Consider the following 133,159-nt stretch of genomic DNA (forward strand, 5'->3'; position numbering starts at 1 on the left):
GTATTGAGATACTCTTTGCTGATAGGCTGCAGTCCTGATATATGTGAGGTCCCTTACTTCGTCGAGTAGGTCGAGGTTGGTACAGAGCTCGTATTTGCCTTGTCACCGTATGCTTCCAATCGTAGCGACGGAACCTCGATCTCAGCTAAGATGAATGCCTCAGTGCCGTAGGTGAGGTTGAAGGGAGTCTCTCCTATGGCGGTCTTCTCTGTGGTTCGGTAAGCCCATAGAACACTAGGTAGCTCGTCCGCTCATGGTCCTTTAACTTGGTCTAACCGTGCCTTCAGTCCGCGGAGTATAGCTTTGTTCGTGACTTCTGCTTGGCTGTTTGCTTGAGGGTGCGCGACCGAAGTGAAGTTCTACTGGATCCCCATGTCTTGGCACCAGTTCTGGAAATTGATGTCATCGAACTGCTTTCCATTATCAGAAATTAATACCCGAGGTAACCCGAAGCGGCACACTATGTTCTTCCAAAAGAAGTTATGAACGTTTCGGGCTGTGATTGCTACAAGAGGTTCGGCTTCTACCCACTTGGTGAAATAATCCATTGCTACCACTAGAAATTTTCTCTGGCCTGTTGCTGGTGTAAACGGTCCAAGTATGTCGATGCCCTATTGCGCGAAAGGACATGGTCTAGTGAGATACTTGAGATCGGCAGCGGGTTGATGGTGGATGTTGGCATGTCTCTGTCACTTGTCACACTTTCTGACAAGCTTAATGGCGTATGCTTTCATTGTTGGCCAGTAGTATCCCTGTCAGAGTGCTTTTTGGACGAGGGCCCTGCCCCCCAAGTGTCCGCCGCATAGGTCCTCATGAGTGTTGCTGAGCACGAGCTCTGCTTCGAAAGGTCGCAAGCAGCGCAGGTAGGGGAGCGTGTAGGATTTTCGGTACAACTGTTCATCTATCATGACGTATTTGGCTGCCTGACGCTCTACCCTTCTGGCGGCATTGCGATCTGCAGTGGGGTCCCGTGTAGCAAGAAGCACGCGAGCGGGTTAATCCAGCTCGACTTTGCTTGAACGACAGGAGCGACCTCCTCTGCCCCCCTGAGATTGCTAGGTCGAGGTAGGTTCTCTATACACGGTTCTCTTGGTGTTATCACTGGTGCTGGCTAACCGGGACAGGGCGTCGGCCTCAGCGTTCTCAGACCTCGGGACTTGCCTGATGAAGTGTGATTGGAAGTTGGGCAAAGTCTCTCTTACTTTGGCCAGGTAGGCAATCATGTTCGATTCGTGAGCTTCGTATTGTCCTATGACCTGATTGACCACGAGCTGGGAATCACTGCAAATGATAATGTGCTTGGCTTTCATCTTCTTGGCTAGAGCTAGCCCGGCTATCAACGCTTCGTACTCTGCTTCATTGTTGGATGCCACGAACTCAAAGCGTAGTGTGTACTCTAGTTTGGTGCCACTTGGTCCGTGCAGAACTATTCCGGCTCCGCTGCCCTGCTGGTTCGAGGAGCCATCTACGTGAATGATCCAGGGCTCCTCATCCCAGTTCGCTCTTGGCCTAACTAGGAGAGATGCCGCACTGGTTGCTACCTCACGGTGCTCGGACTCAACCGGCCAGGGAGCTTCGGGCTCGCCCGAGCTGGGGGCCTCGTGCTCAACCAACCTGGGGACTTCATAGTTGAAAGTGCACTCCGCAATGAAATCTGCTAAGGCTTGGGCCTTGATAGTAGTTCGCGACTTATATTGGAGGTCGTACTCGCTGAGCTCAACGGCCCACTTTGTTAGTCGATCAGAGACCTCGGGCTTGAGTAGGACTTGCCTCAGAGGTTTGTTGGTGAGGATGATGACAATATGAGCTTGGAAGTACGGGCGGAGCTTTCGGGCGGCAATGACCAGTGCATACGCCAGTTTTTCTATCTCTGGATATCTCGTTTCTTCTCCCTCCAACAACTTACTAACATAGTAGATAGGTCGTTGGACCTGATCTACCTCTTTTATTAGTACCGAGCTGACCACTTCGTCACTTGCCGAGAGGTACAACTCTAAAACATCACCATCTTCGGGTCGGGTCAAGACCGGTATTCCAACGAGATACTTTTTGAGCTCGTCAAACGCGAGCTGACAATCTTGGGTCCATTCAAACCCTTTGCTTTTAATTGCTTTAAAGAATGATAGGCAGCGATCTGCTGACTTGGACATGAAGCGGCTTAGGGCGGCTATCCAGCCATTCAGCCTCTGAACCTCCTTCATTTTTTGGGGTGGTCTCATATCTAAGATGGCCTTTATTTTGTCTGGGTTGGCTTCAATGTCGCGCTGGTTTACGATGTATCCCAGAAATTTACCCAAGGTGACACCAAAGACACACTTATTCAGGTTTAGCTTCATATTGAATCTACGCAGGATTTCAAAAACTAAATTCAAGTCTTGTATTAAATCGCATGAGAGTTGGGTTTTGACGACCATGTCGTCTACATAACATTCTATCTTTTGGCCAATCAATGGCTCAAACAATTTGTTTACAAGTCTTTGAAAAGTCGCCCCAACATTTTTTAGCCCAAAGGGCATGACCTTGTAGTAGTACAGGCCAAACTCAGTTATGAAGGTAGTCTTTTCTTCATCTGTCGGGTCCATCTTGATATGATTGTAGCTCAAGTAGGCGTCTAGAAAACTCAACAACTTGTGCCCCGATGTCGCGTCCACCAGATGGTCGATTATGGGGATTGGGAAGCAATCCTTTGGGCAAGCTCGGTTCAGGTCGGTGTAGTCAACGCACATGCGCCATTTACCGTTAGCCTTTTTCACCAAGATGGGGTTGGCCACCCAACTCGGGTAATGGACTTCCCTGATAAAATCGGCTGCAAGGAGCTTCCCGACCTCCTCGTCGAATTTCCTCCATCGCTCTGGGGCTAGGTTACGTTTCTTCTTTCTAACGGGCCTAACTACATGATCAGTATTAAGTTTATGAGTTATGATGCTAGGGTCTATGCCGGGCATTTCTGCTGCAGACCATGCAAAAACATCTAAATTTTCAAGTAAAAGGCGTAATAGTTTAGATCGCAGGGGTTCCTTAATGGAAACACCGATTTGAAGAGTCCGAGCTGGGTCTCCCGCCGAGGCCGGGATGGAGACGGTCTCTTTTGTAAGCGCAGCTCACTCCTCGCTTTGCTCCATAGGTCACTCCAACTTAAGGTCATTGGCCAACTTGGTTTTTCCCTTTAGGGTAGCGACGTAGCATTTGCGAGACTCAAGTTTGTCACCTCGCGCTACCCCGATGTCGAAGTCCATGGGGAACTTCATGGCCAAGTAGTAGGTGGACACCACAATCCGTAAGGCATGGGTAATCGGCCGACCTACTAAGGCGTTATATGGGGAGGGGGTTGCGACCCCTAGGAAATTGTAGTTGAGCCTCACTATGCTAGGCCAGGTGTCGACTTCCACAGGTACTGTTACCCTTCCCAGGGGCCGAAATTCCTCTCCGCTGAAGCCTACTAGGGGAGTGTTCGCAGGCTTTAGGTCGAACTCTTGAAGCTGGAGTTGGTCGAAGGCCGCTTTGAAGAGGATGTCTGTTGAGCTGCCCGAATCAACAAGGGCACGCCTAACTTCGAAATCATTGATCTTCATCTTTATGACGAGCGCGTCATCATGGGGGTAGTGGACCCCGCGTGCGTCGTCCTCTTTAAAGAAGATGGGGTCTTCTGTCCTTGGTCGCTTCGGTGGGTTCCACTCTTCCCTGCCGGTCTCGCGAGCTGATGCGCAAGCTGCTACTGAGGTGCAGCCCACCACAGCCAAGATGGCCACTTCACGTACGGGGCGTCTTTGATCGCCATGAGGATCTCGGCCCGCTTTGCATGGAGGGGTGTATAGTCCCTTTCTGCTGCTGGAGCTCGGAAGGGCTGGACTGGCCTTGCCCCCCGAGTTGTGTCCTTCTTCTTCCTGTTGTCGCCTTGAGACGGGGGTTCTGTCTCCCTCTTTCTTTTTTTCTGGGGCTTACTCGCCCTTTTGTTTGATTTCCTCCTCTGTCCCTATAAACCAATCCGCGAGCTTGCGGAACTCGGTCACAGTCTTAGGTTGGTTGACAACTACGTGCCACTTGAATTCTTTGTGGGTGATGCCTCGCTTGGCTGCTGTGAGGCGAATCGCGGGATCCAGGTCGGTTATCTACAAACAAGCGTCATTGAACCGCTTGATGTAGCTCCGGATGGACTCCCCTTCCTTTTGCATTATGCCGAGGAGACTCTCATGAGTTCGCGGACACCTTTTGCTGGTGATGAAGTGAGAGGTGAAAACTTGCATGAATTGCGACCAACTTCTTATTGAGCCGGGCGCGAGGTTTCGGTACCAAGTGTGGGCTACTCCTTTGAAAGTGGTGGAGAAGGCCACACACATGCAGGATTCGCTGGCTCTTGCCAGGTGCATTTGGGACTAAAAAGCGTCCACGTGGTCATTTGGATCGAAAGACCCATCGTACTTATCCAGAGGAGGGAGCTTGAAATCCCTTGGCATGGGGATAACGAGGAGTTCTGGAGATAACGGGGAAGAGACTGAGAGGAGAGGGGTAGCTTCCACTTCACCTGAGCATGCCTCCTCTTTTTCTTTGAGCTCGTGAAAGACTCGAGTAGTAGTTCAGCGAGCTCGATGACGTCTTCACTGCTGCTTTGTTGGCTTGGTGTTGGTGCTTGACGCTTCAGTATCGCCGAGCTCAATAGGCTCAGACCGCCAGTGGTGACTCTGGACCGAAGGGCCTTGCCTATAGTTTGTGGCCAGGACCTCGAATGGATTGTCCGTGAGCGGGAGCTCGAACTGCAAAGGCGGGGGTGAAACGGGCTTGGTTGGCTAGGTGGCCCCCGACCTGCCTACAGACTGTGAGGTGGGGGTAGTTGGACTCTCCTTGTTGCTATGGGAGGAGGCTTGGCTCTTGGCAGGATCCTGAGCTTGGGAGGCCTCCTCCCGGCGAGGAAGTCGCTCACTTCGGCGGGAAGGCTTGGTCTGCTTTGTGGCCGGATGCCGAGGGGGGAGCGACGGTTAGGCCTGAGGCAAAGAGGGGAACTGTTGCTGGTACTGGTACTGGGAGACCTGGTGCAACACTTGTTGTTGGTAGAGTTGGAATTGTTGAAATTGTTGCATTTGAGCCTGTATGGCCCGCATGCACTTCATTAAGTCCTCCAACTGGTTTGGGCTGGCCGCTAGGGGCACAACCGAGGGTTCGACAAAGGTTGCTCCAACTGTGGAAGAGAGTGGAGTGACCGCGGGTGCCATTGTAAGAGGCACGTTCAAACTGGGGACTCCGTCCACAGAGAGGGGAATGGTGAACTATCCAATACAGACAGTAGGAAGCTGGGGCTGCTCCCCAAAAGCGTTCTGATTGGTGCCACATCCGGCATTGCTGGAAGAAGCCATGAATGCTGAGTTTTTTGGAAGAGAAACTGTGTAAGCTTAGAGGAAGGCTTTTAGAAGCGTTCTCACAGACATCGCCAAATGATGCGGCACGATTCGGGCACTCCAAGCTGGCTGCTGACTGGCTCCTTGTTGGCAACGAATGACACCTGAGAAGAGGAAGATGAAGGATTCTCGGGGGATTTGCCTGGCAGGAATATTTCGAAGCTTAAGTTAGAACACTAGGGAGGAAGAAAAGAGTGTAGGTCGCGCTAGATCACCATGTCTCAAGATTAGCTCGTGAGTAAGTAAGAGTTCAAGTTTAGATCTAATCCGTGAGAGAGTTCTCCCCTTTGATAAGAGGGCTTTTATAGGGGCGTTCTTGTTAAATCGGGCGTAACTGCCACTGGGTTCCTGTCGCAGTCGTTACCTGCCAGGGCTGCGTAGGTGATCATTACAATGTACTATCCGCTTGGATGAGTGACACGTTTTAAAGGGACAGACACACCACCATCTATCGAAAGACGTGGGTGCAGACTGTCAAATAGGCAGGGACTGCGCCGTCTGTCAAGAGACGTGGTGCAGTCTAACGAGTATGGTCTTGTCAGATAGAAGCTTCCTGAGAGCGTCGCGTTGCTTAGTTGCGAGTTACTTTGTAGCGAGCTACCCTGTCGCGCAGCGAGCTACTTTGTAGCAAGCTCTTAGGGGTTTTTCAAGGTGACCCTCATCAAGGTTGGTCTTTGGGGCAGTTCTTGCTGAAGCGAGCTGGTTTCCCTAGCTCGCGAGTTGAAATAGTCTTGGAGTATTCCCTTCTTCTCGGTAGCTCTGGGGACCTGGAGCTCGCGTTATAGCGAGCTATGACGTAGCGAGCTGCTCTACAGGCTCGTTGCTCCTGCCGAGTCAGATCCACATGTTCGTCTCAGTAGGTCGGGTCAAATCATCCTCCATCAAATGGTATTGGGAGAATGGGGATTGGGAGAGCGACCGTATCATGTGTCGGGTTGTTAATTGTTAGAATTTAAGGGCCGGTGTTAGTAGTCCAGTCCCCATGGACTGACCAGTTGGTGAGTCAAAGGGTTGGTTGTTTGTTGTTTGTTTTTACGTGGATGGCCTGGCTTGGCACGATGCCTCACTTCGGCTTTGTCAAGGGCAATATGGAAAACCGAACCCATTTCCCATGCCTTGCTTGTGGTTTGATCTATTCCCAAGAAACAAAGGTGGCTCCAAAAGGGTTTCAACTTTCAAGTAGACCCGATCGTGCCTTGCACTTCAAAACTTTTTATGAAAATTGATATTTTCTTTCTCGGTGATAGAGAGCTTGGGGTCTGTTTCATTTCTTGAGGAAGAAGATGATGAACGATGAATTTTATTTTCAATGATAATTTTGATATTTTCAAAAGTTTTAATCGCACATGAGGTCACACATTTTAAAAATCGGGAACAAAATTATCACTTGAACCAAAGTAAAAAGTACTGATCGGAAATTTTCTCGAGTTTTTTTGGTACCTATGAACAAGTCGATTAACCGTTCAAACGGTTTTGATCGTTTTTTAAAATTTTTAATTTTTTATTTTTTTGTCAGAACGAGCTAACTGTTCGGATCGACCATTTGACCCGATAACCGGACCCCTGACCGGTTCGATCACCGGGTCGGTTTTAAAAACCATGATAAAAAATTTGAATTTTGAAAAAGAAAAAAAAAACAAGATTCATTTTACGTGCGGATATAAAGGTCATGCCCAAGATCTTTTCCTGGCCCCAACAGCCAAAATATAAGACCCCGTAGGTGTAGCGTTTGATTTGAGAGGACCGTGGCGGCGAATTCCGTGATGCTATCATACGCCCAGAAAAAAGGAGTAAAAAATGTAAAGAAAAGTTGGAAAAGTCGCCCTGCTGTAGTAGACAAAACTGCCCTTTTGTTCTCCGCCATATTACTCTCTCTCTCTCTCGCGTCGTCTCCACTCTCCATTAAAAGTCTTTATTCCATCTGGGGTTCTAATTCCCTCGCGAGGTTGCCTCTGGCCTCTCAGTCGATCCTCTTCAGGTAACCCAATTCTATATGATTTTCGTCAGATCTCGCCAGGTTTTCTTTATTTCCATTTCCATCAGATGTTATAGTCTCCGACTCCCATTCTCTTTTCCTTTTCTATTTTTATTCTTTGGCCGAAGAAATCAACAGAAAAGATCGACTCAAATGGCTGCCGGCCGAGCTATTCAGCACTTTCTGAGGAGGAAGCTCCAGCCGCAATATAATGTAAGAGTCTGTCTGCTTATTTCCTTTTCCTTATTCCGATTTCTATATACCTTCTAGGGCATCACCCTTGCTAATCTCAGTCAGTTTAACTGGGACTTTTCTGTCTGGGAAATCTTAGAAATCTTAGAAGTAATAATCAGCCTATATGCACCCGTGATATATTTGAAACTCAAGGCCCAATTAATAATAACTATTTTTCTTTTGTTTTTATGTTCGGTGCAGAAGCCCTTTAATTGATTGTTGTATCGGAAACGGCCATAACGATTTATTCTTTTCGTTTTATAACGGCATCAACAGATTCGGTAATGCCTGTTGAGCTAAAAAGCGGGACATTCTATAGCTTATTAGCTCTTATTCTACTCGTTATGAATGTTATTTTTTTTCTAATTTATAATGTTTTTCATATTTTTTGTTTTTTTCTTTTCAATCTGGATTCTGTTGTGCCCGACAGTCATTCCATTTTTATTAAGGTTCTCAAGAAAATGCTTATCTGGATGTCCGGAATTTAGCACTCTGGAGGAATAGTCAAATAGATATGTCAACAATTTCGAAATACCTCTTCCATTTCTAAATCTCTGATAAGAACACCAATGAAATCTGCAAGCACACTTCACTTGAGTGGACAAGTATTAAATACACGAGGGAAAGCCAATGGAAAGGGGAGTCAACCAATGGTAAATATTTCAGAAATTTGATATGAAGATCATTACCATATGCAGACTAAAGGAAGAAAAACCTGGTGGACCAACACTCTAATGGAACTCAAGGCTTCCATAGTTCTCTTTTCATTTTCTTTGTTTTTTTCTGCTGGAAATTTCTTTATCCCCAACGACTAGAACCGAAATTTGTATGTGCTAATAAACAATTTACAACTGACACACTGCTACTAGGGGTGCAAGTTGGGTATCCGATTTGAAGAATTTACATCAAAATTTAACAAAACCCCAACCTGAACCCCACCCAAGTTGCACCCTTACTTTTCCTTGGACTTCAAATTATCCTTATTAGGTTAGTTATTTTCTGTAGGATGTTTTCTTCCCATAAAAGCTTTTCTCTGAAACAGTTCTGACCCATCCACTGTGTTGGGCCCCAAAAGAGGGAGAGATAATATACAGGTATAGTGTCTTGTTTTTGAGCTTTAGTAGAAGTCTTTTGGTATAATGTTATACAATACATGGCATGTGAACATGCAATTGGGGGAGGCATGCTTGTACAATATAAGGATTTTGTAGGTATATAATATATAAATATCTTATCTATTGCATGCATATAATACATTAATATAAAGTACATATTGGAAAGACTGCACTAATAATTATTTGGAAACGATGCAAATAGAGTGTGAATGCAAATATGCAGTGTAAAACGGTTCATACAAATGCAAAGTTGGGTTAGCTTTACATTGATAAATTTACCTTCTTACCGAACAGTTTTTTAGCTGTAATGGATGCAAATAGAGTGTGAATGCAAATATGCAGTGTAAAACGGTTCATACAAACGCAAAGTTGGGTTAGCTTTGCATTGATAAATTTACTTTCTTACCAAACAGTTTTTTAGCTGTAATGGATGCAAACATGAAACCCAATAAAATATATGCCTTTTTTAACAAAAGCCCACATTGAATGCAAATTTACTTCTTTTTTTATCAATGTACATTTACATCTCATTTTCGATGTAAACATGCATTTGAAAATGTGTTTTCTGTCATTTGTCAATGCATAACTGCACTCTTGCCAAAGACTGGCGAAACTGAACCAGAGTACATATTTACCCTGAACCAGGATTTACACTCCATTTGCATAATTTCCAAACAGAACCTTAGACACTTTAGTCCAAGTTGATTCCCCTAAACATTATTAGGTATTGGTAATTGTTAAGTGTTAACTTGGTAAAAATAGTTGTCAAGGCATGAGGCTTAAATGTTATGAGATCTCACTTTCAAGAAGAAACGAACTAAAATGTGAAAAAGTATAGAACTGTACAGAAAAAAGAAAACTTTTTATAAGAAGAAAGGAAAGATGGATTTGCTCTCGTTTAATGAAATGCCATATCTTTCTTAAAAAATAAATGAAGGTAAGGTTATTATTATCCTTGTCATCCCACCAAAATCCACTGCTCAAAATCCCATAATCAGGTTGCAGTCTTGCAGACTGACCAGTGTTGCATGAATATGAACATGGGAGTTGGAATCTGATGTTTTTCCTAGAGTCTGACTTGGAAAAGTGAGAAAACATGGATTGGTGGGCACATCTATGGAAAAGTGTATGCTTTTAAAATAGTTCCTTTTTTTTTTTGAATTCTAACATTATATATTTGTGAGGTCTCTAAAATCTTGCCTTTTTTTACTTATGTATGGAAAGTGATTTCATTTATTAGGTTGCCTATTATGTAAATGAAACAACATCTCCTAATATTTGTTTCTTATGGATGGCAAGTGGTGAAACTACTTTCCACTTGCTAATCTCCTAGCATTTACTTCTGGAATTTGGGAATTGGGGGCAATTTTTTGACCTCTTTGGATGTAGTTGGTCTTTACCAAGGGATATATAGAGTCCTTTCAAACATAGTTTCTACAATCCCAAGAAGAAATGAGGTAGAGTGTTGTGTAGGAGCATTAGGGCGGTTGTACTATGGTCAATTCGGGAAGAAAGGAACTCTCAATATTTCAAGGAGAATCACTCAAAAAAGCATTGGTGGATAATGATTAAGTAACAAATTAGGTCAAAGTAACTCCCCTTATTCAAACATTTTCTTTTTATTGTTGACATAACATGTGGATCAAGCATGAAGAAAAAGATGTTGTAGAGTTCAAACACGTTTTTAGGAGAAGACCCTGGGCTGGAGAAGAGGTTAGGCAATTTGGAAGAGGTCAAAGAGGTTGCATAGGTGAATCAACCTTTAGTTTGTAGTGGTTCATCTGAGAGAGTTTCTAGTCAATATCAATTTGAAGAAAAGCCCTTTAAAGGACCATCGAGATGTTGGGAATGAGGTTAAAGTGAAGGAGAGGTTGTTATCGTTGCACATGAGTTGGTTGCAAAGGTAGCAATAGGTGGATTTGGTGAATTTGATGGGCTCTAGAAAAATAAAAAAGATGGAAAAGGAGAGAGGAACAAACATTGAGGTGGACAATAGCGGTTCAACTGCTGAAGTAACAGGGTTGAAGAATTTGAAGAAACTGAAAGGGTAATGGTGTTAGATGGAACCTTCAGATTAAGTAGTATGTGAAGAAAACAGTGTGGGAAGAAATGAGAATTTGGAAGGGTTTGAAGGAACAATTGTTGCGAGGAATTATGTTGAAATTGTAATAGGAAAATTGGGCATGGATTTAGGGAGAAAGAGATCAGAAGTTTGTGTGGATGGGGTGATAAAAGGGGATAAAACCAAAAAGCAAAATCTCTTTGAAGCCAAGAAGATTAAAGGGATTAAGCAATTGTCAGTTGGTTCATGTAATGAAGGTTTTCTCTTGGTTGAAAGATGGCCTCTTTCGAGTTGGTCCTTGCAACAAATTTTAGAGGATGTATAAAAGGAAGAGGGGGAAAGCCAAAGCCAGAAATAACATTGAGGAAGATGAAGGTTTATCACTTCAAGCCTTTTTGAAGATGGGGGATCTGTTACTAATGAAATATAACCTGGGGAACCAGAATCAAATCATAATAAGAATGGTTCAGATCAAGAGGAGGAAGGTTCAGAGTAGGGGTGATCATTATTGGCCCCCTGACCCAGCCTGCAAATTTCAGGGCCTGGGCCCAAATTTTTGTGTGCAAGCCCGACCTGCAATATAATATAATATATATTTTTAAATATAAATTATATAATATACCTATTATATATTATATACACGTATATTTTATTTTATATAAAATATAAAAATTTTAAGTTTTAACATATAAATAAATATTAGTAAGTTGACACATGCCAACACTTGTGAACACTTGAGCCAACTCAAGTATGTGAATTGTCCTAGGCAAGGCCTTCATTGTCATCGCCTAAGCAATGTGGGACTTGGAAAAACACTTAATGGTAGCACTCACTATTTAGTGTTGTTTCAAGTCCCACATTGCTCAAGAATGGGAATGGAGGCCTTGGCTTCATCTATAAAAGGATAGGTAAGCCAAGCCAAACCAACTCTAGGAATTAAATTAGGCCCACACCTTTTTTTTTGTGCGTAGGCCCAAAGGTTAGTCAAGCCCAATTTAACTTGGGTTTGTTCCATATTTTTTTTGCATGTATTACCTTTTATTTAATTTAAAAATTTGAATAATCAAATTTTTATTATTTGACGTCATGGGCTCAAACTATTACTCATTAGGTAGGGCTCGTGTAGGGCTGGGCTTGGGCTTCCTATCTAGGCCTGGGGTGTGGGCCTAGGCTTAGGTTAAAGCCCTTGTGATTGATGCTAAACTCAGCCTGCCATGATCACCACAAGTTCAGAGTTGCAGGACAGTAATGATGATTAGGTTGTGGATCAAGTAGGAGAGGTTAAGAAGAAAATTGGGCTGGAAGAAGTTGTTGATGTAGAAGTTTGAGCGAGTAAAATTGTGTCTTTTCTTCTTGGGTGGGGAAGAGTTTGCTAGAAAAATTTTCATGGAATTGGAGAAGGGAAGGAATGATAAAGCCAGTGAACTAGGAGGTTGAGGGAGGGGTGGGGGAATGGGACGGGTTCTTTTAAATGAGTTGGGGGATCGGTTGTTTGGGTAAGGATTCAAGGATTGACAATTAAGGTTGAATTGGGATTTAACTTTGTTTTTCTTTTGGGTTGATATTTGTGGGTTGGTTTAAGGTTTTGATGGGTGATTTTGGGTTGTTTTCGTGAGATGGGTGCCAAAAGCTTGGTCTAGATCTACATTTTTGGGGTTCTGTTTCACACTTGGTGCTTACAAATGTTTCAAGTGGTGGGAGATGCATGTGAGAGCTTCAAAAAGATTGATCAAAGGACAAATAGATGGAAGGTTTTTGACAATGGCGTGAATCCTAGTTGAAGTTGAAGAAGTTCATTTGGTCCTTTGTCTTTGTTGCTGAAGTTTGTTGGGAGAGCTACGATTTGAGACTAGTGGTTAAAGGTTGCATTTCGTTGCATTGGTGTGAGGAATTGCCATTGATGGAGATTGATCGAAGGTAGGAAACAAAAGGTCGAATGCCAAGGAGGGGAAAGTTGAAGGGTCGATAGAATGTTTTTCTGGAGGTTAAAGATGGGTGTCTTTTTGGGAAATAAAATTTATTGCAATGGTGAGCTGGTAGATGTTTCGAGAATCGAGTTGGGCTCGACTTTGATAAGTTATCAAGAAATAAGTGGGGTCAAGAGATGCCTTGTGGTTTGGTGTCGAATCAAGTTGACATGTCAAATTCGAGTGACTTAGGGGTGGAGGAGGTGTCGAAGCGATTTGAGACCAATTTCTCTTATGGTCAGTTGCTTTGGGTAGGATTGGGTCTATGTTTGACCCTCCCTTTATGGTGGAAGGTTGTAGGGGTGATCCTATCTCTACTTTTTGATTGAGAAAAAGGATTGGGCGGAGGATCTGGGTAAGCATGTTGATGATCATGTGTTGGGTTTTGGTGGTGGCATTAGATCGTCATTTGTGGTTGACAAGGTCAAAGTGCCTCTATCGATTGGGGGAGGCAATTATGAGGGTTTACAAATGGATGCATTGGAGCAAGCTTGTGGTAAGGACTTGGTTGGGGCTTCTTGTCGTGGGGAGCTAGTGTTGGGCGTGGTTAGGTCAATACCTTGTGTGATGGTAGGCTTCCTAAAGTTTTTTGTGAACGATATTTTCTTCTTGGCAGTGAGGGAGGTAAGTAACATTTTGTTTGATCTAAGTGGAGGGATGGCGGTCGGGTTGGGCTTGGATGTGGTTCTAGTTCTTATGGAATCTAGGAGTCTAGTGGCAGAGAGTTTGTTGAGTTTAAATGTTGAGGATAGAGTTGGTGGTTCCCATAAGGTAGGAGCTGGGATGAAGAAGGGGTATGGAGATGTTTCTTCCGGTTTGTCAGCTAAGCTGGAGGTTATTCAGGCTTCTTAGTTTGAAGTTTTAGAAGGTGGGAGATTAGCTAGTAGTGAGGACATGGTGGAGTTTCCTCACACTAGGGTTGAGGCTTCAAGTTTGGATTTGGGGGTATAAGTGAAATTTAAAACTTCAGTTTGTCCAAAAAAGATGAAGGGCCCAAAAAATGGCTAATTCATGTTACAAAGATATTTTCCCGGCTAAAAGGACTTTGTACTAGTTTAGTATGGGTTTGTAATGGTTTAGTATGGGTTCATAACAGTTTGCACTGGTTAAGTGTTGATTTGCAATGGTTAAGTGTGGGTTTGTTAACAGTTGAGTATGAGTTTGTAATGGTTTAGAACAACTGAATGTGTTTCTAATCATTGAGGAAGTGAATATGGTGATCTGGAGAAAGGAAGTGAAGATTGAAGCCAAAGTTTTTGTTTCGAAAAAGGTAGATGCAAGGGTAAGGAAAGGCTAAAGATTAGAGAAGAAAACAAAGCTACCATTTTCGTATTTGAGGGAGTGATTATATGGCTGAAGGGTTTCATGGATGGGAAGATTCTCTCTACTAAAAAATTGGGCTGGAAGAGCAAAGTAACTGCAGTTGGGAGGAGTTTTGAAGCTAAGATGAGAAGAAACACTAAGGGTTGGTTCGTGGCAATTATGGAAAGTGGTGGTGATAATAGAAAACACATGTTATGTGTGCCAGAGGGTAGAGAGAGAGAGAGTAGGATGGAGAATGTTTACAAAAACCCTGCAAGAGTCTTTACTGAATGTAGACAGAAGGCAAAGCTCAAATTTTCACGACGGACCAGGAATCTGTGATAAGCAGAGCTATGAAGGTATCTTGAAGGGAGAAGGTCAAAGTTTGAAAGGACCTCAAGCCATAGTATTCAGTGACACTAGAAGTCAAAGATTGCTCTTAGATGTAGCGGAAGGAGAATGGGAGAAGAATTTGATTCTGACTTCAGCCAAAAGAGTCCAAAGATTGGGAGAATATCGTAGGGGTGGTGGTGAAGAGATTTAACATAAAAGGTACTGTTAACATAGACCTTTTGATTACTCAAAGGCTGGGCAATATGGAGCTGGAGTAGTGTTCCCAAGTGCTAAGATGGTGGAAACACCATATGGAAGGGTAACGGTAGAGAACTGGTTTGTGTCTTGTAATCAAAATAATATCTCAGAAAGGCTTCTCGAGCTTTAGTTCGTAGGGCTTCTCTTCAACTATTGGAATGAGGAAACTCTGGTAAAACTGATCCAAGTCATGGGTGGATTGTTGACAACTTTTAATCTCCATGACCTCCATGCCACAAAAGCAAGGGTTGAAGGTCTGGATCCCGAAGAAGTCCCCAGATGCTTAGAGTTGCTCATTAATGGTTGCTGGCTTAAGGTTTGGGTTTTGTTGGAAGGTGAAACGTCTCTATGGAGGAAAGGTTCTAAGGAAGAAGATGTCGACATCCTTGAATAATATTAGTTCAATTTTTTTGGAAAGTGGAGATTGAAGGGTAGGTGAAAAGTCTTACGTGGAGGTCATTATGGGTCCAAAGCTTTTTAAATCAGAGGAGACCCGAACCAAGTCAATTTTCCAAGGGTGAATCGGACTTGTTTCTTGGATGAGTTAGTAGTTATTTGACTCAAAAATGAGGGGAGGCCTCCGATGGGATCACAAAGGGGAGATAGTTCCTATCTCGGGGAGTGCGGTTGCAGAAGTGTATCCACAAGGGTCAGAGGATGATGCCAAGATTGGTGCTACAAATCAGCCTACGATTCTTACAGTTAAGAATTACAGCCTGGAATCTCCGTCTGGTACTCAAGATGTGAAGAAAGATAAGCAAAATGGCAGGATGGAATTTCAGTCTAGGAATAGAAAGGAAAACATGAGGAAGTTTCTAAGGCCCAAAAAATCAAACTTGAAAAGAAAGGAAGGGTTAAGGACTCTCTTGTCTAAGATTAGAAAAGGAGAGGAAAAGAGGTGGGTCTGGGTGATTGCCAGGTTCGACAAGTGTGGCAAGAAAAGGTTGGTTGTTGACACAGGAGAGACTCTCATCGACTGTCCTCATTCATTAGTGTCTGGAGATACCGGACGTTAATCTCAGGTCAAGAAGGGGTTTGATGAGATTTGTGCCCCCTCTGAGTCTGAGTCTTTGCGTTTGACGCCCTCAGAGGATAGATGTGGCTTGGAGTGTCTAGTTTCTCCATGTTTGGAAGAGACAATTCCTGCTGAAACGGAGAAATTGGATGGGGGGAGACGACGGTTAGGAAAAAGAATGCTAGTATCGGTGCTGAGCCAGGAAACGAAGACAATGATAGGGGTAAAGCTGGAGGAAAGAAAGACTTAACGATGATGACTCTTCTGGTTGACAGGTTGGATGTCAGGTCAAAGATGGCTTGTTTTATGAGGAGGTTGAGATTGGTAGGCTAGGTGTAGATCTGGGCTGAGGGAGCAAAATGGAAGAGAAGGAAGATCAGGGTGATGGGATAATCAACAAAAAATCGCACAATGTAAGGGCTCACAATATAGTTTATGTGACAAAGATTTTCTCTAGACCTACTCATCAAAAAAAAAAAAAAAAATCTCTAGACTTAAACTCAGTTTGGCAGGGGCAGGATCTGTAAAAAAATATAAATGGGTGTACAGAAGGAAAAGGGTGAGGGTTTAACGGGGCAATTGGTACCGATCATAGGGGGGTAGCTGTGCAAGAGCAACCACAGACCCCCCTTTCGTTGAAGAAACAACAGGTAAATAAGGTAATTGATGCCAAATCTGAGTCTGGTGCAACATGGCTACTACAAGAGAATGAAGTTGCTGATGAAGTTTCAGGTGAGGTGACTACCTGAAAATTGGTTGATAGGGAGGTCACAATTGGGAAAAGCTTGAGTTTATTTTTCCGGGGTGGTGAGGAATGTTCTAGGTGGGCTTTTGAAAAATTTGAAAGAAAAAAAAAGAGGAATAGAAAATGAAGACCAAAGCGCACTTAAAAGGGGGCAAGGATTGGGATGAGAAATTCTCAAATCAAGAGGATGTGTTTACAGATGAAGACTGACATGGGCAGATAGAAAGGTTTAGCATTTGTTTAGAGTTGGGCGGTGGTACTGTCTTAATGGGCTTTTGTATTGGGTGATCTTTTTGTTGGTGTCTGTTTTGGGTTTTATTTTTTGCTTGTGAGGTGTTTATATTCTTAGGTTTGTTTGGATTTCCTGGGGGTGCTTCTTGCTCTAGGTGATTTCTTATCACCTTCTGTTGTAATTTTCCTTTTTTCTCTAAAAAATTTTCCTTTTGTTCTTCAGAAAAAAAGGAGTTTGTGGTGCTCTCCCTACCAATAAATTCAGAAGGGTTTATTTTAGTAAGAAAGTTAAAGATAGATTAAGGGATGTCAAGCATGGTCAAGGAGTTGGGTAGATAGATTTTAAGCTTGTCGATGAGGGTCAAGTAGATTCTGCTTCTCAATTTGACAAAGTGGAGTCGGTGTAAGAAGGTTTTGATGCTGGAGGGGGTTTAAAAGATCTTTTAAGCAATGTTCAGAGAACTGAACTGGGCATAGAACCGCAAAAGGGTTGAGCCAGAGGTTGAACCATTATGATGTGGCATATATGTATATTTACTACGGGTTATATAAACACTATATATAATATATTTTACCACTTTTGTTATACTTAAAAATGGTGGATGGACGGTAAGTTTCTTAATTTTTAAAGTAAATGACGGCATGACTAGGCTTCATGTCTCTTAATTTACATTTTCTTTACAATACGTGTAATAAAGTAATATATACAATAAAAAGTCATTAATTAACATAAGTAAAGAGATGGACTAGTGGTAATTAAGCAATATATGAAACTAAGAGGCCATGGGTTCAAGACTTCAAGTCTTGTCACACACATTTTAAAATTTCAATTATTTAATGATCCAGGCCGTTTTATGAAACAGAGACTGGTTCACCGGTTTTCCGGTTAAACTGGCCGGTCAATCAGTTTTCATTGGGTTTTTAGCAATTATGGTTCTTGGGGTGTAGCCAAACTGGCCAGGGCCCCCAGTCACGATTCAACCAGTCTGGTTTGGTTTCCTAAACACTGCTTTTAAGTCAGGCATTGGGAATCAGAAAATACAGATCAAAACCTTTAGAAGAAACAGATAAAAGAGGTGAGGAGATCTTGACTTATTCCTTTAAAGATAATGAGGTGATCATGGAGTCCAAAGAGCTAAGGAGTTGAATATAAGAAAACTCATCATTGAAGGGGACTCGGAGGTGGTGGTAGGGTGGCTGAATAAAGAAAATAGCAGGTTATGGATGTACAGTAATGAGAGGAGAAAATTTAGGTGGCTGGTTCAAGAGATGGAAATTAAGTTCAGCTGGGTGAAAAGATCAGCTAACTCTTTTGCTGATGGGTTAGCTACGCAAGGAGTCGAGAGGGAGTTAATGTTTTGGGCACAAGTTTAATTTTTTCCTATTTCTGTTCTTGGGAGCTCTAGCTCCAGCTGGAAGATAAGAGAGTTTATCTTCCTCCTTGTAATTATTTTTGTGATTAATTAATGAAATGTGGTTATTGATCATAAAAAAAAAAGAGGTGATCATGGATGTTATTCATGCTGTGCAGAGTGAGCTAGACTTGGAAGAGATGGTTAACATGGAAGTTAAGGTTAACAAACTATTGGCGATTTCTTTTATCAGGGGTGAGGAATTTGCTAGGACGGTTTTTAGAGAACTTGAAGAAAATGAGCCAACACTAGAAGAAAGAAGCATCTACAGGAGGGGCTGTTTGTTCTTGATTTCAATGTCGTTATCAAAATTTTGCTTCTTTTCTTGGAGGTTTGAGGATTTTTTTGTTGCAAGTGTGTTTGTTGGGTATGTTTGAATTTGCTTGTGGGGGTGATTTCTTATTACTCCTTGTAATTCTTCCCATCTTATTCTTAACGAATTTTCCTTTTTATTTATCTTCAGAAAAAAGTTGTTACAGACACAATATAAGGGAAATAATAAGTATTGCAAGAGAGATGAGAGCCTGATTCATATGACACAGGGATCAGCTAATGGAGTAAACAGTGGTCAAATGTAGTGGAGAACCATCTAAAAGGATAAGCACCCATTGATGTAAACAATGAGAAAGCTATGTAGAGGTAGCTACACATAGTCACTAAACAGTAAACACATTGTATAAAGTTCTCTTTATCATAAATTAATAAAATTTCTTGATAGTTGTCCATCAAAATTAATATGCTGCCTTTGTTACCAAGTAACCCTTTATACAAAAATGACATATACATTAGCTATTCATTATTTTAAATAAGCTAGGGGATAAAAAGGAAATGCTATTTAGAAGTGTCCTCAAGAATCTATGGAGTGTTAGATTCTGATTGTGTTTGACACAGACGCATCTTCAATTTTGGAGGTTCCATGCAACACTGAGATTGACTCAAATCTCTGGTTGGATTATAAATCTACATGTAGAATTTGAAACAAAATACCTCAAATTCTAATTAGAGTTTCATATTTTTATGATGCTATTTAAATGCCATGTTACTCTCAACTAGATGTGAGGGTTCTTGCTTTCATAATTACATCTTTCACCAGATTTCTGATTTTCATAGGTGAATGTTGGTCCCAAGGTCCCAAGATCCCAAGATCCCAGATAGTTGGGACCAACACTTGGTAACGACCACTTTTAAATGTTTCATCAATACTTGACAATAGCATTTGTACTTATAATTTGCAGGTCCCGCCAGTATTATCTTCTTTCATTCTAAAGCAGGATCAAGATCGAGTTGGATCTGCTGGCATGAAGTCCCTTAGGGCAATAGCACTCATTGGAGCTGGTGCTTCTGGGCTTCTGAGTTTTGCAACAATAGCATCTTCTGATGAGGCAGAGCATGGCTTAGAATGTCCAAGCTACCCCTGGCCCCACAAAGGCATTCTAAGTTCATATGATCATGCATCGTGAGTGTATGATTGTTTTCTCTGAATTGTTATATTTATGTCAAATAGTAGTTCCTTAGAACCTAATGCATTCTAACTATGTGTGGGCAGGATTCGCCGTGGTCATCAGGTTTACCAACAAGTTTGTGCATCCTGCCATTCAATGTCTCTAGTTTCATACCGTGATCTTGTTGGAGTGGCATATACTGAAGAGGAGACAAAGGCTATGGCTGCAGAGATTGAGGTGGTTGATGGGCCTAATGATGAGGGTGAGCTGTTCACCCGCCCTGGTAAGCTGAGTGATCGTTTTCCTCAGCCATATGCAAATGAACAAGCAGCAAGGTTTGCTAATGGAGGGGCGTATCCTCCAGACCTAAGCCTTATAACCAAGGTAATTTCAGTCAGCTGATTTTGATATCCTTAGATAAAAGCTTATACTTATTTTGAAAGTTTCCAATTTTTGCCATTTCAGGCTCGGCACAATGGTCAGAACTATGTATTTGCTCTTCTAACTGGTTATCGTGACCCTCCCGCTGGTATTTCGGTAATTTTCTAAGTCCTGATTGCATATATTCAATGTTTTGAAAATCATAATTGTATCGTAAATCGTAGAAGTTGAATCGAATCAAATCGTGATTCGTATCGTAAATCATATGATTATTTCTATTTTTTACAAACTTGTCAAAAAATTATAATATAGATTTATTAAAAGGAAAAATATATATAGGAAATTGACTTTACCCTATTTTAATCTATATCTACCATATATTACCTAAAATAATAGTGTTTACCATTTATATACAATAAAAGTCTAAGATGATATAATCAAGTTTGACTTGAAAGTCAAACAAATCCACATACAATGGCTCTTTAACCTCCATATGACAACAAACTCAATTTATAGCCTTAAATAATGTAAATAAATGATTTTCTAGTAAGGGCTTTATGAAAAGTCTCCCTTGGCAAAATTAAATATTAACAAAAAGCATAACAAAGTAGAGAAGTAATTCTTACTTGAATTTATTTGAATCGTATAAATCATAAGATTTATGAATGAAATCATAGGATTCAAACAAAAATTGTAAGGTTTATGCAACAAAGGATTCAGGCGTAAGATTTAAATCGAAAACCCTTGGATTAATGATTCAAATCGTGAACCGTATTGTAAATCATAAGATTTTGACAACATTGCATATATTTTCCAGAAAGTGCTTCCCTGATTCCAGAAAATATTGAATTAAAATATTGTAATAGTTTCCCTGATTCCAGAAAATATAGATCTTTATGCTAGAAGGCAGGTATATTGCCGAGACTTGAAAATTTTGTTTTAATTTCATGTTCATGCCTAATGATAAAAGAGTAATCAATGGTACTAGATTTTGGAACTATTTCGCATGCTTGGCTTTCTTTTTTTTTTTCTGCATGTGTGCATTGCAGAAGTTCTTCTAAATTTTTGGCACGTGTGAAAAGAATTCTTAATAATGAGAAAGGGGAATGACCAAATAATGTATATATAGAATGTATTAACACACATATTAGTAACAAATAGCAATAAGGGCACCTTGTGTAGGTGATGCCTTGACAACTATGGCTTGAATGCAAAGAAAATCTGCCACGTCTAAAGTATATACTGATAGTTTGGGGTCATCTTCTGTATTGTATAAATATATATTTAATATTGTTATACCAATACCATTTTCAGCATTATTAGTTGTTTATTAAAGCTGCTTTGAATAAATTAGTAGGTTGTTGGGTTACAGTGGGTTTGGGTAGGTCACCACTCATTTAAGCTCTATGCAGATAGGTTGTAAATGACTTGATGGTTTAAATGGGTATGTTGTAGTCAACCCACATTCAACCCATCCATATCCATTTAGTTGCCACCCCACCATGTACACCCGAGTAAGACTCCTTCCAGTCCTACATTGCGAAGGGAGGTTATCTACTTGATCAGTTGGGTCTCCTGGATGTGATGATGATGATGATTTTTTTACTAGTTGAACCAACTTGTCTTACCCTCATCTTTGCTTCTTGCCGGCTGGAACAAATTGCTTTGTTATGTTTATAATGAAGCTAAATGGGTTTCAAATTGGGCTTTTAGATTAGAGAAGGGCTGCACTACAATCCCTACTTTCCTGGTGGAGCAATAGCTATGCCCAAAATGCTTATTGATGGAGCTGTGGAGTATGAAGATGGTACTCCTGCAACAGAATCTCAGGTAATTTATCCTAATTCACTCATCATATATTTGGAATAAGAAAATATGTTAAAAATTACTTTGTTTTACAAGTTTTAAAAGCTCTGATTCTTATTTACAAACTTTGTGCAGATGGGAAAAGATGTTGTGACATTTTTGTCATGGGCAGCGGAACCAGAAATGGAAGAGAGGAAACTGGTAAGTGGATCCGTCTATGACAATTGACACCGTTCACCGCATCATATCTTAAACGAGTTATTTCTCACTTTATGAGTTTGCAAATGCAGATGGGATTCAAATGGATATTTGTATTGTCACTTGCACTTCTCCAAGCTGCCTATTACCGGCGCTTGAGGTGGTCCGTCTGGAAGTCACGCAAATTGATCGTTGATGTTGTGAATTGATCCTCCTCCATCCTTTCTTGTACTGGGTAGCAAGTGTCAACTAACAACACTTGTTCTCATGCTGTTTGAATTTCGGAGGACATGAACTGTCAATAATGTGTGTTGAGGATCTAATTTTGCTCTACTTTAGTCCCCATTTTAGCTATTCATTGAGAGAAATAAGCCCTACTTCATACTTTAGTTGTTACATTATTTTTCATTTTCCCTCCAATTTATGAATTTTGGTTAAATTTTGTGCTACCTCTCATATTCGTTTTTACTTCCAAGGATGCTAGTTGCAAGCAGAGTTTACAGGTATACTCTCACTGTCGCTTTTAAATGTCTTGAATGTAAAGGGCGGTTTGTGTTTTCAGAGTGGTCGCTAATTAATTAATTATACCCGCTAGCGAGATCCAGGCATCCAGCACCTTGGCGTTATTAAGGCGGAAGTCTGCTTAGCAATGTTTTTAAAACCGACCCGTAGGTCGACCCGGTTTCCCACCGAGTCTTGGGTTACCGGTTTGACCGAGCGGGTTGAATGGCTTATTCTGGTGATGGCATAATATATATATATACCCCAAACTCGGCGGTCTGGTGTCGCCCAAATAAAGAACAACCGATAACATCGCCCAAACGTGAGGAATGACGATGGCATTTAGCTAGGTGCCACCGGCAACTGGAGATCAGTTTCGTCCTCTTCGTGAGTTCGTTTTCTCCTGTTTTAAATCTTGCAATAACCCTAGATCTAGAACAAATAAAGTGAGAGAAAATGTAAAAAGAGAAAAGGGGTTTAAGTTGGGACTTTTGGGGGATTTTACAATTTTTTAAACTTAAAAAATGTAAAAAGAGAAGGGGGTTGACAGTTGAACTATTGCCCGCTTACTGGGTTATTGGTTCAACGGTCCAGATTGACCGGTTTGCTAACTTGTCAACAGTTTTTACGAAAATACCGGGTTTTATGAGAACCGGACTAAAAAATCAACCGAGTGATAGTTTCAAACGGTTTGATTATTTGGGTCAACAACGGGTTAAAAACGTTGGTGCTTAAGGTGGATCCGAACTTCCAAAAAGCAACTTATTCCTTCCATTTGAGCTCGTTTTAATGAAGATCTTGATTTGACTTAGACTAAATGGAGTTTGAGCCTAATATATAGGTTTGATAATTGGCCCAAATTCAGATATTAGGAAGCGGCTCATGAAGCCTGTTTTGAGTTGCATAATAAGAAATGAAGCATGCATGCATGCATTGTATGATTGTAATTCTTAGAAAATCAATATAATTCGTTTCAATATAATATTCTTTTGAAGTTGAGCATTACCTCAGTTCTACACCTACATAAATTGAATTGTCATTATTTAATATTTTTTATTGAAATATCAATTAAGAAGAGAAAATTTAAAGTCAAGACTCAAAATCTATGTAACTAATGTAAGCAATTGGTGTACGATGCAGTGATGGATTTATCGTTTTTCAAGTTAAAAACAAGGGTTTAATATTTTTATTTGTATAAATTATTTGGTTTTGGAGCCAGTTAGCCACACGCATTTTGCATTCTTCTAAGGATGTTTCTAAACTATTCATAGATAATTTTGAAACAGAAAATACCATAAATTTCTCCTCTACATCAAAATATCGTTGTTCATGATTATAATATTTAGGATAAATTTTTTAAACTAATTGATCAAGTGTATCTCTACTAGTTTACTATTGTCTAACATTATCCCTAATTCTATCTTTATCGTTAACATCCATTAATATTTCACCAAAACCTGTATACACGTGACACCACATTTAAAATTTTTTAAAACCCAATATAACTCTCGTCCCCTTCCTCCTTTGACCTCTTTTTCTAAACTATTCATAGATAATATTTCACCAAAGCTCTGAACTCTTGTCTCCGAACTCCATACCTACAACGACAGGACCTTAGTGTCGCATCTGAAAACCACGCATCTGGCCTATTTATGTAGGAATCAAAATAGCGCACTTTTTTCTCTAGTATTATTTTACAGAGACAAAACAAACTCCTCGTCGTTTAGATGGTGCAGCTTTTGGATGTATTTTCATATTTGAGTCGGTTTCCCTTGTAAGGGCAATAGGTGGTTCCTTTCTGTGCTCCTCAGCTTTGGAAGCGGAAGTTGTGGCTCTAATAGCACGTTTAGTAGAAGTAGTGGCTTATGATTTCTCAAGGTTTTGGGCAGGTGGAATCGGATTCGAGAGTTTTGATTTCTATGACCAAGACTCCTCCATTTAGAGAAAAAAAGGTGTTGTAAAAATAATAAAGAGACAAAAGGGAACTTATCGGTAATTGCTTTTCAAACCGAAGTTGCAGTGATGTGATGTTGTAGAATCTCAAAACCGTGAATTGCAGGGAGAAGGAAGGCTGAGTCGTGCCACTTGGTCACTCTCCTTAAAACCGCATTTTCTCCCTACGGTGCAGCCGAGTGATCGCAAATCAGTCACCAAGATAAAATAGCCCACAGGCTTCTGGTAGGCTGCACTCGCTTACCAGACCTCCGTGAACCATAGAAGATTGATGCTCAGATTTCACAAAGAAGACAAAGAAGAATGTCAAAAAATGGTGTGTATTGACTGGGTCAACCAACACTCTTCTTATAGAGTGCTCTCAGATCCGAATGGACACAGATGTGTCCTTTCAGACAAGAGCCTCTTCAAAACAGTGCGCTTGTTCGAAGAGGCACAAGGAGGAAGAAGAGACACGAACAGGAGAAAACGTTTTGATTTAAAAATTAAATTCAAAATGAAGAGACAAATTAAAATTGAAAAAGCTTAATTCGGTTAAAACAAAAAAAAACATTCAGTGCATCGTGTAGACCCGCACCTGTGCCCACGCCCACGCCCGACCCGCACGTGTGAAAAGCACCCCCAACCCCCCTCACATGCATGGAATATCTATAGTGCTCTCTTCCTATGGGTCTCTACCCATAGAGAGAGCAAAGCTACAAATATACTCAACTTCCACTCCTTTCCCAAGCAATGTGGGACAATGATTCTTCCCATGCACTTAAGGGTGGGAAGATGAAAAGACAAAAACAAGAGGGAGGAGAGAAATTTTTGAAAATTTGAATCTCCCTCCAACAATCCCTCACAAGATTCAAAATTACAAGAAGATCGAATAATCTGAGCATCGCAGTGAGAAAATTATTCATGGTGATGTCTTTTGAACTTCAATCAACACTTAGATATGACAGTCTATGTTATAGAGTACGGGTGGAGTCAGACTCTTTTAACCTTTCATCTTTGTCGTAACTAGCTAATTGGCCAATCAACTCAACTCACCAGTTTTTTAGTGGTTCTTTTGTTTTGGAACATTTCGGCCTTGTTTTCCTCTTTGAATCATGAGTGTTTTAGAGAGTCATCCCTATATCTTTCTTAGAAGCGGCCACACTTCACACTATTAGCTAACTGATTAAGAGCCTCATGCTCAACCTCCTCAAACTGTAGTGAGTACTATCTTACCTCATCATTTGAAACGGGACACTAACTGATAGTGCTTTCCCAAGTCATCTAGTGACTCGTTTTTACCCAATCAATCTAATTCCAGGGATCTCCTTTCACATAGTTGGGTGTCCACCACTAATGACTTTGTAACGGGCTTCAGCCCCATTCCTATCGATGCCTCATAAACCACCTTAGAAGTTTGTGGTTTGGTTAACGAATCTGCAAGGTTCTTTTCAGACCTTACAAAATCCAGAGCGGTTGTACCATTGTTGAGGTATTGCCTTACCAGGTTATGCCTTAAGCGGATGTGCCTTCTTTTACCGTTGTATGTCTGGTTCTTGGCTCTAGCTATTGCTGCTTGGCTATCACAATGGAAAGATATGGACGGAACCAGTCGCGACCAAAGTGGTATATTTTCCAACAAGTTCCTTAGCCACTCTGCCTCAGACCCCACTAATTCTAGTGTAATGAGCTCGGCCTCCATTGTTGAAATTGTATTGCATGACTGCTTACCGATTTCTACGATACTGCTATTCCATTTAGAGTAAACACATATCCACTGGTGGAAGTACTATCCTTTGAATCTGAAATCCAATTCGCATCAGTAAAGCACTCTAAAATAGGAGGAAAACTTGAGTAGTGTAAACCAACATTTATGGTTTCTTTTAAATATTTTAATAATCTTACTAGAGCTTCCCAATGTTTATTTTTGGGATTATGAGTATGCTGACTTAATTTTCCCCTAGCTATAGTTATGTCTGATCTTGTACAGTTTATTAAGTAAGATACAAATCCAATTATACTTGTGTACTCCTTTTGTGAAACAGGTTCTCCCACATGTTTCCTTAAGTGAATACTATAGTCAAGAGGTGTTTTAATTAGTTTACAATCATAGTGTCCAAATTTCCTAAGGATACTTTACATAATGTGATTGGGAGAAAATAATGTTTCCTTTTTGTTTATGGATTTTATCCCCAAGATTACATCAGCCTCACCCAAGTCCTTGGTATCAAATTTGGACATTAGGAATTATTTTGTTTCTTTTACTACCTCTAGACTAGTTTCCATTATTAGCATATAATCGACATATAGACAGATCATGACTCCTGTATTATTTTTAAAATTGCTATGCACACATCTATTAGAATCATTTATACTATATCCATTAGTTACTAACACATTATTAAATTTTTTATGCCATTGTTTGAGAATTTGTTTTAAGCCATACAGAGACTTAATTAATTTACATACTTTATTTTCTTGTCCTGACATTATAAAGCCTTCAGGTTGCTTAATGTATATTTCTTCCTCTAATTCCCCATTTAAGAAAGTTGTTTTCACATCCATTTGAAGTACTACTAGTTTGTAAATGGATGCTATAGCAAACAAAACTCTAATTGTTGTTAACCTTGCAACTGGGAAGTATGTGCAAAAGAAGTCTACATCTTTCTTTTGTCTGAACCCTTTAGCAACTAATTTGGCATTGAATTTATCTATTGTACGAACTAGTTTTAGTTTTTTCTTAAAAATCCACTTACAATCTAGTGCCTTAGTTCTAGGTGGGAGATCTACAAGTTCCCAAGTGTGATTAGAGACTAAAGAGTCTATTTCACTTTTTATGGTTTTTTTCCAAAATATTGCATCAGGTGAAGTTACAGCTTCCTGATAGATTACTAGGTCATTGTCTACCAGAAATGTGAATATTCTGTCACCTAAGTTTGTTTCTCTTCTTTATCTTTTACTTCTCCTTAAGTCTGGTTCTTGCCTAGGTGAAGTACTGACTCCTTGAGTACTCACTTTTTCTTGGTTTCTAATTTGGTGTAATAAAACCACACTGTTTTGTGCATATCCAATGAACACACAGTCACAGGTTTTTGGTCCTAATTTCTTTCTCTTAGGTTAAGGTATTCTAACTTTTGCTAGGCAACCCCAAGCTTTTAGATAATTTAAACTAGGTTTTCTATTATGCCAAAGTTCAAAGGGTATTTGTCCTTTCTTCTTGGGTGATATTCTATTGTAAATGTGACAAGCTGATAGGATTGCTTCCCCCCACAAATTCAGAGGTGCACCTGAACTAATTAGCATTGCATTCATCATTTCTTTTAATGTTCAGTTCAATTTTTCTACAACTCCATTAGATTCAGGTTGATAGGGAGTTGTGGTTTCATGTATAATTCCGTTTTCTTCAAAGAATTTCCTAATGGTTTGTTTTCATCATACTCAGTTCCTCTATCTGTTCTAAGTCTTTTTATTTTCTTTCCTAACTGATTTTCTACTTCAGTTTTGTAGTTTATGAAAACTTGATTAGCTTCATCATTTGATCTAAGTAGAACTACTTTTGCATATCTAGAGAAGTCATCTGTAAATGTTATATAATATCTTTTTCCTCTAGCTTCATGACATTTAAGGTCTCCTAGATCATTGTGAATAAGTTGTAGTAATTCAGTTTCTCTTTGTACACTTTTTTGAGGTTTCTTAGTAAATTTTGCTTCTACTCATACTTGTCATTTTTCATTTGTAAAATTAATAGGAACATTCAAAACTCATAATTTATATAATCGTTTTAAATAAAGAGAACTACGATGTCCTAGTATAGCATGCCAAATATCAAAAGATTCAACAATATAAGTAGAAGAAGCAGTTTTATTCATAATAATATCATAAATATTTAGTACAAACAATCTTCCTGCATTGTATCATTTTCCAATAAAAACATTATTCTTAGTTAACACAGCCTTGTTTGCTTCAAATGTGAGCTTCAATCCCACTTTGTTGAGGAGTTCTCCCGATACCAAGTTCCATCGGATCTCCGGCACATGCAGCACATCATTCAACATTAAGATTTTTTTCTAAAGTTAGTTTCAAGAACACCTTTCCTCTGTCGATGATCTTCAAAGTTTGTGAGTTTCCCATGAAGATTTGCTCTCCTTTAGACTGAGTTGTATACTCATAGAAGGAATTGCGGTCCCCATATATGTGCTTAGTAGCACCAGTGTCCAGTACCTATTCCTTCGGCTTATCAACTAAGTTTACCTCAGTTACCACTGTTGCGATAATATCCTCAGTCAAATTGACTTTCGGTTTCCTAGAGTCATTCTTTTTTCAGTACTGACAATCCTTCTTGTAATGTCCGGGTTTGCCACATACATAACATTTTCCTTTCTTTTGTTGCTTCTTGAATTTTTGATCATTTTTCACATTCATGTTCCTTTGAATTTTGTAGTCTTTTCATCCACCAGATTGGTTTTGGAAAATTAGTCATCGTCTGTTCTTTTCCAAAGTAGTGTCCTTTCTCTTATGCTTCATAATGGTCTTGAAATCATTCCATGTATGTGGCAGTTTCTCTATGAGAGAACCGGCAATGAATTCATCTGGCAGTATCATGCCTTCTTTTGCTAGTTCCCCCGCAAGAACTTGGAATTCATCTATTTAGGCAGACATGTCCATGTCTTCTTTCATGGTGAAGTAAAGGAAGTTGATAATTACATATTTCTTATTTCTGGCATTTTCTAGAGCATACTTAGTGTCCAATGCATTCCAGATTTCATAGGCATAATTGTAGGAAGAATAAACATTGTACAATTCATTAGACAAGCAGTTTAGGATATGATTGGTGCAGAGGTGGTCGGCTATAGTCTAGTGTTCTGTAACAATAGAACGGGCTGGTTCCTCCATGTATAGTGGGTTCGGTTCAGTTAAGGCAAAAGCTACCCCTAATTGCTCTAAGGTAAATAGCAGGCGTTGTCTCCAATGCTTGTAGTTGGTTCCATTGAAGGGTTCAATCTTCGAGAAATTGGGAACTGTTGACAGTATCCGGTTCCTCATGAAGGGGTTAACAGAGATGGGTTTCATAAATGTGGTTTTAAGATTGTTGTAAAAATAGTAAAGAAGTATAATGGAACTTATCGGTAATCGCTTTCCAAACCGAAGTTGCAGTGATGTGATTTTGTAGAATCTCAAAACTAAGAATTGTAGGGAGAAGGAGGGCTGAGTCGTGCCACTTGGTCGCTCTCCTTAAAACCGCATTTGCCCCCTATGGTGCAGCCGGGTGATCGCAAATTGGTCGCAAAGATAAAACGGCCCACAGGCTTTTGGTAGGCGTGCACTCGCTTAACAGACCTCTGCGAACCACAGAAGATTGATGCTCAAATTTCACAGAGAAGATAGAGAAGAATGTCGAGAAATGGTTTGTATTTACTAGGTCGGCCAACACTCTTCTTATAGAGTGCTCTTAAACCCGAATGGACACAAATGTGTCCTTTTAGACAGGAGCCTCTTCAGAACAATGCACTTGTTCGAAGAGGCACAAGGAGGAAGAAGAGACACGAACAGGAGAAAACGTCTACGCCCATGCCTCAATCTGGCCCGGCCCGGCTCGGCACGCAACTCCCCCCCCTCACATGCATGGAATATCTATAGTGCTCTCTTCCTATGGGTCCCTACCCATAGAGAGAGCAAAGCTACAAATATACTCAACTTCCACTCCTTTCCCAAGCAATGTGGGACAATGAGTCTTCCCATGCACTTAAGGGTAGGAAGAGGAAAAGACAAAAACAAGAGGGAGGAGAGAGATTTTTGAAAATTTGAATCTCCCTCCAACAGAGAGAAAAGGAGAGAGAAATAACGGGAAGAGAGAATTAGAGATAGGGAGACCGAGAGGGAAAGAGGTGGCGGAGAGAGTACCAAATCCACTGCTGCAGCTTGTAGCGGCAGTGATGTATCGAAATTGATTCCTTCTAGACATGGGATGCTTGTATAGTATCATCCACAGGAAATCCCTGGCGCTTCCACCCACATCCACTAGGCACTCCACCCCTTTGAACCCATCATAGTCCTTCAATATCACCTTCATGAACGGCACAAATACCCCCAATATGGCCTTTTGCATTAGCTTGTTCATCTTTGGCTCGTTTTCGTATTGAGTACGTCGGCTCACCATTCGCCTTCACGAATGGCTCATCTTTCGGCTTCATGCAGGATGGGCCACACCTTCATCAACACATCCTGGTGGTTCTGCAAAACATACTCGATGTAGGATAGACCCTCCTCTTCAGTCACCAAGGTCTTTCCAATCTCCACCAGAGAATACTTCTACTCTGAGGAGCCGTCAGCAATTCTCTGGAGGTTTTTAGGATTGCCGGCTGGGAGGACACATGCTAGTATTTTGGCTGGTTCCGTCATGACCACCGCTTTCAAAGATTGCAGTGTGGTGATGGGGGTTTCGTTGACTTTCCACTGTGTGTGCGAAGGAGGTGGAGATAGAGAACTGCTTTCACATGGCTATAAAGGAAGGGTAAAACTGATATTTCAGTCCTTCCATCAAATATTTAACGACAATAATAATTTTTGAAACAATAGGAGTAGTATTGGACAATAGTGAAACATAATGAGTATAGTTAGTCAATAAATTAAACCATAAGGATAGTTTAAGAAATTTATCTTAATATTTAATGTGATAGATGGCCAAAATATTTTATTTGAAAATGTGCTGATTAGCATTTACACCATAATATGATATATTTATTTGGTAATTATCTACACCACAGCAAAAAACACTTTGGTGGGGGTGGAGATGGCCTTGGAAGCGTTAGTGTCTATTCCAGCATTTTAAATATTTGGCAATGACGTTGTTTACAAAGTTAAAATTGGTAATGCCATGCTGAAATGGCAAGGTCTTTCCATGTCTCCCCTTTTGCAGAAGTAGCGGCGTGTCTGCTGGGCTGCGCCTTGGGTGCTTTACCATCCCTATCCCAAAGTGGCAGAGCAAGTTTTTCAAACAAATTTAATTTCGTCCTATGACTAGGAGTGTGTGAAGTGGAAGATTTGGATAGACCAAATCGAGTTTGGGATTTCTAAGAGTGAAATCTGAAGCACTTGTTTCATTAGCATTAATTGCTTTATGAGCTTGTAGGAGCTGGGGCAAGACAAAGAGTGACGCGTTGAGCCCTGTATTGAGACTATTGAGTGGTGTAGCAGACAAAAAGGATATTCTTAGGGGCTGTTTGATAAGTCTTTTTTAAAAGATTTTATGGATATTTTAATAGTTAAAAAATGATGTGATTTTTTGTATTAAGATTATAACAGCTCTAAGACTGTTTGGTTAAGGTGTCTATCTGGATAAAGATGAATTGAAAAAACTCTATTTGAAACTTCGGGAAAATAGTCTAAAATGTATTTCTCACGTCTTTTCGGAATTCAGACTTTCGATAGTTAGATCTTTTCCCAACTAAACAAGAAAAAACTAAAACGTTGACTGCTGAACTTCTAAAAAACCGACAGCCTACACAAAAAAAGGCACCAAACAGGGCCTTGTCTTAACGACCTTGTCTTATCTTCGTCTTTGAACTGCAAAGACAAACGGAGGCTAGCACTAGAAGAGTGCAACTGTGCAAGGCATTCCTGGAAAGGGGATGATAGTTCACCAATGGACAATGGAGACCTGCGACGTTGCTAGAGCCTAGACAAGTGAATGTTATATTGTTAACAAGGGGATGAGCGGTTCTCCTCTTGATCGCCTTCTTCCTCAGATGATCAAACTCTACTCCGTAGGAGCTTTTCTTTACACCATCTCTGCATCTGGAGCCTATGGGAATTGATTTTGCTCAAGCATTATCATATAATGGGGATGAAGTGGAAAATATAAAGTTTTGTATTGAGTGTATGGTGCTGCGTTTACAACTATAAAATATAAAGTTTCCTTTTTATGGAAAAAAAAGCCCATCGGCCAAAAATAAACTTTCTTCACGGGTAAAGAAATTATTAAATGGTCGAAAATAACCTTTTCTTACTTCGTACTTTGGTCTTGGTGTCATTTTAGTCTCGGAATTTTAAAAGGGCTTCTAGTTGATAAGGGCAACTTTTTGTCCTTAATATCAATAAAAATAATAATTTTCATATAATAATTAAAATAAGATAACTTTTTTGGAAAAATATCAATTAAGGGCACTATGCAGTACTGTTGCTCGTAGGGCTGTTCACGGGTCAGGTTGGGTCAGTTTACTGGTGTTTTTTCAACCGACCCGACCTGGTCAGTTTACCTAGAAATGAAACCAAAACTGATCCAGTACTAAGTAAAACCAACCTGGTCGGTTTGAATCGGTTTGGGTCGATTTTGTGAATGATTCTCTCGATGTGAACGGTAAAGGATTCAAGTCTAAGAAAGCAAAGGCTGGATGCCTGGAAATTAAAAATAATTTGATGGATTAAAATTGATATTTTATATATCAGAAATTTTATATATAATATGTATATTTCTAAAATAAAGCTGAAATATATATATAAGTTGGTTCGGATCAGTTCAGTTTCGGTAGACCGAAACCAACCGGTGCTGTAGAAAAACTGACCAACTCGGGTTGGATCGGACTGGGTTGGTCGGTTTGGGTCTTGTTATGAATAGCCCTAGTTGCTCGTCTTCGTCTTAGAGTTCTAATCTTCTAAGAGATGAATCGATATAGCCACACGGTTCCTCACCATGAAAAAGAAAAGGAGAAATAAAGGAAAAAAATCTGAAGTAAAACAGGTAAAAATCATGGAAAATCTCAGATCTGGACATCGACCTCCTTGAAGGTTCGAAAACACAGATGAAACAAGAAAATAACTTAAAATGAATTTCCCTAAAACCACTCTTCTTTTCAGGAAAATAACTTAAAAAGGATCTGGACATCGACCACCTCTCCAATTGTTCCAACGTCGAAAAATAAGGAATTTCTCGGTGATAAACCCCGCCTAAAATGAACTTCCCTGAAACCACTCCTGTTTTCTTCTCTTCTCTCCTCTCTCAAAGCAGTTAATGAGATGGAAAACAAAAACCACACTCCTCACAGTTCATCGATTTGTCTCCTGGCTTCGCTTCACCCAGTTTTTCTCTCTCTCTCTCTCTCATGGAAACCTCCAAACCCCACTGCCATTGCAACCATCAAGTAACGAAACCACTTTCATCTAATGATTCTCATCGTTTGTGTTTTCGAACCTGCAAGGAGGTCGATGTCTAGATCCTGAGGTTTTTAGTTTGGCACAGAGAACTCTTTTTTTGTTAGCGGAGGAAGACGAGCAACAGTACAACGTAGTGCACTTAATTGATATTTTTCTAAAAAAATATCTTATTTTAATTATTATACGAAAATTATTATTTTTATTGATATTAAGAGCAAAAAGTTGCCTTATCGGCTTGAAGCCCATTTTAAAATGTGACAATTCAGTATTCCAACTTTCAAAATGTGTCAATCCAGTACCTACCATTAATGAGCTGTTAAGTGACATTTGAAAAAGACATAAATGTCCTTCAAGTGTCATCTAATTTTCTTTTATCAACCATTCAAATGTTGACGAAAAATTAACAATCTCAAATCCCTACTTCTATTCAAGAAAGTTGGGGTCACGTCTCAATGGGCATTTTGGACACAAATGTCAAATCCCATATGTAAGTGGGATTACATACATGTAAGTTGCATTCGGCCATTTAATTTTTATTTTTATGTATAATAGTAAGTAATTTTTATAATTCTTATTTTTATGTATATAAAATAAAAACATTTTTATATGCATATTTTATTTTTTATATGTATAAATAATAAATAATTTTTATAATTCTTAATTTTTTGCATGTAAAATAAAAATATATTTTATATGTATAATTTTTATTTTTTAGAAAAATGCTTGACTTGCTCAAACTTGTGAGCTTTGAACTGAGTTGAACTCGGGCCTAACACAATTTCAATGAGCCAAGCTCGAATAACTAAATATTCAGCTCGGGCTTAAATTGAATCCACCCCGACCAACAGCCTCTTATACAGAGACATTCCTGACATAAGGCTGCAAAGGCTGTTCGAACGGGCATTGCCTCAACCCAATCCAAACTCCAAAGGGATCTCAACACTGGGACATTAGCATTAGGCAGGTGTCACCAATATATAATTGGTAGACTGATATTTCTTTTGGGTATTTGGTGATACGCCCAAATCCCCCGTGGTGGGGATGTTGTGAGTACACAACACCACACTATAGTGTAATTATCCCTGTCTATACTGCAACGAATCAACTAACACACCAACTGAGCCACCTTTCATTTAGCATTGATTGGTGTGGGCTGCTAACCAATCTACCTAATATCTATTATTGCTCTGAAACTTGCATAAACGACTGAGCAATGATTCTTACTTTATTAATTATCTGCTTAACATTGGAAAATAAATATTGTTCGTTATAATTCCATTATATTTGACTTTTAAACATTCTTTAAGGCAGGGATAGAACTAGGAATTTTTTATTTAAGACAGGGATAGAACTAAGAATTTTTTATAAGGAGACATAATATAAAATGGATTGGGGGTAGGGGTAAATATAAACAGGTCATTTGGGGGTCAACCATTAAGACGGGGAATGGAGTAGGGGAAAAATATATATACTTGTAAAAGGAGGCCATGACTCCCCTGAGTCCTCCCTGACTCTGCCCATGCTTGAAGGTGCTTCAATTTTAACCATCGTTTTGGCCATTTTTATATTGTAAAAATAATTCTTATTTATTGCACTTGTTTTTGTTTAATATGATGAGTATATAATATAAGATATGCACCCAAATGTTTTTATTGCAAAGTTTATGTATTTTATTTTATTTTATTATTTAATTATGACTTCAAATATTGACACATTTGACCTAAAAGTTGAATTGTTGACCCCAACCAAATAAGAAATCAATTTCATTTTTGGTTGGTCTTAAAATTTGTATTTTATTTCTATTATCGTTAAAAGGAATTCTTCTTTATTACTATTTAATATGATTAATATAAAATATCAAAGAAATGGCCCATTTTTCTACATTTTTTATTTTATGAATTTATTTCTATTTTAAATATTTTATTATTTAACTATGACATCATGGATTCATCCAATTGACCCCTCACAATTAAAGAGGGACTAAATTCAAATACAGGGGTAGTTTAGTAAACTAGAAAGTTTCACACCCTTATTATTGTTTAATATGTCAAATATATGATGTTAAAAATGTTTCCAAATTTTTCTTTAATTTCTATATTTCTTTTTGCATTTTATCTATTTTTCAATTTTTATTGTTTAATTGTGGCCACATGAATTGACCCATTTGACCCAAAATGGTTTAATTTCTTACCACCACCTAGATGCAAACACTATTTTTCCATGTAGATTTTAATAGTGTATTTTTTTATGTTATCGGAATTATTAATTTATTATGTATAAATTTAATTAGTGGAACTTAGTGATCAAAATAAATTAATGCTTTAAATATATGATTCAATGAGGGTGAATGGGAGTTAATACCTTAAATGTGAGACTAAATGAGAAGGAATTGAATGCATTGAATAGTATTCAATTTACATTTTCTACCCTCACAACAAAGGGACTATATTTAAAAAATGGGGGGTATTTTAGTCAATAAAAATTCTAGAAATTTTAGAAGCTATTCCTACTTTTTATAGTAGTATAGATTTTCAAGTATCACAATGAGAGTAAAACTTCTCTAGACGAGTAGAAATCTTATATATAAGGCAGTTGGGTGTTTAAGGGCATTTTAATCATAAAAATATGTTTAATAAGACTTAACATCCAGGGGTGATTTGGTCATGAAAATTGCATTTAGGCTGATATGGACAACTTCTGTCAATGAACACTAACAATGCTCTAATGGATGGCGAGTTTTGGAAAACAAAAATTCATTGACATGGGGTTCTTTGGATGTTTTGAAAAGTTATAGTGAGTTTAAGAGAATTGTTGAAAAGTCATGGTGAGTTTTAGACAATTTTCCTTTTTTGTTCTAATCCAAAAGATTCACAAGTGGGTCCCACTTCACAAGTGTTTCGTTTCACCTATTATTATTTTTTTTTTGAAAAACACAACAAATTCGAGACCAAGGGCATTTAAAGTGATTTGGTGTATAAAGAGAATTGTATGGCATCTTAGAAAAGAAGTCAACTTCTTCAAATTTAACTCAATGTGCCATGTCACCTTAGTGATTCATGATCACCAAGGTGATTCAGGAATCTTCAATTTAACAGTTCAATTTCTTACCAATTCTGTTTGTTTGCTGATGTAGCGTGAATGACACATCAACAAAAACGGATGGCTTATGAAACGCTCCGGTGTCAAGCACCTATTTAAAGTACCCTGGAAAAGTCAAGGATCAAAAGATGGCAACGTATTGAGGCATATCGGCCCATATGTATCGTATCAGCAACCCTTTGATATGTCCTATACTGAATGTTTCAAGGTCCCACCTGTTTCAAGGAGTAGATAGGTCTTAAATCAACCCCCAAAGGAGGGCTAAGATATAACCAATACACCCCATCTGGTGTATTGACGTGTATTGATATTTTGAACCTTGCTTTTAAAGTACCCTTTTAAGGATAATGTAATAGAACATGCTATCCCTTTATTAATCTTCCACAAATTCTATTTACATGTGATAGTAAGGGTAAAATACTTAAATACACTCTGAATTTTCATAAATTAAATTAAATGCATCTTAAAATTTTCAAAAAAAACTTAAATATACGTTGTGAATTTTTTACCTTCATTTTCTTTCAAATTTTCATAAAGAAAGCTATTGTTTTAACAAGTAAAACGTAAACTTATCTATTTCAAATAGATGGTTGAATCTTGTATTTAGTGTGCATGCTATATACATTTCAATATTTAAGTTCATTAAATGCACGAAAAAAGAGTCCAGTATATGGCGATTTTAGTTCCATCATTTTACTGTTTGGAGGTATGCTATTCAGACTTCTGAATGTGAAGTCTTTGTCCCTACCATATGGAGTCGGTTAGACGAATCCTATTTCCTCCTTCCGTCCTCTTCTTTGTCATGTATATCCATCCTCTTCAGTATCATATCCATCCTTAAGAACTAAACTTAACCCATAATCTTAGGTGGTGTTTGGTAATGTGTTGTGGATGGATCATTTCGGCCTAAGTCATGAGATGAATTCCTCATCTAGTTAGTCGTGGATGGGACCAGTTTATATTATATTGTGGACCATTTTCGTCCATAACCCAAAATCTCGGCCACATATATCTCGTGAATGTGGCCGGTCCACAACATTTCCATAGTCTATTTTGATACAATATATCTATTCTACATACTTTTTTCTTTTTAATTTTTACATTTTAAAGTAATATTTTTTTAATATTTAAAATAATTTTTATTTTTTAATTGTTTTACTATTGTTTTTATTAAAATTAATATTAATTTATCGATGCATTTTTTCAATACATTTATCATATGAAATGTAAAAATTGGATATTTATGATCGAATATATAGGTCATTCATAAAATGTATATGAGATACATTGAATCAAAGAATTCAAATGGCACATGGTCGTCAACCAACCGGCGACCATAACCGAAATTCTTAAGCTCGTGGACAGGTTCATAGCCACCGAAGAGGAGATCAACCAGAAGGGCGAGGGTGCGCCCGAAAAGAGGAAGAGGGAAGGAGAGCCTTCCAGTCAAGGGGACAGCCAAAAGAAAAAGGATGCAGCTCGGGGGGCAAAGCCAGGTCAGTCGTTCCGAGCTCCTGTAGCGGACTGAACTGATTACACCCCACTGAACGCGAAGCGGGCCGAAATCTTGATGGTGATCAAGGACGCCCTGCATGTGAAGTGGCCACCCCATTTGAGGGAAAATCCCAATGAGAGAAATAAGAATCTGTATTGTAGTTTTCATAGAGATCACGGTCATAGTACCGAAAAATGTAAAAACCTCCACGACGAGATTGAGGAGCTCATCCGTCGCGGATCTTTAAGGAACTTTGTACAAAATAGTAATAATAATAGTAATAAAACAGGTTGGCAAGGGGAGCATGGTAAGGAGGCTCCCGAGTCCAACAGCAGGCCGGCCGAACAATAGCAGAGGCAGCCTCCGAAAGAGAGGCTGGAGGGGTCCACTACCCCCATGTTGTACTTCAGCAGCAGCTCGGACATCAGTTCGTGAAGCCGCCTGGGAAGAACAGAATCCTCCGAAGCGGCTGAGGACAAAAGAGCCGATCTTCTTCACGGAAGATGATGCGCGAGGGGTCCACTACCCCCACGATGACGCACTCGTGATAAAGCTAAGAATCAACGACTTCGAGGTCAGGCGCGTACTCGTTGACTCGGGCAGCTCGGCCGACATTCTCTTCAAAGCTGCGTTCGACTAGCTTCAGTTGTAGAGAAGTGACTTGAAGCCCGCAGACACTCCTTTGGTAGGCTTCAGCGAAGAAGTCCGACCCCTTGGGAAAATAACAGTACCTGTAGAAGTCGGCACATGGCCTTGCGTAGTCAGACTCAGCCATGACTTCCTGGTGGTCGCGACCCCCTCCCCATACAGTGCCATAATAGGCCGGCCGATCACCCATGTCCTACGGGCGGTGGTCTCCACCTATCATTTGGCTATGAAGTTCCCAACAGAATTCGGTGTGGGGGTAAAGCGGGGCGACCAACTCGAGTCGCGCAAGTGCTATGTTGCCGCCCTGAGGGAAAGACCAATGTGGCCGACGACATCGAATTGGAGCGGCCTACGGAGCAAGGTGAAGAGCAAGCCGTGCCCACGGAAGAAACAATCGCAGTCCCGACCTCAGCAGTAGACCCAGCTCGGACGCTTTAGATCGGTGCTTCCATCCAGGAACCACTATGATTTGAACTGGTAAGCCTCTTCAAAATTTAGATATTTTTGCATGTTCCGCGGCAGAGATGCCCGGTATAGACCCCGACCTTATAACTCACAAGCTGAATACTGATCCTATAGTTAGGCCCGTTAGATAGAAGAAACGCAACCAAGCCCCGGAGTGGTGGAAAGCGGTCGACGAGGAGATCGAGAAGCTCCTCGCAGTTGACTTCATAAGAGAAGTCCACTACCCTAGCTAGGTAGCCAACCATGTCCTGGTAAAGAAGGCCAATGGCAAGTGGCACATGTGCGTCGACTACACCGACCTAAACCGGGTTTGCCCAAAAGACTGCTTATCGCTCCCCATAATTGACCGCTTGGTGGACGCAACCTCAGGGCACGAGTTGCTAAGCTTTTTGGACGCCTATTCGGGCTATAACCAAATCAAGATGGACCCGACGGACGAAGAAAAGACTGCCTTCATCACGGAGTTCGGTCTATACAGTTACAAGGTTATGCCCTTTGGGTTGAAAAACGCAGGGGCAACCTTTCGAAGACTTGTAAATAAGTTGTTTGCGCCACTAATTGGCAGAAAAGTAGAATGCTATGTAGACGACATGGTCGTCAAAACTCAATTTTCACATGAATTAATACAAAATTTGCATTCTATTTTTGAAAATTTGCGTAAGTTTAATATAAGACCGAACCCAAACAAGTGTGTATTCGGTGTGACCTCGGGCAAGTTCCTAGGATACATTGTTAACATGCGCGGCATTGAGGCCAACCCGGACAAAATTAAGGCCACCTTAGATATGAGACCACCCTGGAATTTGAAGCAGGTTCAAAGGTTGAATGGTCGCATAGCCACCCTGAGCCGCGTTTGACGAACTCAAGAAATACCTCGCTAGTGTGCCGATCTTAACCCGGCACGAGGAGGGCGATGTTTTAGAACTGTACCTCTCGGCAAGCGACAAAGTAGTTAGTTCGGTACTAATAAAGGAAGTAGATCGGGTTCAACGACCCATCTATTATGTTAGTAAAGTGTTGTAGGGAGCAGAGACGAGATACCCAGAGATAGAAAGAGCTAGCATACGCACTGGTAATTGCAGCTCGGAAGCTCCGCCCGTACTTCCAGGCTCACACTGTTATCGTTCTCACCGACAAACCTCTGATGCAAGTCTTATTTAAGCCCGAGGTCTCTGGTCGGCTAACGAAGTGGGCAGTTGAGCTCAGCGAGTACGACCTCCAGTACAAGCCGCGAACTGCCATTAAGGCCCAAGCCTTAGCGGATTTTATCGCCGAGTGCACATTCAGCTCCGAAGTCCCCAGGCCGGTTGAGCACGAGGCTCCCAGCTCGGGTGAGCCTGAAGCTCCTAGGCCGATCGAGTCCGATACCCGTGAGGTAGCAGCCAGTGTGGCATCTCTCCTAGTTCGGCCAAGCGCGAGCTGGGATGAGGAGCCCTGGATCCTTCACGTAGATGGCTCCTCGAACCAACAGGGCAGCGGAGCCGGAATAGTTCCGCACGGCCCAAGTGGCACGAAACTAGAGTACGCGCTATGCTTCGAGTTCGTGGCATCTAAAAATGAAGCGGAGTACAAGGCGTTGATAGCTGGACTAGCTCTAGCCAGACAAGTAAAAGCCAAGCACATCGTTATCTGCAGCGACTCCCAGCTTGTGGTCAACCAGGTCACTGGCGAGTATGAAGCTCGCAAGCCAACCACGATCGCCTACTTAGCCAAAGTCAGAGAGGCCCTGCTCAACTTCCAGTCACACCTTATCAAGCAAATCCCAAGGTCGGAGAACGCTGAGGTCGACGCCCTGTCCAGATTAGCCAGCGCCAGCGACATCACCATGAGAACCGTGTACATAGAGGACTTGCCTCAGCCTAGCATTCTCGGGGGGGCAGAGGAGGTCGCTCCCGTAGCTCAAGTAGGGCCGAGTTGGATTGACCCGCTTGTGAGCTTCTTGCTACACGGGACCCTCCCTGCAGATCGCAATGCGGCCAGAAGGGTGCAGCGCCAGGCAGCCAAATACGTCATGATAGATGAACGGTTATACTAGAGATCCTACATGCTCCCCTACCTGCGTTGCTTGCAACCTACCGAAGCCGAGCTCGTACTCTGCGACACTCATGAGGGGTTGTGCGGCGAGCACTTGGGGGGCAGGGCCCTCGCCTAGAAGGCACTCCGACAGGAATATTATTGGCCAACAATGAAGACAGACACTATTGAGCTCGTTAGATAATGTGACAAATGCTAGAGACATGCCAATATTCACCACCAACCCGCTGCCGACCTCAAGTATCTCACCAGTCCGTGGCCATTTGCACAGTGGGGCATCGGTCTACTCGGGCCATTCCCGCCAGCAACGGGTGGGAGGAAGTTCTTAGTAGTAGCAGTGGACTACTTTACCAAGTGGGTAGAAGCCGAACCCCTTGTAACGATCACAACCTGAAATGTTCAAAACTTCTTTTGGAAGAATTTTACTTCAGTCGCACACCCTCAAGAAAATGGTCAAGCAGAAGTCACGAACAGAGCCATCCTCCGCGGACTAAAGGCACGACTGGACCGAGCTAAAGGATTATGGGAAGATGAACTACCTAGTGTTCTAAGGGCCTACCGGACCACGGAGAAGACCGCCACGGGAGAAACACCATTCAATCTCACCTATGACACTGAAGTAGTGATCTCCGCAGAGATCGAAGTACCTACGCTGCGACTAGAAGCATACAGTGATCAGACAAACGAATATGAGCTACGTACCAACCTCGATCTACTCGATGAAGTAAGGGACCTCGCGTACATCAGGACCGCAGCCTACCAGCAGAGAGTAGCTCGGTACTATAACGCCAGGGTCAAGAAGCGGAACCTCCGCGTTGGCGACCTGGTCCTTCGTAAAGTTATGGTACCTGAGCCCGGCGCTGGCAAGCTCGGGTCCAACTGGGAAGGTCCTTACCGAGTGAAACGAGTGCTTGGGGAATGAGCGTACGAGCTCGAGACCCTCGAAGGGAAACAAGTACCTCGGGCATGGAATATTGTCAACTTATGACAATACTATCTGTAAGAATTGAGTAGGCCACGAGCCACTCCCAAAGCCTAAGGGCCAGAATACCGAGCTAACATGACCTCGGCACAACAGGACCCAGTCGCCTCTATGGCATGGGCAAACTCCGAGAGTGGGCCACGAGCCACTCCTCCAGCCTAAGGGCTGAAACGCCGAGCTAATGAAGAAACCTTGGCAGCATACAAGACTTAGTCGCCCCATCAGCATAAACTAAGTACTTGCAGCTTCCAAGGTGCAGGCGGCTCGGGCACGAACCTTGTAACGAATAGCCTGCCCTGGCATGCAACAAGTTGAACCCGTTACGGACAACTGATGGCAACCTACCCCGAGTGCAGACAGGTTGGGCATGTACCCTACTATGTCACTCACCTCGGTGTACACAAGGCTACCCCTACTAAACAGTTCGGGACCACGATGGCAGTTAAGGAACACCCACTCCGGGAGTTCAACTCGATAGGTTGACAGCTTGGGGTGAGACAACCATTTCGGAAAAAATAAATTGCACAAACTGGGCCAAGCTATTTTGGAAGCTCGTTGTCTCTGTTAGGGGCCTCCTCAAGGGCAGTAACTGGGCCAACATCCTCTGCTTCATCTTCAGTGCCTTCATCCTCAGAATCTAGATCATCTTTTTACTGACGCGCGATGTCGTCAGTGATCCGCGAAGTGGTGATGGCGCTCGTATCCAGGTCGGGGTAGATGTTCCTGATTAGCCACCGACTGATCTTGAAGCCCTTGTGGTAGGCCTCGGTCATCACATCGTCAAACCTTGAAGATCTGACATAGTCGGTGACGACCTGAGCTTTGGCCTCCTTGAGAGCATCTTCGAAGATCACGGTCTTCTCTTTAATATCTTCTTGAAGGTACTCCACCTCGCGCTCTAGCTTCCCCTTTGCCTCCTTGAGGCCCTGCATCTCGAGCTTCAGGGCGTCCTGCTCAGCCTTGAGGCTGCCCACCTCGAGCCCCAAGGCCTCTTGGCTGACCTTGAGCCCATTCACCTCAGCCCTCAACCTGTCCTTGTCTTGGGCCAGCTCGCCCTTCTTTGCCATTAGCACCTCGATGAAGCTCTTCTGAGCCAAGGCGTCACTCTCCAGGCGGTGGACCTGACTGCGAACTACCCTCAGTTCAGTATGGGCTGCGCGGGATGACTTCTCAACCTCCAGAGCCCGCCTCAGATGCCAATCTGATTGAAGGGTCAAGGCGCGAACGGCGGAGTTCACCTGCAAAAGGGAAACCAGTCAAAAGGGAAACCAGTTAAAAAAAAAACTCACCACCATAGTATGGGTGGCAGCTCGGGCCCCGAGCTGACCAAGAGTGAGATCAGCCCACTCGGTGACCTCCCCCGGGTATGCAGCCAGCTTGCTCTTCTCCAGGCTGCACTGGGGATTCAAGACGGTTTGGCTCCCCTGATCCTCCGAGCTGGACGCCGTCATCTCTACATCACGAGTGGACTCCTCAGAAGCCTCGGCGGTAGCTTCAGTAGGATGAGCCCCGGTAGCAGCCTCTGTAGCACAAGCCTCGGCAGTGCTCTCAGCAGTAGGTTCGGAGGGTTTAGCAGAGGGCTCCGCTACCACCTCGGGCCCCTAAGGCACCGCGTCTCCTTCCAGGTCGATGACAGGTGGAGTGCCTGGGAGCTCGGGCTCTGGAGCTGAAGCTTGCGGAGGTTGAGTCTCGAGTGAGGCTTGCGGAGACTCGATGCGCGCCTTCTTGGCTACACATTTCTTTCTCTTCATCTGGCAGAAGAGTCTCTGGTTGTCTATCCTCCCCGCCTCCATGGGACCTGCAGTAAAACACGACATTAGCAATCCCGAAGTAAACATACATACAAAAAGCCGAAGTGAAGCAAAACCTACCCGAGCTCAAGCCGGCCTAGACGAGCTTCTCTTCGGATGTGAAGTCTTTATAATTTAACCTGAGTTGAGCCAGCAACTAGAGTGCCTTCTTGGTCTTCCCATCTAGGATGACATCGGGGTCTTGAACAGCCACCCTCCAGTCAGTAGGGAAGGGCCACCTCGTGCTGCTCCGAACTACAAAGTAGTCCCGCTTCCTGGCCGGGACTTTACTCGGGAGCCTATTTATGAGTTTGAAACACGGGCGGGGAGACAGGTAGTAAGACCGTCTGTGCTTGGGGAGAGTGCCCGAAGCACTCTTCTTTATAGCCAGAATGGTACTGAGAACGTTCAGGTCAATAGGAAGAGATCGGTCAAAGCAAAGAGAAATGGTCCCAACCACATTCCGACTACTAACTGCACCAGGTCAATAGGAAGAGATTGGTCCAAAGTGATGTTGAAGTGCACCAATACCTCGACAATCAAGCGGTGAAGAGGGAGTCGGAGTCTGACTACTAACTGCTCCCTGAAGACCACGATCTCATCAGGACCGTGCTCCCACGAGAAGTTGCCGATCGGGAGATTGTATGAATATTCCTCGGGAAGATGGAACCTCTGTATGAGGTCTAGGAGCCTCTCTAGGGTCATGGTGGAAGGGCCGAACTGGTCTGGCACCCGACCTTGGTGGGAGGTGGATGCCAGATTACCTGAAGCCACCCGTGCATCGGGTGGCGGAGCAGTCGAAGAGCCACCCTGGGCCGAGGTACCCACCTCGGGCTCTTCGGCTAGGCTACCTACGCTAGACGACATGACAAACAGAAAGGAAAGCAACGAACTGGAGGGAAAAAGGAAGCTCGGAAGACTCACCAAGGGAACGTGACCGAACTGGGAAGACGGGACGAACTGGAAGACCCGAGCTAAGGAGCCTTTGGCGCGAGCTCAAAGACTAACGTTGAAGACTTTGTGGCAAAGAAATGGCTAAGGGTCCCCCCTATTTATAGCCACGGCTGCGGGCTCCTCGAGGCGAAATCAGTTTAGCGCGTTTTTGACGTCCGCAAAGTCGAAATCGTGTGAGGTCCGCGCATAAACTGAACGTGACCCGGGACTCTCTTGATCGAGCCGTGCATTAGACCGGTCCAGCTAGACGACGCGCGTGACGGCGTGGCATGAGCACCGAAGCCAAATCCACCCGGCGTGTCACGATCTCCCCACGTTGGGCCAGCGTCGCCAGCGCAAGGAATGGGGGGCAATTGATGGAGGTTGATTTGGCCCGACCTCATAACACGGGTACACATGGGCATGACCCTACTCAAATAGTGACTCAGCGTGACAGCACAACAGGCGCAGCCGCAACTCGGAGGGGAGGTCCCACCGAGTTGAACCCAACAACTCAACGGGATAGACTACTCGCCGGGAGCAACCTGACCTGCACCTCCTCGCCAGGGCTAAGACACCTCAGGCTGCCCCCGAGTTCAGGGTCCCCTGACCTTTCCCAATACCCGAGCTCCCCCCAGTGGATCTCGGGCCACTCCCAGACAAGAACACACCGATCCATCTTTGGACACCCTGAGGTATAGACACCTCGGGTCAGCCAGCTCAGCATAACTTGCTACAGGCAGCTCGTCGCTCAAGGGATAGACCGGTGCAAGGTAATTCGCGGAAGGGTAGTTCAGTATATCGTAGGAAGGCTTCCTGCCCGACCACCGTACTGTTAGACAGTTTTGTATGCCCTTAGCTTCAATCAAGAATGATGTACTTTATGAATTTATTGCAAATGAATAAAAGTACATATTTGATTCATGTTCCCTTGGTATGTTTCCGTGTAATACCCGTAAACTGGACACTTAATGAGACTCGTGTTAGTTTAGAATGTTCACAGCCAATGGATCGGTCTGGGGAGACCTATCCTGACAAGGCTGACACTGTAGTGCCACCAAGTCGGTTGGGGTGGCCTGTCTCAGCTGCCAGGGTGAGACCCTAGGCACATACAGTGTAGGATTAATAGAACCTTTGAACCGGACCAGATTTCCAGTATTGCCATGGACCTTGGAGATAGATGGGAAAAACTGGAAAGTTACACTTAACCCCTAGACTCGATTATGATACTACACTAGATGTCGGATTGGGCTGTCTTTGATGTACCAATCAGTGAGATCCTTAGCAAGGGTCAAAACCTTGGCATGTTGGGACAATTCGAGAATTCATCTAAGTGGGTGATCATAGTGAAAGGATCAGCCCCTTTGTCGGACAAAGGTAATGATCGGGGATGCACTCTCTCTAATGGAAACCAAGACTGCCGATAGCCGATTTCAACCGTTGAGATTTATTTTTTGCAAAGTATATTTTATATGAGATATAAAAGTATATATTATGGTTTCTAAAATGTTTGCAAAAGGTTTTAAATCCCGGGATCCATATAAGTAGAGAGTGCAACACTGTTCCTTGCAGCCGAGGGAGAGGTCCTCTCTTGTCGGGCAGTGTATGATCATTATGGGCTGAGAGGTTAAGTGTAAGACCATTGAGGATAATACCTGATGGGCTAATCTTGCATCTGCCCATAGTCCCTGGGTGTTACAAGGTGGCTTGGCCCAGGGACCACTTAGGGTAAGTATTGGGTCCATAGAGCCCATAAGATGGGTTTTCAGGGGGTGCACTGTCTTTAACAGTGTATTCGGCCAGGCCTTGTAACAAAGGCTGGGCCGAACCCATGTGGCTGATGTGTAGATCAATGTTTGGGTCCCACGCCTTACAAGGAAACCCAACTGGGTAGCAATTTGGAAGGTTAAGTGAGTACATAAGCTTAATGGGCCTAAAGCCCATTTCGAACTGGCTGTTTATTTAATTAATTATGGGGTGAATTCTGAGATAGATTAGTAGATAGGATAGCGTCTTAATCCTATCCACTCAGAGAGTCCAGATCTGAATGTGATTCAGATTTAGAAACCTCCTAATGAGATTAGGAGAAAGCTAATCTAATCTGCAGATAAGATAAGGGTTTATCCCTATCACCTAAAGAGAGATCTTATCCAAATATGATTTGGATAAGCAGCTCCTAATTGGATTAGGAGCTGATCTTTTAGGTTAAGAAAAGAAGGGGGCGGCAGCCTAAGAAAGATAGACATCTGATTCTCTTCAGAGCTGAGAAAAATCACAGAAAGAGAGATTTCTGCACCCTGCGAATTCTCTCCTGCCGCCTCCTTCCTGCCGCCGCCATTGCCTTTAGTTCGATCTCCAATTCTTGGGAGAAATCAAGATCTGATCTTGATTCCAATCTTTTAGGAAAAGATTGGTTGGAGCTGTACTCACAAGCCATCCAGTTGATTCTTGCGAAGGGTCAAGTTCTTTTGGAAGAACATTGCTTATTCTGCTCCATCCTGCACTGTGTCATCTTTAGTGGGAGTAGATTTTGGATCCTTCCTTGGGCGTGAATACCTCCATTGGGAGATATTGTTTCTCCGTATCAGGTATATCCTCCCTCCTACCCCTTTTGGTTCAGATCTGATTTGGTTCATGGTTCAAGATTGATCCTTGAAAATATGTTTTCTGAAATAGGGAATTCGATTCCCTACAAAGATGGGAGAAAAAAAAATTTGAAATTCGCCCTATCTATTCCGCAAGATTTGGGCGTCCATGTGATGGATATCCCATCCCTTCAGTGGTATCAGAGCCAGGTTCAAATCTTGAATCAATTTAATTCAGATCTGAACCTGCGCAAATGGGCAGAAGGTGTTCAACCCGATTTGCGCAGATTTGGGTTTTTGGAAATTTATTCCCAAAATTATTGGGCGAATAATCTGAAATTAATTTTATATAAATCTGATTATTGTTTAGAATAGTTCTTTATGATTTTCTTGATTTATGGGCTGTTCGTACAAGAGGAGATCGAATTCTTGGTTTGCGTAGGGAACCTACAAGATTTGCAGTTTTTTGATTTATTCATTACATTTGGTCTGTAAATAATTTTTTTTTTTAGACTCAATGTATTAGGTATTCGATCTAATGTAATTATAATAGAAATTAGGTTTTCTATTTAATTTATTTTTGGATCGAAGATGGCAGCGCAAGTAAGGAGATTTCGCAGATGGGACTTTCGCTACCTGCGATTTGCAGTTTATGAAACTGCATTCTGTGACCTAACCTCTGTTTTGCAGGATGGATTGTACGAACAGCCCTGGATTAACTGATTCCTGTTTTCTTTTATCAGTTCTTTAATTTCAAATTATTTTCTTGAATTAAAGATTTAATTAAAGATCAAACCCTAGACCCATTCGAACCAAGATTGGTTCAAATTGTTTGGACCGAATCTAGGGTTTTATCAAGGCTGAAAGTCAGCCCTAATTTTCCCACAAATGGGCCTAAGTATTGATGTTTAATTAAATGGTTAATTCGGCCCACCCTGTAAGGCCCAATTTTAAACTGTTAAAACTGCCAAAAGCCCACTTTAAAGGAACAAGCTATATGGGCCGAACTGGGTAACCCTGATTCAGCCCATATACCTAGATGATGTTAACTGTTAATATTATGAATTAAAATGGGCTTCAAATGGGCTATTACAGATAATTAATTGATTGGATCAATTCCTCCCTGCATGTGATGTATGGATGTGTGTGATGTGTTACGTTCATGGACCATAAGTGCTTGGCCCATGCAGATTCGATAGTGGCTCTTGCGCATACCATGGCTGAATGCATATCATTGCCATGGTGTCCCTACTGGTCATTTGATGACCTCCCTCAATGGTGGGCCCCACACCTTCTGAAGAGGTTACGTGCGGAACCCTAGCCGATTTAGGCCCACCGAAATCTGGCTTTATGAAAGTCAGTGGGAGCCACTCTGGTTTGACCTAAAATAAACTAGGGCGTAATTCTTGTTCCCTTCAGTAAATATGAGTGCATGTGATAGGGAGATTCATATGATGAACTCTCTAAAGGCCTTCCATCATTAGCATGAGGATGGGTCATTCAGTAATGAGGAAATGCACCAGAAAATGGGCTATCCATTTGCTGTTGGGCTTGTCTAAGTGTTTCATAAGATGATAGGGACGTCATAGACCGATGTGGGAGGGCTTCACCAGAAAATGGGAACTCTCTCATGGTACCTTGGCGTTCACGAATATGATGGGTAAGCACTCATTGGACAGAATGGTTTACCTGAAAACGGCTCTGAACCTTGTATGGCAGAGGCCAAAGGGAAAACTCATATGATGAGTGGATGTGATCCTTCATAGAAAGGTGGTGGGGTTTTGCAGCTGAAACTGTTGGCTCCATGCACCCTATGTGGTTTCCCACATTTATAGAGACAAGTCGCTGTCTCCGTCCCTGAGCAGGAGAGAAAACTCAGAGATGAAAAAATCGGAATGGAACATAGATTAAAATCCATATCTATGACTTGAACATGAATCAAATAAGGTTGTGGACTGATATTTGTTGTTTTATCAGAAAATGGCAAACGGACAATTTGCAAAGCTTCTTGACGACAACAAACTTAAGGGTCCAAACTATGCCGACTGGTACCGTAACCTAATGCTGGTTTTAACATCTGAAAAACTGGACAAGGTAGTCAAGTCTCCTGCCCCGGAACGTCCGGGTGATAGGGCTTCTGAAGCCCGTAGGAGAGAATTCCAATAATGGGAGGATAAAAACTCCCTAGCCCGCTGCTATGTCGTTGCTTCTTTGGACAACTCAATACAGAGGCAGTTCGATCAGATCGAACTCGCTAAGGACATATTGGACAGTCTGAAAACAATGTATGAAGAGCAGAACCGTTCTACTCGGCAGAAGGTCTTGAAAATGTTCATGACCGCTCAGATGTCCAAGGGGCAGAAAGTTCACGACCATTGTCTTCGGATGATGGGTTACATTAACGAGCTGGAAGCCCTTGGATCCAGGCTAGATCTTGGAACTCAAGTAGATGTCATTCTGAACTCCTTGCCCTCTTCCTTCAATGGGTTCATATTAAACTACAATATGAACAAGCTGAATGTCAGCGCCCAAGAGCTGAGCAATATGTTGCAAAGGGCCGAGGACTTACTTACTAAGGATGAGCCTGTGGTGATGCTTGTTGAAGCTAACAAAACGGGCAAGAAAAAGAGGAAGGCAAAGAAGCCTCAGAAGAAGACTACCAAGCCCAAGAAGCAGAAGAAGGACAGGACAGCAGATGCATGTCACTTCTGCAAACAAAACGGTCACTGGAAGAGGAACTGTCCTCAGTACCTGGAATCCAAGAAAGGTAATTTCGAATCTTGTGTCATAGAAACCAACTTAATGGTGACTTCTGCGTCCTGGTGTATTGATTATGGGGCTTCAACTCATGCGTATAACTCACTGCAGGGGTTCAAGGTAAGCAGAAGGCTGAATGATGGAGAAGTGATGCTCTACTTGGGGACTTCTGCAAACGTTGTAGCTATGGCAATAGGCACCGTAGAATTAAAATTTAGAGAAGGAAATATTGTACTTAAAGATTGTCTTTTTGTGCAAAATCTAAGAAGAAATTTGATTTCTGTCTCAAAGCTATGTGCGGATGGATATTCTATCTTTTTCAGTAATACGATTACTATTAAAAGAAACAATAAGTTCATCGCATATGGGGAACTGGAGAACGGTCTCTATGTTCTACATCCTTCTCTAGAAACAAACATAGCCGAAACTACGTCGGCTGAAATCCCCAAGAAAAGAGCACGTGATTCAGTTAATCCCACGTGCCTGTGGCATTACCGACTTGGCCATATTGGTATTGACCTAATCACAAGACAGGTAAATGATGGTCCTTTGGATTTTCTAACTGTAGAAGATCTTCCCACTTGTGAGCCTTGCCTTCAGGGTAAGATGACAAAGAGGCCATTTAACGGTAAGCCTGAAAGATGTACAGGCACGCTTGACCTTATACATACTGATGTATGTGGTCCCCTGAGTGTTAGGACCCATAACCAATACGTGTATTTCATTACATTCACCGATGATTTTTCACGATATGGTTACGTGTACCTAATGAGACACAAGTCTAAATCTTTTGAAAAGTTCAAAGAGTTCAGGCAAGAGGTCGAGAAACAGTTAGGGAGAGAAATTAAGGCCCTTCGATCAGATCGAGGTGGCGAGTATCTCTCTGACGAATTCAGGGACTACTTAAAGGACAATGGGATAGTATCACAGTTGGCTCCTCCTGCTACACCACAACTTAACGGTGTTTCAGAGAGGAGGAATATGACCTTATTGGATATGGTCCGGTCACTTCTCACCCATTCAGAGTTACCCACATCCTTTTGGGGATACGCATTAGAAACCGTGTTATACGTGCTGAATCGGGTTCCAACCAAATTGGTTCCTAAGACTCCTTATGAGCTTTGGACCGGAAAGAAACCAAGTGTACGACACTTGAAGATTTGGGGTTGTCCGGCTCACGTTAAAAGAACGAATCCAGACAAATTGGAATCCAAGACCAGTCGTTGCCTATTCGTAGGCTACCCAAAGGGCTCAGTGGGCTACCTATTCTATGATCCAGGTGAGCAGAAGGTGTTCTGCAGTCGGAATGCAGTATTCATGGAAAATGACTACATCCTGAACAATCTGTGTCAGGAAATTGTTCTTGATGAGGAGAGCTCAGATGCAGTGGGAGGTGTCCCACAAGTTCCAGGTAGTGACCAACCTAGAAGATCTACCCGGGTGTCCAGGCCACCGGTCCGTTTTGGTTACGGTCAGGATAGTTACCTGATCAAAACCTTGACTAGTGAAGAGGATCCCGTAACATATACGGAAGCTATGTTGGACATAGACTCCCTTAAATGGGTAGATGCCATGAGAGCTGAAATGGACTCAATGGAGACCAATGGAGTCTAGACTCTAGTGGATCCGCCCTCCGGGGTAAAAGCAATTGGTTGCAAATGGATCTACAAGAGGAAGAAGGGCCCCGGTGGCAGGGTTGAGTCCTACAAAGCTCGTCTGGTGGCAAAAGGATACACTCAGAAAAAAGGCATCGATTATGAGGAAACCTTTTCACCCATGGCTATGCTTAAATCCATTAGGATCCTGCTAGCTGTAGCAGCTTAATATGACTATGAGATTTGGCAGATGGATGTCAAAACTGCGTTCCTGAATGGAGATCTTACTGAAGATATCTATATGCAACAACCGCAAGGTTTTGTAGCTGCGGGTCAGGAACACATGGTCTGTAAGTTGAATAGATCTATATATGGATTGAAGCAAGCTTCTAGAAGTTGGAACATCCGATTTGACTCTACGGTCAAAAGGTTTGATTTTGAGCAAAACCCGGATGAACCCTGTGTTTACAGAAAGACCAATGGTGACAAGGTTACGTTTCTGGTTCTATATGTGGATGACATTCTACTCATTGGGAATGATGTAGGAATGTTAACTACGATAAAAGTATGGCTATCACAGCAATTCTCCATGAAAGACCTTGGAGAAGCCTCCTATATACTGGTTCTTCGACTCTATAGAGATAGATCGAAGTGGATAATAGGATTATCCCAATCTGCTTATATTGACAAAATAGTCAAGAGATATAGCATGGAAAACTCCAAGAAAGGAAATGTTCCTTTCAGGCATGGAGTCAATCTCTCCAAGAAGATGTCTCCAAAGACCTCTGAGGAGATCGAGAGCATGAAAGACGTTCCCTATGCCTCAGCCATAGGGAGCATCATGTATGCCATGCTATGCACTTGTCCTAGCATCGCCCAGGCAGTGAGTGTAGTAAGTAGATTCCAGGCCAACCTAGGGTAGGAGCATTGGACTGCTGTGAAATGCATACTAAAGTACCTTCGAAGGACAAAAGAGTTTTGTCTGGTATTCGATGGTAGTTCACTACAGATCCAAGGGTTTACAGATGCGGATTTTCAGTCGGATCCGGATGATAGAAAGTCTACATCTGGATATGTTTTCACGATAGGATTGTGTGCTATTTGCTGGAGAAGCAGCAAACAGGGGTCCATAGCAGACTCCACAACCGAGGCCGAATACATTGCCGCAAGTGAGGCTGCCAAAGAAGCCGTATGGATGAAGAAGTTCGTTCATGAGTTGGGAGTAGTTCCGTCCAGCACATCACCCATTCCATTGTTGTGTGACAAAAATGGAGCCGTTGCTCAAGCTAAGGAGCCACGAGCCCACTCGAAGTCGAAGCACATCGAGAGGAAGTACCACGTACTACGGGAGATTGTTGGTAGAGGGGACATCCTGATTTAGAAGGTAGCGTCAGCGGAAAATGTAGCAGACCCATTGACGAAGCCACTATCACAGAAAGTGTTTGAGAAACATGTGGAAAGCATGGGACTCCGGCTAGTACCTGATTGGACCTAAGTGCAAGTGGGAGCTGTTAGACAGTTTTGTATGCCCTTAGCTTCAATCAAGAATGATGTACTTTATGAATTTATTGTAAATGAATAAAAGTACATATTTGATTCATGTTCCCTTGGTATGTTTCTGTGTAATACCCTTAAACTGGACACTGTTAGTTTAGAATGTTCACAGCCAGTGGATCGGTCTGGGGAGACCTATCCTGACAAGGCTGACACTGTAGTGCCACCAAGTCGGTTGGGGTGGCCTGTCTCAGCTGCCAGGGTGAGACCATAGGCACATACAGTGTAGGATTAATAGAACCTTTGAACCGGACCAGATTTCCAGTATTGCCATGGACCTTGGAGATAGATGGGAAAAACTGGAAAGTTACACCTAACCCCTAGGCTCGATTATGATACTACACTAGATGTTGGATTGGGCTGTCTTTGATGTACCAATCAGTGAGATCCTTAGCAAGGGTCAAAACCTTGGTATGTTGGGACAATCCGAGAATTCATCTAAGTGGGTGATCATAGTGAAAGGATCAGCCCCTTTGTCGGACAAAGGTAATGATCGGGGATGCACTCTCTCTAATGGAAACCAAGACTGCCGGCAGCCGATTTCAACCGTTGAGATTTGTTTTTTGCAAAGTATATTTTATATGAGATATAAAAGTATATATTATGGTTTCTAAAATGTTTGCAAAAGGTTTTAATTCCCGGGATCCATATAAGTAGAGAGTGCAACACTGTTCCTTGCAGCCGAGGGAGAGGTCCTCTCTTGTCGGGCAGTGTATGATCATTATGGGCTGAGAGGTTAAGTGTAAGACCATTGAGGATAATACCTAATGGGCTAATCTTGCATCTGCCCACAGTCCCTGGGTGTTACAAGGTGGCTTGGCCCAGGGACCACTTAGGATAAGTATTGGGCCCATAGAGTCCATAAGATGGGTTTTCAGGGGGTGCACTGTCTTTAACAGTGTATTCGGCTATGCCTTGTAACAAAGGCTGGGCCGAACCCATGTGGCTGATGTGTAGATCAATGTTTGGGTCCCACGCCTTACAAGGAAGCCCAACTAGGCAGCAATTTGGAAGGTTAAGTGAGTACATAAGCTTAATGGGCCTAAAGCCCATTTCGAACTGGGCTGTTTATTTAATTAATTATGGGGCGAATTCTGAGATAGATTAGTAGATAGGATAGGGTCTTAATCCTATCCACTCAGAGAGTCCAGATCTGAATGTGATTCAGATTTAGAAACCTCCTAATGAGATTGGGAGAAAGCTAATCTAATCTGCAGATAAGATAAGGGTTTATCCCTATCACCTAAAGAGAGATCTTATCCAAATATGATTTGGATAAGCAGCTCCTAATTGGATTAGGAGCTGATCTTTTAGGTTAACAAAAGAAGGGGGCGACAGCCTAAGAAAGATAGACATCTGATTCTCTTCAGAGCTGAGAAAAATCACAGAAAGAGAGATTTCTGCACCCTGCGAATTCTCTCCTGCCGCCTCCTTCCTGCCGCCGCCATTGCCTTTAGTTCGATCTCTAGTTCTTGGGAGAAATCAAGATCTGATCTTGATTCCAATCTTTTAGGAAAAGATTGGTTGGAGCTGTACTCACAAGCCATCCAGTTGATTCTTGCGAAGGGTCAAGTTCTTTTGGAAGAACATTGTTGATTCTACTCCATCCTGCACTGTGTCATTTTTAGTGGGAGCAGATTTTGGATCCTTCCTTGGGTGTGAACACCTCCATTGGGAGATATTGTTTCTCCGTATCAGGTATATCCTCCCTCCTACCCCTTTTGGTTCAGATCTGATTTGGTTCATGGTTCAAGATTGATCCTTGAAAATATGTTTTCTGAAATAGATAATTCGATTCCCTGCAAAGATGGGAGAAAAAAAAATTTGAAATTCGCCCTATCTATTCCACAAGATTTGGGCGTCCATGTGATGGATATCCCATCCCTTCACGTACCTGACAAATCTGGGACAGCCGCGATGTCCCTTGTCGGATAGTATTGTGCCTGCCACCTCTAGAAAGTGTCTTGTACCTTATAGGCACGTACCCTACAGTGACGATCCCGCGTGTGCCACCTCAGTCCTGCCTGTAACGGCTACGACAGGTTGACAGTGGTGGTTGTACCTGCCCTATCAAAGGCCAGTGGGCCTGATGCAACGGAATTCTGTTATAAGGGGCCTTTTATCAGAGAACAGGGGTATCTTGAAAATCTCTTGCGCTATCTCACTCTTAGCCTTTATCCTCTCTTTGCTTCTTACACAGAATACTGACTTAATCGTCGGAATTTTCCCGCCGGGCAAACCCCCCGGGGATTCTTCTTCTTCCTCATCTCAGGTACCTCTCGGGAGACACACGAGTGCCAGCTAGGAGTGACCGGATTGCGCACCATCAACCACCTAAACTCATCCAGCCAAATCTCAGACCTACTAGGACCACCCAAGTCCCCAAACACTTTCAAAATTTCATTTGCCCCACTTTACCAGCCACCAATTTTTTTACAGCTCATCCATTGACAGGCCTTGTTGAACAACAACCATCCGCCTTTACCACTTCCCTGCTACACACCATTGAACCTTGTTCATACAATGAAGCTATTATAGATCCGAAGTGGTGTCAAGCAATGAATGATGAGCTTGAAGCTCTCAGCTGCAACCACACTTGGAACCTGACTCAATTACCTAAAGGCAAAACACCTATAGGATGCAAATGGGTGTATAAAGTCAAGCTCAAACCTGATGGAATTGTAGAACTGTACAAGGCTAGGCTTGTAGCAAAGGGCTACACTCAATTAGAAGGCATTGACTACAATGAAACATATGCTTCTATAGCCAAGCTTACTACCGTTCGATGTCTCTTATCCATTGCTGCGGTCCGAAAGTGGGAACTCCATCAAATAGATATAAATAATGCATTCCTACATGGAGACTTACATGAACAAGTTTATATGCTCCCCCCTCTGGGATTACTTAAGGATGACGATGCTCAAGTTTGCAAACTCCAACGCTCCATTTATGGCCTCAAGCAAGCCTCAAGACAATGGTTTGAGAAACTTGCCGTTGCACTCTATTCACATGGTTTTCAGGCCTCAAATGCAGATTGCACTTTATTTACCTTGTCTAGTCCAAACAACTTTCTTGATGTCTTAGTATATGTAGACGATCTTGTCATCATAGGCAGTGACCCCCGCCAAATTCATGCTCTTAAAAAATACTTGGGGTCATGTTTCCACATAAAAGGATCTAGGGCCACTCACTTATTTTCTCGGGATTGAAGTCTCACGAACTGAGACTGGTATACATCTTTGTCAGAGGAAATACACTCTGGACATTCTTTAGGATGTTGGAATGACTGGATGCAAGCCTAGTTCATTTCCAATGCTACAACAACACCACCTTGCATTAGCAACTAGGACGTTACTCCAAGATACATCCCAATACAAAAGACTAGTTGGATGACTAGTCTATTTACAAGCTACAAGGCCTGACATAACATTTGCTGTCAACATGCTCACACAATTCATGAGTGCACCTCGACAAGAACATTGGGACGCTGCACTTCACATTCTCAGATATTTGAAAGGCACAATTTCCCATGGCATATACTTATCTGCATCAAGTGGTTTAACACAGAGCTTATTGTGATTCAGATTGGGCCAGTTGCCCAACTACTCGACGTTCAACCACCGGCTATATCACAATGTTGGGTAGTTTTGCCCTATCTTGGAAGTCCAAGAAGCAAAATACTGTCTCAAGGTCTTTAGCAGAGGTGGAGTATCGGGCCATGGCCGCTGCAGCAAGTAAACTTCTTTGGCTGAAACGCCTCTTTCTCGACATTGGGCTTTCTCATGCCCAACCCATGCAACTATACTGTGATAATAAAGCCGCCTTATATATAGCAGCCAACCTGATATTTCATGAAAAAACCAAGCACATCGAAATAAACTGTCACTTTGTAAGAAATCTTATACAGTCCCGAACAATCATCACTTGCCATGTACCTTCAAAGATTCAGCTAGCTGATGTGCTTACCAAGGCTCTTGGTCGAGAACAATTTCACTCCTTATTGTTCAAGTTGGGCATGCTTTCTCCAACATCCAACCCATGTCTAACTTGAAGGGGAGTCTTGGCTGTATAACAAAATTAGTTAAACAGTTGTCATTCAGTTAGATAGTTGTTAAGACAGTTGTAAATCGAAGATGTACACCTATAAATATTTAACTTAAGTGTCAAACTGAAGACAATCTTTTCATTCTCAATACTCTGTCTCTGTACCATTTTACAGAAATAGTGCCACTTGCTACCATCTGTTTCAAGGCCAACACTGGTGAGACAAACCGCCTTGGAGCAGTGCCGCTTGCTAACATCTATTTCAAGGCCAACACTGGTGAAACAATCTCACCTGTCCTTCAAAGCCTGTAACCTCCGCTCTCCCCTATTTCACTATCCCCTTCTCTCTCTCTCTCTCCTTTCTCAGTTCTCAAACCTCCCCCTTTGCCTCTGTCTCTCTCAATCTCCGCTCTCTGATCTCTCTCAGCCTCCGTTCTTAGACCTCTCTTTACTTTCTCCGATCTTTCAATAAATTATTTTGTAAGTTCAATTTTGATTGGGTTCCATTGGAACGCAGTATGGGATTCCTGTTGCATGTTTAAGTTGTTTTTATTTTGAAAATTTGTAAAAGAATAAAGAGTAAAATAGTCTTTTTCATCTTTCTATTAATGACATTAACAGTAAAAGAAGTATTAGTTAATTATCAGAAACAGTAAAGATAATATGAATCAATTTTCAAACAGTAAAATATACTTAATCAATTAACTAAACCATAACAATAATTTAAAGCTAAATCATAAAAATAGTTTAAAAAATTTACCCTTTAAAACGCCCGTTAACGGTTTGGATTCGGTTAATATTAAAGATTTGAGAAAGTGGGTAATTAATTGTATGGACTGGTTGACGTAAAGAGTGTTGTGCAGTCCCCCTATGTGACCATCTTCATTTCCGTTGCCACTTGCCAGTTGCCTCCAACCACAATTAAAATTAATAAATTATGGCCAAAACCTGGTTTTATCGATATACTGTAATTATGCTGTGTAGTTAATTGACATTCTATCTTTTTATTATTTAGTTATTATCGTTCGTTAATATTTCATCAAAATTCATCCACATTTTAATTATTATTCACGCCATGAACCTTTGAATGAGAGCTCATGCAAAGGAACGTTGAGTCCGCTGGAAACAGCTTCCGCTACAATTACATGATGAAATTTTTTATCAATTCAGATTTATTTTTTTAAAATTTAAGGAACAATGGAAGATAAATTTGATATTTTATTTCTTTCTGTTAATATTTAATGATGATGTTAAAAATAGGATCAAGATTAAAAATATAGATAGAATCAAGGTTAAAAATATTGATAGAATTAAGGTTAAAATTAACGATGATGTTATAAAAACAATAGGGGTACTTTAAGACAATAACAGTAAAGATAGGATATCGATATATCCGATATGTTAGTAGTGACCTGTTAAGCAGTATCAATAGCTTCTTTTTTTTTTTTAATTTTTTTCCAAATCTAGCTAAGAAGAATGGGTTTAAGGCCATCTACTCTCTAAGATGATGTTTGGAAGTGTGGACGCTTTTTGAGACCGATTTTCAAGAAAAAATGCTAATGCTTTCAAGACCTGTTTTTTATAGGGATTTCTACGCTTAACCGACCTCCATAAAAAAAAACACTTTTACAATTTAAGCAATGATCAACACTATGCTGTTTGGTAAGGTAATTTTCATCACCGTTTTTTCATGTATGTATCGATAGATAAACACCATATAAGATACACATCGATAGAGTCCCGATTTACAAAACATGTCCAATTTTTCAATAAACGTGTAAACCAAATATTCATATATATGGACATTTATTGAAACATGTATGTGGATCTGACGTGATACCGTTATTTTTATTTTAAATACGGCCACTCCTAAATTGGTCAAAATCTCAAAACACCCACGGTAAAAATGTATCGAAGAACCACCGATATAATATTTGAACGTCAGATAGAATTAGTCAATTAAGTAAATAAAGATAGTTCAAGAAATTTGCCCATGGTCAAAACCTGGTTTTATTTATTTATCACTTTCCGTCTTCACCAATTCAATAATTCATATACCCGAATCGATTCTAGATAGAGACTGGACTGTACTCAATAAATAAATAAAATTAAATATTTTTTTGGGGCTTTGGGAGTATATAAATATATATTTTGTGAAATCCATCTAGTCCAGTTAATTGCGTTGAGGTTCAGCCCAGAAAAGCCCCCCAAAAAGATTAAAAAAAAAAAAAAAAAGAATGTGTCCGTTGTTACGAAAATCGTTTTAAATGGGTGGTCCTTCTCAAGAACCGCCACGTAGTGACTAATGACAAAAAATCCTTCTCCCTTCCCCATTTCCCATATTTGTAATTTTGTATGTATCTCTTCTCTCTTCTCTACGACGATCAACGGCGGAGATGGCTGAACCCCTACTAAGCCCTTTACGTTACGACGGTTACGTTACTACCACACCACTGGATATTTCCGGAGTTTTCGCTAAAAAGTCGCGGACTCGCGGGGGAGGGTGTTATGTGTGATGTGAACATGTGAACAGGTGAACAGTGATGGGGGGTGGTGGTGGTCCCCACACAGTCTCTCCCCTGACCCTGTTATCCATGTGAAAGAGCGAGTAATAGACAGACGTACAAATGGGGGCCCACATACCGTACGGTGAGGGAGCAGTCCGGTGCCGCACAGCTTTCACGAACGGCTTTGTACTTTACATTTTACATTTTGGACACACTCAGCACTCAGGAGTCAGGACGAGGGCCAGGCCCAGGAGGGTACTGCACTGCACCTGTTAATTTGATAACTTACTTTATTAATTAATTAACGGGGCACAATTGTATATTTCCACTTCTACCCCCCATGTTGGCCCGGACCTTGCATCCACAATTATCAACTTTACCCCTTCTTCACAGTTTAACATGGGTGTTTTAAGTCATTTCAACGTAAGGTGGTCCGCAACTCCGCATTACATCACTGACACCCCTCTCTCTCTCCCTCTCTCTCTCTCTCTACCTCTCTCCCTTCTTCCCTGTCTAGACTCTAGATCGAGGTTGAAGAAGAAGAACTGAACAAGGCAGGTACGATTCAGTGGAGGTGTTTCTTCGACAAGGTCTCTACTTCCTCTTCCCGGTCTTTGCATATTACAATTTCCTCTTCTCTCTCTCTCTCTCTCTCGGTGCTCATGCTTCCGCTGCAACTAACTTTTGAGGAATAACTGGGTTCACACTCATCTCTTCTCTACTGGGTGTTAAGCAGACAAAGCAACGAAACGATGCAAGCGAAACAGAAACGTCTCCGCCGGAACACCCGTCTCGTTTCATCGCAGCTCCTCTTCTTCACCACCACCCACCAACTTCTTCTCCACCTTCGTGTCGTCTTCTTGTTCGTTCCTACCTAAGTTCGCTCTCTGTCTAAGCGGGACCAACCTCTATCATGACTATCACCATGAAGAAACCTAAATCCACAATCTTCATTCCTTCTCCTTCATTGCTAACTGTCCTAACCGAAGATCTACTTTTACGAGTACTCGACAACCTAATTGACAGCTCTCATCGGAAAGCATGGCGTTTGGTCTGCAAATGCTTCCTCAGACTAGAATCTCTTCATCGCAAGGCCCTTCGAGTCTTCCGGCACGATTCGCTGCCGAATCTCCTTCGCAGGTACCGACTTCTTGAACTTCTCGACCTGTCCGTCTGCCCCCGTGTTGACGATGGTACGATAGCGTTCTCTTTTGGGGCTGAGCCTGGGGGGTTTTGTTGGACCCGGAGACTGACAAAGTTGGTTCTCTCTAGAGCCTGTGGATTGAGATCGAGTGGGTTGGAGGTGGTGGTGAAGTCGTGCCCGTCTTTGCAAGAGATCGACCTCTCTTATTGCCTGGGGCTTGGGGATCGGGAGGCTTCTGCTCTATCGCGTGCTACAGGATTGAGGGATTTGAAGTTGGTCAAGTGTTTGGGTGTGACCGATGTCGGATTGGCGAAGATAGCCATCGGTTGTACTAAGTTGGAGAGGCTTAGCCTCAAATGGTGCTTGGAGATAACCGATCTTGGAATTGAGCTTCTTTCGAAGAAGTCTACGGGCTTGAGATCTCTTGATATTTCTTATCTCAAGGTATTATTCGATTGTTCGTCTGTTCGTTCATTCTTTGTCGTGTTATTTTCTTGTTTAATTTTCTGGGTTGTTCTTAGGTGACGAACAACTCATTGCATTCAATCTCCTATCTCCGAAAGCTAGAATCGTTATCGGTGGTTGGGTGCTCCTTTGTGGATGACGATGGATTGCTTTTCCTCAGAAACCGGAATCCTCATCTTCAGGTTTATTTTAGTTATTTTACATCCTATTTACTCTTTTTTCTCCAACTTTTAGTCTGCAAATCAATAAAATCAAATGGTTTTTTTGGAGGAAATTGCTCTATTTTCTCCAACTTCTGGGTTCCGATCCTTGCCCGAAATAGGGGTTTCAATTATGTTTCTTTTTCACATCAGCTCTGAAACTCATTAATGAGGGTTCGAGAAATCCCTGATAATTACATAAGGTCTATTGACTCCTAATACGATAGTTTGCGAACAGAGCATGTCACACTATTACATTACTATTTGTAGCAAGAGAGGGTTGAATTCCGTACATGGAAATGCCAACTGCCAAATGCCATAAAACAATTGAAGAAAAAGATTTTACAAAGAACGGAGAAAGGGGATTTAGGGTTCATGATTTTTTATTTTGTTTTAACAAAAGGGGCAATTTTTCACGGGTTGCAGAGTATTGATGTATCAAGGTGTGAGAATGTGACATTATCTGGCTTAATCTCGGTAGTTGAAGGGCACGAAGAGAGTCTGCTTCAGCTTGGTGCCGGTTACTGTTGTTCTGTAAGTATTTCCTAGCTTTGCGAAAAATCTTTTATTCGTTAACATTGTTTCTGTGCGGTTCTGAATTTGGAACATGGATAATTTGATTTAACAGGAATTTGCCGCACCTTTTCTCAACCAATTGAAGGAGTTGAGAAATCTGAAATCGATTAGAATTGATGGGGCTCGAGTAGATGATTTCAGCCTTGGGACCATTGGGGCCAATTGCAAACACTTGGTTGAAGTTGGGCTGAGCAAGTGTGCCGGGGTGACAGATGGAGGCATAGCTGAGTTGGTTGTGGGTCATGCCAATTTGAAGGTCCTTGATCTCACCTGTTGCCATCTGATCACTGATGCATCATTGTCTGCCATCTCGGCTTATTGTACCAAGCTTGTTTGCCTCAAGTTGGAGTCCTGCGATTTGATCACACAGAAGGGGCTGGAGCAGCTCGGATCAAGTTGCTCGCTACTGGAGGAGCTGGACCTCACTGATTGTAGTGGCGTAACTGATATGGGTAGAGCTTGAAATTTGAATGGAATGCTTGCTTGACAGCCATTTCTGTGCAAAATTAGTTCAAAATTTTAAATTCAGTTCTCCTTATTTGCAGGGCTCAAGTGTTTATCTACATGTTCCGAGCTCCTCTACTTGAAACTAGGACTTTGTGTTAACATATCAGACAAGGGTCTACAACATGTGGCATCAAAATGCACCAAGCTTCGTGAACTTGATCTGTACCGGTGGGGTGCCTACCTGCTGACGGTTGGTTTCCTTTTTTGCATGCCATTTACCATATAATGAAGACGATCTTTGATTTATTTGTTACAGCTGCACGGGCATCGGAGATGATGGACTAGCAGCTGTGTCAACTGGCTGCAAGAAGCTGAAGAAGCTCAACCTATCATACTGCATGGAGGTCAGTGATAGAGGACTCAAATATATAAGCAACCTCAGCGATCTACAGGACCTCGAGATGCGGAGGCTGTTAAAGATCTCAAGCGAGGGGTTAATGGCAATTGCTGTGGGATGCAAGAGCCTGTCGGAATTGGACATAAAACGTTGCTACAACATTGACGATGTGGGTTTGTTGGCTCTTGCCCAGTATGCATGCAACCTCCGACAGGTTGATAACCTGATTCTTGGTCAAAATTTTCCTGAGGATTTGCTTTACTTGAAGAGTTGAAGTAGAGAAATGAATGGGAAATCCAATATAAACTCTAATAAGATTTTTTTTTTTGATGCAGATAAACTTGAGTTATTGTCCAGTATCAGATGCGGGGCTGTTTATGGCGATGAGGAACTTGAAATGCCTTCAAGATGCCAAGCTGGTGCACCTTGCCCATGTCTCGTTGGAGGGGTATGAGCTGGCCCTAAGAGTGTCCTGTGGGAGACTCAAAAAGTTGAAGCTGGTTAGCACCCTCAAGGACTTACTGTCATCCAACTTACTGCAGATCCTCAAGGCCCAGGGTTGCAAGATTAGATGGATGGAGAAGGCCTTGATTCTGGTTTAGAATGTAGAATGCGAGAACAAATTAAACAGTTTCTATTTCGAGCTTCTGGTGTACATTCGGGTCTAATGACTAGCTCCATTTGTCAGTTCTCTATTAGAGGATTCCAGTTCGGTAGTTTCTGAATGGTTGAACTTGGCACGAGGACAAGAGAGACAAGTTAATGCCTTCAATACTTTCCAATTCGATGGCTTGTTTGATTTTTTAAAGGTTCCGCTGTATTCCACCTTTTGTATTTGCATGCGATGAACGAGAACGTGAGACATCTAATCTATTTTCCTCAGGTTCAAAATATCGGGCGTATCGGCCTGTATCAAGGCTCATTTCTCCTTTTTTTTTAGTTATATTTTTTGAACTTGGTTCAGAGGGGTTGGTTTAGTCTAAAGTCCGTGACAATGAACTGGTTGAAGAGGTAGACGAGGACCTAGAAGGAAAGGAGTTCTCCATTGATTCAAATGCTGAGACAAACAGGCTGGCAGGGTCGCTAGAAGATAAAACAGGAGAGTTTAATTAAAGAAATAGCAGGCACAAAAATGAAGAATTAAAATACAAAAACCTACCTCAATATCAATATCAGAATTCAGTGGGAAGAGGCTTTATGCGGCCAATTGCATATAACAGATTTCAGTCTCGGTTCTTTCCAAGAAAAAGAAGCTTTACAAGTATGCCAAACCCAACATGGTCACGAAGTCCCTTTAACTCTTTCCTTTATATACAGTCCCCTCGCTCAACAATCTGTTGCTGTGTTATTTCTGTATGAACCTTGAACAAACTAATGAAACCAAGGAATAAATACAAATAACCAAAATCTACATATGGAATCCACTGGATTCTTAACCTCGAGGAAAAGCGAAACATGGGATAAAGCAGGAATCTGATACATAATTGTCGGACTTCCTCCAGGTGGACAAATTCCTCCTTGTTGAATGTTTTAACATTCAAGTAATCTTTGGTTCTCCGATGAACTTGGCCAACTGCAACCCGTAGACCAGCCAAGAACGCCAAGGATCAGGTCAACACTGGAACAAGCATTTACCTGAGGGAAAAACAAAGATCTTCAGAGAGGTGTATCATAAAGAACGGTGGCACAAACATGAAAGCTTATCACTCAGTCATACCAGACTGTCTAGATTCCCTTGAATGTGAAATAGCATGACACCCATTCCCCTTATTCTGTCAATCTCTGCCTGCTCATTAAAGGTATGTTAGACCATCCATATTAGAGATGTTCGCAGCCTAATTGACGAGTTTGGATGGGCTCCTCACATAGCACGCCAGCACGCCCAACAGCCCGTCCCCTGTGCATTAGGAACATCTCTCATATTTGTCATGGGCAAGGTTCAAAATACCGATACACCCGATATGCCGATATGGGCGTATCGGGCGAATCGATACAGCTTTTGATGCTTTTCTTTTTTTATTTTTTTTCGCAACCAGTTCAGGGGGAACGGTTTAGGGCTCCACCCCCTGAACCGGTCAGACCTCTGATACACCCACTGTAAGGGCATATCAGAGGGGTCCCGGAACAATACGTATCGGCCGATACGTGTCGATACTTTGAACCTTGTCATGGATGGAAGATGTTCCCAATGCACGGGGGATGGGCTGTGGGGCGTGCTTCGTGGGGAGCCCATCCAATTATCCAAATTCCTAATTGACCAACATTAACAAGCAACAGGCCTCTGAACACCAACTCGTGACTCACCACACAAGAACAAATAGAGATACCCACAGCTGTCAGCACTGATGTAACCTCTGCCATCATACCTGAAATTTTGGTGAAAACCAATTCATACTTCAAAATGTGAATAATGAAATGTACACAAGATTGAAAGAGATGCCGGGATCCCACAAACTCACAATGGTCTACGGTTTAAAAAAACGAGGAACGATGGAACATTAAACACTGTCATTGAGAACTGTGAGCTTACCTCTTCGATCTATGCATATTACACAGAACCATTGTATTGAATGCCCTTCAAGGTTGTGCCAGGAGGCAACTTTGCCCGTTTTCCAGCTATCCAAACCAGGCAGGACTTCCCTATACATTGGAATGTTGGCATGCATCAACTCTGCAATACCATTTCCTTGAGACAAAACCTCTCCTTTGCCCTTCAAGCTCATATCCTGAACATTCTTATTATGCTTCCCATTGACCTTAAGAACCCCAGCTTTACCATTATGAATGTGGAGAGGATCGTCGTTACTTCTCTTCAAATAAGAGAGTTCTGGAACATCTACAAGGACCTTCTTCCACATTGGTTCAGTATTCTTGGGAGATTTTGAGAACTCTTCTAAATCACTTTCATCTTCAACGTCAGCCACAAAGTTATTTACAGTATCTGCTGTTATTTCAATGGCAGACAATGCAGCTTGCTCTTTCAAGAACTAGACATAAGAAAAAATTCATTAGTGGAATAGCAGCATAAAAACAAAAGAACAAGTCAATCTTAAAAGAAGTACCCACTTTTATAATCTTGTGTCTGGCACTTCGAGTTTTTGCATGTTGGAGCCATTGCTGATGCCTCCGGAAAGCAGATTTGCTTGAAAGAGCCTAGATAAACATAAAATAGATATTATGAGCCATGAAAAATAAGTTAAGATGGCCAAAGAGTTTTTCCAACCAATTTTCATAGCTTTGCAGGATGATGTCCTTCAGAAAAAGACCATATTGAAAAAGGATAAGATTTTTAGCAAATGACAGAAGATGCATGGAACCAGAAGCAAATGTTAATTGAAATGATCAATGCTATCACCAAGTTTCACTTTTTAATATCATCTAGTCCCCTTTTGGATTACTCCTTTATGCTAACTAAAGAATCCCTACACTCAGAAGAGAGAGAACCTTTTCTCATTTTTTTTTTCTGGATCACAAGGGTTTGAAGGTGATGTCTAAAAGACATAAAATTTCATTACAGGCCTTCACAAGAGGCTTTTGGGAAGTCTGCACTCTGGTTATTAGGGATTTTTTTTGATAAAATAGTAATTGTATCCATTAATTAAAAGGAGAGAGAGGTTCCCTCAAACAGTACAGAGAATTACTATCATATAGATTGTCTGAGCAGCTAAGGGAAACAAAAGGCCAATAGAAATCAAATGCCTGAATCAAAAACAATCTGCGCCTGATGAACCCTGAAATCTTTGTTTTAGCAATTATCTTCTCCCTGGGTTTGGTTTTTCTGTCAAATACTGCTTTCCTCTCAATCCAGAGGCTCCAGAAAATGGCAAATAACATCAACTTCCACAGGATATTGCCTCCGCTGCTGAGATCCAAGACTAGCCATGCTGTTATCAGATCGGACAAATGCCTAGGCATCACCCAGGATCCGTTGGGTAACTGAATGAAGTGTAGCCAAATATCATACACATAAGAATAATGCATCGAAATGTGATTCCTCGTGTTGCATAAACAGAAGACTCCTTTCTCAATCAACCTATCAATCATTAGTATTTTCTCCACAATAGCAGTCCACAGAAAGAAGGTTACCTTGGATGGAACATGAGCCTTCCAGATCCATTTCCCAGATGCAGGCTCACCCCTTGGCTCCTGCAGAACCTCATAAAATGAATTTACTTAGAAAACTCCAAACAAGGCTGCTGTCCATATTCTCTATTCTTGGTTACCTGTATAGATCTAGACCTGCCTGACCTCTCCCAGAAAAGCCATTAATCTACCAGCTTCCCGGTCAAAGATATTACACCTCAATAGGTGATACCAATATAATGCTACCAAAATTTTATTTAAGACAGAATTCTGATTTTTGATGCTTGCATTTAAAACCACTTACAAACTTACAAGTAGGCTATGATCCCAACATAACCACTGTTCCATCTGTTGCTTGCAGCAATACTGAGGAAAGTTATTAGTAACTGTTTCTTCACTACAAAATGTCAAGGCCATGGATGATTCACCTGTCTTTACATGCCCTTCAGGAAGGAAGATCAAGACCATACATACATCTAGGGTTGTCAATGGACCAGATTTGGATTGGACCCCATCTAAACCAAAATCAATTTGGATGGATTGGATGGACCAACAAGACATGTTGAATTGGACCAGTCCAGACTTATGGTCCAAAGTATTTATTGGATTGGATTGGACCTGGTCCATCCATAATGAATTTATATTGGATTGGGTTGGATTGAGCCAATATCAGGTCCATTGATAGAAGATAAGAATATAGGTGTCAATGGACCAGGTTCGGGTTAGAATTAAACTAAATTAGAACAAATTTGAACAGATTGGATAGTCCAGACATTGAATTGGACTGGTCCAAAATATTCATTGGATTGGATTGGACTTGGTCCACTTGAAATGGACTCATTGGATTGAATCAGATTGGACCAAATCCAATCCAATTGACACCCCTACATACATCTATATGGTAGTATAAATCTGTAATATACATACATGCAAAGTTCAAAATTTCATCACATATCGGCCCATATTGGTGGGTCACTAATACACTAAATAAGAAGGCTTGCGTGGTTTGACCTATTTCAGGGGGTAGACAGGCCTAATACCTACCCCCTGACGTATTTTTGATAAAAAAAAAAAAAAAAGAATGAGCACAAGGTTCAAAGTACCAATAAACCCCTTGCACCGTATCAGGGCGTATTGATACTTGAACCTTGGATACATGTACACAAGCCATAAATACACTATGGTATACAATGTCAGGCAGGCTCGAGTTGGGTCAGCCAAAACTCAGACAACCTGAGGTCCCAACCCAAAAGGGAGCACCCAAGAAATCTGCCCATATTGAAGTGGATAATATTGCTCTCATCATCAGAAAAACGAAGAGATGGTTAATAATCAACCATAGTGTAAGCACATAATGCAGTTATCCTCCGTTCTAATCACAAGTGTTCCTTTTAAAGTTGGAATACCAAACAAAAGCCCTGATCTTTTTAAGAACAAGAGGACCCCATGCCTCTTTTTGCATGGAAAGCAATTAATTTCCCCCTTTTTAACTGTAAAGTAATTTATTTCATTCAGAGAACCAAATGATACAGAAAGAAGCCCCTGTACATAGGATACATGGCCACACAAGTATACCAATCAACTGTATCATCCATGTACAAAAATAACTATACAAATAAAAAAAAGCTTCTTCCTTTAAACAATATGTGATTTACCACCCAAGGAAATTACATTCCCATTAACTTCTTTGCATAGTTGTCGAGGCGACAAGGTGCCCTTAGAGTCTTCCTCGCCTAATCGCCAAACAGTTTTCTATAGCGTGTTATAACAAACTTTTATATTCTTAATTTTTTGAGGTTATAATGATAAAACAGACATTTTTAAACTAAAATATTCATTTTGTGTGTTTATATACTAATTTCCTTTTGTTATTTTCTTATTTGTTAGGGTTTAATCAACACAACATTGCTAAATGCTGTATTGAACCCTCAAAGACTTCAAAACCTGAACCAATAAGTAAGAAAGAACATAAAATGTTGTCCAATCAACACATTTTCTTCTTTTTCTTTACTAATTTTGTCTTCTTATATACTAATTTCTTCTTCTTCTTCCACCTTTTCTTTTCTTCTTTTCCTATAAGAGAAATAGGGGTTTAGCCCCTATATTTTTCGAATTTTCTTTTCTTTCTTCTTTTTCTTCTCATGAATATGTTGGAAATATGTTGATTTTTCTATACTTTAACATGAAGTTTATACTTTTCTTATGAAAATTATGGATATTTATTAAGGAAATATGATTATGGAACCTAGGGAACTACCCTAGGATACATGTTTTGTTTTTACTTCAAAAAATCCATCGCCTAGGCTACTAGGCGACTAGGCGCCCCCCTGTTGCCTAGCCTCGCCTAGGTGCCTTGAAAACTATGCTTCTTTGTAACCTCTTCTACTGAACTCTACCTTCAAATATTCTAGCACTCCTTTCCCCCCACACTTCCCAAAATACTGCCACAGGAATGATACTCCATGCAACTCTTCCAACCTTAGACCTTTTAATTTCCAGCCTCAATAAACAAAAAAAGACTTTAGCTTAAAACATTTTAGCTTAAGATCCCAACAGTTTTAACTTAAACCATGGTTTCTGGAAGTAAACATAGACCAAATACTTTGGCTCTCCAACCTGCAAGTCAGTACTCTTTGAACACAATACCTCTCTTCTTCCTTCAGCCTATGTAATTCTTTCATTTGGCCAGATGATCCTTTTTTCTTCTCCTTGCTAGATAATATCATTGAATCTGCAGAAAAATCTCAAATACCTTTATTGGCATGGTGAAGAAAGAAAATAGACCAGGCATAAAGATAAACTGGATAGGAGTCACAGGAATTCCTTTTCATCTTTTAGGCTGTGTTTGGTTTGAAAGAAAAGGTAGGGAAAACCAGTAAGAAAATATCATCATTCCTTATTTCAGGATGAAGTGGCCACTCGAAGACTTGAACTTGCATTCTCACATTTGTCATCCCATGATTTCATTTTGCATTCAAATAAATAAATAAAAAGGGTTTCCGAATTAGGTCAATCATGAAAGTTCCATAGATAACCATCTGTTTTTGTCACATGGAGGAACCTTATGGTCAACCTTAACAGTTCATAACATAGGGGATCCTCTAAATTGAGCCACTGGAGATAAACCATAGTCCCTACTAGTACAATCCATCCAAACTTGCAAAAACTTGAGTCAGGAAGCTATGATCAGGGAAAAAGAGATTCATATAATCATACAATTCTTTAAACTGCCCTTTCTTTTGGACTTGCTGTATGGGAAAAAGAACTAATCCATAGAAAAAGAAACCAAAGTTCAAATCTTTAACTTGCTTATTTCCCCATCACATTCACCTCAGTGGGACTTTACCCTTCCTAATCATAACATTTCTTAACAACTGCACTAGCATCCTCTTTGCTGATAACATCGACAGCCACTAACACAAATGACTCGGTCATCTCTCAACTATAAACTACTGCAGTACATTCTTCAGAATTGCTCTTCTTTAACCTTCTAGTCTTTCAATGTACAATCACAATATGCATCATTTAGTAACTAAAACATGGCCATAACATTAAGCTTAACTTAAACTAAAAACATGATGACATCATCATCATCATCATCACCACCACCTAAGCCTTATCCCAACTATAAGGAGTCAGCAAAATGAATCTTGTTCTGCCATTATGTTCTGTTCAGTGGCATATCCATCATTAAAAAGCATGATGATAGAATATTTATATATTTTCTCACATGCTTTGTTTGGACATGTTCAGCAAGAGAAGCAAATAAATAACTGCCCTGGTGAGGCAGTAGTTTGTGAAAGAGAGGTTTAATATAAGAAGAGTATGAAGTTAAAACTATCATAAAAAAAAATGAGACATAGAAACCTATCTTTGTCTTCATATTGGGATGTGAGATGAAAAGTTGATATAAACAAAAGAAAATTCATGTGCTTCCAAAAGTTTGAACAGAAATTTTCTGATCAACAAGAGAGACAAGTACAAATCATTAAAAGAAAAGTTCCATAGAAAAAAAGTCCACTCCTGCAATTGTGGGAGAATGATGAGTACTAACATTATATGTAATTATCTCTACAACTTCAGCATTAGCCAGTACATGCAAAGGAGAGACAAGATTACCATTGACCTGCATCAGAAAAAGTTGCTTAGTTTCTGATTCAAAAACAATGCTAAATCAATATAAGGTGAAGCAAGGTGGAACAAATCCAAATAACCTTTGCAGCAACCATTTTGTTGCCAATTTCAGTGTGTATCATATAAGCATAGTCAATCACTGTAGCTCCCTTAGGCAGGTTTTTGATCTGCATAACATGTCAAAAAAAAGAGTAAGAAACTTGACATCATAATATTTGAAGGTAAAATGCATGTAATTAACTGTTATCTTACCTCTCCTTTTGGAGTGAACACAAAGACACAGCTTCCTAACAAATCTCTGGTGATTGTGTCAACGAACTCCCTAGAGCTCATGTTCCCAACAAACTCCTCTTGCCATTCTCTAATAGCATTTAGCCAGCCAATCTATTGATAAACATCACATCCATAAATTACCAATTGAGACAAAGATTTGAAAGGAATTACAATGAAAATCTATCAAGAACTTGATATCAGAATGTGGTAAGGGTGATTGATCATCTACCCTGAGAGCAATGTTTGCATTGTTCAGACAGACTGTTCTTCCTCTTGAATTTCTTCCTTTGAGCATGGCATGTCCAACTAAATCAGTGACAAATACTTTCCCACTGTAGTGAGCGGCAATGCCTCTCTCAGCTATCAGATCCATCTCTTCAGTTCTTATCTGCCAAGAGTAAATAGAGATAAATATTTACAATAGATTCAAATGGCAACATTTAAGATCAAAGTACATTCAACATATTTTTCTTTATTGTTCATTTCTTCCCAAGAGAGGACAGTTTTGATATGGTACTTGGGGACTATTCTTTTTTTTGGATTTTGAGGGGGGAAAGTTGGTCAATGGGACTTTGGTTCCCATTGACCAAGATGCCCATGTTCTTTTTTCAAATCTATGTGAGGTCCATGGAAAATTTATTTTCCCTGGGTGGGTAAGTGATACCCATCTCCCAGGTGGGTAAGTAATTTTCCCACCTGGGGGGAAAGTTGCCAACACTTGTATGGGACAAAATTGTCCCTTTTAATAATGGTTTTTATGGCTAAAACATCCATTTTCTTATTTACCTGGGAAATAAAATAACATGGGTAAATGCACTTACCTGGGTAAGTATTTCCTAAGAAACACTTATCCGGGTAAATGCATTTACCTGGGTAAGTAACTTCCTGAAAAGCGAACAGGGCCTTAACAGGATGGAATGGCAAAACATGATTCATGTAGCCAACCATATATGGTTGGATAAGACTTAGATGATGATGATGATGACGACGATGATGATGATATCCAATGCATGATGGACAGATGGACATAAGTTACCTGAACTTCTAGCCGAAACATGCTCTCATACAGAAAGGGGATCACCATTGTGTGAAGACTTTGATAACCATTAGGTTTTGGGGTTGCAATGTAGTCTTTCATCTGATAAAAGGATAACCTTATATTTCTTTTCAACTTTTAAGATAGAAATTAAGAGAAACACAAAGTAGAGACAAGAAATTGTGGACTATACGCACAGCACGAGGTATGGGGGTCCAAATTCCATGGACAAGTCCAAGAACATGATAGCAAATCTGTATACAGCACAATAATCAGCAAATGGTAAATATCATGCATAAGTAGTCCAAATGACAGAACCTGAAACTTTGACATAAACAAAGATTCACCTGCTGTGCACTACATAAAGGTCCTACTCCAATACATGGCTTTGGTTTTATGATAATACGAAGCTGTTACATGAAGGAAATGTAAACAATGAATTAAGTATAATACAGATTTGTAACAGATTCTAATGATAACTCCAGATTTTTCTCAATAGCAAATCAAAACAAACCTGTGCAATTTGGTTGACCTCATTTATTGAACCTTTGGACTTCAGAACAGCTTTATAAATACTGTAACACATAATAATAGCAGTGAATAAACATAGATGCATAAAAACAATGCATCATAATCACAAACAATGATTATTAACAAAAAAAGAAAAAACATGAAAGTTAACAGACTCGCATTGAAGAAAACTACACAAAGATTGATTGATTTGAAAAATCTAGAATTCCCTAATGAAACCATAGAGGGACCAGCAGGGCAAGGGAATTTAAAACAAAGTTACAAATTCTCCCCATTTACCTTCTGAATAAAGTCTATCTTATACAATCTCCTGAGAAAAGTTGAAAACCAGTCATTGTTGAAAGTTTTGTGATAGAGTTAAGCAGCTCCTTATGCTTCAATTAATCTTAGAATTTCTTGCCCTTGAGTTCTTTTCTTATTTCCTTTTATATGCATGTCTTAAGGAGGGGTGGTATGGTTAATGTAGCATAACACTTCATCGAAGAAACAAATAATACAGGGAAAAAAAAAAGAATTCCCAAGGACTTCAGGCACATATTGATTAGTTGCCAGTTAGATGTTAGTCTGTCCTTCAAATCTGATATAAAACTGATAAAAGAAATAAGAAAAGTGAGAGAGAAAGAAAGGTTACAGGAGAATAGTAGAAGAAGAGAGTTCGATGGTTCTCTCTCTCCCTTCACTAATCTTTTATTAAACTTAATTAATCATGCTAATTACAAGTCTGCCCTTTAAGTGGGCGGCCAGCAAAGTAGTAATTTAAAAGAACTTAAAAAGAGGTTAACAGGCCCATTAAGAAAAGGCCCATTAACACATAAAACAGATATAACATTACTTAAACATAAAAGAAATATTAGGGCCCATTCAGCCTAGTCTCTCTACACTCCCCCTCAAGCTGAGCATAAATGTCAATCATGCCCATCTTGCTTATATAGTGTATCAGATTTCCTTTTAGAACACCTTTGGTCAAAACATCAACCAACTGCTCTTCTGAAGCAATAAATGGCAAGCAGACTTCCCCTGAAGCAACTTTCTCCCTTATGAAATGTCTATCAACCTCCATATACTTAGTTCTGCCATGCTGAACAGGGTTATGTGCAATGTTGATAGCTGCCTGGTTGTCACAATAGAGCATCATTGGCTTTTCATAGTCAATACCCAACTCTCCCAAAAGTGATCTTAACCACAATAATTCTGACACTCCATGTGCCATTGTCCTGTACTCTGCTTCAGCTGAGAATCTGACAACTACAAACTATTTCTTACTTCTCCATGAGACAATGTTCCCTGCCATCAAGGCACAATATCCTGAGGTGGATCTTCTATCATCAATACATCCCGCTCAGTCAGCATCAGTGTATGCCTCTAGCTTCATGTGTCCATGCTTGGCAAACAGAATACATTTCCTTGGAGTGCCTTTCAAGTAGCACAAAACTCTTTCTGCAGTTGCTAAATGTGTATCTCTAGGAGAATGCATAAATTGACTAATAACACTTACTGCATAGGAAATATCTGACCGAGTCATGTAGAGATATAACAACTTCCCGAGCAATCTCTGGAACACTCCCCTATCAGTCAACAGTTCACCATTAGTAGCAAAAAGCTTATGGTTTAGGTCTATAGGGGTAGAAGCCGATTTAGCACCAAGTTTACTAGTCTCTACAAGGAGATCAAGAACATACTTGCATTGAGAAATGAAGACACCATCCTTAGATCTAACAACTTCAATTCTCAAAAAGTATCCAAGATCCCTCAAATCTTTTATCTCAAATTCAGTGTTAAGAAATCTTTTGAGCTTAATCACTTCTTGAGTGTCATTACCCGTAACCACAATGTCATCAACATAAACAATCATAAAAGTCACCAAAGAGTTACTTCTCTTCACAAACAAAGTATGGTTAGATTGAGTCTATGTATAACCAAAAGAAACAAGGGCAGCTCTGAGTCTCTCAAACCAAGCTCTAGGGGACTGTTTTCAATTTACACACATTCCCTTGCATTTCCTTTCCATACATCCCTGGAGGTAAAGACATAGAGACCTCTTCATGTAGGTCTCCATTCAAAAAGGCATTTTTAACATTAAACCGGTGAAGAGGCCAATCAAAAGTAGTAGCTAGAAACAACAAAACTTGAATTGAAGTCATTTTAGCCACAGGAGCAAAAGTCTCAAGGTAATCAATACCATACATCTGAGTGTAACCCTTAGCAACCAATCGATTCTTAAACCACTCAATAGTGCCATCAGAATGATATTTGATAGTGAATACCCATTTACAACCCGCTGGTTCCTTCCCTTTAGGCAAGTCCACAATATCCTAGGTATGGTTCTCATGCAAAGTATCTAGCTCAGTCATCATAGCATCCCTTCATTCAAGTTTGGACAAGGCTTCTCGTATAGACCTGGGAATCACATGGGTAGAAACAAAGGCAAGAAAATAATAATAGGTAGGGGATAAAAGGTTGTAGGACAAATGTTTAGAAATACGTGTTGTACACTATCTGCTTGCCTTTGCAAAGGGCAATAGGAAGGTCAAGATTTGGGAAGGTAGTAGGTGGGTCAGACGAAGGTTGACCTGTTACCTCAGTAGTGATGGGACTGTCCCAAATCTCCTTGGCTGAGGTCATCTAGAGGTAACGCTAACTTATATGGGTCTGCATAGAGTTGACCAACCACCCAATCGCTATGTAGTTCTCCTGCATCCATTTCTCATACGCAGGGTCTGTCTCTGCAGGTTTCACCTTATTACTTGTGAGATACCCTAGTTTACCTCAACTGCAAACATAAATCCGTATGGATTGTGCCCAGGCTAGATAATTGGTTCCATCTAGTTTAATTATGGCCACACTAATCTAGTTTAATTGTGGATTGTGCCTCGGCATTTGTTTCATTTCACTTTCAAATTGCTCCATTGATCAAACAAAAATTAAAAAACTAGTTTTTCAGTCTTTATGGACCTAACTGGGGTCAGTATAGTACCTGGAGATTATAAAGCTAGGGTTTCACTACACCCGACTATCGGAGAGGAAGAGAGAAGTTGCCGCTCCTACCAGAGCTTCCCAACCTCCTTCAAATCTCAACGCACACTTCCGGGGATCAAAATACACCTCCCAAGCCCTAAGCGCCACACTCAATCCTTCTCCTTAACCTGTAACTTGAAATCTCTCTAGTCGGCTAGGGTTTTGAGCAGAAAAAATACAGTTTCAATTCCTAGCAATTTATGGCTAGATTCTAACTCTCCAAACCCTTTACCAATTAGGCAAATAGTCCTCTGACTGATCAGCAACTTATCTCTCCATACACTCTTCTAACCGTAGGGTGTATGGGAAAAAAAAGAAAAAGAAAAGTGGAGGAAGAACAGCTTTGGTACCAAGATGTGAGTCTGTCCTTCAAATCTGATATAAAACTGATAAAAGAAATAACAAAAGTGAGAGTGAAAGTAAGGTTACAATAGAATAGAAGTAGGAGTGGCAATTTTTCACCCAACCCGCTGAACCCACCCAACCCACCCAGTATCTAACCCGCCCATTTACTTGGCGGGTTGTGTGATCAACCCGTCACCCAACCCGCCGGTCCCGCCCATTTAAATGGGTTGGGTTGGGTTGGGTTGTGGATAACCGTTGTTAACCATTATAGACATTAGTATTAATTCCTTAGCCTTTTTCTTATTTTCTTCATTTGAATTAAATAATTTATAATTAATGCATTAATTTTCTATTAATTATTGACTAAATTTAGTTGTCTTAAATCAACACATTCACCCAACATAAATCCAAATCAATTTGACCCAAGTCCGGACCAGTTCAACGCGGTCTGACCCGATCCAACACATACCAATCCGAGTCGACTCGAATCCAAAATAGACCTTGGATGGGATGGCTTGATACCGCTTGCTTTGCCTGGTTTGGGTCGTCCGGTCCAACCATTATTCAAACTGCCCGGGTCGACCCAAATCCGAAACGGGTCGGACCGGGTGGGGTCCGAACCCTAAACCGCCCCGCTTGCTTTGCCCAATTTGGTTCATATCTGTACAACCCGACCCGAATCTGTCCCAGCCCAATTTACTTCTTTTGACCCGCTTCGGGCCAATTGGTTTGGCCCCAAACCCGTGCACAAACCTGATATGAGCCGACCCAAGTCAATCCACCATTTGACTAAACCGGTCCGGTCTGGTCTGACCAAATTGAACTGTCCCAGTCAGGATCTAGCATGACCGAACTGAACCGGTCCAATCGGGTCGGGGTCTGGTCCAACTGGACTGAACCAGTCCGATCGGGTTTTGTCCGACCAGACTGATCCGGATCTAAATGGTTCAACCACTCTTGAACTTGATGCGATTACCTCGAAGACAATCTAATTAGATAGTTCAAGTTGGTCTGACCGGTTTGAACCTATGTGGTTTGTCAAATCCGAAACCCGAACATAGTTAAATGGCTTTACTGCTTGTATAAAAATAACATGCATGTAATGTAATTTGAACCTTCACCACTTGTGTAAATAGCAACTACTATTACCACTAAGCTATGACTAACTTATTTGTTAAAAAGGAGTTAATTTTTTGTTTTAAGTACATAAATATAAGATTAATGGGTTTGGGCGGGTTTGGGTTGAACCCAACCCATTTAATTTTATATAACTGGGTCATTGACGGGTTGGCGAGTTAAATGGGTTGGGTTGAAACTCAACCCAAACCAAACCCAACCCAACCCAACCCACCCAATTGCCACCACTAAATAGAAGAAGACAGAGAAGAAGAAGAAGAGAGTTTGATGGTTCTCTCTCCCTTCACTAATCTTTTATTAAACTTAATTAATCATGCTAATTATAAGTCTGCTCTTTAAGTGGGCGGTCAGCAAAGCAGTAACTTAAAAGAACTTAAAAAGAGGTTAACAGGCCCATTAACACATAAAACAGATATAACATTACTTAAACATAAAAATATATATATATATATTAGGGCCCATTCGGCCTAGTCTCTCTACACAGTGTTGCAAGAGAAGCATGAAGCTTAAACCATAAGGGAAAGCTCAGGGAAAACACTTGAAGACGATGACTTTAATGACTCATGTCACAAAGCATAGAAGGGTTATTGATAACTAGCCAATAATGCAGTTTCTGGGTGATATAAACGAAATGAAACAACTTCTTAAGATTGATTTTTTTTATATAAAATGATGATTAGCCATTCTCTTTTATTTCTTCTTTTCTATATACAAATGAGAGAAGTGGTAGATGCAGAATTGCCATGCAATTATGGGTTTAGAGGGAGAGAAAAGATAATATTAAAAGTCTTAACTCTAGATCCTGCACAAGGGATAAACTGTGCTACTCTTGATTTATTAGAAAATATAAATGGGATCAAACCGTTAATCATGGAATCACCATACAGCAACACTTGAAGGAAAGATTGTATTAAATTGTCAAAAGAGTTTGCATGATATTTATAATGCCGATTTGAATTATATATATATATATATATATATATATATATATATATATATATAATGGTAAAATCTAGGGGCCATTGCTTGGTGTAATGGTAAAATCTCTAGCTGGCAAGTGTGAGAACGTACGTTCGAGTCTGAGCAGCCACTTTATGCAAAAAAAAAAAAAGAAAAAAAGCCAAAGTTTAGGTCTGTATCCAGTCCACCCCTCCCAAGACCCAAAATTGGGTAATGGCTTTTATATATTAAAGCAAAGCCCTCAGACAAGAGGGCTTCCCCTTCAAGCATGCTGCTAGCCTCTTATTCAGAAAAACAGGTAAATAAAAATTCACTACAGATCCATTAGTAACAAATCAAATCTAATTTAGTTTCCTCACTCAAATACACCTGTTTTACATTTCATGATTATTATAGAATATATTAGTAGATCAGTTTCTCTGAGTCATGACTAATCAGACTTCCAATTTCTCCAAAGTATTAAAACACTACTACTGAACTTGATAAAGTTCCTGAAGGTGTAAAGTCTCTTGAAATTTCATGATCGTGTCCTTAACTCCTAGCCTTTTATTTGGCAATAGCTAAACTATCTTAGGAATATTCCTAACTGATGACATGTAACCACTCAGTTATATTTGGCAAATTGTATATCCACCGTTTGGTACAGATACATGAAAAAATGCATTCATCATGTCTCATATGATGTATAAAATGATTACGTCAAACTTGAAGTTACAAGTTGTCTCCTAGCACAATTAACCATCTGAAGATTCTGAACATCCCATTTATTTGGTAGCATATCATGCAAACCCTACAACAACCTTATAGTAACAACTTTAGCATAGATTGTGGCTATCAGCATTTTTTGGGGGATATTACATATTACACATTACAGGAGATTAAGGGGTGGGTTTTTTTTTCACTAAGTAGGCCAAAATTAGTTTTAAAGCATATAAAGAAATAGAGCTGAGGAATATTTCTTAACCTGTAAAGTTCCTTACATACAGAGCGGACTTCTGTTTTTACAGTCATAAGATCCAAGAACTGATCATCCTCAATTTTCTTTGTTAGAATTCTCTTTGCCTGGAACAAGGAAAAAGGAGTTCATCAACAAGAAAACCATAACCCAGAATGATTGGATAATACTTGGGATTTAACATCTTCCTGGTCCTGATATTAAACATTAAAACCTTGTTGATAGCAATACAAATAATACCTCCAAGAGTTCCTTTTCATGCTCTTTATAAAGGTCAGCGACTCTTCTCTTAACATTAGCATAATCATGGGCATTCATGTACATGAAAGATAAATTCTCCAGTTCTGACTGCAGCAAGTCATCACAACATATATGTTTAAAAAGTTGAAATTTCTCTGACCAGAAAAGAAAATCATGAAGCAGGTACAAAGGAATACAAGATAAATAGGTAACCGCAATGTGAAAGACATGATAAATTTTATGGTTCAAGACAGATGGCAAGGGAAGGAAATTTTACAGCTTTATATGTTCAATATTGAATTCAGTAAAACCCAGGCCCTTCTGGGTTAGGTGGGGTATTGAGGAATGAAGTCGGGAATGTGATAATTATCTTCTCAGGTCCTTTAGGAGTGGGAGACTACTAGAGCAGAAATGTTAGCTGCCCTGCAAGGTGTACAGTTTGCAGCCCAATTACGGGTGGAACAGCTAATAGTTGAAGGTGACTCAAAGGTTGTAATAAGCTGGTTGCAGGACCCAGAGTCAGTAGTTTGGTGCTTCAGGAATGAAACTAAAAGTTTAAGATGCTGACAAGAAACATGGACCTAAGAATACAATGGGTTGGGAGATCAGCAAATGCTATGGCGGACTATCTAGCCAAGCAAGGGGCAGCTAGGGAAGTTTTGTATTAGGCACAACTGTAACTTATTGCTTTTGTTTTCTTCTTTAGTGGAGAGATCACAGCTCGTGCCTCTCCGAAGGCTGCTTGTATGTGCTAACATTTCCAAATTAATAAAAGGTTCATTTATTTATCAAAAAAAAATATTGAATTCAGTAAAACCGAGACCAACATTAAAGAAAATAGCTTAATGCCCTGGTACAACAGTATCAGATACTTTTCCAAGGACCTGAAGCCAGAATTCACCATTATACAAGTAGATAAAGCAATGGTGGAGTGGGTATTTCTTAATGTATTATTATAACCTAGGATGGTCAAAATTTAAAAGAGAGGGAGGACTATAGAATCAGTTGTGCAGTAGGATACTGATCTCAAATTATGACTGGATGATCACAACAGGTTAATGACAAAAATATTATCAGCATAAATTTGCAGGATTGGATGTGAGCATGGAAGCCAATCTAGAACTCAAAAGCAAAAGATAGGCACTTGTCTTTCTAAGATGTGGTTTAAGGGCTCAAACCTTAATTTGGTACATTCCCAGTAACTTGGCCAGGGGGGCAAAAACCTGCAATGTCTCCAATGCAATACTGGACTACAAACAGCAAGATATCAACTTTAGAAACAATACTACTAGACAGCACATTGGCATCAAAATTGAGGATGGTAATACCTGCTTATGTGGAGGCATATATGAAAGTGTACGCATATTATGTAACCTGTCAGCTAGTTTGACAATAATTACCCGAACCTGAAAAAGGTTTCTGGATTAATGGCCAACAGAGGTGGTCCTATTGTTGATTGATACAAATACATTTTCTATAAATAGATACAAATACAATAAATGAAGGAGAAAAAATAAAGAAAATCACCTCTTCTGTCATGGCTAGAAACATCTGCTGCAGGTCATCAGCTTTTACATCCTGGGCTGTACTGTTCTCATTTTTATATTGAAGTTTACCCAGTTTGGATACCTGAATTACAAAGACCAAGGATATCAACCCAATTTTTAGAAACTTATCCAAGTTGTTAGAAGTCATATGTGTGATGAACTGTAGGATATAAATGGCAATTATATATTTCTTTTATTACTCAAGTGGGGAATTGTTGGAAAACGTGGGGTTACTGGTTCAGATCTGAAAATAGAATTGTATATATTCCTAGGATTGTGGAAGGATTGATTTAGAAAGTTTTTTCTTTCTAATTCTTTCTTTCTATTTTTGTACTTTCTATTTTCTCTTCTTTCTATTTTTTCTTCTTTCTATTTTTTCTTCTTTCTATTTTCTTTTCTTTCTATTTATTGCAGCAGCTTATTGTATAAATATGCCCATTGGCAATAGAATGTAACAAATCAGTATTCTACCATTCCAAAACATGGTATCAGAGCTCTAGGTTTGTCAACCTTGAGATTTTTTCGGCCTTCATTGCCAGTTTTTTGTGTTTTTCTCTTCTGGCCTTCAGTGTTGATCTGTAACCAGAAGTGTTCATTTATTCTCCTTTCCTGCTGGCCTTATTTTTCCTCCATTAACAATGTCTGACATGACTGCAACAAGTGCTCCCGTCCAAACCGATGAAAGAGCAACAAATTCTCATCCTCAGTGATTTGCAGAATATTCAGGCAACATATAGACTGAATGGCCAGAATTACTTGAAGTGGTCACAACTAGTGCGTACCTATTTGAAGGGAAAAGGAAAAATTAGTCACCTCCTTGGAACAGGACCAAGGTTGGGCGAGCCAAATTTTGATGCTTGGGACGAAGAGGACTCCATGATTATGTCATGGTTGTGGAGTTCAATGACACCCGAGATCAGTGATACTTGTATGTTTCTTCCCTCTGCAAAGGCTATTTGGGATGCTGTCCGACAAACCTATTCCAAAGCCCATGACATTGCTCGTGTCTATGAGGTCAAAGTGAAAACTGTGGCGGCCAAACAAGGGAGTAGGAGTGTTACAGAGTATGCAAATCTGCTGCAAAATTTATGGCATGAGCTTGATCATTATCAGGTTCTTGAGACAAAGTGTGCAGATGATGCTGTGATCTTGAAGAATTTTATTGAAAGAGATAGGGTGTATGATTTTTTGGTCGGACTGAATGCTGAATTTGATCAGGTCCGAATACAAATTCTTGGCAAAGAAGAAGTGCCTCCATTGAATGAAGTCATAGCCCTTGTCAGAGTTGAGGAAAGCCATCGTGGAATCATGCTTGAGCCTAAAGATCCCGAAGGCTCAGCCATGGTGGCAAGGGGAGGAAGTTACAGTGGTTCAAAGGGTGAGAACAATCACAACTTGGCTCGTGACACAACCACCAGTGACTCTAACGATAACCCCTGGTGCACCTATTGCAAGAAGCCCAGACACACGAAAGATCGGTGCTGGAAACTTCATGGGAAACCTCCCACATCCAGCAAGGAATGGGGAAATCGAGGAGTTTCAAAAGGAGTTCAACAGGCCCATAATGTCTCCACAACCCCGCAGCAAGAACACTCAAGTTAGGGACCATTTAATGATGAAGAAATTGAAAGGCTAAGGTGCTTACTGAAATCCTTGAAACCAGGAAGTGGTTCTACCTCTCTTGCTCTCTCAGGTGAGTCTTTATCTCTAGGATTACATGCCTCGGCTAGTGTTTTTCCATGTATTCTTGATTTTGGAGCTATTGACCACATGACACCCTCTTCACTACATTTTCTCACCTATACACCCTGTCCTAGTAATAGAAAAATTTCTGTTGCTGATGGTTCTTTCACCACAGTGGCAGGGATTGGGAATATTCAAATTACTCCATCCCTATTACTTAAAAATGTGCTTCATGTTCCTAAGTTATCCACTAGCCTTATCTCTATACATAAACTCACCCAGGATGTGAACTGCAATGTTGTGTTCTTCCCTTCTTACTGTGTATTTCAGGACCAGGTTTCGGGGAAGAAGATTGGACTTGCTAAGGAAAGAGATGGACTCTACTACCTTGAAGCAACCAACAAATCATCTCACACTGTTATGCATGTCACACACGAGTCATTCTTATCTACCTCCAATAAAGATTTAATTTGGCGTCATCATTTCCGTTTTGGTCATCCTTCATTTCCTATTTTAAAAACAATGCTTCATTCCCTGTTTAAAGGAATTGATGTTGAAACCTTTCATTGTGATGTTTGTGAATTTGCTAAGCACAAAAGGGTTTCTTTCTCAATCAGCAATAAAAGATCTTCAACTCCTTTTTATTTGATTCATTCGGATATATGAGGCCCTTCTCAAATTCCCAACATTACTGGTTCAAGATGGTTCGTCACCTTTATTGATGATTGCACTAGGGTCACATGGATTTTTCTTCTTAAGTCTAAATCTGATGTGGGTACGATTCTTCCCAACTTTCATAACATGGTCCAAACTCAATTTGGTGTGAGAATTAAATGGTTTCGATCTGATAATGCTTGATATTATTTTAATCAGAATTTGTCCCCATTTTTTCAGAAAGAAGGTATTGTGCATGAATCCTCCTGTGTTAACACTCCCCAATAGAATGGAGTAGCTGAGAGAAAAAATGGCCATCTTTTGCAAACCACCCGAGCCTTTCTCTTTCAAAATCAGGTGCCAAAACAATATTGGGGGCAAGCTGTCCTTACTGCTGCCTACACCATAAATAGACTACCATCTAAAGTTCTTGACAACCGAAGCCCAATACAAGTTCTTTCTCAATTTTACCCTGATATTCGAGCCTCAAATAATCTCACACCAAGAATTTTTGGCTGCACTACCTTTGTTCATGTCCATAATAAGGGAAAATTAGACCCACGAGCAATCAGGTGTGTCTTCTTGGGATATTCCCCAACTCAGAAAGGTTATAAATGTTATCATCCAGCCACCAGAAAATTCTACACCTCCATCGATGTCACATTTGAGGAAGGAAAATCTTTTTTCACTCAACCTTATCTTCAGGGGGAGCCCTCATTAATGGAAGATAAGGCCTCGGATCTACTCTCCCTAGATGTATTACCCTCCTCACAGACATTCAATCGTCAAGAATCACATCCCTCTGAGTCACATTCCTCTGAGCCCCACATTCCCGAGTCTCAACAAGAGTCAAACAACCCAACCATTGAACCAAATTCGGACACTGTTAACCCCACGAATGATGTGCATGATAATGTGAGATATATGCAGGTTTACTCTAGGAGGAAAAATCCAGATTCTCAACCTGTGCAAGTCCAAGATTCAACTCCTAATCCTAGAACTGAGGGATGTTTAGATCCTGAACCTACACCTTCATAGTCTGAGTATGAGTATGACCTACCTATTGCATTGAGAAAAGGAACCAGAGAATGTACCAAACGCCCATTGTACCCTTTAGCCAAATATGTATCATTCCAAAGATTCTCTAAATCCCATAAAAGTTTTCTAGCCAACCTTAACACCATTCCAATTCCTAATACTCTAGCCGAGGCACTTTCTAATAAGGAGTAGAGAAAAGCCATGAGAGTGGAAATGGAGGCATTAGAAAAAAACAACACATGGGAAGTTGTGGATCTACCAAGAAACAAGAAGACGGTAGGTTGTAAATGGGTGTTCACAATTAGGTACAAATCTGATGGGTCATTAGAAAGGTACAAAGCACGCCTGGTAGCCAAGAGATATACACAGACTTATGGGGTAGATTCTCAGGAGACTTTTGCCCCAGTAGCTAAAATGAATACAGTAAGGGTGTTACTGTCGTTGGCTGCTAACTATAATTGGGATTTGCAACAGTTTGATGTAAAAAATGTGTTTCTCCATGGTGATCTAGAAGAGGAGATATACATGGACATTCCACCGAGTTTTGGAAAAGGCATTAAAGGGAACAAAGTTTGTCGATTGAAGAAAGCACTATACGGTCTCAAACAATCTCCGAGAGCATGGTTTGGAAGGTTTACGAAGGTATTGAGTACAGGTTACAAGCAAACTCAAGGTGACCACACATTGTTTATCAAACACACAGCCTCAAGGGGAGTTACTGCACTATTAGTCTATGTGGATGATATAATCGTTACTGGGAATGATAAAAAGGAGAAGGAAGCATTGAAAAACTGCCTTGCCAAAGAATTTGAGATAAAAGACTTGGGGAGACTAAAGTATTTTCTCGGAATTGAAGTTGCACATTCTAAACAATGCATCTTTATCTCTCAACAAAAGTATGTTGTTGATCTTTTGAGAGAAACAGGAAATATGGCATGTAAACCAGCTTCCACGCCTATAGATCCCAATCATAAACTTGGAGAAGCCAACGAGAATGCAAGTGTAGACAAGGAGATGTTCCAAAGACTAGTTGGAAAACTCATTTATCTTGCACATACACGACCGGATATTGCATATGCTGTAAGTGTAATAAGTCAGTTTATGCATAATCCTAAAGAAGTTCATCTGCAGGCTGCTCATCGAATTTTGCACTATTTGAAAGCCAATCCAGGAAAAGGAATTTTATTCAGAAGAAATGGAGGACCGACTCTTGAAGCATATACAGATGTCGATTATGCAGGATCTCCAGTAGATAGACGGTCCACTTCTGGTTACTGTACCTTCTTAGGAGGAAACTTAGTCACTTGGAGGAATAAGAAGCAAAATGTAGTGGCTCGGTCAAGTGCAGAGGCAAAATTCAGGGCTATGGCACAAGGAGTGTGTAAATTACTCTGGTTGAAGATAATTTTAGAAGACCTAAAGATTCCACAAGAAGAGCCTATGAAACTATATTGTGACAACAAGTCAGCCATCAATATTGCTCACAATCCTGTTCAACATGACAGGACGAAGCACATCGAAATTGACTGACACTTTATAAAAGAGAAACTAGACAGCAAGTTGATTTGCACTCCCTATGTGTCTACAAAAGGACAACTGGCCAATGTACTTACTAAAGGGCTCAATAGTACAGACTTTCGGAGAATTATAGCCAAGCTGAGAATGGAGGATCTCTATTCACCAGCTTGAGGAGGAGTGTTGGAAAACGTGGGGTTACTAGTTCAGATCTGAAAATAGAATTGTATATATTCCTAGGATTGTGGAAGGATTGATTTAGAAAGTTTTTTCTTTCTATTTCTTTCTTTCTATTTTTGTACTTTCTATTTTCTCTTCTTTCTATTTTTTCTTCTTTCTATTTTCTTTTCTTTCTATTTTTCTTTCTTTCTATTTATTGCAGCAGCTTACTGTATAAATATGCCCATTGGCAATAGAATGTAACAAATCAGTATTCTACCATTCCAAAACAGGAATTATTGTAATTTTACATTTACTTTGATGTTAATAAAAGTTGGGCAGCAGTTAGGAGAGATCAAATTGATCTCTCTGCTCGAACCCTTTTCTTTCATCCTCTCTACTCTCCTCTCCTCTTCTCTAACTCTGTTCTAGAGTTATTTTTCTTCCTTTTTTCTCCTTATTCTGAGTTTATATCAGAGCAGATCACATGGTATCAGAGCACTGTTGACCACCTGGGAATCTTTGGCTCTTCAATAAACGGCTCAAGTGGATTGATTGCTTTAAGGAGAGGAGATTTCCATGGCCCAGAATGAGTTGGTCACTGTTGTTTCAGTGAGGTACTGATTACCCTCTATTCAGCAGAGGAAAGAGGGACAATACAGGGTGTGTTTCAGGTTGGCTGCATAAGGAGTTGAGACTTATTGTTTTAGCTATGTTTGGGTGATCAAATGGAGTGTGGAAGCACTTTTCTTTGTTATGTCTGAGATTAACAGCAATGTTTCTAGGTGTTTCTTGAGATTGACTGAATTTTCAGGAAGGATTGGAATTATTTGTATTGAAGTTTTCAATCTGGGGTTGATGTTTGGTATTTCAGGAAGGTCTGATGCTTATATGCTGTTGTTTTCTGTTGCTTAAAGCAAAAACTAGAGAGTTGTAGTGGTATGTGGTGTATCTCTACATTGACTTTTCAATTATGACTTTGTTGGGTGGTGTAATTAAATCTGGATAATAAAGCCAGATCTCATGCCTCTACAAATGACTCCAATCAAACTTAATGGTGCCAATTATGTACTACAGTTGCTAAGATGGAGTCCATATGAGTAATTACTTTCTTTGGCAGCTCATTTGACTAGTCATTACTTCAGTTTGAGAATGCATTTCATGGTGAGCTTCAAGAAAAGGTACATATGGAGCAACCTCCTGGGTATATTGCTCGAAGGGAGGCAGGGAAAGTGTGCAAGCGGAAGACAATTTATGGGCTAAAACAATTTCCATGTGTGTACGCCTGGTTTGGTCGGTTTAGTAGTGTTGTGTAGAAGTTTGGACTACATCAATGTAGTGTTGATCACTTGGTTTTTAATAGAAATACACCTTCAAGGAAGATTATTCTAGCAATTTATGTTGATGATATAGTTATTACAAGAAGTGATAAATGGGGAATTTGTGATCTTAAGCTCTTCCTATAGTAGCAATTCTAAGCCAAAGACTTGGAATCCCTAAAGTATTTCCTGAGAATTGAAGTAGCAAGATCAAAATGGGGAATTTTTTTGTTACAAATGAAGTGTGTCTTGGATTTGTTGGAAGAAACAGGGTTACTAGGAGCAAAACTAGTTGAACTCCTATGGATCCAAATATGAAGATAACTAATGGTGAGGGGGAACTTTTGGAAGATCCAAGGAGATATAGACAATTGGTGGGTAAATTAATTTGCTCTCACCATTACTAGGCTAGATACATCCTTCAGTGTTGGAGTGTTAAATAAATTCATGTAGAGTCCCAGAACTAATCACTGGAAGAGTGTTATTAGGGTATTACACTATATGAAGGGAGCCTCAGGTCTTGGTTTATTAGTTTATTTACTATACAAGAGAGGAGAGAGGAGGAGAATAGTCATTAGAGGGATATTCAGATGCATATTGAGCAGAATTCACAATTGATAGGAAATCTACCACATGATATTGCACATTCCTTGGAGGAAACCTCATTACTTGGAAGAGTACAAAGCAAAGCGTGATTGTTAGGAATAATGTTGAAGTAGAATATAGAGCTATGGCATATACTACTTGTGAATTACTATGGCTGAAACATTACTTCAAGAAGTTGGATTTTTTTTTTTATTGGAAACGGTAACTTCATTAATATAACTTAAAAATAACTTTCCAGATTTAAGTACAGCTGTCAACCCCTAAGTAGGTGGTGGGCCCCTAGTAATCTTTCTTACAAAACTGCCCAGAACATACTCTCCCTCACAGTCCCTTGTTTAGCCAATGTGTCAGCTAAACCATTAGCCGATCTCCTTGTCCATTTGAAGCATGCACCGATCTCCCTTGTTATGTTGAGGATTTCCCTTATGAGCTGTCTATAAATCTAGGCTCCCAACTTACTAGATTGCAGCCACTCAATCAACAATTTAGAGTCTCCCTCTATCTCAATTTGGTGCAACCCCAACTGTTTTGCATATCTTGAAGCAAGGCCATCACCTCCGCTCTCAATGAGTCCCCCACTCCTATTGGTCCTGAAAACAAAGCCACAATTCTGCCATTTTCATCTCTGAATACTCCTCCTATACCTGAAGGGCCCGAGTTACCTCTTGAACTCCCATCAAAGTTCAATTTAACTCTTTGTTGTGTTGGTGGGGACCACAATTCCTGCACAATAGGTTTTGTTTAGAAACCACAGCAACCAATCACCAACGACACCACTGGAGGCATAGAAACCTCCAAGGGAAGAGGGCGATCACTCCTTTTCAGCCCTTTTCCCAGTCTCCAACCAACGGCTGAGAAATCCAAGAGAAACCCTAGTTCGAATGCGCAGAAAACAGAATTCTAGCAAGTCCGATTTGTTTAATGTGGCTCTGATACCATGTTGAAGTTCGGCCTGCCCTAGAAGTCTGTTTTGTTTGTTAGCTGAAAAGTAAAGTAAACAGCAAGAAGGAAGAGAGGAAAGAAGAAGGAAGAAAGAGGAAGAAGAAGAGAAAAGGTCTGGTTCGAATTAGGAAAAAAAGTCAACCCTAGTTTCGGCCAGACCTGTTATTATATTATTAATATAATTGGAAAAGACATAAGTGCCCTTATTTAATGTAGGGCTGGTGCGTGTGGTGCAGTGGTGTTTCATTCCTTCGTGTGGTTGGCCTTCAGGCGATGAGGTAAGGAGTTTTTTTTATGCATAATTTCTGTTATGAAACACATTAGAGGTGTGGTACAGATCGTATGATGGGTTTTCAGATTGCAGTATGCTAGGGTTTATGCTAGGGTTTATGCTGGTTTGTGTGTGATTCAAAGGGAAGTAGTGTTTACTTAAATGGTGAAACTTCCGGTAGCTGTAGAGTAGGGTTTGTGGTGTTACTAGTACGGCTTTCAGCCTTTATGATTGCTGAAATCAGTGTGCAGATTTCGGTGAAGTGTCTGTGTGCAGTGTGCAGTGTGTAGTGCTCAGGATTCAGTGATAAGGGAATACGGCAATGGCAGATAACAGTGATAGTAAACCTAGTGTGATGATATCTACTGACTACCTGAATGTCCAAATGACCTCCATTAAACTGAATGGAGAGAATTTTGTCCCTTGGGCCAAGTCTGTAGAGGTTTTTCTGAAGGCAAAGAAGGTAAAGCACATAAGAGAGAAGAAACCCCCCACTAATTCTCAGGAGTACGAAGACTGGGAACAGGAAGATGCACAGATCATCACATGGTTGTGGAACAGTATGGAACCCAGAATCAGTGTGAACTTCATGTTTCTTGACACAGCCGTGTGGGATCATGCTAAGAAATTGTATTCTGGTCAGGATAATACAACTAGGGTATATCAACTGTATCAGGAATACTTCAATCTGCAACAGGGAAATCAGAGCCTTGAGGAGTACTATGCCAGTATGAGAAATATCCGTAATGACTTAAATGTCTATCATCCTCTCACTTCTGATATCAAGGTTCAACAGCAACAGAGAGAGCAGCTTGATGTGACTTGGTTTCTAGTGGGGCTGAAGTCTGAGTATGAACCAGTACAAGCCCAGATACTAGGAGGATCTGCCCTTCCATCTTTAGAGGAGGTGTTTGCTCGTCTTCGGAGAACTTCCATTGGATCTATGGAAAACTCTAATATCTCAGATAAATCAGCATTTGCAGTGTCGAGAGGTCGAGGTGGCAGAAGTGGGGCTCGAGGAGCCCAGCCTGGCCGTGGTGGCAGTAGTGGTCCAGTGTATGGCCGGAGTGGTAGTGGTGGATCTACACATATCCGTGGTGGTGGTCGTACTGGAGGTAGAGATTCAGGGGGAGCTCGTGGTAGAGGACGTGGCTCGGGTCCACAGAGGTGTACTCATTGTGATTTGGATGGACATACTATTAACTACTGCTATGACTTACATGGTCCACCCTCGACATGGGCCAACCATGCCATTACTAGTGACACCAGTTCCAGCTTTAGACAGGAGAACCGGTCAGCTGACCAGATGCCTTCTACCTCTTCAGATGGTCCAGGCAAGGAGATGGTGAGTGTTCCTCGTGATGAGTATGAAAGGTTTGTTCAATCCACGTCGCAGCAGAACACAGCTACCTTTGCGCACTCAGGTATGGCTTGTTTGGCATCCACACCCAACCCTTGGATTATTGACTCTGGAGCCTCCGATCACATGACGGGAACTCCAAGTGTGTTTTCATCTCTCACTCATTGCTCAACATCACAATCTGTTACCCTTGCTAATAGCTTCACATCATCTATTCGTGGTGTTGGTAATGTTGACCTAGACCCTGTATCCCTATCCTCTGTTTTATATGTACCTAAGCTTCCATTTAATCTTATGTCTGTTAGTAAGCTGACCAAGTCCCTTAATTGCTCCATTACATTTTACCCCTCTATGTGTGTTTTTCAGGATCTCAAGACAGGTGAAGATTGGTGGAGGGCATGAAGCCGGTGGACTGTATTATCTTGATGGTGGTGGAAGAACGTCAACGGCCCTTCAGTCATCTATTTCTCCTCTCTAGTGGCATTGTAGATTTGGTCATCCTTTGCTAAAAGTGCTGAAGTCTTTGGTCCCTTCATTGAGTCAACTTTCTGTTCTAGATTGTGAGTCGTGTCAATTTGGGAAACACCATCGTGTTCCCTTTAGTTCTGGGGTTGATAACCGTGTGTCGAGTCCTTTTTCTATAATTCATTCAGATGTTTGGGGTCCTTATAAAGTGATGTCATATAATGGATACAAATATTTTGTCATTTTTGTTGATGACTTTTCAAGAATTATGTGGCTCTATTTAATGAAAGAAAGAAGTGAATTATTTGCCATCTTCCAGAAATTTTATGTTGAGATCCGCAATCAATTTGGCGTTCACATCAAAATTTTCCGTTCTGATAATGGCCGTGAATACTTGTCTTCATCTTTTCAAGAATACTTGAACCAACATGGCATTATACACCAAACTTCATGTGCCTACACCCCACAACAAAATGGGGTTGCTGAGAGAAAGAACCGACATCTTGTAGAAACAGCACGCTCACTCATGCACCACATGAATGTTCCCAAACCCTTTTGAAGTGATGCAATGCTCACCTCTTGTTTCTTAATTAATCGGATGCCCATGTTTATTCTTGATGGTCGTTCTCCTTTTAGTGTCTTGTTCCCCAACATGTCTCCGTTTCCGCTTCCTCCTCAAGTATTTGGGTGTGTCTGCTTCGTCCATAATCTAGGTCCCGGGGCTAACAAGTTAGATGCATGATCCCTTAAGTGTATCTTCTTTGGCTATTCCTGGACTCAGAAAGGGTACAAGTGTTACCATCCCAGTTCTCGTCGTTCCTTGGTATGTGTTGATGTTACTTTCTTCGAGTCTACTCCGTTGTTCGTGGGGTCTGGTGATGCTGCTTCCTCCACATCACCTCCTCATCTTCCCCTTCCTGTGGTTGATCCTCCTCCTCTAGTTCCAGTCATGCCTACGTCCTTGCCTCCGGTGCCGTCCGTTGACCGTCCACCTATCCGTCACGTATATACACATCGCCCACGTGTACTGGCTGCAACTCCTCCGACTTCATCACCGTCGACAGATCCAGCTCCAAATCCGACACCAGCCTCCGACTTTGATCTTCCTATTGCCTTACGGAAAGGTAAACGCACCTGCACCCTTCACCCTATTTCCAATTTTGTTTCCCTTACTCACCTCTCCGCCTCCCATCGCCAGTTCATCTCTTTGTTATCCTTAGTGGTTGTTCCTAAGGATGTCTAGAAAGCCCTTACCTCTCTAGAGTGGTGTCGTGCTATGGAAGAAGAGCTCTCTGCCCTCCATCATAATCACACTTGGGACCTCACCGCTCTTCCTCTTGGGAAGCAGGTTGTCAGTTGTAAGTGGGTGTATACCGTTAAGTACTTGCCAGATGGTCGTGTTGAGCGCCTAAAGGCGTGGCTGGTTGCAAAAGGGTACTCCCAAACCTATGGCAATGACTACACAGAGACATTCTCCCCGGTTGCTAAGATAGGGTCAGTTTGTGTTGTCATCTCCCTTGCAACTATGTATGATTGGCCTCTATATCAGCTAGATATCAAAAATGCCTTTTTGCATGGTGATTTGCTCGAGGAGGTCTACATGGAGCAACCACCAGGGTTTGTTGCTCAAGGGGAGGATGGTTTGGTAGGTTCAGTGAGGTGGTCAAGAAGTTTGGTATGAAACAGTGCCAAGTTGATCACTTTGTCTTCAGTCATAACTCTCCGACAGGCAAAATACTACTGGTGGTGTATGTAGATGATATCGTTGTGACTGGGAATGATAAAATGGGCATTGACAGATTGAAGGCATTCCTATAGGAACACTTTCAGACAAAGGACCTTGGCAAATTGAAATACCTTTTGGGCATAGAGGTAGCAAGATCTAAGCATGGCATTAATTTGTGTCAGAGGAAATATGTACTTGATTTACTGGAAGAAACAGGTTTGTTGGGTACTAATCCGACTGAGACACCTATGGAAACAAATACGAGGTTGAGCAATGATATAGGTGAAGTATTTGAAGACCCTAGCAGATACCAACGACTTATAGGCAAACTAAACTACCTAACCATTACTCGGCCAGATATTTCATTTGCGGTTAGTGTGGTGAGTCAGTTCATGCAGAAACCTTTGGTCCCACATTGGAATGCAGTGCTAAGGATTGTGAGGTACTTGAAAGGAGCTCCTGGTCGTGGTCTGCTGTACAAAAGTGGCGAAAAATTGGAAGTAGAAGGATACACCGATGCTGATTGGGCAGGTTCTATGTCTGATAGACGGTCTACCACAGGCTATTGCACCTTTTTGGGGGGTAACCTGGTAAGGTGGAAAAGTAAGAAGCAGACAGTCATGGCGAGAAGCAGTGCAAAGGCATAATATAGAGCTATGGCACATACTACTTGTGAATTAGTGTGGCTAAGGAACCTTCTACAGGAGATAGGATATGACATCAGTACTCCAATGAAGCTCTATTGTGACAATCAGGCAGCGGTTCATATCTCTTCCAATTCGGTGTTTCATAAAAGAACCAAGTACATCGAAATTGACTGTCATTTTGTGAGAGAGAAGGTGCTGAATGGAGTGATAGAGACTGCATATGTTAATACGGGAAACCAGTGGGCAGACTTGTTTACAAAAGGTTTGAGTCGGGGGAGAGTGGACTACATATGTAACAAGCTGGGATTATATGATATATACTCACCAGCTTGAGGGGGAGTGTTAGTGAAGGGGTATTTCAGTCTTTGTACCTGTTGAGAATGCTGATGTGTACTATTATGTTAGTTTGAGTGCCTCTTACTTAAATAAGGGCACTTATGTCTTTTCCAATTATATTAATAATATAATAACAGGTCTGGCCAAAACTAGGGTTGACTTTTTTTCCTAATTCGAGCCAGACCTTTTCTCTTCTTCTTCCTCTTTCTTCCTTCTTCTTTCCTCTCTTCCTTCTTGCTGTTTACTTTACTTTTCAACTAACAAACAAAACAGACTTCTAGGGCAGGCCGAACTTCAACAGGTTTCATGGAAGTTGTAGAAGCCACCACTTCCCAATTCCTGTAAATGTCTTCAGCTGAGAAGTCTTTAAACAAATCCAAAGTTTTCAACCAATGAATAGTCATAATAATTATCCTTTCTACAACTGCCTCCTTGGATTTCTCCACTCCTTTAAAGATTCTATTATTCCTTTCTTCCCAAACTGACCATAAGATAGCTCTTCTTGTGGCTCTCCACATTAATCTTCAAGAAGTTGGATTATCTCTGAGCCCATAAGTTTATTTTGTTACAATCAGGTGGCAATTCACATTCCAGTGTTCCATGAAAGAACTAAGCACATAGAAGTGGATTGTCACTTTGTGCGGGAAAAGGTCACAAGTGGGGACATTGTCACACCTTATGTGAAGTCAGAAGAATAGTTAGCCGACCTCTTCACTAAAAGTTTGAGCTGGCCAAGGATGGATTACATCTATAACAAGTTGGAGCTCCATGACATTTATGTTCCAACTTGAGAGAGGGAATATTAGAAGTCATATGTGTGCTGTACTGTAGGTTATAGATGGCATTAATATATTTCTTTTATTACTTAAGTGGGCATTAATGTAATTTTACATTTAATTATAATGTTAATAAAAGTTGAGTGATAGTTAAGAGAGATCAAATTGATCTCCCTGCTTGAACCCTTTTCTTCCTTTCTTCTCCTTATTCTGAGTTTATTTCAAAGCAGATCACACACAAACTATAGAGCCAACAAACAAACAGAAGCTGGATGTGAGCAATTACCAACAAATAAAAAAAGTACCTTAGTCTCTCCTTCAACAATATGGCGTACAGTGGCACCAAACTCCTCCTCAATTCTTTCAAAAGTAACAACATTTGTGTCTTCAACTGTGTCATGTAATAATCCAGCAGCAATGGATTCCCAGTCCAATTCCTGGAAAAAAGAGCTAATGATGGTCTATATCACAGATCACAACAAAAACTAGGCAGGAAACCTCTTAAGAAATTAAGTGATCATATTGTTTGAAAAATTGACATTCTTTTAAAAGAAAAAGTATTTGTCATAAAATTTGTGAACTTTACAAGTTCTCCGAGAATACGTGCAACTTCAACAGGATGAATAATAAAGGGTTCTCCACTTCGTCTTTTTTGACCATCATGAGCCTCAAAAGCTAGCTGCCCAAATCAAATAACCAAAAGGTATAAGCACATTACGAAAGATGGCATGCAAGAAGTAGCAATAAAATTGTCGATGGTAAACTCTACAAAGGATCTACCTTCAAAGCATCATGGACCAACTTCATCTCTTTTGGTGGAAGATATGAAATAGTTGGTTCAAGGTCCTGACAAAATCAAAACAGGTAACAAAGATCAATACATCTATAAGCCGAGTCGTGAACAGCCATCAGAATAACTTAGATGAGTCAAGCTGGCATAAAGAATGAAAGCAAGAAGATTGGGATATAGGCAATTTGCGCAGAAGAATTAATAAAAGAAGCTGAAGATAAGGAGTGAAAACAGAACCAACAAGATGAATGGATTGGTAAGCTGTTTGAAAATTCTCTGGGTAAAGTATAAGAAGTTAGCTTCTGGTGTTAAACAACTATTTGAATCAAAATAATAAGCAAATAATGGCAAATAAAACCGAAGACAAAATCAACATGACTCCAAAATACATGAACAGAATATCAAGAAAGCATTTCCATAAATTACGATCTCATATTCAATGAAACCCAAAATCTTGATAACTCCATCAATGCATAATTTGCAACCACAGAAAACAATAACATCTTTCTCCAATACAAAAGCACAAAGCATCCTGAACACGAGTAGTTGGAATAGAATTTGAAGTTATTCCAAGCAATATCATTTCCCCTTTCCCGTCATTAACACTTAAATTCTGGAGGGAGAATTTTGAAGTCATGCTCTCCATTAGTCAGACACATCCTAGCTCTGATGTCAAGCCTGAAATCCATTTTAGATCCTGGAACACAAAAGATTTTATATCCGACAGTCTATGTCGATATTCATCTGGGAGAATTTTGAAGTCATGCTCTTCATTAGTCATACACATCCTAGCTCTGATGTCAAGCCTAAAGTCCATTTTAGATCCTGGAACACAAGATTTTATATCCAACAGTCTATGCCAATATTCATCTGGGACTGGAAAGTTAAGTTGTGAGCATTTGCAACAAGTCATCTCCATTTAGTAAACTCATCCATTGGTCAGTTTGGGAATCTAATTCCCAAGAGGTCCTATGCACTAACATTTCAGAAGTGAGAACTGGTCTAATATACACGATTGAACTGTTTGGATGGTTGTCTGAACTCAAAAACTAGGTTCAGGTACAAATAATCCAATAGAGCACACAAAGTGATCATATTTAGAAAGAGATGTTAGATCATGTTGTTAAACCATGAAGCCATCCAAATTACCTGGAAAAGTGCCAAAAAGCTTGGTCCCTCAATAAAAGAAAAAAAGTAAAAGAAGAAACAAAAAAAAAAATCATTTCCAGAAGAATGATGGGTTAGAAATAATAAATCTATAAGCCTTCTAAGTTTCCCCATCAGAACATTGAGTAATAGGTTATTTTTAGATCCATTCTGAATATTTTTAGAGGATAAGTTGCAAAAACAGGAGCTAGGATGTTGACAAAGAACAAATGTGCTAAAGTCCACATAGGGCATCTGAATTTGGTAAATAGAGATTGTTCTCACACATTATAACTTATGCAATCAAGAGAAACATATTTGACCTTATTTTTCTGACTTTTGCATTTTTAAATTGTTTTAGCTTTTGATTTTTAAACCTTTTTCTGAATTCCACACATAAAGGCATTGATCATCTAAGTTTTCCGAACTCTAGATGGAACCTAAACAGAGAACTAGCTGACATTCTTTAAACCCTGACAGAATGGTCATTCTCAAGCTTCTTGGGCTTTGTCAAAAATCCATATATACATTGTTATATATATATATATATATATATATATATAGAGAGAGAGAGAGAGAGGGAGAGAGAGAGAGAGAGAGAGAGAAGGTAAAGTATTATATTGATAGATAGAAAGTAAAGGATCATGTACAACAAGAAGCTGTACTCAGAGGCTATACAAAAGGCTACCCCTGCAGCACTAAACCCCCAAGCCCTGATTTACAAAAGGATTTTTGTATGCAAAAAAGGAATTATAATCTATATTCTTAAATAGCCTATGTGTAGCCAACCATGAAAACATCTTCCCCAACACCTTCTGAAAAACTGTTTCAGCCAATCTGCATTTGTTCTTGAACATTCTTGCATTTCTTTCCTGCCACAAACACAAAAAAAAAACAGCAGGAATCAAGTTCCAAGCCGATTTTCCTCTTTTGCTCAGTCCTTCAACCCTCCAACCCTTTACAAACTCCACTACTGACCCTGGACAACAGCTCTTTACTTCAAACAAATTCCATATCTTAGATCAAATTTCATACAAAAAGCTGCAATGTAGCAACAGGCGATTCACTGATTTGGTTGCCCACTTGCCCTGCACACATCACCCAATCAGCTGAATCCAAAACCATACCCTTCCATACCAGATTGCCTCTAGTCAGAATTCTGTTCAAGTACACAGTTCAAATGAAGAAAGCTACTTTTGTAGGAACTCCCTTGCACCAAATGATTTTAACTGGGACTGAATGCTCTTATGAACCAACAGATGCATTGTGAAAAGAGTTCAAGAAAAAAAAAAAAAAAAAACTCCTGACCTCTCCCACTGCCACAGCCTATCTGAGCTCCCAAAATCCACCAGTGTGCTATATAATAAATGTAACAATTCCACCAAAGCACCCACCTCCCAATCAATCAGGTATCTTCTAAACTTCGGGGACCACACCAAACTTCCATTCTGCCATTGTAGACAGTCCGCAACTCTGGAATCTTAGTCAACAGCCAGCTCAAATAAGATAGGGAATGCTTCCGACATAGACTCATACAAGGTTCAAAGTATTGGAAATGCAAGGTGTATCGGAAAGACAATTTTAAGAGACGTATTGGGATACGCTTTGGATACACAGATATAGGTGAAAAATTAAGATACGTATAAATATGTTAGGAAATTCAAATATATCCTAAAAAATATATTACTAACAATAATTACAAGTTTTAAATGATTGTAAATAAGTTATTTAAATGTAAAAGTCCATATTTACAATCACTTAATTGTAAATAATTACAATTAATAACTGTTGAAAAATGATGGATGTGTATACATGTTATGTCATCAATTTTCAAATAACCAATATAAATGTTATGTGTGTACATCAATTTATATTAATATTTATTAGTATATAAATTTTAATAATTAATTCTAGCATTTATTAATAAATATCCATTAAGAAAAGAGAAAATTTACTTAAAAATAATAATGCATACGACCATAACAAACAAATGGGCATGGCCTAGTGGTGACTTATGGTTGTTAAAACCTAGTGACTAAGGTTTGAATCTTGCCATTGTTTAAAGTCTGTAGTTTTTATACTAACAAAACTAAATTAATGAGACGGGATCATTAATTAGCAGAATTAATGAGAGAGTATCATTTATTAGTGGAATTAATGAGATTTCGAATTAGGTGCTAAAATTCAAATTTAAATTTAAAGTAGGAGTAATTGACTAATTAATAAAAGAAAAGTTAGAATTAAATATGGAAATAATTAAAGAGATTAATGAATGAAGGACATCCGAAAAAAATCAAGTGTATCAGACTGTTTCGGACCCATATCAGCCAATGCAGAGCCGAAACATCCCAATACGGGCCTGTATTGGTGCGATTCATACGAAAAGAAACAAAACAGATGATTTCTACATATTCCGCATATAGAGCTCTTGTCGGAACGATATGTATCGAGCCGTATCAGCCCGATACGTTGCGAAGTTTTTAACCTTGGAAGATTTTTCAGTTCCCTTCCAAACTGAGCATCCATAAGACTGATTTGAGGCTCCCAGGACCCAGCCAATGTCTCTATCTCCAAATTTAGCTTATACCACCCTCCTCCACAAACCACCCTGATTTTCCCCAAATCTCCAAAACCATTTTCCCAAGAGACCAATGTTCATGTTCTTTATTCTCCTCACAGCCAAGCCTCCTTAGGGTCTTCTTGGTTTGCAAACCTTGTTCCAATTAACTAAATGATATCTTTTTCCTCCTCTTTCCAATCTCTCCAATAGGAAGTCCCTCATTTTCTTTTCGACAAGAACCACCATTCCAGCCAGGCTTGGGTACATTGAGAGTAGATACATGGGGAGAGAGGACAAGAATACATTTTACCAAGGTGACCTATCTCCACGAGAGGAATTTGGCTTTACAAGATGCTAGTTTTTTATCAATTCTTTCCACTGTAGGTTCCCAAATTGATTTGGAATTGCACTTTGCACCCAAGGGAATGCCCAAGTATTTTGAAGTTTGCCCACCTTGCAACCCCATAAGTCCACCCAAAGTGCCAACTCTTGGACCTCCCCATTGCCACCAACTCACTTTTATGCAAACCAGACACCCACTGTCATTCTATAATTTAAGTTCAAACCAGTTAAGAGAGCACATGTTACAATTACAATGTCAAAAACTCCACGTATAACATTCCAAATTAGCAACTCATTCTCCAGATAAGTGGATGTTAGTACTAGAGTTAACACTTAAGTTTTAGATTCTTAGAACAGTTTGGTACAAAAAAAAAAAAACAACATTTGGCAGACACTTCAGCAGAGAACAGCTTCAGTACTTGGTATTTAGTATTGAAAATGAAATACAAGCACACTAAACAGTAAAAGCAGTAAAAGTTTGTATTCAAAACCAGACTACCAAAGACGCAGAGACAGATGATTTAGAGATGAGAGAAAAGAAAAAAAAAAGCATACAAAATGTTTCAAGAGTAGCATCACACCTCCCACAGTGATTCAGGAGAAATTATATCAGAGGGTTCTGAAGAAAAGGATGAAGAACAATATAATTGCCATCTTCTGTAAGAAATGTGAAGCATATTTGATCTGCATAACTTTCCAGAACATGTGAACTCAGCAGCTTCTGGAAAGTACCGGTCTCCAAATTCTGGGGCTTCAAATCTCTGGTAACACTACAATATCCACATTAGCACATATGTGAAACATTATAAATTCTGCAATTCTATTATGTTAACATATAGCAAAAGATGGAGATTTCCTTGTTCATGTTCAATCCATTATTATCTATAATTTTATACTATTAAATGGCATTAATATGATTTAGGGATTGTCCAAGAAAGATCATGAAACAATAAATTTCCAGTAATAACCCCTTCCCTTGATTTCTAGAGATCAATGTGTCAGACTCCTGCAGAGCCTTGAATGCTTGGCATCCATCTAGATGGCTGAAAGCCACCAACTCAGATACAGAAAACCTATTTAAGTATTTAAGAAAGAATGTTACAGAAGCATTTGGGCTATAGGCTCAAGTCATGTTTCTAGTATTCCATATTCCTATTCCCACTAACAAGGGCATGAGATTTTTTCTTTCAGTAAAAGAAGAAATTTTATTAAAACAAAATAAAAAAGGTGCAAACATTAAATAAAAAAAAATCACTTAATTAAGTGGAGATTGTGTGTAAAAGCAAGAAAGAAGGGAACAGTATTGAGCAAGGAGAGGGCTAGCATTTGCATAATGTGTAGGGAAGCTTCTGAAGATTCAGATCACCTATTGATCCACTGTAGAGTTGCTCGAATCCTTTGGGCAAAGTTTTTGGGTCTGTTTGAAGCTCAGTTCTGTTTCCCAGAAAATCTATTAGCAGTGCTGCAGAGTTGGCATTTGAAAGGCCTTTCTAAAGAAGGAAAGGTCATTTGGGGAGTAGGACCAGCTTTAGTGGTTTGGACAATATGGACAGAAAGTGGAAATTAAGACATGTTGGATTAAGAGATCAGCTAATTCCCTAGCTGACGGTTTAGCAAAACAAGGGGCAGAAAGGGATTCCTTGTTTTGGGCTAAATTGTAATGTTAGTGTCCTTGTATCTTTGTATTTTCTTCTTTCCTTTCTTGAAGTTCTTTGTGACTCTTGGAAGATAAGTGTGTTTGTCTTCCACTTGTAAATTTTCTACTGATGAATTAATGAAAGTGTTATTGATCAAAAAAACAATATGGACAGAAAGAAACAAAAGGCTGTTTGAAAATAAGTTTGTTATAGAGGAAAATTTATGTAAAGGATTTTGGAGTAGGATGTACTCATGGGTAGGGAACACATAAATGTTCCAGGAATAGACCATATAGCTCTTTTTGTAATTCTGGAGGTCTTTTCATATCTATGCACACAGGGTATACATTTTAGAAGATGTACAGTTCTTGATTGGGCACTGCACAGCTCCTTGTTGTGCAGATATGGCTTTGCTTTTTGTCTAATATATTACTTTACCTTTCTCTTCAAAGAAGGTGGTTTAGGAATTGGGAATGTGAGAAAGAAGAATATGACTCTCTTGGGGAAGTGATTATGGAGATGGCCATTAGAAGGGAAAACTTGTCACACGAGGTGGTGGAAAATATTCATGGGAAATTGAAGAATGGATGGGATGCTGGTGTATCTTTTTTTTTTTGATAAATATGCTGGTGTATCATGTCAGGCTACTTTGGCAGCACCTTAATCCATAGCGACCTTCCTCATTTCCTCAGGTTTACCAGATATGATGCCTGTTTAGGGAATTTAATTCGCTTTTGGGAAGACATATGGTTTGGTGACTGGCCTCTGAAGGACCTTGTTTCATTCTTTATATTCCATTTCCTTGTACAAAAATGAGAGTATCTCAAAATTTTTAACCCCTCCTATCTTGCCTTTGGGTCATAATTGGGATTTTGGATTTCGAAGGGGATGAAGAAATCACCTGTTTGTCAAAGCTTTTATTTTTTTCTTGAAAGTCTGCTTAGAGCCTTCTATCCCGGATAGAAGGGTTTGGTGCCCAAGTTCTAAAGGTTTCTTTTCCTGTACCTCTTTTTTAATTCTCTTTTCTAGTCTCCTATCCTCCATTCCTTTCCTATTAAGGAAGTTTGGTGTCAACCTATTCCCCCTAAAATTAAGGCTTTTTGTTGGGAAGTAGTTTATAGGAAAGTTAACAGTCTGGATTACTTGTAAAAGGATATGCCTTTTCTGTGTATTTCCCGAACTAGTGCACTCTTTGTAAATCTGATGGTGAATCTTGTTACCACTTACTAATTTCCTGTTCCTTTGTTGTAGATATTTGCAATTGGTTCTTCTCTTTGTTTGGGTGAAGGTGGAACATGCCAATGGAGATTAAGATGTTGTTTGATCCATCTATTTTTGCGTGGCCGAAGAGAAGGGGAAGAATAATTTGGAGATGCACTAGAACAGCAGTGATTTGGACCTTATGAGCAGAAAGAAATGCTAGGATCTTCCAAGAGAAGGAGAGAAGCAGACAACAAATTATGGATTGTGTAATGACTAGGGTTATACATTAGCTATTAACTTTGGATTTGTTTAGACAGTTCTCCTTTGATGATATTTGGATGAACTGGTTTTCAATGGATTCTAGTTCAACACAGAAGGATAAAACAAGGTTGATATGGGCACCACCCATTGAAGGCTTTTTGAAATTAAATTTTGATGGGAGCAATCAAGGCAACCCAAGTCCTTCGGGAATTGGAGGGGTCATAAGAGATAAGGAAGGGAATATAGTAGCACTTTATTCAAGGCCTGTCAGGAATCGAGACTCTATAAAGGCTGAACTCTATGCAGTCCTACAAGGTGTTCAGATTGCAAAAGAGATGAACTTGGAGAACCTAGTGATTGAAGGGGAACTCCAAGGTGGTGGTGGGCTGGCTAAAAGATCCAGATTCGGTGATATGGTTTTATCAAGATGAAATGAAGAAGTTCAGATGGTTAACACAACAGATGAGTTTGATTATACAATGGGTGGGGAGGGAGGCTAATGCTTTGGCTGATTCCTTAGCTAAGAAAGGGGTAATTAGGGATCAGTTTTATTGGGCTCATTTGTAATTCTTGTGCTGTTTTTTCTTTAAGAGTGAGGCTGCACCTCGTGCCTTCCTCTGGGAAGCTTGTAACAGTTGCTTATCCTTATTGATTTAATGGAATTTTAATGAATTTTTACTTATCAATAAAAATAGGGTTATGAGCTAGCACCCCAATATATGGAATCAAAATTAATTAAGAGTACACCATTTGGCTATCAATAGTTTCCTAAAACCTTGCTTCAAAGTTGGACATTGGCATGAGAGATATGTTTTGGGTATCAAACTTCTTCATCATTTCTCATTAGTCATCCATGTCAACAAGCATGGTACTATGGCCCCCGTACACACATAAAAAAAAAAAAAAAAAAAAAACTCATCCAGAGTCCCAGCACAAAGCACAGATTTTTCCTTACATGACTGAAGCTTTTGGTCACAAGGGGGAAATGCAGCAAAGTCAGAATCATGGATGGTGTCCATTGCACAATTAATAGCAAACCCTCAAAGTAGTTAGTATGCTCGAAATGCAAACCCTCCCTGAATACAAAACCACTTCCTTCATGTGTGCCAGATATGATATTCTTGCCTTCAAAGTAGTTAGTAATCCCAAATTCCATCAGGAGTATGATCTTGTCTCTACAGTCTGAGTCCCTTTTGAAACCCTGTATTTTATTCAAAGTGCCTATGAGGCTATGAACATGAAAAGGCTCTATTTTTCCAACTCTGCATGGTCCAAAAATAATTGGCCACTTTATTCTCTCTCAACGTTTGTCAAGTGCTTGGCCGTGAAGACTTGCCAAATAAATGGAATAATCTTCTCACCCCTAAACAGAACGGAATGGTGAAATTCATGTAGCCAACCCCATACAGTGGGGACAAGGCTTAGATGGTGATGGTGATGATGAATCTTCTAACCCGAAGAAAATCCACAAAGATGCAGAATTCTCCCACCACAAGCTCATACATCAAAGGAGGACTTCCAATGCCATTCAACTTTGACGTTTTAGCCCCAGTTTTGCTCTAACTCCTCGGCAAACAGAACCCTTGTTGGGCTAGCAAAACTTCATGTAAACCAATGATACTTATCCCAATTGATTTGACTAAAGTTAAATTAAGAAACAAAGAGGTAAAATTATAGAAAAAAGGACATATACTAAATAACGTCTCAGGAAAAAAAATACTAGAGAAGAATGCTAAAGATGGTTTAGATATAGTACACAATTCAAATGCCTAGCGGCTATAATGTTCGTCGTTATCATTATTGTGTTGTTTTGCTTTAGAAGGATTAGGGTTTACTGAAAGAAACTCACAGATTTGGTCCGGCTTCTTCTTCTAATTCGCCCATCCAGCGAAGAAGAATAATAAGGGGAATGAGCTGTGCTGGCGAGTGACCCAGTCAAGACCCTGGGAGCTTTCCACGCACAAGAGAGGACGCTACACTCATATCTTCCACAGCCATCCCCTTTTGATAGCTTACAGAGGTTCACGCATTGGACAGATACTACAACATCATCAACCAATTGCCCGTACAATAAAAAGAGTTAGAAACCAAATTCACCAAGAAGACAGAGCATCATTCCCCTGAAAACTCGGAGAGCAGACCTACCTGACATGGAAGGAGCAGAAGCCATTCTTAAAACGAAGCATGGGAACATAAAAAATCTTATCGATTCATGCAAGCAAAAGAATGGACGATAGAAAGAACTAGAACGGAATCAACGACGCCGAGTCGGAACGCCTGAAACGAGCAGTGGAGAGAGGTTACGAACTACTCCAGCTGAGAATCAGGGGATACTCGATTGTATTCTTCAGCTTCGACTTGAACCGACGAAGATGGACCTTCAATCCCTCTGTTTTCACATTTCTTTCATTCTCGATTTCAGATCTTCAATTCCGCACAACAAGAGCGTGGCAAGCAGAAGAATAGTGAGAGAGAGCGATGGAAAAATCAGAGAAGAAACAAGAGATAACGAAGAGAAGTAGAGAGGGCGGGAGCGTCGAGCCAAGGCCACACAATCATCCTCCGCATAATATCTTCAAGATATTCTTTTTGGTTCTCTCCGGCCTCCACTTTTTTTCTTTCTTCTCTGTTTTTACAGAATGAATTTTGGTGGGCTCATGGGTCAGAGTTCGCATCCTGTGAACCCGTGGGTTCACGGGAAAGCGTGAACCCGCCAATAGAAATCTAACACGTCGATATACTATGAGCAAATGATCACGTTAACGGGTGTTTAGCGGTTAGCTTAACAAACTCGATTGAACCATTCACAAAAAGACAAAAAGCCCAAAATAATTCCTTATAAGGTCATTCGAACTCCCTCCCCATTTCGAGACCTACTCCTCCGAGCCCTAACCTAAGCATCTCACCGGCCACTCACTACACCGGCGTTCGTGGCCGCGGAACGGCGGCAAGTATTCCAGCTGGTACTCTCCAGTCTCCTCGTGGATTCCATTATTAATTCGCATTCCTCTTCTTCCCTTCTTCTTCTTTCAAACCTAATGTTATTTTTGCTTTTCTATTTGCAATAGATCGAACAACCCTTAGCAGCTCACACCGGCGGTCACCGGTCAGCATTCATCGGAACAACAGTAATCTTGTGCTTCTTGCAGTCACAGGAGATGGAAGTTGTTTTTGAAGCAACAAAATAACTGCGTAGCTTTCCTAAGTTATGAATAGATCCTTGTGCTTATACCGTGGGAACTTGAGAAACTACCGTTGCAAGAACACGAGATTATCACTGGCTTAAGAAAGCAAATGCAAAAAAGTTTCAGAACACTGAAGAATTTAATACTTGCATAGAGCCCATGTCTTAGCATAGTAGCTAGTCTGGATTAGGAAATTTCTTTTTTTATTTTGTCCCCTTGTTTTTCTAGACATGCATGTTATTTTATCGTCGATAGCGACATAGGAGGAGGTATCAGTTGAATAAGAGAACCCAACTCTACAGGTGTCTCTTAAGTATAGCATATTTGCTTTTGCAAAACAGAGGAATATAATAAAAAAAAAAGAAAACAGCTGGGTGAAGCAATTCATCTGTACGTAGAAAACCCATATGAGAGAATGAGATGGAATCGCAGACCTCCATTCCATTTAACAAGAGAACAAGGGGCTTGGAAGATGGATCTATTTCTGCTTCAACAAAGTAGTAGAATAGAGCTCTCTGTTTCTTTTTGTCCACAGTAACAAAGCCTGAGAACTGCTGAAAATTGACTTGGGATTGGCCGGGTAACGCAGTAGTTTTATTAGAAAGAGACAGAGAGGCTGCAATCTCCAAGAAAAGGCACTGTTGAAACAGAGTTGTAAGAGAAGCAATGGAATTCCACCGGATGCTAATGCCGGACGTCAGTCGTGGTCACTGGTGGTCTAGTCACAGGAATGCCAAGTTCAAATGAAAGACGGTAGGAGGGGAGTTCAAATGACAGATCGAAGTATTTTTACTATTTTTTTGTATTTTAGTGGCCGATACAACTAGTTGGACTGCATTAATACAGCATTTCCGTTAAATCCCTGTTAAGTCATTAAAGCGACGTGTCCGATTCTGATTGGTGGTTCACGCTTTCCTTGAACCCACGGTTCACAGAATGTAAAATTTTGTGCCCAAAATGTACATAATAAGAAAGAAAAGCCGGGAGGAACCGACAAGCACCATACAAACACAGCTTACATTTCTACTTTATCTGTATATTGACGATTGCGCCCCCTGTTTTTAATATAATTCCTGAAACGCCTCTCCTGTCTATGCAAATGTTTAAAGTTTACTTTTGCTAAGATATGGTGATCACGCTGGGCTAAAAGCGTAAATCACGGCCTCCGATATATGGGTGTAGCCCAACGAAGACGTCACTTCATCCAATTAAGGTGGGACCACAGCAACACATCGAAGGTTTTGAGTTTGTGCGTCGTGGCAAAAGTTGTTTGTTAGGGCGCTTTGAAGAAAATAGTCGCACGGATGGCGCCCATGACGACTTTTTTTATGACTTGGACACTACAAAGTGCAATTCATTGGTTGATACGGTGAAGCTTTTGATCACGAAGGGACAATACAAATGCATGTTTTATTCTTCTTTTATTCTTTTTTTTTTTACCACACATGTTTGAAGTGCTGGTTAGCTTGTTACATTTCTAGCTTGTTGTAATGAGGACCTCAATCTAACTTCCACGTTCACTCGGGTTGGAGGAAGTCAAATCTCTATAAAGCACTGTTTTGAACAGTCATTGATCCAGATGGTCTGACTGTTTGGCTTGGGAACTATTTAGGCAATCGATTTCATTTTATCTTTAATCCAGTTCTTAGTCAAAAATTATTGATTTGGTCAGTGACTCACTGGCCCAAGCAGTTGAACAGTCAACCCGTTCTACCTGGATAACAGTTTTTGATCATTTTTGTTTTAATTATTTTTTTATTTTTTAAGTTGGAATATATCATTTGTTCGAACCAGATGGTCAAAATGCCGACCCAAACTGGTGGCCAAAGCGATTCCAAATCCAAGTCAATTATTAAAATAATGCTTACAAGTAAAAGCTTTGTGTATACAATATCCAGCTGCACACGGTCAATGTCCAATTGGGATCTCTTGCCGCCAAGAATCTTCCCCACAAGGCCACAAGACACACTACACTTGCACAGTGAGAACATCTCCCCATAAATAGTATCTTGCAAATATACAAGAGATGTTCTCAATGTGAAGCTATAGTTATGTATGTATTGAGCCCGCGCCTTCTTAGCGTAGCTTTATCCTTCTTGCTATATGAGTCATATCTAGTGTATGTATCTTAGTTGTTCTTTGTTTTGGTTTTCATTGTTCATGTAGGAGTTTGTATCCTAATCGCAAGAGGGAGCTAATTCTACCTCTATATATATCTTGTAATGTTCGGTTGAAAAGACACAGAAAGAAAATCTTTCTCTTCAAACTCGAGTTTCTCATGGTATCATAGCCCGGTTCGTTTGACTTCCGCACCGCCTTCTGAACTTGCTCGTTCGATCTTCTCTAACCTCTGTTTGTGGAGCAGATCGCTGAAGAGTTTGCAGAACTCTACCTTCTTTCGATTACTGGAGGCTGTGATATTTGTTCTTTTGTTCGATCATTGCTCATGAAGCGGATCTCTGAGGATTCTGCAGGGTTCTCTTTTCAACAGTCAATTAAAGCCGGTAGTTGTTCTTCGCTAAAATCAAGAAGGAAACATCTTGCTTTGGTCGACCGATCATGGCGGATGGAAGAGAGAAGCAGAATGAAGGTGAGGGCGTAAGCAGAAAGGTAGTCTCGCCGTATTACCTGGCGACCAATGACAATCCGGGTAATATAATTACCCAAGTCCAATTGAAAGGAGATAACTACGAGGAATGGGCTCGAGCAATGCGAATGGCGCTCCGAGCCAAGAAGAAAATCGGATTTCTCGATGGAACTATATCTCAGCCCGCGGACGATTCACCGGAGTTGGAAGACTGGTGGACTGTAAACTCGATGCTGGTTTCATGGATCCTCAACACGATAGAACCAAGCCTACGCTCTACAGTCACATACATGGAGGCTGTGAAGGACCTGTGGGACGACATCAAAGAACGGTTTTCAGTGGGCAATGAGCCAAGAATTCAGCAACTCAAGGCAGATCTTGCGACTAGCAAACAGGCCGGTCTCCCAATCGTGGCATATTATGGCAAACTGAAGCAAATCTAGGAAGAACTTGCTAATTATGAGCAAACTCCAACATGCGTCTGTGCAGGCTGCAACTGCAACATCGCTGCAAAATTGGAGAAGAGACGAGAAGAAGAAAGAGTTCATCAGTTTCTAATGGGCTTGGATGACTCAGTATATGGAACAGTGTGTTCCAATATTTTGGGCACCGATCTGCTGCCAAACTTGAACAAAGCCTATGCTATGGTGATACAAGAGGAGCGGCTGAGAACCATGACCCGTAGCAAAGAAGAAAGAAAAGAGGCGATGAGCTTTGCTGTGCAAGCACAAGGTGGCACAAAAAGTACGGGACACGATACAAAAGAGAAATCTGGAGTGTGCACCAACTGCGGACGAACAGGACATGAGGTCGAGAGTTGCTTCCAACTTATCGGCTACTCGGACTGGTGGGGAGACCGGCCGAGATCTACTGGGAGTGGGAAAGCTCGAGGCCAGGGAACACAAGGTAAATTCGGTCGTGCACGTGGAGGCGGACAGAGAGCGAATGCTGCACAAGCGGTAGGGCAAACTTTTGAACCGACCCACGCAACAGAGGGAGATCACACTGCGTTTAGTGGATTGACTAATGAATAGTGGTCCACTTTCCTTAATCTGTTGAATTCTTGCAAACCCAGCACAAACGAGAAATTGATAGGTATGAATTGGATAATTGATACAGGAGCTTCGCACCATATGACAGGAAACCTGAACCTCTTGCGTAATACCGAGACCGTGATCAGTTGTCAGGTTGGATTGCCCGATGGAAAGCATGTTATCGCAATAAAGAAAGGGATCGTCATTTTGAATGAGCACATGAAGCTTACAGATGTGTTTTATGTTCCTCGTTTAAATTGTAACCTGATATCTGTGTCGCAATTATTAGAAGAGTCAAATTGTAATATCCAATTCACTAATAAATTATGTGTTATACAGAACCGCACTTCGAGGATGGTGATTGGTGCGGGTGAACTACGCGGAGGGCTCTACTACTTCAAAGGTACGCGCTCAAGCAAAGTTCACAAAGCAAAGGTTGAAGCTTCATACAAGTTATGGCACAAGAGAATGGGTCATCCCTCTGAGAAAGTAATTAAACTTCTTCCTGATTTGAACATTAGATGTGATAGTAGAAATAGGATATGTGGTGTTTGTTCAAAAGCCAAACAGACAAGAGGTGCGTTTGATTCTAGTGAAAACAATGCTAAAGGGACTTTCGATTTGATTCATTGTGATTTATGGGGTCCGTACTCGGTACGGGCATCTTGTGGTGCCCCGTATTTTTTGACCGTGGTTGATGACTTCTCAAGAGCCGTTTGGGTATTCTTACTTAATGACAAAAGTGAAGTAGGAAAAACACTGTGGAACTTCTTCACTATGGTAAAACGCCAATATGAAAAATTGGTGAAGATAGTTAGAAGCGACAATGGTACTGAATTTACTTACTTAAAGGAATATTTCTCTGAGCAAGGTATAATACATCAGACCTCGTGTGTTGAAACATCGCAGTAGAATGGACGTGTCGAGAGAAAGCATAGACATATACGAAATGTTGCCAGAGCTCTTAGATTTCAGGCCAATCTCCCTATTGAGTTTTGGGGAGAATGTGTTATGACAGCCGGTTACCTGATCAACAGGACCCCCTCCACTCTCCTTTTGGGTAAATCACCATATGAGATGTTATATGGGGAGAAACCAAGCTACAAACATATACGCACATTTGGATGTTTGTGTTATGCACGAAACCTGAATCGGACCAGGGACAAGTTTGCCAATAGAGCCAGACGTTGTGTCCTTTTGGGATACCCCTTTGGCAAGAAGGGATGGAGAGTTTATGACTTAGAAAATAATGAATACTTTGTTTCTAGGGATGTGGTGTTTTTAGAAACTGAATTTCCTTATGCTATTGAAGAAAAACAAGTCGAACGCAAACCCGATGATTGTAATCTTGCTTATGACCAGGAGGAGACTGAAAAGTATGGCGAAGAGGATAGTGAGAGAGGAAGGGGTAATGGTACTCGTGAGATCATAAGAGAGACATATCAAGGCGACATGAATGAAAATAATGAAGGGGAGCATGCAGTAAGGGGGGGTTCTATGGAAGAAATGAATGCAGGGAATGAGCAACTTGGACGAGGCCATAGAGTGAAGCATCCTTCCACCCATCTCAAGGATTATGTTATACACACCACATGGTGTTTCGACCACAGTCTGAGCCCTTCTGCCAGTTCATCTCGCCAATTTCACTCCTCAGGTACTCCCTATCCTATAACACATTATGTGAATTGTGATAAATTCTCTTTGCAACACCACTCTTTCTTAGCAGCTGTCACAGCTAATCATGAGCCCCAGACCTATTCAGAGGCTGTCAAGGACTCTCGTTGGAGAAAGGCAATGAGAAAGGAAATTGAAGCCTTAGAAAACAACAGGACCTGGACAGTGGTGGACTTATCGCCAGGGAAAAAGGCTCTCGGAAGTAAATGGGTATACAAGATAAAGTACCACTCAGATGGCACAATAGAGCGGCACAAGGCGCGTTTGGTGATGTTCAGAAACAAACAGGTTGAAGGGATAGACTACAATGAAACATTTGCGCCTATGGCAAAGATGGTTACAGTCCGCACATTCCTTGCAGTAGCTGCGGCTAAAAACTGGGAACTGCATTAGATGGATGTGCAGAACGCGTTCCTTCACGGAGATCTGCAAGAAGAAGTGTATATGAAGATGCCCCTTGGATTCGCTTCAAGACTACTTGGCAAGGTGTGCAAGCTGCACAAGTCGCTTTATGGTTTGAAGCAGGCCCCTCGTTGCTGGTTTGCTAAACTAATGACAGCCTTAAAACAGTATGGCTTTATCCAGTCACAATTTGATTACTCCTTGTTTACACTTCGACGGAAGCAGGAACAGTTGAACATCTTGGTGTATGTGGATGATCTTGTCATCTCTGGAAATAATGGCAATGCCATATGGAGATTCAAGAAGTATCTGAGCCAATGCTTCCACATGAAAGATTTGGGAGCTTTGAAGTATTTTTTAGGAGTGGAGGTCGCCAGAAGCCAGAAAGGTAGTGTCCTTTGTCAGCGGAAGTATGCTTTGGATATCATATCAGAAACTGGATTGCTAGGATCTAAGCTAGCTGGACTTCCCCTGGAACAAAATCATAAACTAGCTCTGGCAGATGGTCCTCTGATGATGAAACCAGAGAGTTACAGGAGGCTTGTGGGTCGTTTAATTTACTTAACCATTACCCGTCCTGAATTGTCCTACTGTGTACATGTACTTGCTCAATTTATGCAGAACCCCCATGAAGAACACTGGGAGGCGGCTTTACGTGTGGTGCAATATTTGAAAGGTCACCCGGGACAGGGAATTTTCCTTCCGGCTGACAGTGATCTTCAGTTGTATGCTTACTGTGATTCTGACTGGGCCGGGTGTCCACTGACACGACGCTCTCTCACTGGATACTTTGTATTATTGGGACAATCACCTATCTCATGGAAGACAAAGAAGCAACTTACAGTATCCAGATCATCGGCTGAGGCGGAATACAGGTCTATGGCAACAACTGCATGTGAATTGAAATGGTTAAAAGGGTTGTTGCATTCATTAGGAGTTGGTCATCCTGATCCTATGCGATTACACTGTGATAGTCAAGCAGCCTTGCATATGGCTGCGAATCCGGTCTTCCATGAGAGGACTAAACACATTGAAGTAGGCAGGCAACCATTCGAGCATCTTCTTGCCAAGTTGGGCATTTCCCGTTTACATGCTCCAACTTGAGGGGGGGTATTGAGCCCGCGCCTTCTTAGCGTAGCTTTATCCTTCTTGCTGTATGAGTCCTATCTGGTGTATGTATCTTAGTTGTTCTTTGTTTTGGTTTTCATTGTTCATGTAGGAGTTTGTATCCTAATCGCAAGAGGGAGCTAACTCTACCTCTATATATATCTTATAATGTTCGGTTGAAAGGACACAGAAAGAACATTGAAGTAGGCAGGCAACCATTCGAGCATCTTCTTGCCAAGTTGGGCATTTCCCGTTTACATGCTCCAACTTGAGGGGGGGTATTGAGCCCGCGCCTTCTTAGCGTAGCTTTATCCTTCTTGCTGTATGAGTCCTATCTGGTGTATGTATCTTAGTTGTTCTTTGTTTTGGTTTTCATTGTTCATGTAGGAGTTTGTATCCTAATCGCAAGAGGGAGCTAACTCTACATCTATATATATCTTATAATGTTCGGTTGAAAGGACACAGAAAGAAAATCTTTCCCTTCAAACTCGAGTTTCTCAGCTTCTCAATATGGGTACGATTCTTGTGGGTAGGAGATCTAAGCATGTGAATATCATTTGTGCATGTATGTTAAATTCATATAGAAATGTTCCGCAATGTACAGAGTTTTTGCTTGGAGAAGCCCACTGTAGTGGGGATCTAGGGTTTTGGGGGAGCGTTATCCTTGTTGTGTAACCCATCATCAAAAATTAAAAAACATTCATGTTTTATTAGGATTAACTGCAGTCAGTAGATGACTGGATGTATAGAGGTTGGTTCACCAATCATCCCAATCTCTCACTCCAAAAGATAAGAGCCTATATCTCCTAGATTCACCTTCTTGTACAAAACACTACGCCCCCATCAAAAAAGAGGACATTAATATAGATTTGACTCATTGTAAACTTGTAGCGGAGACATAGGATCAAATCTCGCCGTCCTAGGGTTAGGGGTTAATGGGATGGCTGGATGGTAGATGGATTAATACTTGTACAAAACACTACACCCCATAAATATATATTTGACTCATTGTAGGCTTGTAGTGGAGACCATGGTTTTCAAAATTGAATCGGACTGGACGGTTGGACCGGAAAAACTGGGAATCGGTCACTTGACCGATTCCATTTTTCCCCAAAACCACTTTTTTCTCTAAAACTGTTGATTTTGGTCAGCAAACCACTGAGCCGACTGGTTAAACATTCAAATCATTCGAATGGTTTTGACCGTTTTTTAGTTTTTTTAATTTTTATTAATTTATTTTTTGCCCGAATGGGTCAATCATTCGGGTTGAACGATCGAACCGTTTGAACCGATAACCAGACCCTTTACCAATTCGGTCACCGATTCAGTTTTAAAAACCATGGTGGAGACCTAGGATCAAATCTCACTACCACTAGGATTAAGGGTTAATGGGATGCGAGATGAACTATCCTTATACAAAACACTACACCCCCATAAAAATACAAAACATTAATATAGATTTGGCTTATTGTAGGCTTATAGCGGAGACCTAGGATCAAATCCCACTGCCACTAGGATTAGGGGTTAAGGGAATGGGGATGGACTACCCTTAAAAGAGGATTTTGGTATCCTTCAATGGAATTGTTGTTAATTGCTCAAAAAAAAAAAAAGAAAGAAAAAATCTTGGACCTGCATGATTATCATGATAATATCTCTACTGATGCACAAGATATCGCACTCATGCAGGCCTTTTGGACAATAGGCAAAAATTAAAGTTAAAAAAGTAGTCATACAATTTGGAAAGTAGTAGGAGAAGAGTGTATTTGCCAACCACCGGCATACAACTCCAATGCACCCATTTCCATTTCCATGGGCCTCATCTCATCTAAAATGACTTCTTTGGCATGAAGTATGAGGATCTAAGAGTTACTTTATGGAAATAACTGCTTGGTCTAAGTTTCATTTTCCATTCCATTCAGACGATCTTTTTTCTCGTAAAATCTGCACTCAACTTTGATCTCCTGTCTCCGTACCACCTATTGGAAAAATAGTAAAGAGAGCAAATGGAACTTATCGGTAATCGCTTTCCAAACTAAAGTTGCAGTGGTGTGAAGTTGTTCCAGGAACTCAAAATTGGGAATTGCAGGAAGATAGAGGGTCGAGTCGTGCCACTTGGTCACTCTCCTTAAAACCATATTTGCCCCCTATGGTGCAGCTGGGTGATCACAAACCGGTCGCCAAGATAAAACAACCAACAGGCCACTGGTAGGCGTACACTCGCTTACTAGACCTTCGCGAACCACATAAGATTGATGCTAAGATTTCTCAGAGAAAATAAGAATGTCAAAAATGTTGTGTGTGTGTGATGTGCATAGCCAAAGAACTCTACATCTTGGGACTCTATTATTGTGTTATTTTCGATAACATTTTCAATTGTTTTAATTACAAGAAACCGATAAGCTGCACTGTTTTGTGCATAGCCAATGAACACACAATCACAGGTTTTCGGTCCTAATTTCTTTCTTTTAGGTTCAAGTATTCCAACATTTGCTAGGCGGCCCCAAACTTTTAGATAGTTCAAACTAGGTTTTCTATTATGCCAAAGTTCAAAGGGAATATATCATTTTTTCTTAGGTGGTATTCTATTATATAAGTGACAAACCATTAGGATTGCTTCCCCTCACAAATTAAGAGGTGCACCTGAACTAATTAGCATTGCATTCATCATTTCTTTTAGTGTTCTGTTAAGTCTTTTTACAACTCCATTAGATTTAGATTTATAGGGAGCTGTGGTTTCATGTATGATTCCATTTTCTTCTCAGAATTTTCTAATGGTTTATCCATCATACTCAGTTCCTCTATCTGTTCTAAGTCTTTTTGTTTTATTTTCTAACTGATTTTCTACTTCAATTTTGTAGTTTATGAAAGCTTAGTCAGCCTCATCTTTTGATCTAAGTAGAACTACCTTTGCATATATAAAGAAGTCATCTGTAAAGGTTATATAGTATCTTTTTCCTCCTCTAGCTTCATGACATTTAAGGTCTCCTAAATCACTGTATATAAGTTGTAACAATTCAGTTTCTCTTTGTACACTTTTATGAGGTTTCTTAGTAAATTTTGCTTCTACACATACTTGACATTTTTCATTTGTAAATTTAATAGGAACATTCAAAACTCCTAATTTACATAATCGTTTTAAATAAGGAGCACTACGATGTCCTAGTCTAGCATGCCAAATATCAAAAGATTCAACAATATAAGCAATTTTATTCATAATAATATCAGAGATGTTCAATACAAATAATCCACCAGCATTGTACCATTTTCTAATAAATACATTATTTTTAGTCAACACAGCCTTGTCTGCTTCAAATATGAGTTTCAGTCCTACTTTGTTGAGGAGTGCTCCCGATACCAAGTTTTGTCAGATCTTCGGCACATGTAGTACATCATTCAACATTAGGATTTTTCTTGAAGTCAGTTTCAGGAGCACCTTTCCTTTGCCGATGACCTTCGAAGTTTGTGAGTTTCCCATGAAGAATTTCTCTCCTTCAAACAGAATTGTATATTCATAGAAGGAATTGTGGTCCCCACATATATACTTGGTAGCACCAGTGTCCAGTACCCACTCCTTCGGCTTATCAACTAAGTTTACCTCAGCTACCATTGCTGCGATAACATCCTCAGTCAAATTGACTTTTGGATTCTCAGAGTCCTTCTTTCGGTACCGACAGTCCTTCTTGTAATGTCTGGGTTTGCCACATACATAGCAATTTCCTTTCTTTTGTTGTTTCTTGAATTTCTGATCATTTTTCACATTCAAGTTCTTTTTGAATTTTGTAGTATTTTCCTCCACCAGATTGGTTTTGGAAAACTGGTCCTCATCTTTCTTTTTGTTCTTTTCTTCAATCTTAATTTGGACCACTACTTGGTCCAAAGTAGTGTCCTTCCTCTTGTGCTTCATACTGGTCTTGAAATCATTCCATGTATGTGGCAGTTTCTCTATGATATCAATGAATTCATCTAGCAGTACCATGCCTTCCTTTGCTATTTCCCCCACAAGAACCTGGAACTCATCTATTAGAGCAGACACGTCCATGTCTTCTTTCATGGTGAAGTGTAGGAAGTTGGCAATTACATATTTCTTATTTCCAACATTTTCTAGAGCATACTTAGTGTCCAATGCATTTCAGATTTCATAGGCATATTTATAGGATGAATAAACATTGTACAGTTCATTGGACAAGTAGTTTAGGATATGGTTGGTGTAGAGGTCATCAGCTATAGTCCAATGTTCTGCAACAACAGAACGGGCTGGTTCTTTCATGTTTAATGGGTTCGGTTTAGTCAAAGCGAAAGCTATCCCTAACTGTTCTAAGGCAAACAACAGGCATTGTCTCCAATGCTTGTAGTTGGTTCTATTGAAGGGTTCAATTTTAGAGAAATCAAGAACTGTTGACAGTAGTCGGTTCCTCATGAAGGGGTTAGCAGAGATAGGTTCCATAAATACAGTTTTAAAAATATTGGAAAAATAGTAAAGAGAGTAGATGGAACTTATCGGTAATCATTTTCCAAACCAAAGTTGTAGTGGTGTGAAGTTGTTGCAGGAACTCGAAACTGGGAATTGTAGAAAGATGGAGGGATGAGTCGTGCCACTTGGTCACTCTCCTTAAAACCGTATTTTCCCCCTATAGTGTAGCTGGGTGATCGCAAACTGGTCACCAAGATAAAACAACCCACAGGCCACTAGTAGGCATGCACTCGCTTACCAGACCTCTGCGAACCACAAAAGATTGATGCTCAAATTTCTCAGAGAAAAAAAGAATGTCAAAAATGGTGTGTATATATTGATTGGGTCGGCTGACACTATTCTTATAGAGTGCTCTCAGACCCGAATGGACACAGATGTGTCCTTTTAGACAGAAGCCTCTTCAGAACAGTGCACCTGTTCGAAGAGGCACAAGGAGGAAGAAGAGACACGAAAAAAGAAAAGAATTTATTTAAAAAATTAAATTTGAATTTGAAGAGACATTTTAAAATTGAAAAGGTGTAATTCGGATAAAACAAAATAATTCAGTGCATCGCACGTATACGTACACGTACATGCACATGCACATGCACCCACGCCCATGCCCACGCCCCGCCTCGACTCGGTGCACACATGTGAAAAGCACCCCCATCCCCCCTCACTGAAGGGATGAGAGATCCATCATATGGATGGACGAACCTTGCAGGAAGGTAGAACCAGATCTGAACCAAGGATCAATCTTGAACCAAGAACCGAACCAGATCTGAACCAAAATAGTAGGAGAGGGATATACTTGATACGAAGAAATAATATCTTCCAATGGATGTGTTCACGCCCAATGAAGGATCCAAAAACTGTTCCCACTGAAGATGACACAATGCAGGATGGAGTAGAATCAACAACGCTCTTCCAAAGAACCAAATCCTTCACCAAGAATTCGTTGAAGGGTAGGTGAGCATGACTCCCAATCAGTTTTTCACCAAAAACTGATATCAAGAACGCTTCTTGATTTCTCCTACAACAATGGAGATCGAACTGGCTATGGCGGAAACTGGAGGAGAACGCAGGGAGAAGATGGCGCAGTCACACTGTTGTTGTCTTCTCTCTGTATGTCTAAGATCTGATCTCTGGAATTTTTGGGATGGGCTGAATGGTTCGCCCCCTCCTCCTTTTATAGCCTTAAAGAGATCTCCTAATCTCATTAGAAGTTTCCTAATCCAAATTTGTATTTGGATAAAGAGTTATCTTTAAGAGATAAAAATAAGCTCTTATCTTATTTGTAGATTAGATCAACTCTCTCCTAGTCTCATTAGGAGGTTTCCAGATCTAAATTCAGATCTGGACTCTCTAAGTGGATAGGGTAAGACTCTATCCTATCAGTTAATCCAATCCCAGATCCGCCCCTCTTAAATTAATCCAACTAAACCAGTTCGATATGGGCTTTAGGCCCAATAAGTCTAAGTGCTCATTAACCTTCCAAACTGCTGCCCAGTTGGGTTTCTTTGTATGGCGTGAGACCCAAACATTGATCTACACATCAGCCACATGGGTTCAGCCCAGCCTCTATTACAAGGCCTGGCTGAATTCACTAAAAAGACAGTGAACCCCTTGAAGTCTTTCACATGGGCTCCTAATGGGCCCAACACTTGCACTAAGTGGTCCCTGGGCCAAGCCACCTTATAAAAACTCAGGGACTGTGGGCAGATGCAAGATTAGCCCATTAGGTATCACCCTCAATGATCTTACATTTAACCTCTTAGCCCATAATGATCAAACACTACCTAACAAGAGAGGACTTCTCCCTCGGCTGCAAGGAACAGTGTTGCACTCTCTACTCACATGGATCCCGGGAATTAAAACCTTTTGCAAACATTTTGAACATATATATATATTTATATATGGATATACATATCCATATATAAATATATTTTGCAAAACAAATTTCAACGATTGAAATCGGTTGCCAGTAGTCTTGGTTTCCATCAAAGAGAGTGCATCCCCGATCATTACCTTTGTCCAACAAAGGGGTTGATCCTGTCACTATGATCACTCACTCAGATGAATTCTCAGACTGTCCCAACATACCCATGTTTTGACCCCCTCTAAGGATCTCACTGATTGGCATATCAAAGACACCCCAATCTGACACCTAGTGTAGTATCATAATCGAGTCTAGGGGTCAGGTGTAATTTTCCAGTTTTTCCCACTAAAGGTCCAGGAAAATACTGGAAATTTGGTTCGGTTCAGGGTTTCAAGTGAACCTACACTGAATGTACTTTGGGTCTCACCCTGGTAGCTGAGACACGCCACCCCAACACTTGGCGGCACATCAGTGTCAGCCTTAGCAGGATAAATCTTCCCAGACTTATCCAACGGTTGTGAACATTCTAAACTAACACGAGTCTCATAAGTGTCCAGTTTAAGGGTATTACATAGAAACACACCACTATAACATGAATCAAATATGTACTTTATTCATTTACAATAAATGTCATAATGTACATCATTTTGAATAGAGCTGAGGGCATACACTGTCTAACACTCACATGCATGGAATATCTATAGTCCTCTCCTCCTATGGGTCCTTACCCATACAACCCACTGTATCTCCAAACACTTATATTACAACCTTCTCTCCCCTTCCTACTACTCATTTGTTGCCTCTATTTATTCCCATGTGATACCTAGGTCTGTACCGGAAGCATTATCTCAAGCTAAATGGAGGGATGCTATGATGACTGAACTTGATGCATTGCATAAGAACCATACCTAGGGTATTGTGGACTTGCTGGAAGGGAAGGAACTAGTGGGATGTAAATGGGTGTTTACCATTAAGTATCACTCTAATGGCTCTGTTGAGAGGTTTAAGGCTCAGTTGGTTGCTAAGGGTTACACCCAAATGTATGGCATTGACTATCTTGAGATATTTGCTCCTGTAGCTAAGATGACTTCAGTCAGGGTTTTACTTTCTCTAGCAGTTACTTTTGACTGGCCCCTACACCAGTTTGACGTTAAAAATGCATTCTTGAATGGAGACCTGCATGAAGAGGTCTATATGTCTCTACCTCCAGGAGTGTATGGGAAAGAAATGAAAGGCATGGTGTGTAAACTACACAAATCTATTTATGGTCTCAAACAATCTCCTCGGGCTTGGTTTGAGAGATTTCGGGCTGCTCTTGTCTCTTTTGGCTACATTCAAACACAATATGATCATACACTGTTCTTGAAGAGAAATGACTCTCTAGTGACCTTCTTGATTGTTTATGTTGATGACATTGTGGTCACGGGTAATGACATTGAAGAGGCCAGTAAACTAAAAGGATTTCTCAACTCTGAATTTGAAATCAAAGACTTGGGAGATCTTCGGTATTTCTTAGACATTGAAGTTGCTCGATCTAAGGATGGTATCTTCATATCTCAGTGCAAATATGTCATTAATCTTCTTGCTGAAACTGGTAAACTTGGAACTAAACCTATCTCTACTCCCATTGATCCTAATCATAAGCTTTCTGCCACAAATGGTGAACCTTTGTCTAATAAGGGAGTGTTTCAGAGACTGCTTGGGAAGTTGTTATACCTTTGCATGACTCGGAAAAATATTTCCTATGCAGTAAGCGTTATTAGTCAGTTTATGCATTCTCCCAGAGATACTCATCTAGTTGCTGCAGAAAGGGTTCTAGTCTACTTGGACTCCAGGGAAATGTATTCTATTTGCTAAGCATGGTCACATGAAGATGGAAGCCTTTACTGATGCAGATTGGGCAGGATGTATTGATGACAGAAAGTCCACCTCTGGTTATTGTACTCTGGTTGCTAGGAATATTGTGTCTTGGAGGAGTAAGAAACAATCAGTAGTTGTTAGATCCTTAGCTGAAGCAGAATACAAGGCAATGGCTCATGGTGTGTCAGAATTACTATGGCTACAACCCCTTCTAGAGGAATTGGGGGTGGACTACGAGAAACCAATGATGCTCTATTGTGATAACCAAGCTGCTATCAACATTGCACATAATCCTGTTCAACATGATAGAACTAAGCATATTGAGGTTGATAGGCATTTCATAAAGGAAATGGTCTCTTCAGGAGAAGTTTGTTTACCATTCATCACATCAAAAGAGCAATTGGCTAATATTTTGACCAAGGGAGTTCCAAGGGGGAAATTGACACACTATATAAGCAAGCTGGGCATGATTGACATCTATGCTCAGCTTGAGGGGAAGTGTAAAGAGACTGGGCCGAATGAGCCCTAACAGCCTCTCTCGTAATATCTTTTATTTTATGTTGATGGGCCACACTTAATGGGCCTGTTATTTATTCTTGTTTTATTTTTCTTTATGTAATTGCCAAGCTGGCCACCCACTTAAGGGCATTCTTGTCATCATCAAATTTTTAGATCTTAATAAAATAGGGTTAGAGGAGAATGGAGAGTTATTCGACTCCTTCTTCTCTTACCTCTTCTCTTCGCCATCTTCTTCTCCTGTACAGTTATTCAGACCTGTTTTATTCTGCTAATCACTAAGTTTAATCTTGATATTAGAGGACTGATTTACATCTTATGTGTAATCTTGTTTATAAATATTTAACATGAATCTCATGCGAAGACAATATTTTTCATTCACAAATACTCTATTTTTGTACCATTTTACATGGTATCAGAGTTTTTCCAAGAAGTTTGAAATCCTGTGTTCGTTGGTATTCTCCCACCAGAATCCATGGCCACCGACAACGTTGACGTTCTTTCTGATCCAAAATCGCTATACTTCATCCATCCATTGGATCATCTAGTGGTTGCGCTGATATCATTTCTTCTCAATAGAGACTAGATAACAAACTCGGTTTTATCGATGGATCCATCAAGAAACTAGATAAAACATCACCAGAGTTGCTCACATGGATAAAATGCAACTCAATGGTTATCGCTTGGCTGTTTAATTCACTTGTTCGAGATTTACATGAGAGCATAGCATATGTGGAATCTGCAACTGATATTTGGTGAGATCTTGAAGACAGATTCTCGCAAGGAAACACATCGCGAATCTTCCATCTTCGGCATGAATTGGCCCTGATTAGACAAGAAAACCTATGTGTATTAGCCTATTTCACCATATTGAAATTGTTGTGGGATGAGTTATTTGTGTATGTTCCCATCCCAAACTATACATGCGGCAATTGCACATGTGGAGTTGTAAAAAAATTTGCCACTGAAAACGAATGTGAAAAGGTATATCAGTTCCTTCTCGGTTTGAATGATTGTTACAATATGGTTTGTTCAAATATCTTAAGCATGGATCCACTGCCTGGAGTTAGTCGAGTGTATGCTTTGGTAATGCAAGAGGAGCGACACCAAATCTTCATTAATTAACGACCTCCTCAAATAGAAGAATTTCTATGTTGGTGGTGCTACATCCAATTCACATACTCTACGCAATTTAGGTTGAACAAAATTGAAGTGTGACCATTGTAAACGCAATGGTCACACCAAAGATCGGTATTGTGAATTAGTAGGGTATCCCCCTTATTGGGAACCACATGGCAAAAAGAAACAGGGCTCTCGAACATCTTCCTCAGCCCAAAATGTGTCTATCGAGACTACCTCATCCTCTCTTGCAAGCCTTACACCACAACAATATCAACAACTGATGGACCTTCTAAATGCAAATAAATGTCCTGGGTTGGCCAATTTTGTTGGTAAGGCCTCTAATCTACATACTATTTTTGATCATGCAACCACTTGGATTCTTGGTAGTGGTGCATTAGACCACATGACTTATCTTAGGTCCATGACAACAAACGCCACTTGTGATACCAAACCTATACGGATTCCTAATGGCACAATAATGCCAATGAAATCTCAAGAATCAATGACCTTATCATCATGTCTTGAACTATCAAGTGTATTGTGTTTAATAGACTTTCACTTCAATTTGATGTTAGTTAGTAAACTAACAGCTACAATGAATTGTGTGATTCTTTTCTTTCCAACCTTTTGTGTCATATAGGACCTGACCCACAAGAGGCCGATTGGTGTGGGTAAGCTTCACAATGGGCTATATGTGTTCTCAGATCACAACTCTCTATCAGCTCTCCACATGACATCATCTTCATCAGATGTAGAACTATGACATTTTCAACTTGGTCATGCCTCTCATGATCGCCTCTCTCTCATATCTGGCTTAAGAATATCAACTTCACCAAAATCAAGTTGTTGTGATGTTTGTAATAAGGCCAAGTTGACACGGTTACCATTTCCGGTCAGTGAGACCGAATCAAATTCCTATTTTGCTATAATACACTATGGCATTTGGGGGCGGGAGGGGGGGTGTTACCGCACTCCTTCCCTTTTAGGTGCCTCATATTTCTTGACAATATTTGCAACAATTTTGTGCTTATGTTAACACACAATTTCAGACATCGCTTCAGTGCATCCGTTTAGATAATGGACTTGAATTCTATTATGGACCAATGTAGTCATTCTATGCATCTCACGACATTGAACACCAGAGGACTTGTGTCGACACCCCCAACAAAATGGTGTGGTGGAGCGCAAACATGGACATCTATTGGAGATGGCACGTGCCGATTCCATACGGACTTATCAATCCAGTTTTAGGGTGAATGTGTAATGACAACAGCCTACCTCATAAATTATTTGCCCACACCGCTTCTCACTAGTAAATCACCTTATGAAATGTTATTTGGTAAACGACCACACTATGATCATTTCCACATATTTGGGTATCTTTGTTACACCTGGATTCATGGTCACATCCATGATAAATTTTCCCCATGAGCAACCAAGTGCATATTTCTTGGATATCCACATGCTTAGAAAGGTTTTCGAGTTTATGATTTAGACACTAAACAAATATTTGTGTCCCGGGATGTTCAACTTTTTGAAGACTAGTTTCCCTTTCTTGAGGATGGAATTTTAGCTGAATTGAATATACCCAACATGGCTGCTCCCCCATATCCTAATCCAATCCTTTTGGATAACACCCAACTTCCTCATTCATCCATTGAACCGATAGCTGAGTCCTGCACTAAGAACACCACTAAGCCTATTCCAAATTCACTTGAATCACCTCAGCATGTTTTGAGACCACCTGAACTCACACAGTTAAATCCCAGACCTACTAGGACCACTCGAGTTTCCAAACATTTTCAAGACTTTGTTTGCCCCACTTTACTTGCCACCAATTTTTCTACAACCCATCCATTGACAGGCCTTGTTGAACAACATCTATCCGCCTTTACTACTTCCCTACTTAACACCACTGAACCCCATTCATATATTGAAGTTATTACAGATCCGAAGTGGTGTCAAGCAATGAATGATGAGCTTGAAGCTATTAATCACAACCATACTTGGGACCTGACTCAGTTACCTATAGGCAAACAACCCATAAGATGCAAATGGGTATATAAAGTCAAGCTCAAGCCCGATGGAACTGTAGAATAGTACAAGGCTAGGCTTGTAGCAAAAGGCTATATTCAAACTGAAGGCATTGACTACAATGAGACATATGCTCCTATAGCCAAGCTTACTACCGCACGATGTCTCTTATCGATTGTTGTAGTTCGCAAGGGGGAACTCCATCAAATGGATGTAAATAATGCATTCCCATGTGGAGATTTACATGAAGAAGTTTATATTGTCCCCCTCCTGGATTGCTTAAGGATGGTGATACTCGAGTTTGCAAACTCCGGTGCTCCCTTTATGGTTTTAAGCAAGCTTCAAGAAAATAGTTTGAGAAACTTGTCGTTGCACTCTGTTTACATGGTTTTTGGGCCTCAAATGTAGATTGCACACTTTATTTACCTCATCCAGTCCAAACAACTTCCTTGTTGTCTCAGTATATGTAGATGATCTTGTCATTATAGGTACTGACCCTAGCCAAATTTATGCTCTCAAAAAATACTTGGATTCATGTTACAACATAGAGGATCTAGGGCCACTCACTTATTTTTTGGGAATGGAGATTTCACGCCCTAAGACTGGCATACACCTTTGTTAAAGGAAATACACTCTGGATATTCTTCAGGATACTAGCATGACCAGGTGCAAGCTCAGTCCATTCCCAATGCTACAACAACACCTTGCCTTAGCTACTAGGGCATTACTCCAAGATGTAGCCCAATACAAAAGATTGGTTGGACATCTAGTCTACATGCAAGCTACAAGGCCTGACATAACATTTGCTGTTAATGTGCTCACATAATTCATGAGTGCACCTCAACAAGAACATTGGGATGTTGCACTTCACATCCTCAGATATTTGAAGGGAACAATTTCCTATGGCATATACTTATCTACATCAAGTAACTTAACACTCAGAGCTTATTGTGATTTGGATTAGGCCGGTTTCCCAATAACTCAATGTTCAACCACTAGTTATATCACAATGTTGGGTAATTCTCCTCTATCCTGGAAGTCCAAGAAGTAGAATATTGTCTCAAGGTCTTCAGAAGAGGTAGAGTATCATGCCATGGCCGTTGCATCAAGTGAACTTCTTTGGTTGAAACGCTTCTTTCTTGACATCGGGCTTTCTCATGCCCAACCCATGCAACTGTATTGTGATAATAAAGCCGCCTTGCATATAGCAACCAATCCGGTTTTGCATGAAAGGACCAAGCACATTGAAATAGATTATCACTTTGTGCAAAATCTCATACAATCTCGATCAATCATCACTTGTCATGTATCTTCAAAGCTTTAGCTAGCTGATATTTTTACCAAGGCCCTTGGTCGTGATCAATTTTACTCCTTATTATTCAAGTTGGGCATGTTTTCTCCAACATGTAGTCCACCTCCAACTTGAGGGGGAGTCTTCTGTTAGGTAGTTACATGTGGTCTATGAGTTTGTTAGAATTAGTTACAACCTGTCGAAGATGTACAATCGACTGCTTATACATGTAATCTTGTCTATAAATATTTAACATGAATCTTATGCGAAGACAACATTTTTCCACAAATACTTTGTTGTTGTACCATTTTACAAACGCTCCCCACATTCGAAGTCTTACACTCCATTGAAGAAAGCTAACACTACTGATGAAAGATAGAATCTCCGTCTACCTCTTTTTCTTCTCTTTCTCTCTCGCCACCGTCTTCTCTTGGCAACCTATCTCCTCTGATCCATGCTACCCTAGAAACCTGCTGGAACCAAGAACCCTTTGACAGGATTAGGTCACCATCTTGATCAAGAACCCTTTGACCGGATTAGACTATCTCCTTCATTCAATTGCCATTCACATACTCCTCCAATCCCTTTGTCACCTCCATATTCATTCTCTAGGGCAACTCCATAGAGGATCTTAACCCAACTAAACAAAAACCTCACTCCGCCAATCCTCTAATAGCCTCAACACTTGATTCCTCCCCGAGATCGTCTTGGATCACAATGTGCGTTGTTGCATGACGATGTCGAAATCGATTCCGAATGTGAACTAAGGGAGAGAAGAATGATGATTTGGGTAGAGAGAGATGGGGTTGGTAGAGAGATGAGGAGGGATGCAAAGAGATAGAGAGAGAACTGAGAGGCAGAAGGGAAAATGAGAGGGAGAGAGGGGGAGTGAGTGTGAGATGAAGAGAGAGAGAGGAAAGCTTTGATTGTTAGAGACAATCGGTTCTTTGGCCCACATGGAATAACATCAAGTTTGCAAGTGGAGCTTTTCTTGGTAATGGTTTATAGACGTAACCCTCTCCCAAACCCCTAAGCCCCCATCTTTTGTGAAAGGTTGAATGTTGGGATATGCCCATCCTTGGTGAAGAGGTGGGTCAGCTCCAAACCTTTGAGGTCTATGAAGAGACAGGAAAAGGCAGTGCGAACATGGAAGAAAAAAAAAGTAAAAACCTCGGGAAGACAAACCGAAAGAGGGAATGAAAATGAAAGGAAGAAGAAAGGGAAGGGAGAGTTAGGGGATGCAAGCTTCTCCTCGAGTGAAGTCTAGAGAGAGGTAGAACCAAAAGAGAGGAAAGAAACTGAGAGGAAGAAGAAAAGGAAGAGATGAGTCAGGGGACACAAGCTTCTCCTCGGGTGAAGTTTAGAGAGAGATAGAGGAGGTCTGTCAAGTTCTTGTAAGTTTGAAGAGAGAGCGACAAAGGCGATTGATTAATTTAGGTGGAGAGAGAGAAAGTGAGATAGAGGGCCCAGGCGATGGGTTTTCCTTGGGCAGGTGGAGAGAGAGAGAGAGAGATGAGAGCTGATGAGAGAAAGGGTGAGCCGAGAGAGATATGGAGGAGGGACACGTGTTGGCAGCTAGTCATTATATATATATGTATATAAAAGATAATAATAATATTTACATATTAAACCCAACCTCTAGCCATAGTTTTTTTTTGGTATTTGGTGATAGACACTACTCTAATAACCCCCTCCTCAAAGTCGATGGTTGTGGGAATTGAATCCGTGTCTATATCAGAATGAACCAGCTAACCTATTATCACGCCCCCAACCAAGGTTAGGCACGAGACAAAGCCACATGCTTACTAGCATGTAAGGATTTACTTGTTCACAATCAAATCCAAAATTCTGATAGTAACTTTAAATCAAAATAAATCATAAACTAAATGTAAAATCACATAATCTCTAATAACTTGAGTTCCATTAAATGTCTAAGATTTTAGTGAAAAATCTTGTCCACAAATATATATATATATAATATATATATATATATATATATATATATATATATATATATATATATATATTCTACTATAAGGAAAATTTGTATTAGCATTCTCTCTTTCTCTCTCAAGAAATCCTAAACAATAGCTATTCTACTTTGGCATCTAAAAAGGAAGAGAAGTGAGAATAATGAGTACAACCCTCAGTAAGTAACATTTCATCCCCTTAGTTGGATCAAGCATCCAAAAGAAGATAATAATAATAATAATAATAATAAAATAAATAATTCATAAGATCCCCATATTATCCACAAGATAAGTTTCAAACCACTTAATTTGTCTTGGAGAAGAGAAATTCACATACTCAAAAAAAGTATTAAACTTTCTATTAGTTGACAAAATTATAAGAACAAGTTGGATGAAACACATGTCGTGGACTGATGTTGATATATTCAAATTCAAATTCAATGCCACATAGCAATTTCATAAGGGTAGACAAAGACCACTTTCACCCTAGTAATAAGGGACCACATATATGCCCTGTGGTGAGGGCCCAAATTCAAAATGAATTAGTCCAAGATGCCACTGAATTCATCTCCAATGGCAGGGTTCAGAGCATAGTCATATATTAAATTATGACCACTTTAACCCCAATGATAAGGGACCACATATATGCCCTCTAGTGAGGGCCCAAATTCAAAATGGACTAATCCAAGATGCCATCGTATTCATCCCCAATGGCAGGGTCCAAAGTGTAGTCCTATATTATTAGAATATAACAGATACATCAATTCACACATGAGTCTCACAAAGGAATTTATCATAGGAATAACAACATAGCTAAATAAAGAATAACAACTTAAAAAACAGGTTATTGTTTCTTTTAAGGAATAACAATATGTCAAATATCGGTGATTCACAAAAGTCAACTAAAAAACATCACCTAGATTCCGAATTCATAATATTCACATACTTGGATCCCAATTCAAATAAACAAAAACAAATATGTAACCAAGAATTTATTTGTTAATTTACTTAATTGTTGACAAAAGAAGAAAAGAGAAAAAAAAACATATATAACTGGAAGATGAAAAGTCACTTACCCAACATGCTAAGTCCAAAGTACCAATACAAGTGAGTCATGGTATATCCAAAAGCCTATAAATCAAAGAATAATTGTCACCACCAACTTCAAAACTTATATTCATAAATTTGTGGTGTGAAAACTGTAAACTTATTGTATCAGTCTACCTAAATCTTTGGTAGTTTATTAGCTTAGGTCCTGAGACTCTTAGATTTCCATATTTGTTATGTTCAAGGATCCAAATCTTAAGACTTGTAACTTCCAGTTCAAAATTCCGTTTCACAAATATGATATATCGTCATGAAAGTCTCACAGCCCATTACAATTTAAATATTACTCCCGTCTAAAGAGATCAATGGATGGCCCTTTCTTGGTAATCTAAAATTGGTTGGTCACTAGAATTTTCTCGGGTTCCCAGATTTGGGCAGATTTAAGATATCAACTTTAAAAATCCATAACTTTTAGTACAAAAATCCATAACTTCTCGGGTTCACGAAATGCAATTTAGAGCCAAAATATAGTACAAAACGTCACAAAAATGCCGATTTTCAGCAGTCTAAAGTTGGCTGACGTCCTTTGTGTTTCAATATGAATTTTATCCTAGCTTTCCACCTACATATCCAAAAGACACAATTGAATTCATTGGGTTCCTAATATCAAGAAATCTCTATTAAAACTAACTTTAATATTGGCGATTATCTGAAAATGATCATCCAGAAAAAAAATTCTAATTTTAAGTTTAATACACAAGAAAATGAAAAACGAAAATCCAAGGGAGAAAAAGACTTACCTAAAGAGCGGTTTAATGCCAAAAATCACTAAGATAAATCCCCAACTTGATTCTCCAATGATGATTATCTTCACCTTCTCTTAGCTCTAAAAAGATAAAAAAAAAAGGAGAAAAGAGTTCTTTCATTAGCTAAAGAAACTAGGTTTTCTTTTCTAAACACATTTTTCCCTTTTTGCTGTGAAGTCCCCCCTTAAAAGAAATTCCAAACAGCCCCCCTCCTAGAACGCCCACTCTCCCAATATTAACCTTAGTGGTTTTTTTTTGGGTATTACACCTACCAATTGAGCCACCCCTTAGTTTGGCGTCATGGTTCAAAGTATAGATACATGTGATACACAAAAATTGCATATTATGTGATTCAAAAGGACGATATTCTTACTAAAATGTTTCGAGAATTGAACCACAACATCTCTAGGAAGAGAATTAACCTTTGGCAAATGTCCTAAATTCCCTTATTGATCGTTCTAGGGGTGTTCTACAATGTGAATTATTTTTCTTGTTGCTGGTTCCGAAAACAAATCAAAACCATCTTCCATCTTATTTGAAAATAGATTATTTTTTAAAACAAAAACATAAAAAAACATGTTATCTTGATTGTGTGTGCTTCTTGTTTTCAAAACTAAAAAAAAAAAGTTCTTAAATTTGGTTTGAAAAACGTGTTTTCATTTGATTATTCAGCATCATGTTTCATAAATCATATAATTTATATGCTAGAAAACTTGTTTTTGTTTTAAAAAACTAATATTTTTTTTTTGTTCCAAAAACATATATTGTTTTTTGAAACAAAACCAACTTGTTTTTTCCTTTAAAAACAAAAACAGAGTTCAAGAAATTTTTTTAGTTTTTTTTTCTCATGTAACAATTCCAAAAACAAATGAAAACAAAAACAGTCATATTGTAGAACACCCCCTTGGTGGATCTGAAAACCCATGCATACTACACAATATACATATCGACAATGCACACTGATATGTTGAGATATTTTGAATCTTGCCTCTAACATGAGAAAGAACCAATTCTAGAGCCACTAGCAGCAGAGGTCATGGCAGAACACACTTCGAGAAATCAGAGAAGTCCGGCAGCAATTGTGTTCAAGAAAACTTTTGGCTATCCATGTGGGGAGAGAAATGTGGTATTTTAAAAGGACCCCTATCCATATCTCAAAGTGATTACTATGACTTGTGAAATAAATGACTTGATTAGGAGAGGCATGTTTGTCTACAATCCAAATCCTAATGTTCTCAACCCATGGTTAAGCAGATAATTTGACTTGTCACCAAGCCAGATTTCTAGGTCTTTTTAGCCCATGAGCAATTTTTTTTGAAAGTCACTCATGAGCAATTTACTTGCAAAAATACTTTGACTAGTTAATAATCCATTTATTGGACTGCTTAAACTGTTGAGCCATTTGACTTAGTGAGCAAGTCATGGTTCAGGCATTAATTCTTTTTTTTTCCTGTTTTCCTTTGTAATTTTAGGCTGCATTTGGCATTCCTTATTTTAAGGATTTATCTCCTTTTTGTGGTTAAAATGCCCCTATGGACACTGGGTTTTTAACTGCAAAAAGGAGATAAGTCCTTAAAATAAGGAATGCCAAATACAACCTTTAACCATTTCAATCATTAATACCAATAATACTCATTTGTCACACTTATTTTCCTTTTTTGTAACTTTCTAGAGTATGAGCTTGTCTTACACTACTGGTTCAAAGCCCGGATAACGGAGGAAGGTTGCATTAGGTTGGAAAACGACACTAAAACTTTTGCTAAACCTTCATGAATGCCATTTAGGTTAAAAGGAAAATCCTATTAAATGGTTGTAATGTCAATATGTTATATAAAATAGAGTGTTGGACAATAAAGAAACAACATATTTAGAAAATGAGTGTAGTAGAAATGCAAATGGTAAGATAATTAAATGATTAAAAAAACTAGAAAGGATGGGATCAGGAATGAAGTTATCTATAGAAACCTAAGAATAGTTCCACTAAGTGATAAAATGAAAAAGAATAGGTTAAGATAGTTTGGTCAAGTGCATAGAAAACCACCAACAACTCTAGTACGAAGAAGTGATTTGTTACAAGTGAATAAATTAACAATGGTTTGGCCAAGTGCATAAAAAGGACATGGATATCTAGAAGTAGTGAGAATTGATTTAAGCACTAATAAATTAACAATGGATATGATTTTAAATAGAACAGATTGATGAAATGGGATTCATATAGCCGACCCCATATATAGTTGGGATAAGGCATGGATGATGATGATTTTTATTATTTGATTTATAACCTTATAGATTAACCTGTTTGACCCAAATGGCTGAACCACTGACTGTGATTATGGCACAGTTCCGTTTACCAGTGTGTTTTTTACAAAAAAACCGACTCGGAGAACGAATCTCTCAGGGGTCTGGTTCCCGGGTCAAACGGTCCAACCATTCGAACAAACGGTCGGCCTATTCTGACAAAAAAATAAAAAAATAAAAAACGATTAAAACCGTTCGAACAGTTAACCACCTGGGTCAGTAGTTTGTTGACCAAAATCAACAGTTTTTGAGAAAAATCTAATTTTGGAGAAAAACAGAACCAGTCACCTGATCTGTTCCCAGTTTTTCCGGTCCGACCGTCTGGTCCTGTTTTGAAAACCATGGTTTTTTAAGCCACATGATTCTCATCGGCCCTCAGCTCATTTTGTTTCCTTGGTTTTCCTTGTTTTATAAAAGCTTCGTCTATGTGCCAAATGTCTCTTGGATCTCATTCAATTGCTCACCATTAGCCCAATAGTCGTCCACATTAATTGGCTTAGACTTGCCAAATGGAAAGAAAGTAACAGTAGAAACAGGTTCAGCCATATTGAGCACCACCACAACATTGACATGACAAAAGCATGTAGCAGCAGGATTCAGAATAAGCATTGTCTAAAAGTCCAAACAAATAAACCGGCATCCTTTTTTCTCCTGCTGCTTTAAATTGGAACATACTCCAAAAGGCATCCGATGCAATTCATTCTACTGATCCACTTATACAGTGACTGAAATATTTTCTTACTGCTCAAACCAGTTTGAACTTTGAAATTGATAAGAATCAAATGCCCCTTCTCACATGCTTATAGGACTCTATTTACGAGTTGAAAATCATTGCTCTTCTCTCCTCACCATGTCATCCACCGGACTATCCTTAGGTTATGTATGGTTTGATAGAAATTAAGAGAGAAACAGAAAGTTGAGGGAACTTTAGCAAAAATCCTTCAAACTTTATCTCAACTTTCTGTTTTTCTCTTATTTTCTATCAAACTAAACACAACCTCAATCATAATTAATGTTTCCATCCCAAATTTCATAGTTC

General features: G+C 40.4%; 3 protein-coding genes across 9 annotated transcripts; 2 read left to right on the plus strand and 1 right to left on the minus strand.

The window, feature by feature from the left end:
* The first annotated feature begins 7,138 nt into the window (after positions 1 to 7,138).
* On the plus strand, positions 7,139 to 22,305 carry LOC104606212 (cytochrome c1-2, heme protein, mitochondrial-like). Of its 2 annotated transcripts, none has more exons than XM_010271306.3 (8): positions 7,139 to 7,368; positions 7,494 to 7,578; positions 19,275 to 19,495; positions 19,586 to 19,865; positions 19,947 to 20,018; positions 21,576 to 21,692; positions 21,804 to 21,869; positions 21,959 to 22,305. In XM_010271306.3, the coding sequence occupies exons 1-8, from the start codon at positions 7,154 to 7,156 to the stop codon at positions 22,073 to 22,075; spliced, it is 1,173 nt and encodes a 390-aa protein (XP_010269608.1). In that variant the 5' UTR covers positions 7,139 to 7,153; the 3' UTR covers positions 22,076 to 22,305. The 2 variants fall into 2 exon arrangements, with proteins under 2 accessions (XP_010269608.1, XP_010269609.1); XM_010271307.3 differs by having other exon boundaries at positions 7,295 to 7,368; positions 7,504 to 7,578.
* Positions 22,306 to 60,138: 37,833 nt separating this feature from the next.
* Positions 60,139 to 64,057, plus strand: LOC104606210 (F-box family protein). The gene is made up of 7 exons (XM_010271304.3): positions 60,139 to 61,525; positions 61,603 to 61,728; positions 62,173 to 62,280; positions 62,375 to 62,774; positions 62,868 to 62,997; positions 63,086 to 63,380; positions 63,502 to 64,057. Exons 1-7 carry the CDS (start codon positions 60,851 to 60,853, stop codon positions 63,766 to 63,768), a joined length of 2,001 nt encoding a protein of 666 aa, XP_010269606.1. The 5' UTR covers positions 60,139 to 60,850; the 3' UTR covers positions 63,769 to 64,057.
* A 287-nt stretch (positions 64,058 to 64,344) lies between these two features.
* On the minus strand, positions 64,345 to 105,466 carry LOC104606209 (putative GTP diphosphokinase RSH1, chloroplastic). Of its 6 annotated transcripts, none has more exons than XM_088903122.1 (25): positions 105,004 to 105,466; positions 104,708 to 104,898; positions 100,339 to 100,518; positions 95,700 to 95,765; positions 95,506 to 95,598; positions 95,225 to 95,356; positions 81,403 to 81,504; positions 81,204 to 81,281; positions 81,054 to 81,125; positions 79,876 to 79,983; positions 79,645 to 79,742; positions 73,207 to 73,267; positions 73,040 to 73,102; positions 72,890 to 72,946; positions 72,693 to 72,794; positions 71,886 to 72,044; positions 71,636 to 71,767; positions 71,464 to 71,550; positions 71,304 to 71,375; positions 67,253 to 67,312; positions 66,233 to 66,319; positions 65,697 to 66,153; positions 65,471 to 65,532; positions 64,884 to 64,952; positions 64,345 to 64,801 (listed from the first exon to the last, which is right to left on the minus strand). In XM_088903122.1, exons 1-25 carry the CDS (start codon positions 105,050 to 105,052, stop codon positions 64,697 to 64,699), a joined length of 2,742 nt encoding a protein of 913 aa, XP_088759248.1. In that variant the 5' UTR covers positions 105,053 to 105,466; the 3' UTR covers positions 64,345 to 64,696. The 6 variants fall into 6 exon arrangements, with proteins under 6 accessions (XP_088759248.1, XP_088759249.1, XP_010269604.1 ...); XM_088903123.1 differs by having other exon boundaries at positions 100,339 to 100,527; XM_010271302.3 differs by lacking the exon at positions 67,253 to 67,312.
* Between the last annotated feature and the right edge of the window lie 27,693 nt (positions 105,467 to 133,159).

Source organism: Nelumbo nucifera, chromosome 4 (genome assembly GCF_055504915.1).
Source record: "Nelumbo nucifera cultivar China Antique chromosome 4, China Antique-T2T, whole genome shotgun sequence".
NCBI lineage: Eukaryota > Viridiplantae > Streptophyta > Magnoliopsida > Proteales > Nelumbonaceae > Nelumbo > Nelumbo nucifera.

Coding starts and splice junctions, on each gene's coding strand:
- LOC104606212 (XM_010271306.3), top strand. CDS start 7,154: ATGCTATCATACGCCCAGAAAAAAGGAGTAAAAAATGTAAAGAAAAGT. Junction 7,369..7,493: donor TCTCAGTCGATCCTCTTCAG/GTAACCCAATTC, acceptor CTTTGGCCGAAG/AAATCAACAGAAAAGATCGA. Junction 20,019..21,575: donor ACCCTCCCGCTGGTATTTCG/GTAATTTTCTAA, acceptor TTGGGCTTTTAG/ATTAGAGAAGGGCTGCACTA.
- LOC104606210 (XM_010271304.3), top strand. CDS start 60,851: ATGACTATCACCATGAAGAAACCTAAATCCACAATCTTCATTCCTTCT. Junction 61,729..62,172: donor ACCGGAATCCTCATCTTCAG/GTTTATTTTAGT, acceptor CACGGGTTGCAG/AGTATTGATGTATCAAGGTG. Junction 62,775..62,867: donor TAGTGGCGTAACTGATATGG/GTAGAGCTTGAA, acceptor CCTTATTTGCAG/GGCTCAAGTGTTTATCTACA.
- LOC104606209 (XM_088903123.1), bottom strand. CDS start 105,052: ATGTTCCCATGCTTCGTTTTAAGAATGGCTTCTGCTCCTTCCATGTCA. Junction 95,766..100,338: donor CTCCTGAATCACTGTGGGAG/GTGTGATGCTAC, acceptor TGATTTTGTCAG/GACCTTGAACCAACTATTTC. Junction 71,376..71,463: donor ACAAAATGGTTGCTGCAAAG/GTTATTTGGATT, acceptor TTTCTGATGCAG/GTCAATGGTAATCTTGTCTC.